Here is a 122142-nt window from a genome sequence, read left to right as displayed (position 1 = left end):
TACATTATGGCAAAAAAGTTTGATTCAGATAGAAGAAGGGACATAAATGGTTGACGGTGGAGGAAGGAGCTTGTGGCTCCTCAGGCCCTCCCTGACGAAAAGATCTGGTCTAGAGCCCACCCGCCCTCCCCTCAGAGAGGTTTGGTAGGATGAGAAAGGCGACCTTCAGTATCGATGATTGCCTCGACGGTGGCTGCAAGGGTCGCCCTATTGTCCAGCACGGTGCAAACCTTGCCATTTTTCTTGACAAGGGCGCTGTGTCCTGCAGGATATGTTTGATCCCTTTGAAGCCACTCATCCCTACCTTATCTTTCCTCTACAGATGTAGTTCGCCAAATGTGCTGAGACCACTCGCCACATAGGTATGCTATGTATGCCTTAAACTTTTTTTTATCAGTATGATATATTTCGGTATTCATGTTCATCACAGAAAAATAGTTGAGTTTTGCATTTCTTGTTAACCAATTATGCCCGAAGCCCCATACATGCTCTAAAGTGTAGCGTAAATAAGAATGACACGAAGCCCCAGCTCATTTACTGTGTTTTTCTGGCAACCTCATCTTTTCGTTTATGCTTATGTTTGTAAACTAAAATTTAAATTTTAATCTTAAATTTAGGGTTGATTCTTGCAAATTATTTTTGTTTACAAATATATCAATTATCTTTTCCCTACGAAAGTCAAAACATTACCCCTTTCGCCAAAAAAGCGCTCGACCAGAAATTTAAGTGATTCAGCTGGCATCCTTTTTGCCGTTAGAATTTATATGTCCTTTTGTGATTCATGCCGGTAAAACTCGGTCTGGGTCCATATCTGTCAACATGGCCAACGTGCGGGCTTCTACATGGATGAATTTCTTCCTGTTTGATGAGTTACTTTTTTCCTGCCTCCATCCTATTATACCGTCCTGATCTGTTGATTGTTGTACGTGACGATCGATCTGACTTTGCATTTTTTTTTCGAGGGCCACCTATATGAAGGTATGAAACTCATCAGAAGAACTAACGCCATGCCCATCATATTTTGATACACGGGAACAAGACCCAACTAACCATATTTAACAGCACAAAAGCAAAAAAGAAAAAGAAAAAAATAAAAATAAAAAAGGATGGCCAACCTGCGGAGTAGATTGGCATTGTAACTAACTCTCTCCCATGGCTCTCTTTTAATTTAATACAGGTGGGGATGCTCCCCCGGGGTGAAAATTAAAAAAAAACAATAATTAACTTTTTGTTACTCTTAGAAATAATACTAACATATTTACCACTAGACCCATATATCATACACACATGTGTCATAGACAACAGGTGACAAATATGTTACGTTCTAAAAGTGGCAAAAAATTAAATAGAGATTTATGCGAGCACCCAAACCTTCACCATCCTAGCACCAAACAAGCTAGTTCGATCAGCGGCTTCACCGCCGGCGAAGCCCAACTGTACGGCCTCTCCTCCTCCTCCATGCCTCAACAAATCTTCAAGTTGGTGGCTGGCAACAAGCAGCGCCCGGCCGCTCGCGTCTTTCACACTGCTAGAGATGTTGACCACTGTCGGTCGTTTGATCCACAGCCAACACGCCAGAGCTAGAGTAGGAGGAGGCTAACATGAATTGTGCGCGTGGATCAAACGGTGGAGGATTCAAATAAAATCCACCCAAAAACATGTTGAATGAAGGTTAGAGTTGCCTTTATAGAAGCATGCCTATTAATATAGTATAATTCTTTTTGAAAAACTTTGAAATGTATATTATAATATGATTGTAACTTCTACTATATGTAACCACGAACTTGTGCACAAGTACTAGAAAAATATGCAAAACATAATTTTTTTTTCTCATCTCCGTGCGGAAATCTCGATAGGATCTAGATTTTTTTCCACTCTCCCAGCATAAATACTGAGTGATTGGTCTAAAGTGAAAGTTAAACTATAACTACAATGCATAATTTCAATGTAATTACTACACATTACAATTATAGTTTAGGAGTTACATTTGGATTTTCTTCAACCAAAAGACTTTTAACGGTTTCTAGGAATCCCGTAACAGGTCCGGAAATATCAAATGAAGCCCGTTAAACAAGCCCAAGTTTCACCTACAGGCCCGTAATGAGTATGACTTTAAGCCCGTGAATTAGCCCGCAATCAAACAAAAACCCAACTATGTGAAGCCCACACCCGAATTCAACTGACTGCTACAAAAGTTTGAGTTATCTGATTGGGTAGATATTCGACCCATCTTTTCACGTCCATTTATACTTATAAACTAAACTTTAAAAATTTTAATCTTAAATTAGAGTAAATTTTAGGGTTTTATCATAGTTTATTTTTCATCCTACCTATTAGATCTCTAAGAATACATATTATTTATAAAATATTTTTATTTATGAATATATCGTTTAACATTTTTCGCAAGTAAGCTAAACAATCAACCCTTTAATTGTGTACTCCATATCAAACTGTGGATAGAAAGGCCGGTCCATCTACATTTCGCAGTATAAAGGAAACTGGGCTGAGACGGACTCGCCAAGCAATGCTGGACTGGGCTTCTCGAGGTAGAGCACACATGATTGCGTCGATGCGTTACTAACTGCATGATCTGCACAGTGAATACACATGCGTTACTATCCATTAAGCCAGGCAGTAAAAGGCTGGTACGACATGCACGCAAAATTGCGTCGCCTTCTGGCCATTGCCGTATCCTGAAATGCAAAAGGCAGCTCGTGTGGCTGAAGCACGTACCAACACATTCACGCGACTACATTCTTCTGTACTCTCTCCATCCTCATGCACTTCAGATGTACACGTCAAGTTTCAACTCACGCAGTACCAGTTGGCTGGTAAAACATGGTACAAAACCAGCAAAAAAAAATAAAGAATTTGACACTGTCCGTGGGAGAAAACATCGATCTGTCGAACACGTACACGATTCGGCCGGCCGTCTCACGGCGGCGCAGCACGACGTCACGGCACGAACTACGTATCCGTACAGGCGTACAGCACAACGCCCAACAGGTAGATACGTTTGACTATCCTCGGTTTAGCGTGATGTACCTTACTTGCCTGGCCTTAAAATGGGCTTAATTCGGTTGCTACTCAAATCGCCTAAGTTTCATCGGATCCTGCTAGCTAGTACTACTATTACAGCATTACGTAGGCAGTAGACATCGCGAGCTAGAGTAAAGAACAATCTTAATTGACAGCGAACGTGAAGCCAGCAGCGAAATTGTTCAGATCGATCGGCTCCAAAATCGTGTACCTGTTGAAGCTAGCCGGCAGCGAAGGAGCCAGCGGTAATGATCGTCCAAATCCAACTCTGCAAAGTCCCAAATCTGCCAAGACACGGATCATCACGACCCTGTTCGCGCGTCGACTCGCACAACCCGTCGCAGCCAGCCCGGGCGAATCAGCCATCGCGGAGCCCTGGCGCATCGCACGCCCAGTATGCCACAAAACGCCGCGGATCCGGACCGAACCAAAACCCACTCCTCTGAGCTTTATTCTTCAGGAATCGCTCGCCCGCCCGCGCGCGACGAGAGCCTGTCTGCGTCGCGTCATGTCACGCACGTACTTGCCCCGCGCGAACACATCGCGTCGGTCGCGTGGGGGCGGCAGCCACCACCACACGGTCGGCGGCGTGGTGACCGCACGCCGGCCTCGTTCCCGGTTAGGCGCGCGCGCCACCTGTGACCCCGTGAACCATCCGTCCATTTCATCGATAATTCGACATGATCACCGGAGACCGGCTTGTCCGTCCACCACCACCCCCACCTGGCTGATCAGGCTGGCGATGCCGTACGCGAGGAAAAAGAAAAATGCGTAGCCAACCGTGGCAGATATGAGGGCCTAGCTTAGCTATCCCTGGCCGTGACGCTGCAGTGGGTCTGTGGGTGCCCCCGCCGGGATGATCTGTCGTCCAGTGCACGTATACGAATACGACGAGTTACAACTAAGATGGCGAGATGTACACAGTAGCACGCCAGTACGTTCGTAGTGCTTACCTACCAGCGGTAGCATGTACATCTCCGCGCGGCGCTGCATGCATGTGTCTCTATCTGCAGCCTTGCATTGTAGATACTTACCCGTTTCTTCAAAATATTGCTATCTCTTAGTACGACGTAATGTGCTATATAGTAATGAATCTGGATAGAAATGGTATCTTATGAGAGGTAACTATATTTTAGGGGCAATGGTGTATTTGATTCAATCGGACCGTTGATTTTCAATCCTTTTACAGGAGCGTGTACCTGATCCTTGTGGTTCGAGTGAACTCGTGAAGTAAAAACTCGCCCAAGTACGGGGTTAATTAAGGTCCTTCTGTTCTAGTAGCACGCCGCATCGCGAGATCAGATGGCCAACCAAACCTTGCAGAGGTTTTTGCAGTTACATGAATGCCAATTGGTCGTCGGGTTTGGTTGCATTTATATTGGCATCATCAAGGGATTGACTTCAGACTCTCTGATGAGTTTGCAGGTGCGTGCGTGTTCATCAGACCGTGGTGTCTACTGTCAGTTGAGTTTATCTGCAGTTGTGCCTTGGTTGATTGGAGGTATCAGGTGCACTAGATAGGGAGATAACTTAGATTAGTGGTGATTCTCCTAATCTTAATGAAATTTGGTTGGCTACCTTTAGCCAACCCAGCTAAAAAAAAGACTAGTGGTGACATCTTCACAACTTGTGCAAGCCTCTGAGCAGAGAAGACGAGATGCGGAGATAGTATTGTGGAGACAATTAACATATCCTTACTGGAATCATATGCACTTGTGCAGTGCACTTAAGTTAGGATGGAAAATGGGAGGGAGAAGTGACCGTAGTAATGGTCCCTGGTTACTGACAGGACGGTCACAAAGATGCATATCCTAAGCTTGCCGATCTGTAATCGTTTGGTGCTAGGATTAATCCATCAGTGAGAGCAGGTAGCAGATCGATCAGTTGTGCACTGGCTGCACGCAGGACTCAACAATGACTGCAAGTCTCTGCAACTAGCAAGCGGTACAGTCGTACTTGTTGCGTTTCTTTTGCAATTGATTTAACCATCATAATAATACAGTAAGTAGTATGTTGTGTAGGGCAGGATCTGATTGACAGTGCTTGCAGTACAGCACACGCATCGCATGCATCTAGCTAGCTCTATCTCTGTGTATACTCTTGTTAAGTGGCACTTGCAAACCTGGTTGCTTGCATCGCCGGCGTTTAATCAAGAAATATAATACTGTACTCGTAGTGAGTATGATAACAAGATAAGCTTGGAACAAATATTGGGGACTGCACATTAGCATGTTAGATTTTGCAAATTGGAGCAAGTGAGATATGCAACTATGCACTTATTGAATTGTGGTCCTAGCCCGGGGTAAACCACAAAGAAATCTGCAACCACGCGAAGTTCTATCCGGGCAGCAAATGGCATGCATGTAATGGCAATCTGGTCAGTGGACAGTGGTCCTCTCCAAGATATCTCTTTTATATACTGCACATCAATACAAATATTTCCTTACTACTAGCATTATTTGTGTAGCACGTACTGCACACGGTCACAAAGTGACATTTTTGTGGCCTCCCTCGCAGTGGGATGGCAAGATCGGATCAGTAATAGTTCCAAAGACAGGAAGCAAAGCATGCCATTTTCTTGTAGAAAGTGACAGCATGGATTTTATTAGTTTGTTTTAAGATGTGGTGAATACATTAAGCTGTTCCTCCAAATTTAATATAATGTTCAACCCACCCACCGTTCTTTTCTCATAATTAACTATGGATTATTACACACACGCTTCTCAAACTCCTAAATGTTGCGTACCGTATAAAGATTTTCTATGTAAAAGTTACTTATCTGATCTTTTTAATAAAATTAAAAATTCATCTTTCTGGGTTTTTTTGTTAAAACTTTGTTAAAAAATCATTTATACTATAAAATAGCTATCACAAGATCAGTTAATTTAGAAAATATGAAAATCTCATGAGAAAAGAATGAACCATTCATCCTAGATGTTCTTATCCTTTTACCTTAGGTCCAGTTCATTTCCTCCTATATTTTGGATTTTTGTGACGCGACTCCCAATATGCTAATGGTTTCATGCAAAGTTTATATATAAAAAGGTTACTCATCTTATCTTTTCAAAGCAAAATTTTTAATTTTTAATAGTTAATTTGGTCGTTTATATACACAAATAGCTACCACAAAAATCAAATAATCCAAATATTCATAAAAGAACACCACTGTAGTCCTTCAAACTTTCATTTTAGTTGAAGTGCGTCATTGGACAAAGCCACATAGCCAAACCTAATAAATATAAACTATTATACCCCCTCATTAACATGTATACAATGCAAATAAAAATGAAGATAAAATGTCTTATGGATGGTGAACATGTTTGACAAGACCGCCCAATACCCAACTTCACAATCGTAGTAATATATACGTGCTAACGCTCCGGTGGTATAATATTTGTTTAATAAGTTATTTCCACACTAAGCTGGCAGCTCAACTTATATAAGCCATCGAAACCATTTGACGGTTGTTACTGTGTCTCTTTGATAATCACAGAAGCAATCTAGCTAGGGTGAGGCGCTGGGTGTCGAGTACAAATGAATATTTAACACTTATCATGCAAAGTGAAGAATCTGACCCAAACAAATCACAAGTGCACATAAAAAAATGGTCCATGAATCAAACTAAATTCACCAGTTTCTATTAACGGTCCATATATTCACAGGTCATAACGGGCCTCTTCGGAGTCAAATTATGTTCCATTCCGATGCAGTGATGTAGAACCAGCAAAAAAATCTTTATGGCATAGATTTTACTAGGAAAACTGACCTTTATTCCTGGTTTCACTCCAAATTGAAGGCCAAGAAAATGTTCCTGTCATTTGATTATTTCAAGCATGAATTATCCATTCCATCTAAAACATTGAGAAACATGACAAGTTTGAAACACTAATAATAACACTAATATGCAAATCCTCAATTCCTATCTCATATCTCATTACAATGATCACAAATGATATTTTATTAAACCCTCATGTCTGAGCAAAGTGAAAAGATTCACCCAAACTTACTCACATAAGGTAATGACAAGATTGCAGTATTTGTTAACAAAATCACGTATTCACATGCAAGTACTTTTTCTATAGGGATTTGTTGTAGAATATGGGGTTGTTTGGAAGAATGATTAAAATTGGCACACCTAAGGTTTGGCACACCACATTTTTAATTTACTACTTCTTTGGTTTATGCCACTGCTACGAAAACTCGGATAGATGTTAGTTGAGAATGCAGAACAGGTCCCTACCGTCGCCTTCACTCCATTCCCCACCTCTTTAACCTATGTGCTTACCCTAACCATCATCATCATAGGAGGAGATCACCGCCTATAGATCACGCACACAAGTCACAACACCTCATGACAACATTCCACTTTGCGATCTCGCTTGTCTCCACATTGATGCCACCAAATGGATGGCTTCCTCTATATCAAGCTTGATCATGTCTTCTTCCGCGGGGTTTCATGTAACTGTATCACAACACGAACAAATTCCAAAGGTATAAATATGTGCATCTAAGGTCTTATAAAAACAACTATTCAGCAAAGACAATATTTGGTGCATTGTCACCTTAGCAGTAGATATCAACATGGGCGAACTCTCAGCTGGCTACATCGGCTCGATCTCATGCACCTGAGTGAGTTCTCGTCACTGGTAATCGTATCGGCTTGACGTTAACACCAAAATTTGGAAAATTACCGTTGGAGATTAAACCAGGATTGATGACTGAATCGGATAGGAAACAAGGCAATCGGACATGAATCAATTGAAATACGACTCGGATACAACCGATGGAGTTTGACTCGGACAGAAGACGGAGTCCGATTGGGCTTGGAAATCATGCAGATGGATTCGAGAGTAGATAGAGTCTGTGTAACTTAGTTTTATCTACGTAGTAGAGTTTGTTTAGGATTTATCTCTAGTTAGAGTCCGTTTATAATAGGTTAGTTATTAGATAACGGGTCCATATCCGGTTAGTTATTTTTTGGGGTATAAATATAGTACCCCGGGGCTTTGTAAAGATATCAACACTCATATGATCAACACGTATTTGACAGGAGCGAGCTCTTGGCACGAGGTTTGTCAGTTTTGTAATGTAGTTCATGATAGTTGCCCCGTCGATCGGCTGGATAGGACTACCTCGATTTAGTTCGATCTACTGTCTAGTGGTTCGACGGGTTATTTGAGACTTGTTATTGCTTTTGATCTATTTTTTGGTTTGAGGTAGTAATAGGTTCTCGATCAAGGTGATGCGAGTTCTTTGTTCGGCTTGTCAATATGGATTTGGTTGACTTGGTTCTGCCTCGGTTTAGTCCGATCAATCTAGTCGACTGAGTTCATATTAGCAGATTGGATCGAGTGCTCATGTAATCTTATTGCTAGAGTTCTAGCAAGTATTATCTTGAGTAATTCATCAATTTGTCTGCTAAGTTTATAGATTTTTCATGTTTTCTATAGTTATATCGAATTGGACTGCATACTGTCTCGGTTTGGTACGATCTATATCAAGTTTGGTTCGATCTACTTATAGAAGCTTGTCTGATCTATTAAATTTAACAGATGAGTCGATGGATCATGCTGGTTTAATAGTTAATTCCCTGTATATCGCAATACTACATTGACTTCATGCATGATTATGTTTAAATCTGAACTGTTTTGGTTAGTCCGATCTTCTAGGTTTAACACGAGTATGCGCGTGGTTGTTTGTTATTGATCTATGCTGGTAGTTAATCTAGTAATCCAATTTTACTATATTTGGTTTATCTTGCACCCTATCGGCTGCTGACTGCATGTGCGATAAGTACTAAATCGGTTCGATCGGTTGATTAACCTTAAAATTGTCTTGGTTAAGTCCAATCTTTTAAGGGAGGTTAGTCAGTTAGGATATTTAATGGTTATCCTATTCATAATTTAGCCGACAAGGTATGTTTTCACATTATATCATGAAATTCCTGTAGAACCGATTGTTCAACGTATCGGCTAGGGTCCTAAAGCGATATCGGCTATCTTGCAAGTGACGAAGCATTTAAGACAATTCTGGTTGAAACATTTTAACCCTAATAATAGAACATTTCTTTACACGGGGTGAAACACATTTGCTAGGCATGGATGATGGGTCGTTCGATCCCTAGCTAGTCGCGTTCTACTAGTTCTGTACATCGCTCAGCTGAGCAGGAGCAGTAGCAGTGCACACCTCTACCTTTTCATTTTTGTTTTTTCTATAAAACAAAATTTATTTTTTTAATTTAAAATTAATTTTAGAGTTTTCTCAATGCAACTTATTTTTAAGTCTTGAATACATATATAAAAGTTTTATTCATAATTTTTTATTACAAATATACTTTTTCATGACCAAGTCAGAGAAATCACTCCTAAACCTTTCACGCACGGTCGTTGATCTCATACGGTTGTGCAGCTAGCACACAAGAGGTACACTGGAGTACGGTACGTGCGGTAGCCGGTGAAACGAGGCCTCTGAGCACACACGGAAGACGAGCGTTGCCATGCTATCAGTACGGTGCTACGCACGCGAGCCAGCACGCACGTCCCTGATACCGCACGCGCAGGCCAGCGGGGCGGGGCTCAGAGGCGCCAATCGCACAGTCGCACGTCTTCTTCTACTAAAAAAACCCCGCGAAGCGAAACCCCGCGGCCCGCGCGTCCGACTCCATCTCCATCCATCCACACGCACACACGCCGCCACTCCCCCACGCACACGGCTCAACCTCCCCTCCCCTCCCCTCCCCTCCCTAGCAATCCAGTCCAGAATCAGTCCACTCCCTTTCCTTCTTTCTCTAACTGCAGATTTCCCTCCCCTTTCAACGCGCGCCGGGTGGGGAGGCACGAGGCGGAGACGACGGAGGTGGTGGTGGGAATCGATCCCTTTCTGTTCCGCCGCCTCGATCGCCCGCGCCAACCGCCTTTTCCTCCGCCACCTTGCTCCCGGTGGATTCCCCTTTCTTTTTCTCTCGATTCTTTCCTCTTCGCATGCGCGGCGGGCTGTGACGGTGGTGACGGACCGACGCCCGCCATGGGGGATGCCTCGGCATCCACCTCCGCGCCGGCCACCCCCACGTCCACGCTTATCTGCCGGGAGGATGGCAGCGACCTCTTCTCCGCCGGCGCCGATGATGGCGGCGGCGGGGAAGGCGCGGGGTTATCCGTCGCTGGAGACGAGCATCTGCTGCTGGTGGAACCGGACGATGAGTACCTCGCGCTGATGCTGTCCAGGGAGCGGTGCGCCGGCGGCGATGTCGGCGAGCGTGGGGAGGAGGTGACGGAAGAGTGGATGAAGAGCGCGCGCGCCGGGTGCGTCGGCTGGATCGTTAAGGTCGTTCCCGCCTCCTCCTCTTGTTCCCCCCGTCGTCCTGTCCCATACGATTTCGCAAAGATCGGATCTTTATTGACTCTTGTTTTGGGGGCTCACTTGCTGGATGCAGGCGAACGCGGGATTCCGGTTCAGCTGGAAGACGGCGTACGTCGCGGTGACGTATCTCGATCGGTTCCTGGCGCGCCGGCGAGTCGATGTAATAACGATCCTGCACTGCCATTGCCAATCTCCTGCTGCCGATTGCGTGCTCGACGTAATGCCTGACTCCGCATTGCCGTTTTTTTTTAGAGGGGCAAGGAGTGGGCACTGCACCTCCTCTCCGTGGCGTGCCTGTCGCTGGCGGCGAAGGTGGAGGAGCGCCGGCCGCCGCGGCTGCCTGAGTTCCGGGTGGACCAGTACGACTTCGACTGCGCGTCCATCCTGCGGATGGAGCTCCTCGTCCTCCGCACGCTCAAGTGGCAGATGATCACCGGGACACCTTTCTCCTACCTGAGCTGCATCACAGCGAAATTCCGGCACGACGAGCGCAAGGCGATCGTCCTGCGCGCCATCGAATGCATCTTCGCCTCGATCAGAGGTCGATCATTTCTCACACTCTTTTCATTTATCCGACTCTTTGATCCGGTGCATCCATTTCAGCGAATCGGATCGCAAAAATCTTATATTTCATTTCCCCAATCTCGCAGTCATGAGCACGGTGGAGTACCAGCCGTCGACGATTGCTGTAGCAGCAATCCTCATCGCTCAGAACAAGGAGACATCACCTAATCTAGACGAGCTCAAGGTGATCCTCGGCTCGTCATGGCAGCAATTAGACGCCGTAAGCCCTCCCACTCTCTCGTTGCGATCCCTTTAGGCAAGTTCTTGGTAGAAATGGCAATGTGGAGTAAATGCAATGGTGTTGTTCTCTTTCAGGGGCATGTGTGTTCCTGCTACAAGATGATGATTCAAGAGGACAGGTCCATGCAATCGACGACGGAGGTGGCTTCCTCCGGTGTCTCTGTTGCCCACATTGGGGGCTCGGAGGACGGCTCCATGGCCGACGTCAATAATGCCACCACCTTGGCGGCAACCCCGGACAACAAGAGGAAAAGGTTGCACTCGCCTCAGCGCCAGTAGGAAGGAGCTGGAGCTGGACAGCATGTTGGTTGGAGTCCAGCTCTGCATTTTTAGTTGATTTCACCCTTTTCTTTTGTTTCAGCTGAGCCCACTCGTCAGTGCTCTTCAGTTCAGGGGTTGGCCAAATGGAGGGGCCAACATTTGATTCTTCTGATTATGCTATTGTTACAGTTGATTGATAAGTTAGCAATGGAAAGATTCTGGTTTTGTGGAGATCTTTCCCTGGCCCAGAAAAGGTAGTGTAAAGAGCAGAGGAAAAGGGCTGAAAACTGATAAAGAGCTCTTGCTCAAAGTAGGGAGAAAGTCCTCACTGATGTGAAGAGAGAGAGAGAGAGAGAGAGAGTATCCCAAGTATGAGTAGAAGTCATTTTTTGTGAATACTGTATGGTTACTTGTTACTCTCTGTTGAGTCATGCCATTTTGGTTCATTAGCATTTTCCCCTGATGCTAAGCCAAACAGTGGTAGCAGTAGTACAATTTTTGTTGCTAGAACTGATCGACACCTAGCCGTGTGCAATTGCTGACCATGAGTAGTTGGGATATGCTTATTGTCAGTTGTGGACGAAAGGAAGAAATGGTGTGGCGTTTGCTTGTTGCCTTTCTGATGTTGCCCTTGTGCCGTGTCATCAAATCACCTGCCTTGCCATCTCGCAACAATGCTTTGCTGTTCTTTGCCTTCTTGGAGGTGACTGCCACTGTTGGTTTGTCTCTCTCGCATGAAAGCAGCTGTAACGCTGCCTTCTTTAGCTCACACTGCATCGCGCACCATGCAATGTAATAAAAAATTAGAACTCATACTCCAGTACTACACTAGGACAGGATAGGACACGTGAAACAGGCCAAATGACTCTTCACTCTTCAGCTTCCGCTCACCAGCTGCCGAGGTTCTGATGAATTGCTCATCTTGGTAAGCATGTGAGTGGATCTGCTTCTGCGCCTTTCCCTCCATTTTTTACTGGCTCCAAGAAGACTGTGTGTGTAGGGTAGCACTGTGAAAGCCTCTGAGAGCCTGGAGGAGTACAAGTACTAGCTGTGTTTGTGTGGTCTGGATCTTGAAGTTTTTGACCAAAGAAACAACTCCCCATGAATGATCTGATTCTCAGATGGCTGTGGATGACCAACGTTGCACTGGATTCCTCTACAGCCCTGGTGACTCGTGGGCGGTGGCAACTGGCAATACGGTCAAAACTCAGAAGCAATGCACAAGCATGACATGAGATAGAGAGAGAGAGAGAGATGACATGGTAATTTTTTGTTGTACTACTACTGACCTGTTGGGCTGTCTTGTGCTTGGCAGCAGGTAAAAAATGGTTCATCACAGGGGGCATGGCTACTGGCCGATGCTGTTGGAATTTTATACTGTGGGCAGTAACATGCCCAGTCACTCACTGGCTTGACTGGTCAGCAACATTGTGTATTGGCACTGGTGAAGTGGTGCAGCAGTGATGGAAGCAAAGGAACCAAGCTGCTCTGCCTGTGATTGTGTGTCAAATTGCGATGTAAAGAGAAAAGCCTGGGATGCCAAAAGGAAGGGTAACTGCCCGTTCGCCAGGCCCATGCAACCAGTACGCATTATCTGCTGATGCTGGCATTTGGATTTCAACAGATTCCTGGTCAAAGTTAAATGTGACGTTTATACTTGGATCTTGGAAGCTAGCGAAGGTATTCACAAATTCTACAGTTCCAAGTATGCTGAAATTCTCTGACTGTAATGCGTACGTAGAAAATGAATTGAGAACATGGCAATCTCATGACACGACCAAGCTAGCATGTGCAGACATGCAGTCCAGTAAAGCACATTTTAGTTACAATGGGGGCGTAGTTTCACATGAGAAAAGAACAAAGATTGCAGTCTTAAAACACTGGAAGTAACTTCGCTATCCTTCCAGAGTGGCCACAAAAAACAGTAGGATGGCAACAAGGGGAAGAAACTTACACGGGTCAAATCTAAGACCCTGTCAAGGGTTGTAGCATCAAACAGCCGTGTACTAGCACTTTAGGTTGGTGCAAACTTATCAGGTGAGCCATATACAGTTACAAGTCCCAACATTTCAAGGAAAGAACAAAATGACACGAAGGAAAAATGTACATAGGTCCATTAGACACAATTCAATCTTGGCTCATACTCTAGATCAAATGCAAAAAAAATAGGGGGGCAGAGGATCATCTAAACAAGTGCAGAAAGAGAATTTTGTTATGCTCATGGCAATGCCAAAAAACTGCATTGGCACCGTCAAACTATAATCCCTACTGATCTTCGTTTCGTTTCTGGAATTAGTTCTGCTTTCCTACTTAGAACTCAACTGGGATCAGCTTGACCGCAGCAGCAATAGGCATCCCTATGAAACCGATGAAGATGCAGTTGAACCACTGCTTAAATGTGAGAGGAGTTGTGTTGGCGAAATCACCCAGAAACTGTACTATGATGAACTGGAAGATGACAGTGCTGCCGAGGACGGCGATGAACACGTTGTTGTTTAGAATACCCTCGAATACATTTATCCTCTCCATCTCCCTTGAGCTCACCTCATTGAACACCTGCACAGCAGTGAAATATTTAATGCAACTGCACAATAGTATTGGCAAAATATAGAAAATTTTCGTTCATTATTTTACAGCTAAAGCAATACATTCCTCCCAGTTAGTATTGATCCTCCAGCATAGCAGTACTATTCAAACAAAAAGATTATCGTTGCGAGCAATTATAGTATTTGAGTACGTACCAAGAGGTACCAAAATTTTAATGTAAAATTTAATACCTCCTAGTACCTAAGGTACCAAAATTAGAGCTTTTTTTTATCATCCTTAAAAAAATACCTGTAAAAAGTGTGGTATCTTGAGGTACCAAAAATTTGTACTAAAATTCTTAATAACTTAAGGTACTTTTTAAGGATGATAAAAAGCTCCCAAAATTGACATAGAATAAAATAATATCTCCTGATACCTTCTCAGGTGCTGTAAAATTACTCAATTGTTGCATATAAGTAATCCTAACTGTTTTTTAATCATCTTTTTGCCGAAATTGAGGTCTAGTTACCAAACAAATGAATCAAAGCAAGAAATACAGGACAAATCAAAATGTACTAGTTATGTTGGACGCCGGGTTTAATCAATCTATTATCTTTAAAAAAATCCAAATGTAGCTGAAAGAATTCTCAGAGATACTAAATAGATGTGACCAAGCACTTCCAAATTACCTGGCAGAATACAAAGCAATTGAAGATGAGAGTGTTCAAGACTAGATCGGAATTTTCCCCCTCGAGTCCAAATAACCACTTCCCTTCGGTCTGCAGATACCATATTACAATGAATTGGTAGAAGGCCTGTCCCAGGATGTTTCTCCACATAATGTTGCTGATGAAGTTTCCTTTCCTTCCAACTGGAGTTCTCTTCATCAGTTCATCGTTCGGAGGTTCTGTAGCCAGTGCCAATGCTCCTAGTGTGTCCATGATCATGTTGACCCAGAGAAGTTGGACAGCAGTAAGAGGAGCACTCCCTGAATGACAATCAGAAGTACAAAGAATAGTCAAAAGTAAGTTACAAAACAAACTAGTAAGTTATTGATTTTCTACATTAATACAGATTATGTTTAGCTCATTTTTTCGGTGTTAAGTTTTAACAAGTCTATTTGAGGGAAGATAAGGAGCGGACTAGCAGTAATGGAGTACTGCAGCTAACATTACGAGAAACCAACATCAATGGTTATTTTATTTCCTTTGAATAAAACTGTCCATTTTATAGAATAGAATGAGGTCAAACAAAAATATCAAAATCTCTGCTGTACCTGTCAAGCAAGCTGAGGAGAAGTTCACAACCAGAGCAACTACATTGACTGTCAGCTGAAACTGTACAAACTTCTGAATGTTAATGTACACTGACCGACCCCATTTAGCAACAGTGACTATAGTGGAGAAGTTGTCGTCAAGAATAATCACATCAGCACTTTCCTTTGCCACCTGCAAATATATAGCAAAGTGAGAAATTTTGGGAGTAACAAATGGATAGAATTTTGATGGTACAGCTCATTGTAACTTAGCTAGAAACTACTACATTACCACAAAGTACCTTTTTTATCAAAATGGTGCACTAGTTAACTATACTGTCCATGCAAGGGGTACACTAACAACAACAATTATCTTTGCAGAAAATTACCTCAGTTCCAGCAATGCCCATTGCAAGTCCAATATCAGCTTCGTGAAGAGCAGGCGCATCATTTGTGCCATCACCAGTCACCGCAACAACTTCATCAAAAGTTGTCCGGAGATGCTTCACCAAAGTGTGCTTGTCAAGTGGGGAAGATCTAGCCATTACCTGATACATGAAAGCAGAGCACGTCAGCCAATGAGATTCAGAAAATAAAGTTAACACTAACCAGCAAGGGCAACGAAAAATTTACTTGTATTTTTGGGATCAACTCGTTCAGTTCCTCTGCACTCTTGGTCCTGAAATCCGGTCCTTCAATGGCGATGCCACCTTCGGTCAAAATGCCGCATTCCCGCGCGATTGCCTTCGCTGTATTGATGTTGTCACCTGTGACCATCCTCACCATGATCCCTGCCGACCTGCAGATGGCCACTGATTCCTTCACACCAGGACGAACTGGATCTTTGATCCCCACGATGCCAATGCAGGTGTAGCCATCTTCAGGAATCTGATCATTTGCCGAGAACCCGTCACCGACTTCGACGTAGGCGAGGCACAAGGTACGGAGTGCCTCGTTTGCAAAGCTGGTGATCGTGGCGTTCAGGTGAGCAACAGTTGCATCGTCGAGGGGGACGACGTTGCCTTGATCGTTCAGGAACTTGCTGCAAGAAGCCAAGATGATTTCTGAGGCGCCCTTGCTGTGCGCACGCATTGCTCCCCCGGGGAGCTGGATGACCACTCCCATCCTCTTCTTCGCCGAGTTGAACGGCTCGACCTTGACGAGGGTGCTCGCCTTCCTCACCGCCAGGAAGTCGCCGCCGAGCGACAGGCCGAACTCGAGAATGGCAGTTTCGGTTGGTGTGCCCAGTATCTCGCGCCTCCCGTCCTTGTTGAAGACGACGTCGCCGCCCGTGTTGTTGAAGATGGACTGCGAGAGCAGCGTCATGACGGAATCCGGCAGCTCGGAGAACAAGCTCTTGGTGTCCGAGGCGCTGTCCACTTCCTTGATCTTGCCGCAGATGCAGGCCTTGACGACGGTCATGTGGTTCGTCGTGAGCGTGCCGGTCTTGTCGCTGCAGATGGTGGTCGCCGACCCCATGGTCTCGCAAGCCGCGAGGTGCCGGACGAGCGCCTTGTCGTTCATCATCTTCTTCATGGCGAACGCGAGGCTGAGTGTCACCGCGAGCGGCAGGCCCTCCGGGACGGCCACGACGACGATGGTGACAGCGATGGCGAAGAACTCGAGCAGCTCCAGCGCGTCGTCTCCTGTCCAGCTCAGGTAGGAGCCGTCCATGATCTTGCGCCGGAAGAGGCTCTCGGTGAGCACGGCGAACGTGACGACCGCGAAGATGAGACCGATCTTGCCGATGATGGTGGCGACGCCGTTGAGCTTGACCTGCAACGGCGTCTCGTCGTCGCCGCCTTCGCTCAGGGTGGCCATCAGCTTACCCCACTGCGTCCTCATGCCGACCGTCGTGACGAGCATCTTGCAAGACCCGTCCTGCACCTTGGTCCCCGACAAGAGGAATGGGTTCTCGGCATTGACGGCGACGGGCTCGCTCTCCCCGGTCAGGCTCGACTCGTTGATCAGCAGCGAGAAACCAGACAGGAACAAGCCATCGGCCGGCACCTGGTCGCCAATGGAGAGGTGCACGATGTCGCCGGCGAGGAGGTCATATATCGACAGCTTCTGCCTGTACCCGTTCCGGGTGACCTGCACCGTGATCTTCTTCTTCTCCTTGTCGAGGTCCTTGAACTGCAGCGATTGCCGGTAATCGCTGGTCGCCGTGACGAAGACGACGAGCAGGATACTAGCCACAATCCCGAGCCCGTCGTGCGCGCCCTTGGGCCACCCCTCGGTGGCGATGCCGACGACGAGCGAGAAGAAGGCGCACGCCGCGAGGATCATCAGCGTCATGTCCTGGAGCGCCTCCCAGACGAACACCCAGAAGCTGCGGGACTCCGTCTCGGCGAACCTGTTGATGCCGAACAGCTCCTGCCGGACGGCCTGCCGGCGCCTCGACTTGGGGAGGCCGTCCTCCGGCGATGTGCACAGCTTCGACGCGACGGCCTCCACGCCGCCATGGGACTTGAGCTTCTTGATGTCGTGGCTCTCCACGATCGAGCTCAGCTCCTCGGCGCAGATGCCGTAGCCCGCCGCCTTGACCTCGCCAGGGACCGTGTACTCGCTCGGGGGAGCAAGGCCTGCAGGATCGTGTGTGTCAATGGTGAGTAAAGATTGAGGAGGAGAAGCAAAATGAAAAAAAAGTTGTTGGATTGATTTCTGGGACGTGCCCTTGTATCAACATCGTTCATACCTTGGACGAACTGGAGTGCAGCCTTCGACACAAGCACAGCAACTCGCAGGTTCTCCTGAAATTGGTACAGAAAAATGTGCAATGCTGGTTAAGTCTCGTGAATTTACAGCTCAAAATTGCGTTCAAGCATCTGGTTTGGTGCTTGCAATAATCCAATCAATGCGTTTCAATGATAATCCAATCTTCCATTGCTGAAAGAACGTGTATAGTTTCTAGCAGCAGAATGCAATTGATTAGCTGGGCGGGCCGAAAGATTGGCAACGCGGACATGACACACACGACGCAATTGTTAACTGCAACTGTGATCAGGATTGGCTAAACTAAGGGTCCATTTAGTTCTTAATTTTTTTTCAAAAACATCACATCGAATCTTTGGACATCTAAATAAAGTATTAAACATAGATAAAAAAACTAATTGCACAGTTAGCGAAGAAATCGTGAGACGAATCTTTTGAGTCTAATTAGTCTATGATTAGCCACAATTGTTATAGTAAACCATATATGCTAATGACAGATTAATTAGGCTCAAAAGATTCGTCTCACGGTTTGGCGAGCTACGAAATTCGTTTTTTTATTTGTATAAAAAAAACCCTTCTAACATCAGTCTGACGTAGGGGTGGATAACGAGCCAGCTCGGCTCGGCTCGACTCGGTTCGTTATCGTAACGAGCTAAAAACCCAGCTCGGCTCGGCTCGTTACAAAGCTCGAGCTGGCTCGTTAGGCTCACGAGCCGTGCATAAAAAGTTATCTTAAATAATTTTTCAATAGATTATACTAGCAAATTTTCAGTTCAAACATGCAAATCATATGAGATTGTATCTAAATATTAAAGTTTGAACCAACAAATCATATGGCAAACCTTTAAATATTGAACATATGCTTTTCGGGGTGGAATCAATGAATGCCGACGAATCGTATATCTTTGGTCTAGCTCATTAGGCTCGCGAGCAGCTCACGAGCCGGCTCGTTATCTCTAACGAGCTAAAATGCTAGCTCGGCTCGTTAGAAAAATGAAACGAGCCAAGTCGAGTTTGTCATGAGTCGAGCGAGCTAACGAGCTACGAGCTTTCTGTCTACCCCTAGTCTGACGTGACATCTATTTTTTTTTTCAAAATCAGTTGATTTAAAAAAACGATGCAAAACATCTTTTCCGAGAAACTGCCGTGGAAACTTCATTGATGCACAGATGTACTAACGCATCACTTTTTACTATTGTTGCATAGAGGTGTGTAGCTTGCCACTTTGCCGGAAAAAATCACGGTGGATCGTGAGAAAAGAATTTCTTTTACTCCACAACGTAGCATGCTCCTACTTGGCACTTTGCCAGAAGAATCATGGTGTGTTTTGAGCGAAGTGCTAGAAACTACTACCTCCGTTTCATTAATATAAGATTTTTAATTTTTTAATTATAACGTTTGACCATTCGTCTTATTTAAATATTTAAAAACTTAGTACAAATATAAAAAACGATAAGTCATGCTTAAAGTTCTTTTGATAATAAAGTAAGTCACAAGCAAAATAAATGATATTTCTATAACTTTTTAAATAAGATAAATAATTAAAAATTGTAAGAAAAAAGTCAAATATGTACATTTTTTTGGAAACTAAAATTCAGAGTCAAAATCCATTTTTTGGAAGACATAAACTTCAACTGGTCAACGCGTGACAGTTCAACCCGAAACATTCCAATTGGATCAAACGATGCTGAAAAAAATCCACAGGTATATTTTAGTTTTTCTTTCTTCTTTTCAAAAAAAACATGACATATTTTGTCTTTTTTAAGAGTACACAACACGAGACGCACACGAACACATGTCACGAGTGAGATGCGAGTTGTCAATCCCTGGACGCACACCACGAGTGAGAGATGCGAGTTGCGATCCCAGGGATCGACACGCACACACATGCGTGTGGTAGGCGCGTGTGAGGGGAAAATTTTCGAGTGAGAGATGCGAGTTACGATTTTCAGGAATTGAACTCGCATCGGCAGCTCACGCGCCTGCGCGGCTGACCACCTGAGCACCGTTCGGTCCTCAATGCAGAACCAGAGACACATATGAAATATTAAAGTCCAACCGAAAGGCCAAAATAAAAACATTCTATAGTCCTTAAATTACAGATGAACAATACCCATGCTCCATGCTAATAAGGCCTGACAGCCCGGTGTTGATTTTCTCTGGGACAGTACTCTACGACACAGATCAATACGTTTTGATAACTTAGTGCATTCTCAACCTAATGACTAGGATGATATCCATAACATTAATTAATAACATTAATTAAGTTGCCATCTAAGATAAAAGATGACGTGGCAAGTGAATAAATAAGGAAAGAGAATGAAACCATGTCTTGCATGAGACCTGATTTCTACACAACATTCAAAATATCATGTGAGATAAAGTAGTATTAAATTAAAATATGGAATAGCGGTGTTTGCATTGGAAGAGTAAATATCTGATACTAGTTTCTTGATGATGTGAAGTTTATGGAAACTACATCTAGTGTTATGGGTTAGGAATGCCCTTACACCGCCGAAGTGCACCAAGAACAAGAAAAAAAAGCGAGATTTAACGGTGAAATTTGGCACCGATTTACGACCGCAATCCAAGAAATTCGTTCACCACGGTGTTTACCTGGTTGGAGCGCTTCATGGCGGCGGCCTCGGATCGCTTGCCGAGGTTGGCGGTGAAGCGGAACCGCCGCTTGGGGTTCTTGACGACGCCGACCACCTTGCGCCATCGCCCCAGCGCCTCGTCCGACGAGTGCTTCGCCTTCACCCCTCCGAAATTCTCATTCAGGTAGCTCTCCATCTGATCCTCCTTGCACCTCAAAACTCACACAGCCCAACCCCCTCTCTTCCCTCCACACCACCAACCCAACCCTTTCTATATACCCAGCGTGCGCATTGGTGTGTTTTTTTCCGCGAAGAAACGCGTCAACGCGGTGGCGAGAACGCACGTCGTACGTACACCGTGAGCCCCCACTCGGCACTTTCAGGGAAGACAGGCCTAACTTTGTTTTGCTTGGAAAGTGTTTGGCTTCATGGAAGAAGTTGTTGCGATCTGCCGGTGTTTTTTTTAGGAATTGGGGACCGGACGGATGCGAGGAGGAAGAGGAGGATGAACAATGGGAGAGGGGGAGTGGCATGCATGAACGGACTCCTTTGTTTACTCCTGAAATTCGCCGGGAATTGAGGGGTCAAACGCAGCCGGGTCAAGTGGTGAAAGTGAAACGCAGGGCTGTAGGGACCGGGTCACGTACTGCGTGCGTGCGTGCGTGCGTAGCGTTGGAAGAGACGTTGGTCTAACGCCGCGTGTTAGATAGTAGAAAACCAAACGCTCCCCCCTCTCAACTTTTCAGTGACTTCTAACATTTTATCGTTTCTCTATTTCTTATACTTATATGTCAAAAATTATATTTTAATATTAAATTTAGAGCTGATTTATGTTTTTTGCTAATTTTTTTTAGATTTTATTTTTAGATCGATAAGAAAACATATATAAAAGTTTTATTCGTAAACTATTTTTATTTATAAATATTTCGTTTGTTTTTTACCAGAAAAACCCAAACGATCTTATGTAACTATGTACAGAACATTTGTCATTTGTGTGGTGTTGCCGTGGTTTCGGATGTAAACGGTCTGCAAACAACTGAAAATCCCTTAATTTGAGGCAGGCAGGCTGTAGGCAAAAGTTGAATACTTTTCAGTTTACACAATATACACGTCTGTAGCGTGGACGCGTTCCAGAGAGCAGACGGGTTGAAGGCTGGGCGCTAAATTCCGTGGCAAACATCTTGTCCAAACGTATTTACAAACAAAATAAAATTTATAAATAAAATTTTTATATAAGCAACTCTACGGTACCAGGAGGGTTAAGCTGTTCAAGTACCGTAAAATTGCTTTTTTTATATATATGTGTTAATTTAAAAGTTAAGTTTAAAAAATAAACTACGGTAAGTCTCAAAATTAACTCTAGATCCAAGATTAAAATTTAAAATTTTGATTTATAAATATAGAGAGAAACGGGAATAAGAGGGTGTTGATTTTTATACCGAAACAGAGGAAAGCTTAACCCTCCAAGCAGGGCTTAAAACAGATAGAGCATGGTCCCAAGATTGGGTCCTTTAAATCCGCGTCCTCATAGACGTACAACTACCATAGAAAATGACTTGGCATTTCTCTTAACGTGTCCACAGGTAAAGACCAAGATTCGATCGAAACTACATAGCAAACTATTAACCGTACATCATGCATCATACTCTTAGAGTATCCCAACAGCTAATCTATCTCATCCTCTATTGTAAAAATAGATAATCAAGACTACAAATTGAGATTCAACAGAACGATCATCCTATCATCTATTTTTAGATGATCATCCAAATGAAAAAAATAGATGACCAAATTTAGATAAGCTGTGGGGATGCTCTTTTAATCTTGAGACTATGTCTAAAAGGACACAACGTGTAGAGGACGACACATATATTTTGTATTTTGATCGAGAGGACGACATGTATAATAAGAGCACCAATCTCCTGTCCTCGCGGGGGGTGACGATGATGATGCGGCGCCACGAGGGTCAGCGTCGTCATGACGATGATGCTGCGCCGGACACAAAGGTACTGCGCAGTTGAGAGGAACGTGCACCGCGTCTTCTCCGCGGGGAGGTTGGAATTTGGAAAGTGGGTACAACGAGGACGCCCACCACCCCCACACGCCCGCGCAGCCACTCGGCCACGGGCGCGTCCCGGTTTCCGTCAGCGAGGCTGCGAGGCCGGGAGAAAACGCACGGAATTTCTTATTTATATTTTGTAATTAGACAATTTATAAAAATATATTTTTTTATTTTAAACAATTGCAAATTTATACACCCAGCGTCCAGCTAATGAGTTATCATATAAAATGTCCACAAGCTACACGTTAAATCTGATATACTACCTCTGTTTATATTGTAAGATTTTTTAGCTTGCACTAAATTCATCAGTTGATGAATGTATATAATTTATATATATGTCTAGATTCATTAGCATCCATATGAATCTAGACAATACTAGAAAGTCTTACATTGTAAAACAGAGAGAGTAGCAAAGTTCCTTGGTCCCTTGTGGACGGAGGTACAATGACGCTCGTAACTTTTATTCAAAGCAGATGACTGCTAGAAAATTACAAGATAAGTGCACACTAGAGGGAGGAGGCTAAGGTTGGAAAACAAGCTTGGGCTCGGGCTCGGCTTAGCTCGGTAGCTAAACGAGTCAAGCCCGAGCCGCCTCCATGGCTCGGTTCCGAATTGAGCCGAGCCCAAGCCAACTCATGAGCCACTCGTTTGGCTTGTCAAGCCGTTTAAAATATGGTTTAGGCCACCTGGCCCACTAACTGGCCCATCTAAAATAGTAAACCCTAGGTACTCCTGGCTGTCTCTCTGTATCGCAGGCACTCACGTGAGTACGCATCATCAGCTCGTTGCATCGGCCTGGATTTGGATTCGAGGGGCGAGGCCGAGGGTGAGGAGTCGAGAGGAGGAAGGAGACGGCGAGAAAAGGGCATGGTTGGCGTCGGCGACTCGGCGGCTTGGCGCGACCGCCCGCCGCGGCATGGCCCACGGGGACGCCTCCCTCCCCTGCGCCGCCGCCCCCCTGCGCGTCGGCCCTCAACCCCGAGCAAGCCAGCTCAAGCTTTTAAACGAGCCAAGCCGAGCCGAGCTAGCTTTTTTGCTCGTTTCCCCAACCGAGCTGAGCTGAGCTAAGCCTCCTCGGGACTGAGCTTTCATGAGTCGGCTCGGCTTGTTTCTAGCCTTAGAGGAGGTCAATCATTATATAGGCAACTCACTTGACACTCACTGCCTGTGTGTTTTATCCATATAGATAGTGCTCCACCTAAAAAAACTAGCCAGCCGGCCATGTGAGGTACAATGGCGCTCGTAACTTTTATTCAAAGCAGATGACTGCCTACGAAATTGCAAGATAAGTGCACACTAGATGGAGGAGGCCAATCATCATACAAGCGAGTGTGTTTTATCCATATAGACAGTGCTCCACGTAAAAAAATAGCCAGCCGGCCATGGGAGGGAGGGCTAGAATTTTTTTTGCAGGCGGCTCAATTAACTCTTTTTAGAGGAACGTTCTATCATGTATTTTTTAGAAAGTATGAATATACACATTTAAATTTATATGGTGTTTAAATGGCAAGTATATATATTTATACATAGACATATTTATATATAATATTATTTTTTGCATAGATATATAGATATATTTAGGGTTTATATGTGTAGCATTATACATATAGTTTTCTAAGTACAGTACTAAAATATACCTATTGGTACATTTACAAATATGTACATCAATGCTAAATATATCTACGTGTATAATGCTACATATATTTATATGTATATATATATATATCCTAACAATAATCCTATACAGATGTATGTATATGTGTAAATTTAAGTGTATATCAAGCACGCTTAACCTCGTGGTTCTCTTGTAATAAGCTTCAAGGAAAGAAGTTACAACTTATTGGTATGAGTATTGTATTAAATCCTATTAAGCCTTGGATTAGGATTTTACAATATCTATACTTACCATATAAATTTAAATATATAGATATTTTCGAAAAATATAGGATAAAACATTACGCTAGAGGGCATGGCCCGGCTGTAAAATTACTAGGCCCGCCTTCTCACACGACAGACCGACCAGTTTCGTAGGTGGCCCCATTACCGTGTGCGATAGGGAGAGAAATAAGAGAACTTATCCGGCGTGGAAAACGTAATAATAGATAAGTACATAATTAATTAGTTATTAATTATTAAAAAAATATGAAATAGACTAATATGATTTTTAAAACAACTTTTATATAGAATTTTTTTTAAAAAAATACATCGTTTAGCAATTCGGGAAGCGTGCGCGCGAAAAAGAGAGGAATAAAATATCTTATCTGGCTGCCAAACTGGGCCTAAGGGGTAAAATGCCTAGGCAGTGAACGTTAATGGGCCGCCTACAAAATGGTATGTTCCCTCCTCTCTAGACTGCAGAACACACTTGTAAATTTACAGGCAACCTGGTACTAGCGGGACCTGTAGGAGGTCGTCTGCAAAAGTTAGGAGCACCATGGCCGCATGTCTACCGGGGATTAAGGGGTGTTTGTCCATCGGATTTAGCGTCTAGCTGATGAATTGTTTATGTGTGTTAGGGGTACATATTTATAATTATTCTAACAAAATTTATTTTTATATTTTTAAATTAAATAATATGTAAATAAAAAGAATCAAACGAAACGGCACAGTGATGGCCTAATAATGGGCCTCCCCTCCCCTGTGCGGCGAGAAATCACGAGCGCATCGCAGGCGGCAGACCCAGGCCAACGGGGACGTTCCGCGATCCGCTCGTTCCCGTGGATTCTTTGGTGTGGCGCTCATCATTTTGCTCCCAAAGGCCAGAAACTTGGGCATATCCGTGGCCCAGTATGTGTGTGTGCGCGCTGGGCCGTTCCACACGCCGCTGGCCGCTGGGCACGCCTGCCTCTGCGCTGGGAGCAAACTGGAACACTTATCAAAGTATATTACTGACTTTTTTTACCATCCTTAAAAATATCTCAAGTATCAAGAATTTTAGTATAAATTTTTAGTATCTCAAGGTACAATGTACCAAGGTACTATACTTTTTACACTCAAAAGAGTAGTATCTCGATGTATTTTTTTAAGGATGATAAAAAAACTCATATTATTGACATGGATTCAGGCCGTCGACTTCAAAGTAGAATGGACGCCATGAACTCCGAAACACAGTTGTTGATTAGCCCCTCACTTTGGTATAATCCCTTTGCAGTTGAGCGCTGGTATTCAAGAAGTGCTTGCATTGGCACTTTGGCAGCTACTCGCTTTCACTTAACGCGCGCCTAGCCAAAAACCATCCACATCCAACGCACAAATAATGCCTCATCTCGTGCACCTTGCAGTGTCTCCCGCCGGCTCCGCCGCCCGTGCCCGCGTGCTTCCAACATTACCTGCACAACTGCATAGTGCCCTATACTGTATCACTGCATGTGGCGACTCGATCGGTCGAGCCGTCAGCCGCGGCGAGATGAGATCGACACGAGGGCACAAGAGCTGTGGGGGGGCCTCGGCCTCCTCGCGTCGCGCGCTGCGCCCTCTTTTGGGCTTTTTGGCCGTGATCCAACAGCGCCCCCGGCCGGCCGCGGTAGCGCGACGTGCGACCGGTGAAGTGTATGCGTGGGCTCGAGAGAGGAGCAGGACGTGGAGGATAAAGCTTGAGCTGCTGCTGCCAGGAGTCGTATCTGCTAGGGCAAGTAGGCAGCCAGGGCGATGTGTACTCTGTCAAAAAAAACAAATTTTTCGGTTTCTGTGTTTAACTTTTGATCATCCGTTTTATTAGAAAAATTTTCAGTAAATTAAAAAAAAATTAGTCACACATAAAGTACTATTTATAATTTATCATCTAATAAAAACAAAAATATCAATTATAAAAGAATTTAAATAAGACGAAGAGTTAAAAATTAAAGATAAAAATTGAAAAATTGATTTATTTTGAGAAGAGGAATTAAGTACGTACGCGGCACGCACGACGCCGGCCCGGTGCATGGCCCCATCTTATCGCGTGCAGGAATCCTTCAATACCATTGCGAGGAAGAGGGGGGCCCGCTCTACTAGGGGGAGAGAAGAGAACAGGGAACCTTACCTTGTAGGCACCAAATCGCACCCCTGGTCCCGTCCAAAATCCCCTATCCCTCTCCCTCTCCTTTTTTCTTGGTTTTCTCCCCATGTATTCTTTTGCCAATTGCCACCCCCTTGTCTTGTCCATCCAATCTACGCATCGTTGAATCGTTTGCAGGATCTTACCGCAATACCGCCACTGTTTTTACGACGCGGAGAAAGAGCAAACGTACATGTTTCTGCAATCTGCATGCTGGGTTCAACACAACAAAATTTCAAGTTTACTGTAGCAAGACCCTTTGTAACGCTGCTTGCCATGTGCTAGGACTTATCTGCCGTAACAGCAGTCAGCAGATGATCCATGTCTTCTTGTTGCCACTGCTGGTGTGATCCCCTTCATAGATAACCTAGCACTGTATTTTCACTTCTATTTATGTTTATAAAACAAAATTTTAATTTTTAGTCTTAAGTTTGAAGGGTTTTTTCATAGTTTATTTTCTAATCACTTTTAGATCGTAAAAAACACATATATAAAAAATTTATTTATAAATTATCTTTTGTCTGCAAATAGACCACCAAACAATTACTACTAGGTGTGCAAGCTCTTGTGTGTATGTGTAATATGTTTTGACACTGACTGATTGATGCGGATGCTATGGGGCTCACAAAAGTTGGCGTTATGTGGCAATTGGCTGAAACTGTGTTACGGAGCACGACCTCGGCTGGACTCGCTTAATTGGCCTGTTCGTTCATTAGCAACTACTAGTAGCAAAGAGCTAGGCTAATTGCATACATAAAATATACTTTATCACTTGTGGATAAGAATATGGAGACTGGATGACAGGATGAGCCAATGCCAATACTTGGGCGACTATTATCTATCCATCAGCATTGATTATTGCCCACAAACTTAAAGGCTTTTGGTTTGGCCATCTAACAACACCACACCAACCGTATCAAAAGCTAGGCATCACCCAGATCATCACGTTAACTCCCCCCACATCAAGGCCCGGCCCCCCACCACAACACACACACACCCACTCTCTCACACACGCGCATCATTAAGCTTAGGCATCCCAAAACAGTGTCAAAATTGCACATCTCGTTTGACAATAATCTCATGCACAGGTACTAATGATATGTTTCACGCAGCAAAAAGTAGCAACTTTTGGTAAGGTTGCAGCATGGGCATCTCCCAGCAACAAGAGCAACAGTGGACAGCTAGTGATCAGGTTGGTACGCGTGGCGGCCTGTGATTTCTCTGGGGCGTAGGCTGCGGTTTAGATGGCAAGGTCAACCTCCTTATCGGCGATATAAATGGCGATAAGATGGCCATGCATGTCGTTGACAACGATTTACAATGGATTAGCTGCTACTGCTACTGCTACTAAGGAGGCGTTTAACCGTAGAAAATGACGGTGATTTCGATCTCGCAGCAGTAAGAAAATCCACTGCGGCTAATTGACAGATGAAGAGACAAGACGGCAAGCCGGGACAAGGGGGAAGAAGAAGCAAACGAACGAACCCGTGCGCCGTCCCGAACGCTCGCCGTGTGTGTCGCGAGGAGGCCCACGGGCATCCGTCCATCAAACAAAACCATCACCAAATCGGCAAGTGAACAAAAAAATTGTATGCAGAAGGCACTTCAGTAGAGTAGTTTTTTTTCCCAATAGAGTAACAGGTAGGTAAAAATCGAGCACTAATGCTACAGTACACTCTCGGTCATGGCAGGTCGCGCCGAAATATTTTCTAGGCATGAGAGAGGGAGGGTAAAAATGCAGTAAAATTCGACGCGGTAAAACGAAAAGGGTAGCGGATCAGGCTAGCAGGCGTGCGTGTCCACCTACCAAGCCGCACGTACCGTAGCAGCAGCGGTGGTTTTTTTTTTCTTTTTTTCTTCTTCTTTTTGACTCGTCGATGCCGCGGCTACGCGCACGCGCGGCGCGGGGCGGTGGATTAGAACCGGACGAGCGCGCGGCGGAGCACCTGGGCGAGGAGGCTGGGGGCGCTGAGGTGGGGGAGGTGGCCCTCCGTCTGCAGGAACTCGACGGTGGTGCGGCCGCCGAGGTTGGCCTTGAGGTAGGCAGCGACGGAGGCCGGGACGGAGACGTCGCGGGTGGTCTGGACGACGACGCAGGGGGAGCGCACCATGCCGAGGACGCCGCGGAGGTCGGTCTTGAAGACGGTCTGGCAGACGTGGAGGGAGATGTCCGGGCGCATGTTGAAGAGGGTGCGGCTGAACTCCTGCACCGCCGCCGGCACGTCCGCGCCCACCGCCAGCGGCGCGTACCCCGTCGCCCATGCCGAGTAGTTCGCCCCCATCGCGTCGAACACCTGCTGTATCTCCTCCAGCTCGAACCCTCCGTGGTAGTCGCTGTCGTTCAAGAACCTGCGGATATGTTGGTGCTCCCGATCACTTCCTTTAGATTTTATCTGCTCGCGAATTGAGTCGCGACGAGAGGAAAAAATAAATTGAATCTTGGATGGGCTATGAATACGATCGTACCGGGGCGAGGCGCCGATGAGGATGAGCTTGGCGAAGAGCTCGGGGCGACGGATGGAGGCGAGGATGCCGATCATGGCGGAGACGGAGTGGCCGACGAAGGCGCAGCGAGGGATGCGGAGGGCGTTGAGGATGGCGAGCAGGTCGTCGACGTAGGCGTCGAGGTTGTCGTAGCGGCGGAAGTCGAAGTGGTCCGGGTTGACGCTGCCGGCGCAGACGAGGTCGTAGAGCACGACGCGGTGGTCGCGGGTGAGGTACGGCAGCACGCGGCTCCACGCCGACTGGTCCGTCCCGAAGCCGTGCGACAGCACCACCACCCGCTCGCCGCTGCCCACCACCCGCACGTTCAGGATCTGCAGCAGCTTCGCCCCGCTCGGCGCCGCCGACCCGCTCCCTCCCCCTCCCCCGACCATCTTCTTCTCCGAGCTGGACGACGACGGCGACGCCGGCGCCGACGACCCCCCGCCGCCGCCGCCGCTGCTGCCACTGCTCGGGCTACTGGGCGGATGCGTCGATCGCAGCATCACACCGGCACGGCGGATTCGCAAGCTGTGGCGTGCTGCCCTTATATACCACCACTGGCCATGGCCGATGGTCTTGACTTCTTGGCTTGTTCACTCGTTTCTTCTCTCTCCCTCTCTCTCTCTCTCTTTCTTGCTTTGATCTCTCTTCCTCTCTCTCTGCTTTATTAGACTGGTGGATTGGGATTGCAGAGAAGGTGGTGTGTGAAATTGCGATTGCTTGAGTTAGGGGGGCTTTCAGTTTTGTCTTGATGCCCAATTATCCAAGCCACAGCAGATAAAAAGGAGATGCACTTGTAATTCTCCATAGCTTTTTCAGAGAAGTTTTTTTTTAATAATTGTATTGTATTTATTATTGGTTTTTGTCCTTTTTTGTGACTGCCCATTTGCCCAATCCCTGCCAGAGATGCCAGTGCAATATTAGTTCGGCGTTTTGACTTTGGACCAGCTGAGAATGTCATTGTTAGTGTCTGTACTGTAGTGTTTGATTAACTGCGTGAGAGGAATATTGTTCAGCAATGTTGTGGAGTAGGCAAGGGTTGTTTAGAGCATATAATATTTGAGAGAATTTCTCGTGAGCTCTCATGCTATCCCTTTCTAATTTTGTCTTATTCTTTACCTGTCCCAAGTTTTGAAGGGGTGATTCTTTTATATTTGTAAACTAAAAATAATTTATAAATAAAAAATTTATATACGTATTTTTAGAGCATCTCCATCAGAACCTTATATATGCACCTAAAACTTATTTTGGGGAAATTAGTCTAAAAATCAACTCCAACAGTGCTCAACATTTGCTTTAAATTTTATCCAGGGGCAGATTTAACAGGGGCAGCAGGGCTCGAGCCCCCGCTATCCCGTTGAAGCTATTGGAGCCCCACGAAGATCCCCATAAAATTTTATAGGAAAGATCAATAGAAAGGGGGCCTAAATCTTTATCTAGCTTTTTGAGACCCCCTAATCTCGCTAGCTAGATCTGTCATTGATTTTACCTTGTTTCTATTACTAACCCAAAACGAGCCAGATTTAGAGGTCTTTTCGGTGTTTTCAATCACTCCCACTGTTAAAAATAGGAAGGTCGTTAGAGCTGGAGAAGATTTAGTGGAAGAATTATTTTGGGACAACTCTCACTATGACATTTAGGACTTGAGTTTTGGCTCTCTCTCAGTTGGAGATACACTTAGCGATCTAAAATCAAGACTGAAAATAAATTAGCGATCTAAAATCAAGACTGAAAAATAAACATAATGAAAAAACTTTAAAACCACTTAAAATTTAAGATTAAAAATTTGAATTATAAGCAGAAGCATAACTGAAAAGATGGGTCGTTTGTTTGGCCCTCTTAACTTATTTCGTTAGTCTAATCATACAACCAGGTACCGAAATTTTCTCAAGAAACCAGGTACCGAAATGAGTAGTGCCGCTGCCAGTACGCTAAATCGCTAACAGTCTGATCTGACCATCCGGGCGAATCGCAACTAACATGCTATTCTGACAGTTATTATCAGCTTCATGTCGTACAATCTGGTACAATCATACAATTCTTTACTAAAGTAGTACTCCTAATTGCATGTTCTCTAGAATCTCGTTTGGTACACTAGTATCCAAGGCTATACTTGCAATTAAGCATGCCGAGTGGTTTTGGGCTAGTATGGAACCAAAAGATTTCACCTCAATTCACTCGAATTCACTAGGAAACAAGATGATTTTTCCTATAGATTTCGGGGAAAAAAATAATTCTCGACCAGTGCGCTATGCTTGTCAAAGCCACGTAAAATAGAAAAAGCACGGTTTACCAAAACCAGTTGCTTTATTGTGCCGCTAACGCGCGGCCTAGACTTGCTGTTCATTGGACGAGACTTGAACCCGTTGCAGTTCATTGGGTGAAAGTTCCATGGATCAGACACCCAATCCTCAAAGATCCTATATTGGTTGGTGGATGATTCAGTAGATTCTTGAGGCCACAAATTTACATTTATTTTTCAATTCTATGAAAAACCAACACTACTTCAATGCACGCAATCCATATGCCGATTGTTCTGTGGATCTATCTGTAGGATCAAAACATAAGAATTAGGCCTATTATAGGAGACGTGAATGTTAGGATTACCAAATACCATATCTTTTTTGAATAAAAACTCTCTAGATGTTTTCGGTATAATCGCTCTTTTGCATCCATTCTAACCGTTTAGATCTTGTTAGTCTGATCGTCTACAGATAAAGAAAACAATCTTGACGATAACCTCGAAACCCAATGAAACTCTCGAAGAAGTATCAGCTTTATTTCATCGAGACTATCTACAAAGTCCATACAAAGCACTTCTCTCTCAACTTTCAACTAAAATTCGAACCACAATCTATGCTTTGAGGCCTATACAATCTCTCTATTTACACCCTTATTTGGCTGCACAAAATCACGAATGTAATAGAAAGCACTTCTAATTCCTTAGAAAATCCTCTTATACAAGTTTCCAACTTATCTCTAACACAACTTTTCTGATCTTGAACTTTATCTGAGTCGAACTCCTCCTATACACATTCAACTCCTCTCATATGGCCATATTGAACACTCACCTCCACTTGTATTATTCTCTAACTTTAGTATCTGACGTGACCTTTTTAATCATCTAGACCTCAACTTATCCTAAGCCTAGTCCGGATCCATCACCGATGATACTCCCAAATTAAGCCTCAAGACACAACTACATATGAATAAACAAAGAAAACATATCCGATAATCCGAGTACAAGTTCTTCCACAACTTAACTCAAATTAGTATTATATCTTACACATATAAAACACCTAGAAGCTTTATCCATCAAGAATCCAATGAAAAACATAAAATAACCCAAAACCAAAACCACTCTAGACAACCCGGGCTGATCACTACTATACATCCGGTCTGATTGGAGATCCATCGTCGCTCTGATTAGGTTGCTATTCACCGTACATGAAAGTCATCGAACCAATTCTTAATCAAACATGCCAATTGTTCATCACTTGTATTTAAATTAAGACAATGATTTCACACTATTCACGCCTGGCACTAACGGATTCAAGGTCTTGCTAAAATATTTAGGAGTTTTGCTTGCTTTTGCATTAACAAATTGTTGTGGTTCACCCATTATCTAATCGAATTTAAAATGACAAAATTGTTGTGGTGCATTAACAAAGTCTCCTTTTTGAAACACATGAATTTTATACATCTTCCTAAAAATTCATCTATTCCATAAGCTGCATAAAAGGATCCTGTGTTATGTGGCACTTGCACGAGAAAAAAAATAGAGAAGATCCAATAGTCAATTATTATACGGAGTACACTGTACGCATTAGAGCCAACAGATACCCGTGTAAAATACGAACTCGATCGTGGTCCATTACTCCATCGCACACCGAGTAAACGAAAAAAAAAAAATAGAGAAAGAAGCAGCCTGTGGCGACGGCTACGGATAAGAGAACTCACGAGCTTGTCCTGGTCATAACCCACGTGAAACCATTGGCACGTCGCCGTCGACCGATAGGAGCTACCAGTACTTATAATCTTATATTTAAAATTTTAATATTAATTTAAAGTTAATTTTAGAGTTTCGATAAAAGTTTATTTCTCAGTCTTGATTTTTTACGTCGCTAAGAATATATACATATAACAATTTCATTCATAAATGAAATATCGTATATTTTTTTCGTGAAAACAATCCAACGATATCCCAGCTTACGCGAGAGCTAATAGCAACAGCAACGCTGGATCGCACCTCCGCAGCTTCATCCAATCCTTGAATCCATCCGAAGATAAGCCAAAAAAAATATAGTGTTTCTGTGATCCAAACGCAGGCCTCTCTCTGATCGATCATCGTCTGTCTCGGCGTGTTGCTAGCGTGCTGACGCTCTCCAAGCTTTACCTAGCTAATGTAAGTATTTATGCTGCTACCTTCCAAACCCCAAACAAGGTGGCTCTTTTTGTTTTTCAGTGTTGAGAAACAATAATATATAGGGCAAATTGCTCGTCAATCGTCGGTGCTAGCAACCAAAACTGCGCTATCGTCATCACGAGATGGCCGGACTGGTCGACAATTCGCAATTTCGTTTTGTTGGGAGTGGTTTGATTGAGTTCCTGTTTGGATCTTGTATTCACATCGTCCAAATTTGTCCCTTCCCCGTATTATGGGCTCTGAACTTAATCATGATATTAAGAAATTGAGATTTGCTTCAGTCCAACAAAAAGTACCTCGAGTTACTAGTATTTCGCGGTACCAAATCATTTCTGATCGTTGGATATAACCATGCACATCCTACTCAGCTAGATCTAACGGTGAAAAATGATTTGGCACCTCGAGGTAGTACTTTTTTGTTGGACTGTAAAATTGCTCTAAAAAATTTCATGGTCCTTTAAATATATATACAACTTTTTTAATGTAAAATTTGGTGTCTACCGATACTTTAAAGGTGTATCAAATTACGATATTAACATTTCTTAACTTTTTTAATAAGGATTATTTTGTTTCTATGCTTTCTAATGACCATAAGATCAATCTCTACTGTTATTGTCTTGTCCGGTGAGGTTAGGGTTAGGGAATTTTTACCAGTTATGTGCAAAGATTAGACCATACCATATGCCAAAGCATTTTTTGTGTGTGTGGATTTACAGCCCCAGCCACACGGCGTGGCGACCGAATCGATCGTGAGGAAAGGGGGAAAGATCCCGGGGCGAGGGCATTGCACAACGCTTGCTCGTGCTCCACATATGTCGTATCCCTCCTCCCCCCGGGCCCTACAGCCTTCTTATCTACACATGTCTACTGAAAGCTATATATCCATGGATGGATCAATCCTGCATTCCTGTTTCGTTTTCTCAAGGATAGATCAAAGATTGGCTTCGATCTGTCTGCAGAGAGTTGCAGGCATCAATCTTCTTTGAGCTTGTAATTTGGGCTCCTTGGGGTTGTGGGTGGCAAGCATCTTTTTTTTTTTTTTGACTTTTCCTTTGAGAGAACAGTACTCTTACTTCTGACATGGTTGGCTGATGTTATAATACTTATGTCAAACTTAATTTTAGGGTATTAGAAAGATTGTTTGTGAACGAAGTACTCCATTAGTTTCTACATACTTGTCACTAGACACTATTTGCATTCAACATTTAAACAAATTTATTTTAGCAACGTATTCATAAATATTTTAAAATGCAACATATTGTTGAAGTATACTGTGATCATGTAATTTCTGTTCAACAAAATATGATAAACTTATAAAGTATTAATGATCGTTGAAACAACTCTGGTTTAGTTGATGGACAGGACACTGGGGACACATTGGTTTGAGTTAGACGAGGTTTATGCAGTGCACTAACTGTTTGACACTGAATCATTCAGGGTTCTTTTGTAAGCACATGATTTGTAGGGAACATGGAAATTGTGTTCGTGCAACATTTTCACTACAAACAGTACCAGAGTACCACTAAATTATGTTATAATTTTTACTTTTTAAATAGGATTTTGCCCACCACAAAAATTAAGAGGCTAAATGGTTAATGAGTTAAATGACAAGTGAATGTGGCGACCCTACCAGCCTTGCATTATCTGAAGGAAAATTCTGTTGAAAGCAACTGGACACCACCGAACAATCCTATGTGAACCATTTTAAAGATGGAACCTATATGTCGGCTATCTAGTAGCTCTGGCTTGAGCAAAAAAGTTGTTTATCTTTTTCTTTGAAGACAAGCTGTTTTTTCTTTAAAGAGGAGTATTCACAAAGAGTTGTTTTCTAAAACCTTCAAAACCATTTATTTCTGCTCTGACATCTATATTTTCCGGTGACTAATGTGTCTAGAAATAAGAAAAAATGGCATTTTTTCCGACAATAGAAATCAACCCATCCTCTACATTCAGATTCAGGACATATCCAGCCAATCAATAACTAGACGATGATCGTCCGATACTCAGTTAAGCTTATCAACAGTATGATTGTAAAAACAAGTTAGAATAATTGAGAATTTCTTGTATCTTTACAGAGTCTCTAGTAGTGATGGTAGTGAATCTATTCCCCTTATATTTTTGTATTTGTATAATTTACCCCATTGTATTTTTATAATTTACCCCCTTAACTTCGTAATATTAAAAACCAATCAAATCCAGATGGATATCCACATAAAATTTAATTGATATGAATATTTTTTATATAAAAAAGATAGTCACATATTTTATAAAAAATATTTTTCTATTTGAAAAGCATAGACATTCAGCTAGTTGAAAAAAAAATCCATCGCATCCATCTCATCAAAGACAACTACGGGTAGAAGGTATACCCTCCGTTCCAAAATAAACCAATTCCTGTGTTTTTGAATTGAATTTTTGACTCTTCGTCTTATTTAAAATTTTTTATGATTAATATTTTTATTGTTATTACATGATAAAACATAAATAGTACTTTGTATGTGACTATTTTTTAAATTTTTTAATAAATTCTTTAAATAAGATGGATGATCAAATGTTCTATAGGCAAAACTTAAGAATCTGTTTTTTTCTAGATGGAGTAGTACAACAATAATGAAAGAAAACAATAGGTGGATGGCCAAGGATAAGATAGTTATTTTCATCCGAGTCATCTGTGATTTGATTCTTTCTTAGCTGATGTTACCAACTACTGATGCAAAGACCCAATTTGCTTCAATCCTCATAAAAGTCGTAGAGCACTTACTTCAACTTTATCCACTATATAGTACGAAAGTACTTCGAATAAGCCTTGCCGGTACCTTTGTCAGGAACTATCTTATTTACTACTGCTATCACACACTGACTTTTCTGAAAGGCACAACTTGTTCCCCTTTTCCTTCTATTTTTTTTTCTTGTAATGTATAGAGAATTAGAGATAATCTAATGTATAAACAAACAAATCATTGAGCTGATTTGGTAAAAATGTCAACAAGGTTCTAATAATCAGAAAATTCAGATTATGCATATGCATGATGAAAGGTGAGAGTATATAAACTGCCCTTTTAACCGTCCATATACACTCCATCTGTTCCTTTTTAATTTATTACCAAGCACTATTCATCTTCAACTTTTGACTATTCATCGTGTCTACAAAAGTTTTCTAAATGCTTGAATGGATGTCTATCTTATTAAAGAGTGTATTACATACTTGAACATAAGTATTAAACTTTCATTCACCATATATAGCTTAATTATTTCAAAATATTAATGATCAGAGTTGCAACAGTATTGGTCAACGGTGATCACTGTAAAGCAGCGAAGGTGAGTTAATACCAACATATGTTCCGATACACATCACAACTGACCAAATGATGAAGGGGAAAAAACGAAGGCCCAAAGTACACTGGGCTGTTGATTGGAGAACCCTAATTAAGAATCCCTAAGCCTGCTTTGTTTGTTGCTGTGGTTGGTGAGGTGTCGGCATTAGGGACATCCTTATCATATTGGGATTTTTATTTTTCTCTCATGTATTTGTGTGATATTCTTTGTCCACGTTAGGAGATGTGCGCGAGCCGCTCTCTCTCTCTCTACTGGTCACAGTGCCAATGCGTTAGGTCTAAGCACTAATATATCAGTCCATCCAGGGATAGCTGACATTGATCAGAATGTGATCCTGATGAAATGCAGTCCACAAATCGCGGACGATATCATCACATCTTTTCTCTTTTGCTCAATAAGCCAAATTTTGACTTTTCAATTTTAAATTTAGAGTTAATTTTAGGTTATTTATCACAATTTATTTTTAATCTTGTTTTTTAATCACTAAGAACACATATATAAAAGTTTTATTCATAAATTATTTTTTATTTACAAATATACCGTTTAGTTTTTTTCAAAAAAAAGGGAAAGATGAGCCCTTATCAGGCTTTGTCGTGCGTGCGAGTGCATCCATCAGTTGTTTTGATGATTCTTCCGTAAACCTTTAGTCGAAGCTTCCGTGATAGAGCGTACAAACACCACCACCATATGGAAAGACGTGGTCATTGTCAATATTTATAAACAAAAAGAGCAAAAGTATGAAAAATAAACATGATAAAAAAATCCAAAATCAACTCTAAATTTAAGGTTAAAAATTTAAATTTTAGCTTATAAGTATAAACAAAAATGAAAAGACGAGGGTGCTCTCAAGTGCTTAAAGTTTTGTGGGTGAATAGCTCATGCCGTCATGCATGAGATTCATAGTGTTACAACGAGATGTCATGGATTCAAAACCTTCTAAGAAAGAGTCCAAACGTTGGAGGTCTAGTGAGAGTTGGATAAAGAATAATTGTTCTTTGCTCCTTACTAGTTTTGTTTTGTTTGGCTAACCGATGATCTTGAGATGCAGCCAGTGAGAATACAAAGGAGCAATGGAGTCCTAAAATCTATTTACTCGTCCTAAGATACAAGTATTTTTAGAATTTAAATTCTATACAAAATATAGACACTTCTGCACTATATCTCATGTTTTAATCATTTTAATGATTCTAGAGTCAATCATAAAGAATCTTTCAGTATCTTCTTAGTCTATGCTAAACAATATAAAACTATGACTTATGTGTACTCCTTGTATCCTTAAACTAGTAACAGATCTCAGAAACCAACGACCGATCCTAACTCGATTGAATTCTGCTCTCATAATAACTATTGACTAGCATTGAACTAAAATATAAAATAATACCGAAGAATATCTAAGTTGTAGACTAGTCGTCTATCCCGATCAAGTCACCGCTATTACCATCAAATTCAACCCATAAAAAAACCGTCACAACTAACTCCACATAACATCTTAAAAAAGTTTGTGCCATTTAAAATATCATTTCCACTAAACTTGATCTGAAATCAGCCTAGAAATCAAGACCTTTTAGACTCCTATATCAAAAGAGCTTAGGTGGGTAGTCATTTAAGATGAAAGTTTGTGCATTAATGCTACATTTTTTTATATCTGTAAGAATTAAGTCTTTTCCCTAGAACCCATTTTTTGGAGATTTTTTGCCCAAACTAAAGCTTTTATTTTCGTGAAATACCAAAGCGGACGACGGACCACCGTACTCACAACACGCCAGTCCTACTAAACAGTAAACACCGATGGCCAGACGATACTAGACGGCACTCGGGAAATCGGTCGGGACTGGCTGCAAGATTGCACACGTACGCCCCTTAAACCATCAACATTAGCAGCATTACTACAGCCTCATGCCCCGTCAAAACAGCAAGAGGAAAAACGAGGCACACAGCAACGCAACGCAGGCTGGAAGATTGCTTTTTTTTTTTTCCCTTTTCTTCCCCTGCAACCGTCGTACCAACGTAGTACCCGGTTAGCTGGCGCTGCACCGATCGCTGTCGCCGAATCGCCGCGGATACACGACACGGGGCGCGCGGCTCTGTGCACTGTACCACCTCCGTAACCGATGCGTCGCCGTGTCGACGCGCGGGTGGCGGGCGGTTTCTCTGGCGTGCGGGCGGGCGCGAGGAGGAGGAGGAGCAGGAGGAGGATTCCGACGGGACGCGGCCAATAATCGGACGCGCGCGCGTGGGCGCGTGAGCAGGCGGGTCGGCGCCGGCGGCACGGGTCCTCGCCCGACCAAACGACTGAGATCAGATGATCTCCTGTGTAGAGATTATAGCAAGTTCAATACACCAACAGTCCCAGATTATATAAAGGATTTTGACTTTCTATTTATAATCTTTGACTACTCGTCTTATTCAAAAATTTTAAAAATATTATTTATTTTATTTATTATTATTTTTATTATTAAAACTAGTTTAAGTATTACTTATAAACTTTTATATTTGCACTAAATTTTTAAATAAGACGAATGGTCAAAAGTTATAAGTAAATAGTTAGAATCCTCTATATTATGGGACAGAGGTAGTAGTATAGTTCAACAGTATTTAATTCTTCATACAATAGTTACTTATAAATATATACTACACAACTAATATCTAGTCTCATCTATCATACACACATGTGTCTTGGAGTTGGCTATAAATCTGTAGCCCGCTGCTCTTCTCTCTCCTCTCTTGTCTCCTTAAAATATATTTATAGCTGGCTTATAGAGCTATTGTACCTGTTCTTAGAGAGACTGCTAGCGCATTGGATTTACTGTTGTCTTGGTTTGTTGGCTGTAGAGACGCCCATCGAAGCAATCTCTGGTCTATTTGCTGGGATGCTATTTAGGGCACCCGCAACAAGGCTAAGTTAGAGCATTTCTAGCAGTTAATCTATCCCATCCTCTATATTGGAAATAGAGGATGAGAGACAAAAAATGAGCTATAACAGAACATCTATCTCATCCTCTATTTTTTAGATGTCATCTATATTGGGAGAGAGAAACTCCATATTTATATGTTCTCTCTCCATCATCCAAAAAAATATGAAGGATATCATATATGGATAATCTGCTAGAGTACAAAGAGATATGGAGAATGAAACTGTTTTAGATGATCATTTAAATAAAGATATAGATGACCAAATTTAAATTAGCTATTGGAGATGCTCTTAGCTAGCTACGCCACCATGTACCTTACAACTTATGTGGAGGAAAGAGAAGGTACAAAGAAAATCAAGCCAACAATTCTCTATTTGCTTAGAAAATCGAGCAGCGATTCTCTCTTCGCTTATCTCGCACACACGATAATACGCTAAATCGCCGGCCTCCTTGCCTTCTGCCAGTGATCTCTCTGTATATATAATCCATAATTTAAAAACACATGCTAGATAATAAGTTGCAATAAGAAAATCTCAAAATTTAAATATTCAAATCATAGTTACCACGTAAGCCAACAAGCAAACCATGACAGGTTAAGGCTCCCATTGTTTCGCTTTTTAGAAGAAAAAAGCGAAAACACGTTTTTACAAACGAAAAATAATTTAAAGATAAAAATTTTATATACTTATTCATAATGACTTAAGAAAAGTTACAAAACAAACCACAAAATCAAACCCGAAATTAAGTTTTAAAATTTAAATTTTGACTTATAAGTGGTTGTAATTGCGAAACGATGAGAGCCTAAAGCTAAACCAGATGTCTGTGCAAAAATCTATACGGATCAGGAGGTTGCATAGTGCACGGAACGCGCGATGTCGTAGACCTTTACTTTTGTGAAGTGTGCTGACTAGGAATGACGAGGCATTGGCACACGTGGCCCAATGTAAACTGGAGGCAGGAGCTTTGCAACTGGCAGCAGTAGTAGTGCAGGCTGGAGGCACAAAAAGGGGTACGAAAGAGAGGAAGAGCCTCCAGGAAGCTATAGCCTTTTTTAGTGCATCCTATGGAATGGCATCCACGACGTGTTTGAAAAAAAAAATCTTATTCAGCTACATTTACACATTGTGCAATTAGTCTACAGTAAACAAATAATAAAAGCCGTCTATATCACTATATGTAGGCAAAAGATAATAAAAAGTATAGTTGTACAGTGACACGGTTTACAAATATTAAACAAAAGAACTTGTAATCGTTACACAAGTAGCCGTTGGCTTTGTGAACATGTGACTGATTTTTTTTTGTTTTTAGTGCCACTCACCTTAATTGCACACATTGTGGTGGTTTTCAAAACTATGGACTCCCCGATGTTAGTCCCATGTTTATAAGCTGTTTTGTCAAATACATTAGTGTTGCCTAAAGAGATAGTATAAGATAGTATTTGGTTGGAGATACGAGTCATGATGGCTGAAAGACAAAACTGGAATTAACAAATCAAGAATATCTTGATGGAAAAAAAGAGAGAAAATTTCGGATTGCGCATCGATGATGGGAGATGAAAATCCTGGTAGATTAGATCAGGTGGGGTTGAGCATGGAAATACTTTGGGTCAACTCGTGGGGTTCAGGTTGACCACAAATCTGCTCTTTCGATAGTGGGAAACCATGCACTTCCCCCCCCGGTTGCTGATACAACCATTGTTCAGATATTCAACGAATGAATGAATGAGAAATTTCATCCAGTGAATTTCCTTTTGTGAAGATGGTCAGAAGTCAGAATCTCCGATGCAAACAAAAAGGACGGATTTTAGGGAGTGTTTAGTTGGTGAAATGAAATTTTTTGCAAGTCACATCAGACGTTTGATCGGATATCAGAAGGGTTTTCGGACACAAATAAGAAAATGAATTTCACGGCTGGCCTGTAAACCGCGAGACGAATCTTTTTGAGCCTAATTAATTCGTCATTACCGCATGTGGATTACTGTAGCACTTATGACTAATCATGTACTAATTAGGCTCAAAAGATTCGTCTCACAATTTCTCACATAACTGTGTAATTAGTTTTTCGTTTTATCTATATTTAATACTTTATTTAAGTGTCCAAAGATTCGATGTGATGTTTTGAGCCGAAAATTTTTTGAAACTAAACAGCCCTTCAGCACGTCCTCAAAGTGCAAACTTCGAGGTGAACGGATAAAATACAAGCACCCGGCATCAAAGTATACGACACAGAGATTGCATACACTAACCCACAGAAAAAATGAGAGGAACGAATACCACTGTATGCACGTTTTTAACAAGCGCATTATTCGACAAAATGAATGATTAAGGTAAAGCTTGGGTAAGATAAGACATCAATCATGAGAGGTAGACTACAGGCCGAAATTAAGATGGAAGCAAAATCTCAGGGCTACCTGGTGCACGGTGTAGTGCCATAGACACATGTGGATCAGGTTGTAAGTGTCCAGTCATGATCAGAGAGATGGATAACACATCGTGGGAATCTGATTCATCCCTGTGGCCTAGCAACTTAGCAAAGACTCTTTTTATCCAATGATAGTGGCTACTGTGTGCATGTGTGCGCCAGCTTTTGGTCCATCTTCGGCTATCTTGTTGCCGCATCCACCTAATTCCTCCGCATGCCCCCACCCATCATGCGCCCACCATGTGTAGCACATCACACCTTCCATGGTTACCTTATCCCCTCCTCCAATCACCTCAGATATTCTCTCGCGGCCACGAATTGACAATGACCACGTATCACGGCGTGGATCATCCCAAACCTCTAAGTCGGCGGTTTAACTACAAATAAATAAATAGTACAGTACCATACTTAGAAACAGTATTGCAAAGACTATTGATTGGGATATTAGGTTTTCTGGATTAAAACGATTAAAAGTTAGATGATCCCGTGCTTCCTGTTCCCCAAAAGTTACCACTACTCATCAATTAGTGTTTTAGTACTCACTCCATATTTTTTTTATATGACGCCGTTGACTTTTAGGTCCACATTTGACCATTCGTCTTATTCAAAAAAGTTATATAAATTATTAGTTATTTTGTTATAATATGATTTATTATTATAGAAACTTTAATTATGCATTATAATTTTGTATATTTAGATATAAATTTTGAATAAGACGAATGGTCAAACATGATTCTAAAAGTCAACGGTGTCATCCATAAAAATATGGAGGGAGTACATTATATGGTTTGCACACTGCATCATGGCACCATCAATAATCCACAACAATGAAACGGACGGCGGCGACAATGGCCATGGCAGTGAAGGGAAGGAAACAAAAGGAGGGTCAGTCTTATTGTCAGAATAGATGACTTATCTTTACTAAGTTTCTTCATAATACAGTATGATGTTGGGATGGCACAAGTAGACTGTCGACCGCTGAACATATCCTTCTAACTTTCGTTGTCAGCACTTTGGTGAAAACAAATTCAATTTTAGTAATATGGAGTATGGCCAGGATAGGATCAGTTTGGTTTAGTTCCCTCCAAACGAATTAGTTTAGTTTGGGGGCAAATACGTTAGATTAATCACTCCAGAATATGAACACTATGTGCCTAGAGATTACCGAGTTGGTTTATGGAACAAGATCCACAGGTTACAGATCACCAAGAAATGATTTTTCTTGAAGTACGAACAATTGGGGTTTGTTCATTTCCATTTGCTACGACATACAAATCCAGCAGATTAATTCGATGACCTTTAAATCTGCAAACGAGGGGGAAAATTCAGAATCATCCTGTTTGTTTGGTTCTAAATCAAAAAAAGGTAGATTGAAAAACCTTCAGTAAGCCGCATATCTTATGCAGAATATGATGGATCAACACCAAATGTTCCAAAGTCTTCAGCAATTGGGACTAGATTTTGCCCTGATACTGGAAGTTTAATTTGTAATCGTGCACCAGATTAGCAAAAGTTGTTCGGCATGGGCCCTCTGCAAAGCCAAATAATGAAAGAAATGTCTTGGGGTCAGTCTGTATTTGAACTACATATGAAAAAAAAATCAAGCAGTAGTTACAGACCACCCAGATATGTGTGGAGCAGTTGAAGATCACTTTCCTCGCAGATGTCAATAAGGGAATAAACCCCAGGTCTCAAGGACTCGTCAATTTCTCTGCGATGTAAGAAGGGTAAAATTCCTGATTCAAAGTATAAATGGAACAGCTTCATTAGGAAGGACATACCGTGTTATGCCTGTTTGCAGTGGGCCCTGTCCAGAATACATAGAAATGTAACCTGCAAGAAAGTACATCGAGTGTTTTCCTAGGATTTCTCTTTGTTGGCGCATCTACATTGTTCGCACAAAAGGATAATTAGTATATATATGTTTTATTGGCTCGCGACCCTTACATATATGGGTGTACCTACACAACTTTTGACAGAAATTGAGGCAAAAACTTTGAAATGTAACTATAGTGTAATTACATTGTAACTCCTATGTAACTAGTATATATTTGCGTGTATGAACTCAAAAGTTAAAAGTACTACTAGCTCAATGGAGAATGTGTGCGCATGCAAAGCCAAAGGGATGGGTTCAAATCCCACCCACACATGCGCTACAGATTTTTTACGCCTCTACCAGCATGAATCTTGGGGTGAATCCAACGGTCCAAAATTCGAAGTTTTCCCAAAGCAAAAGAACGGTTGACAGAGAAATAGCAGTTCCGAAATATATATGGCTGTAACTACATGGACATTTCTTCTGTGGGATTCATGTTTATTTACTCTTTTTTGGATCCCAACATCCAACATTGCAGCAAATGGTGGACTAGATGGATTGCGTGCATAGTAAATGTGACCAAAGGGAGTATACATTCATACATACATTTCAAATAACAAAAAATAAATAAACATCACTGACCTCTTCATAAATCCTTCTAAAAAATGAAGCACATTTCATTGATTCCTCCATGTTCCAAGAAAAATATCCAGCCCTGCTAACCATCTTGGGATTTGCAGACTCCAGACAACTTAGAAGTATGTTTACTGAATCTTCCAGAACAGCCACGCATCGTGCAACCTCACTAGATATAAAGAGAGGAACGATAACAACATGAAACGAAAATAGCAACATATAACTACAGAAAGAAAATATGAGGGGCAAAATATTTTACCGCTGTTGGTGTCGAATAGTAGTACATAACAATTTGCAGCACGAAGCATACATGTCAACTGAAAATTGTCTATTAAGTACATATTCATTACTAGCTGCCAGTTGATCTACACTCGGATTGCAAGAATGGGATATATTCTGGCATGAAAGAAGATGTTTGAAGCCCTTAAAAAGTGTCATGGGAACATGCAAGCACTGAGAGACATGGCATGCATCGATTTGAAAAGAATGTCTCCCCACAAACGCTGTTATAACCTCAATACACATTAGGACAGTGGCTCCGGCATCTGGATGCAAATAAGGGTTGGCATGCATCTTCTCTGTGTAGAAAATAAATGAACTTTCAAGGTGTAAAACAATATTGAATAGAGCACCTATTAGGCCTGGGACGGTTCTCTTAAAAACACGTTTATTTCCTACAATATAAGATGAAAAAAAATCAGTTAATAGAACTCATATCCAAATTGAATTACAATATAAGAGATGTTTTGCCATGAAAGAATGCAAACAACATAATACTGATGCAAGAGGCTGTGGACTACACTAGCAAAGACTTGTGTTTAAATTAACATGAGGAAAATTCCTACCAGCTGTTTCTTTTAGGGCCGGGTTCGATAGGGAGAGAAATAAGGTAACTTATCCGGCGCGAAAAACATAGTAATAGATATGTACATGATTAATTAATTATTAATTATAAAAGAAATATGAAATAGACTAATATGATTTTTTGAAGCAACTTTCCTATAAAAAATTTTTGCAAAAAAATACACTGTTTAGCAGTTCGAGAAGCGTGCGCGCGGAAAACGAGAGAGATAAGATATCTTATCCGGCTGCCAAACGGGGCCTAGGAATGCCTACCTTTTGTCCTCAACTCTTACTTCGTCCCTTAACTCATCCAGATAAAGCTCATCCCTCAACTCTCAATACCAGATAATTTTTTTCCCTGCAGTCAAATTCATCCATTTTTGGTGCATGTGGATGGCTGACTAGGACATGGCCTGGTGCATGTGTGATTCCAACACGGCGACACCAACATGTTAACTCCTCACCTCTCTTGCTCTCCCTGGACACTGGCACTATCTGTCTCCCTTCGAAAATTACATGAGAGCTAGTCCTAGGCCCTACCTGTCAAATCCTAATACATACATACGGGCAACATGAGATCGAGGTGAATGCACTAGGTGGGAAATTTGGAAGGTCAGTAGGTGGAGTTGAGGTGAGCTGGTAGCAGTTGAGTCCATCTTCAATTGCTCAACAATTCTATTCAGTTAAGAACAATCCATGCATTCTGGACAATGTTCATGCAACACAATAGTCTATTTAAACTGACAAGAATCAGCTGTATTAATGTGCTATCATGCTACCAAAAGAGATGCCACAAATATGAAAAGGAGTGTGTATCAAGCATTTCTGTGAACAACTCCTAATCATTGAAAACCTACACAAATTAAATGGGGACCATGCTTATTACCAACTATTTAGCATTTGAGCATGCAAACAAACAACATATGCATGATAAATTTGTGGTATTGTCAAATATACTCAGTACCAATTGGCAAACAATTTCAAGGCACATGAGTATCATGTTTTTAAAGATTCAGTATATCATTAACTTATTTAAAGAAGGGCATAACCAAATTGCATTACAACAATGGTTTCAATTGTATTTGGAAGTACCAGACAGAAAATTGTCTGCTAACCTGGCACAGTTTCAAGAACCAGATAGAGGCAATCAATCCCCGCAGCAACATCAGAAGAAACTGCCCCACCATCACAATTCCCTGTGTTTACTTCATATATTGAATGACTGAAATGATTCACTCCAACCAATGCTCTTTCAATGATTTGCAGAGCTGTATTTAGAAGCATGTTTGATGACACATTGACATATCTTCTCAATGAATGTCTAAGTCTTGATTTCAATGAATTTAATCTGTTGTGACCATTGATGATACCTTTAGTATCAGCATGGCCAGTTATATTCTGCAAATATAGCGTCTTTGTACTTGATCCAATCTCATGGGTAGGCAGAGTTGCATTTTTTCCTTGAAGCAAAATGCATTTTCCAATAGCTCTCAAATGAGCATTTACAATTTGAGTGTAAAATTCTTTTGACATGTTGATTTCAGGTAATGTCAAAAAGCTTCCTAAAGCTTCAAGATAACCTAATATTCCGTCAATCCATAAAAGAGAAAACATTTCAGGCCAGTTAGACATGTCTGCAATTTTCTGTAGAGCGATATAAGCTGTCCCAACCATTGGACCCAATGAAAGCTTTTGGAAAGGACTGCATTTTTGTCTACAAACCTCGCTCGGAAATGATAAGGTTCCCTTCAGTTTTATAATAGCAGCAGATGCATTATAGAACTCTCTTAAAGTAAAGGCTACGGATGGACCCTTACCACTTAAAAGGTTTTCCAAAAGAAATCCTTTCACAAATTGCACTTTGGGCAGATCAAAACCATGAGTTTCCATTGAAATATTTAGTACACCATCAGAGTGAAATTCGTTGTCCTCTGATTGATGCTTAGTCCATTCATCCATGATTACAGAAATATTCAGAGATCTGTTCTCACAGTCTAGCTCTTGTGGAAGATGAACAGAGATTAAATCAGCTAACTCGCAGTCCTTGGTCTCCATAAACAACACATGCAGGCAAATATCTACAAACATCTCAAAGTTAGCAACATAACTACTGAATCTGGAGGCATACTGAAACATCATGTTTCTTTCCTCTGAGCTTGATCGATAATCTTTGCATGTGCCTTCTAGTGCTGAAACAAGACCCCATAAGAATCCTCTTATGCAAGACATAGTGCACAGCAATCTATCCCAGCATACAGTCTCATAACAGTTCTCTAATTTGATAACACAATGACTACCCTCCACAGTTACAGGAATGCTAGCTGTAGACTTCTGTAACAGTTCAGCCATAACTTTGACATGCTCGAAAGCTGCACTTTCTAGCATATCGAATGCCTGATCATCATTTTCTTGAGTACTGTGAGTACTGCATTCTCGACTACAGTTCAGGGAAGATGTGATTTGTTTCTTCGGGCCCAACAAGCAAAATACAGAATTCATGTTAGTTAGTGTCGAAAATATTTCTGATGTCTTATCTACCAGGGAGAAAATTGTATTATTCAACTGATCGGTGTGCTCTTCAAATATTTTGTGTGACAAACTGACGAGTTCCTGAGCAGATCTCAAAAGCCAAATCAGACAAGAGTCACCAAAAATCTTGGAAAATGCTGAATATTGCTTTAACCCTGGGAATTCTTTACCAAAATTCAAGATAAGATGTTTCATTGCTCTTCGACAGCATACAAACAGACGAAGTAGCCCCATGGAACTACACGATTCATAACGATGACATAGCATTGCCATTAGCAGGAGTCTGCAAGAAAGAAAATAGAAAAAAGAATCATTCTCAGTGAGAAACTAACCAGGAGATTTCAGTTGCAGATAAGAAATGATCACCATGCATTTTCCAAACTTGTTGATAATACAGATTCCCAGGACTATTTGATTAACTAGGAGGCACACAATTCATCGTCACAATTAGTTGCATGAAAAACTGATTATAGCCCTCATTTAATAAACAGGAAATACTTAAAAAAAACTAGAGATCCCAATACGATAAAGCTGAAACACAAAATCCAGTTGAAATAACCCAAAAAAAATAATTATTTACAAAGAAAGAAATTAAGTTGTAATGAACTAATGTTCAGCAAATATCTTAACTAGTTATTGTAATAAACAGGAAAGTTCAACTATCAGCAGCATCAAGATCTTCATAAAAAATAGACCCTTTATCTCAAGCCTCAAGTATTAGGCACTGTGCTCTCCAATTACTACCATGAGACCACAATACCTAAAGGAAATGAAGCATGAAAAATTATGCCTCAGGGAAAATAACAGGTGACAACTATTTGTGAACAATTCTTTTGGTCAAAAGTGCCTAGTATTTATATAATCAGAGGGGGTATATACATCTGTACTCAAACATTAATATGATTATACAATGAATAAGCATCGCAGTTAGTACACGTGGAAAAAATAATAATCTGCACACTTGCCTTTCCAGATGGAGTATGTAAGCTATAAGTTGCAAGAATGACTTGAAGTTTGCATGAAATCCAGGAACTGTACTAAAATAATTAAGTAAATCCTCACAAATCCATAGTTTATCTATGGCATCTGTATGTGTAACATCAGAATCTGTAACAGGAAACTTCTCATTTTCCAGTTTAGCTAATGTATACACTAAATCAGGCGGTGAGTCCAACAAGGCACTATCTTCATTAGCATCAGTAACAAAAGACAATACTGCTTTCTTCAGAGCATGGCAAGAACTTGACACCAAATTCTTCAACAGAACCTAAGAGACAGTAGATTTGCATTAGACCAAGTAATTTAGAGAGGTATAAGAAAGAAATTACCAAAACCCAGAATTACAAACTAACATTTATCGTTATTACAACATATCAATATTGTCGTCATACTCAACAGACAGTACATACTACATACCTTTCGATCATATATAATAGTATCGCAAAGGAGCTCCACTGAAACATTATGCAGAGTTATTTCTCGATATGAAGATTGGCTGCCACTATTATCCACATCTCTGCATGACCTCTTTTGAACAAAAGCAAACTTTATCAGATTAGAAAAGAAGTTCTTCATATCCTTTTTAGATGCATGGGGACTCCAAATATCAATGTTTTCACACAGAAGTCGCCAAGTTGCTATGGGAAATGAAAATTCATCCAAAGAGCATAGACTAAAATCCCAGGAAGCATTTGTGTCGTAACACCAAAAAGAGCCAATTTCTCCTGATGATAATAGTCTCACATAGCTCATCATAAAACTGGTGAGTCGAGTAGCCTCGAGACAGCAAGACTTCTTTAATAATTCACTGTCTCCACTATTCTCCTTGTCAAATTGATCTGTATCGTCTTCAAGTAAAAAATCAAATGCATTAATCTGCCTATTAAGGTCATTTAATCTCTGCAGAGCCATCAAATTAAGGATAAAAACAAGCAGAGTAAACCCAGAACAGTTTCTTGAAAAAGATTGTGTTAAAATTTCAATAATATCAAAAAGAGGGATCGGATTTTGGACAATCCATGCAAAGTAGCCTTCTGCGAGAATATTGGCAGAATTGGTCCATTCCTTCCCACAGCATACAACGAACGAATTCCCCACTAGCTCTGTTGCTTCTATCGCTAAGTCAGGAGGCATGAGGCCAATAGATTGCAGATACAAACTTCGACATGACATATATATGCGGAAGAAGAAGAAATAAAACCAGGACAAACTTGAGATCTTCTGCCAGTTGGCACCTTGTTTGTTAGAGAGGTGTTTTCCTATAACTGAGTAAACAAATTCACTTGAACTATTTGATTCATTTCTCACCAAATGACACAAATTTGGTCGGATTGCATCAACCAGCTTTTCAACAGATTTTGCAACAACTGTACTGTTTGATGTGGTCACAGTTATTGACTCGAGCACATTTGTGTATATTTCAGATAAATGCCTTCCTAGAAGTTCAGCTCTCTGACTAAACACTGAATCCCTTGAAACCAAGGATGACTCTCCCTGCACTTCCAAATTAACACCCAAAAGGCCAGAGGTTTTGATCCATTCCAATGCACCTGTAAGGTCTAGTGTTAGCTCCTCGATGCAACGACTAGCCTGTCCTTCAGGCATTGAGTTTATTGACGTACGAATAGCATTCCTCAATGTATGGGAACTTAATAATGTTGCTAGTGATTCCAAACATTTATCTGAGGGTAACAAAGACACAGAAAATGAATTTGCTACAACACCAGGAACAACAGCAGTTCTGAACATTCTCAAAGCACCACATAACGTAAAAATGGAGAAGGAAACCTACATGATAAGGCCAACAGAGTTAGGATATCAGACTGAAAAATCAACAAACCAACCTAATGAACATGGCAGTCTGCAAAAATATTTGGATAATTCAAATATAAAGATTGAGGTAGGTAGGCAATGAAGCATCACAACAAGAATGTAAGGTGAACATAAAGAAACTTCTGAAGAGTTACATAACCAACCTGACGAAGCTCACTGAATGTGCAAATCACTTGGGATGAAAGGCCAGAAATCTTTGAGGCTAGCAGGGAGCAGGGTTTGATGTCCTCGGAAGATGCATTAGTAGCTGACAAAGCAAATATCATTAACCATAACTTCACAAGGTCACGCCCCATAACCTTGTATTCAATAACTAAAAAATGACCAACTGCATCAACAATCTCAGCAAACATTAAAGGTAGCATCTTCTTAATGCTTGCATCTTCCAAATGCCCAGCTGACACCCAGAATTCATACATTTTTTCAGCCATTGAGAGCAACACCCTGTAAATATCTTGCAAGAACTCAAAGTAAGATCCTTCTGATGTGTCCTCTGTAGGTACATAGATTTTCTCTTCAATAACTGTTGTCAACACCTTATTAATGGACTTCAGCATACAGTGAACTTCTACTAGTTTTGTGACTCCTAAAGTAGAGAAGTCCTTCTCTGAATATGATGTACACTCTAAGATCAAGGGTTCCATAAACTGCATAAACACTTCAAAAAGTGCTTCCCTATGATGATGAGGTTCTTCAGAGCCCTCACTACTTTTTTGCAAGCTTGTTGCCCTCGGTGCTAGAGAGGCTCTCTGGTTTCCAGATCTTCTAATAAACAACTGAAGCAAGTAAACAAACCCTGCCAGCATCACAGACTTGTTTTCTGCTTTTATTGCTTTGAAACGCTCAAATAGATGCCTATGATAGCTTCCTATGACATCCTTAGTAGTTGACGATTTATCCAAATTCTTGAGGCCAAAATATCCACTGAGATGTTGGGGATGAAACAATCCATTGGACAAAATTTCTTCAACAACCTTCAACATGGTCCCATCCTGCCTGTGCTTGAGGGAATTCGCTTGTGAATTAAGCAAAACCAACAACTCCAACAGAGGGTCAAGAATCCTATCAACAAAAGTGCGGAAAATATTCTTAGGATTTGCATAGAATCTCAGAAAGCTTGAAAATTGCTCAAACAGACAAATCCCAAGATTCCAAAGAACAATACAGCCATTCATCTCATTAGGCGAAACCTTCTGGGCAAGGCCGATAACCTCAATGGCACAAGAGGCCCATAAATCAACACCTGCATTGAAGAATGTTCTTGTATTGATGGAGAAAACAGAGGACATGCACCCTAAAACTTGTTCAAAGAGATCAACTGAATCACTGTCATCGTACAAAGCACTGGTATCAACTCTGGTCAAACCATTCCTTGCAACATGACCAAGCGATTTAAGTAAGTTTGGGGAAATTGAGATGGATGGCTTCTTTTCCATGCAAAATCGCAAAATGGCCCAGCATCTATAATCTAGCACTGGATCAAAAGGCTCTGACATTTTCTTAGTGTTCTCAGGCAAAACTAAGATAGACTGCACCCAGTTTCCAACATATGACACCACTCGTAGTAACTGAACAATGTCTGCTCTGTGGCCATGGTTTGACCATGACTCTGTAGTTAGAAAATTGAGGGCTAGTTCAATCTTTCTGCATAATGTAACAACATATAAGTGATAAGTTCACAAATCAAACAAGCATAATAACTTCCATCCAAACATGAAACTGGAATATATTTGTCCTAATTCTTTTGAAACTTGAGAAAATGACTATATGCCAATTGACCAAAATCAAAGTGCACATTTTCCTAATAACCAAGTCAACATTGATCCAATAAGGAGACATGTAAACAACAAACTACAATAGAACATCATCTATTATGAGTTTCGATCCCAGCTAAACTGGATCAGATATATGTGCTCGTCCAGATACTTGCAGCACTAAACAAGCACCCACATTAACCGAGCTATCTAAATACTCAGACTAGAATCATAAAAATCACCAACTAAGTTCCTGCAATCCTACTAATAATAGAGTGACATGAGCACCACGTTGCATCGACTTGCAAGCGGAAGGAGCAAGAGAATGACCTTTCGAGGGAGAGCTCCTTGCCCTGGAGTGAGAGCACGAGGTCGAGGTTTTCCCAGCCACTCCTCGTGCCGCCGCCGCCGCCGCCGCCGTCGAAACGAGGCTTGGCCAATCCGGGCTCGCTCGGCCCCTCTCCGTCGGGAGGCGGCGACCGGCTCCGCCGCCGCTTCCTGGCCGCGCCTGGGTTCGCGGCAGCCGTCTCCATGGGAGCGCGAGGGAGGAGGCTAGGGTTCTGTCTGGGTTTTTGCCCCCCGTTTTGACGGCGGGCCGGGCGGGGCCACGCGGCGCACAGTCTTGTGTTGTTTCCGGCCGAGCACAGCTGCACTTGAGCTGCCGAAAATGCTATGGTGATCAATTTATATTTCCTCCGTTCTATAATATAAATATTTAATTTTTTCAGTAATATTTGAACATTATCTCATTTAAAAATTATAAAAATATTATTTATTTTACTTGTGACTTACTTTATTACTTTATTATCAAAAGAACTTTAAACATTCATTTTTATATTTATACTTAATTTTAAATAAAACGAATAATCAAATATTACAACTAAAAAAGTCAAACATCTTACATTATGAAACGAAGGTAGTATTATATACATCAACTTCGCATATATATGTATATCTTTTTATATGCAACGTTTAATCTTTATGTGTTTTAAAATGATATTTTTCATAAGATATTTCTTTCTACATATTTTATATGCTATAAATTTACTTACATGTCTAGATGTTTATATATTTTTTATAAGAGATTTTTACATATTTTATAATATAAAGATACAAATATAAATTATAAAAAAACCGACTATTTATGTGGGTTAATGGGCGTACAATGTACGCCCCGTTAGACCCGCCCGCCTCGCCCGTCGCGGCTCGCCGTTTGCGTGGTCGGTCGGTTGGTCGAGCTCGACCCGGTCGGTCCGATACAGCTTTCCGCATCTGGTTCCGGGTAAAAACCCTAGCGGCTAGGCCTGGGGTGTAGCGGTCGGAAAGGGGGAGAGGAGAGCAATGGCGACGAGGGAGTCACACGAGGCGTCTCGCCGGGAGGAGGGGCGAGAGCACGACGCCCCTCGGGCCTCTCGGCGCGAGCGCGAGCGCGACACGCACGGGAGGCGCCCTCGCTCCTCGTCCAGGTCGCGGCGGGACGGTCCCAGGTACCCGACCAGTCCGCTGCAAATCTGTTGGGTTTCGGTTCAAGCTAGGGGAATTCGGGACTTGGGATTTATTGATTGCACTGTCCGATTTGCGTTTTATGCTTGTTAGACGATGTAATCTGTGTACTCCCTCCGTTCCATGTTATAGGACTTTTTAGGTTTGTCGATTAATCCATGTACTAGTGTATATGTTTTGTATATGTGTCCAGATTCATCAGCACACATATGAATTTAGGAAAAATTAGAAATTCTTGTAATGTGAAACAGAGGGAATACTTACTAACCTATTCTTCATCACGGATTCCTGTGGGTAGTCCGAGGAGGAGAAGAGAGGATAGGAGGCGTCATGAATCAGACAGAAGTCATTACCACAGAAGTCGAGCTGAAGAAAGTGCTAAGGCAGGTGACCGTGACCAGACAAGGGATAAGCCCTTGCAAGATGCCGCCACCCAGCAGGATGATCCTTCGCGAGCGGAGGCGAAGTCCCTAGATGATGCCAGAAATAGCTCTCCTGCCAGGCATGACAGATCTCCTAGGGGAACAAAAAGGTTTCCTGAATCAAGAGATGCTAAGCATCCTCGATCGTTCTTTCAGGTTTTTGTCTCTTCTCAAACACCACAAGACTACCCCCAGTTTTACATTTTTTGCCTCCAATTGTTTGGTACTGGCTGTTAACTGTGTCCTTGGTAGCTACTTTCAGTACCATGGCCTGACCCATGTGCATGTGCATTCATTATTAGGAATGCATATGTAAGCAGGATGGTTCTTGGCTCTGCAGCCCTAGTGTTGCCGAATGTAGCATTTGTAGCTAGCTTTAATTAACTGCCATGAAAATTAAACCATGGATCCATTGGTCCCAGTTGCTGGTGCTAAAATGAGAACCGGTAAGAAACCATAAGAACTTGTGAAATAATGTTTTTTTTTTTTTGACTCAGGGTGCTTCATTACAGCATATTCAGAGGATGTCAATGAACAAAAATGAGATATGGGTGGGAGAGGGACAAAATTGAAAACTAACCTGTTTTTCTATGTTTGCATACATATGCCTGGATAATAGCAATTGTAATGCCAATTTTCATTGTGTAATATCCTTCTGATATCCTTTTAAAAATATGCAAACTTATAGGATATCCAATTCATTTGTGGGTACAGTTGATAAGCTGTAGAATGGTTTATTAGCAACCAAGAAAGTAACTTGTGGGTAAAACTTTTATATATGTCCTTGGCGATCTAAAAACAAATGCTGGAAGTAAAACTACGATGCCCCCCCCCCCAAAAAAAAACTCAAAATTAAGTTTTAAAATTCAAATTTTGGCCGTGGCTTATAAGCTGTAGGGCAAACCATGGGGCTGTAATATATTTAGATCACATATCCAATATTGTACTGTCTAAACAAATGATTCCCACTAACTGAGATATGTTGTGTCAAGTTACTTCCTCCTATGTTTGTTAGTAGAGTATGTTATATTGGTCTTCTATTTCAATGTTACATTTTCCTTCTATTATAATCAAGTGTATATATTAGTTAGATCCATAGTCTGCTAGCTGTGTCTCCGCATTATGATTCAAGTTTACACATTTTGACACATTTCTGAATGAGGCGCATTAACCTTACATGGCTGTTGATGTTCTTTCCTAAGTAGTGAGTAATTCCTCTAAAAATGTAATAAGTAATTTACATCTAATTCTTTTTTCTTTTCGAGAGGGGGGGGGGGAGGTAGAGGTCGCTTGTACATTGTAATTGATCTTGTGTTGTTCTACTAAAACACATATTTTGTGGCATCTTGATGTCCGTCCTTGTACATTTTTTAGGCAGTGGGGATGTACTTTCTTGTAATGTTTTTTAATTGTCTGTAGTTGCATATGGTTGTCCTTTTTAGTATTTGCAATGGCTGTCAGGTTAATGTTTGTTTTCTCATAGTGTTGTGGAATTCAAAAATATGCAGCAAGGATATCGGTTTGTTATTGTGTCTTTGTCGTCAGCTCAACATGCATGAGTATTATACCTTTTGTTGTTGTGGAACTTCTTTTATGGCATATACCTACAAATGCCCTCAGTATTTAACAATGTTAGGCTACCTATGCTTGTATGTACAGCACGATGAACGTGGCAGTGCTGGGCAAGGTGGTCGGCGCTATTACCGCCAGGCCAGTGGTGAGTTGCCTCCTTATTTTTACGTTGTGCACTTATTTATTTTTCAGCTCCCCTCATTTATGTTTGCTTATTGTTGTTGTTTTAAAGACCGAGGAAGACAAAGGGATGAAAAGGAGCATTTTGCGGATAGAGAGAGAAACAAGGATGAGGGAAAGGTTAGGCGGTATGAACAACAGAATGATGGTGATTCTACATGGAAGCATGATGGGTTCTTCCAGATGGAAGAAGAAGCTCACCCCGCCAAAAGAAGGCCACCACCATTTAATGAGATGGGCATGCCACTGGAGGGGAAAGAATCTGCTACCGCTGTTACAGAACCAGACTCAGGATCACATAAGCATGATCAAGATGGACCCACCTCTGCAGTAGGTGAAGAAAGAAGAGATTATCACCCACGGGGATTCGATAGACATGGGGGACCATTCGTAAGGCCAGATGGTCGAGGTATGAGGAGGGGATTCTCTGATCACAGGAATGCTGGCCAAAGAAATGCCTATGATTCATGGGGGCGTTTTGCTGGTAGAGGAAGGGGCAGAGAGAGATTTAACAACTCATATGATGGGCGAAACAGCATGCACCAGGCGGTTGGTGATCAAGCAGAAAAATGGAAGCATGACCTTTATGACCAAACGAACAGAAGCCCTACCCCTAAGACCGAAGAAGAGCAGATTGCAAAGATTGAAGCATTATTGGCACTGTAGCTACCGTTTGCGACTGCTGTCTGGAAATATTTTGCAATGGCATCTACTTGGTGTCATTGGTGTTGAATGCTGTTAGACTATCTATTCCTGATGCTGCGTCACTCAATGCAGCTGGCATAATTTTTGGGTTGAAAATGTTCTCTTCTTCCATTTGGGACGGGGAAAATGTGCTCGATATTCTCAGTTTACTTGATGTACTATCCATGGAACTAAGAACGAGAGCAAACAATTTGCCTCCCGTTAAATTGCTTACCGAAGGCCAAAATGTTCTTGTAAGATGTTAATGTCTAGTCATATTTTTGTTTGTTCCGGCTGTTTCTGGACTGGTGCTTTTAATACTTTCTTTTTTTTCGCTAACTTTTTCATCTATGTTTGATCAATAATCTTGTTTAAGAATTTTATTGAAATATATAAAATTATAAGTCATGTTTAAAGTAGCAATAAATCAAATCATAACAAAATAATTAATAATTGTATAATTTTTAAAATAAAATAATTAATAATAGATGTGTACCGCCAGGCCCATTGCGGAGAACACCCCCTCGATTGGCTTTATATTGTGCTTATAACGTAAAATTTATTTTTTTTTGTTGATTTTGATGGTTTTTCACCGGTGTTTATTTTCAACTTTGATTTTTAGATCGATATAAATATGTATATAAAAGTTGTATTCGTAAATTATCTTCTGTTCGTAAATAAGTCATTTGGTTCTTTATTTTAATATGCCAATAGATGATCATGTTTGCTTCTCTTCGACGAAGATATTTAATATTGACAAATTCGATTTTCTAGTTGAATAACAAACACCACCATGATCCAAAGCACCCATTGACTACTACTACATCCTAACCCATTAGGTTTTCGAAAAACCTAACCCATTAACTCCATCCTAACCTATTAGGTTTTCATATAACACTTCCTTTTCACCTGAATCAAAAGTATCAGTGTATCACTATTCATCCAATGCTCTTATTGGAACATTTAAGCGTTTACTACTATTGGAAATGATATTTAACAATTTTATGTCTATCATATATAAGTAGCAAACTGTTAAATGCCACTATAATGACAATAACTGAAATGCCTCTACTCCTATTTGTTACACCACTACCCTAACCCAGTAGGCAGCTTTGTTTGTTGAGACGACTCATAAGCCATCGAATATCAAAAAAGCAACTAATATAACTTGTGTGTATTATATATTTATATATATATATATATTTGTATTGATTTAAAAGCAATGCCATGAAATAGACCATGATTAAAAAAACCTAAAATTCAACTCTATAACTATTTCAAAATTCCAATTCTTTGCAGCTAATAGGTTAACTCCGAACAAGAACCGATGTGAAACAATAATCTAATGAAGAACACATGTCTCTTTTGAGCAAAAGTTTCTAAAAATTTGTCTCATCGATTTAATGTAAATATGTTTATCACACAACACTACATCCTTGATCCTTCCGAGCACTACATCTGACTCTACAAAACTGTATATTATAGTGTACCTTTACCTATAAACCTAAATATTATGGTATTTTTATAGACGGGTGTTGCATCTTTTTTCTTTGTTAGTGTACCATTAAAAAGTGATTGAATTTGAACATGACAATTATAGAAAATGGAGGGGAAACATGGTTTAGGAGATAAAAGTAGCAACCCGTGATACTCTATTATTTCATGCATGCTTGTATTATCCTCATATTTATAATTTCAGCCCAGTTGTAACACATGATTGTGAAAATATAAGAATAGAAAAAATGAATGGATATAATGATATGCACATTAAGTTCTTGCATGAACTCTATTCGTAAAAAGAATTTGTAGAGAAGAACGTAACCATGATCTAATCCTCTAAACAAATGCTTTTTATTTTTTAGGAGAATTGAAATTATTTGGATTTTCTATGTTTGTTTAGAACTAGAAGGCCCTTACAGTTTTCCACGGATATGTGACTTGACCACAAATGTCACCGGTCCATGTTATTAGAGCGAGGTCAATTGTACCGTCAGTTATCTTATAGCCACATTAGTATCTTATAGCCAGAAAAAAGTTAATGCAGGTATACCATTTTGTTTATAAAGGTTCTTATCGACTGATATCTTTTTTTTTTATCTTCGGTCTATACTAGTCTATGGACCCAACCATCACATCGCTCAGTAGCAGTTGCTGCTTCTCTTGCTTTATCTCGCATGTGTAGTCGAGAACAAAATAGTCGCCAGCTCACTCTCTCTCCTTTCCAGCTCATCCATAAATCCAACGTGGTGGCTAGAGTAGGCTGTTGTACTCGCTCTTATAGGGTCATATTTTCAGGTGGTGTTTAGTTGTCAAAATTTTTTGGCAAAAACATCACGTTAAATGTTTGACCGGATATCGAAAGGGATTTTTGGATACAAATGAAAAAACGAATTTCACGGCTAGTCTAGAAACCGCGAGACAAATCTTTTGAGCATAATTAATCCGTCATTAGCATATGTTGGTTACTATAGCACTTATGGTTAATCATGGACTAATTAGGCTCAAAAGATCCGTCTCAAGATTTCTTCTATAACTGTGCAATTAGTTTTTTGATTCATCTATGTTTAATGTCTTATTTAAATATCTAAAAATTTGATGTGATGTTTTTGGAAAAAAAATTTAAAAACTAAACAAGGCCTCGGTTCCGAGCATTTCTCCTGCAAAAAACCCCCAAAACCCACACTACTGGAGGCCATCCCCAGCCTTCCTCCAACCCCGCGCCGCATTCCCCTCCCCAACTCCTCCCGAATCCCAATGGCGTCATCGTCGTCGCCGCCTCCGCCGCTCCGCTCCGTGTTCGACGCCGCCTACATCCGCGGGGAGTTCGCGGCGGCAGGCATCTCCTCTCACTTCATCCCTCTCATCTGGAAGTACGTGCCCGGCTACCCCGCGCACCTCGAACCCTACGCCGCGGCGCGGGCGCACCCCCGCGCTCGCCGTCTCCATCTCTCGATGTTTTTCTTTTTCTCTCGCCGTGAAACCTCGTATTTGGCGGCCTGAGGGGACGATTTTCTCTGTGCGACGCAGGTACGTGTTGCAGAACCCCAGGAGCGGTGATCTGGACGCCGTCCCGTCGCTCCCGGCGGCCGCGTACGCGCTCCTCCGGCAGAAGTTTCGGCCGACCACGTCGACGCTCACCACCGCCGCGGAGTCCAAGGACCGCACCACTACCAAGCTTCTTATCCGACTCAAGGTGAATTGTGTTACTTTCGTAGGTCCAAACTTAGAGATTTTATAGACGGCACATTTCGGTGGTATGACCATGCAGTAGTAAATGGTGATAGTATGCAGAATGTTTTAGATTTTTCAATTATTTACTGCTGTATAACTGCTTGCATGTATGGCCTCATAGTATTGATTTCACATTCATTTGAATGCACGTGGATATGGACAGTATCACAGAAGGCCTCTCTCACGTACATGCACAATCGATACGCCTCTCGTTTAGGACTGAATTTACATGAGTATCTTCGTTAGTCTGTACATCAGAAACGAAGGATTTGAACTTGCACGTGTTCTCACTTTTGCCTCATCCTGGGCAAGCCATTGTATTTGCCCATAATGCTCTCAATGGAAACTTGAAAACTTCAATGTAAGGGTTATGACATGATGGATTCATGCCCTGTATTTGGTAGGTTACTTTCAAATTTTAGTCCAACCATAAATTGAGCTCTCTGAGTACATTTGCAGCTCCAGTCTGACTTGGAACTTGGTTACTCTTTTTTCCTTTTTCTAATAACAAGGATTTAAATGCATGTCAAACTATCAATTGTCAGTTGCCCTTCTGTATTGTTATTGGCTTGTGACCGTGGTTATCTGATTGTTATTCATTTATCCTTTTTCTGCTAATATCGACTTCTATTTATTCTTTGACTTTAGAATGGGGAATCTGTAGAAGCAGTGATCATGCGGTATGACACACGATTGGGGAAGTATGATGGGAAGCCTCGGCCTGGTGGCGTGCGCTCAACCCTTTGTGTGTCATCACAGGTAGATACATCTTCCTTGCACATTGGATGACAACGTGGTTTTGTAAAAGTCATTCTTTAATGTCTTCACTTATTGCCAATATTTCTTCTGATGAAGTCTTCTCCTGCTGGCAACTATATTAGTGACAACATAAGATATCCTTGGAAGCCAGTGACTTTCTGATAGGCATTGATATTGCATCTAATAATTAACACAGGTAGGGTGCAAGATGGGCTGTAGATTCTGTGCGACTGGAACAATGGGCTTCAAAAGCAATCTGTCTTCTGGAGAAATTGTGGAGCAGTTGGTCCATGCATCCCGTTATTCTCAGATTCGGAATGTTGTTTTCATGGTAATTAAAATTTTAAGTTGTTGATTGCCTGCAGTTTCTTTTTGAAAGGAAGTCATGCACACAGCCCACTGGATGTGCATAAATGGGCACATTCTATACCATTATTTTTTCATCATCCAGATCTACTGGCCTCACTGGCTCATTCAGTTGTCTGATTGGATTTATTTGTATTTCACACTAGAATGTACAGGGCAAGCCAAGCCATGCTATGATATTCTGTGCAGTGCTTATCAATGACCCCCTATATATATTCTGTACTATTTTGGCTAGATTTCATGGATTCTATTGGAAAAATATTGGCTTGCTGTATGATTTTTTCACTTCACTTTATTAGGGTAGAAAGGGTATATATTTCTTCATTGCTTGTGTTAGATGTTTTCATGCTTAGATAGTTTCCCATTCGAGGAATTACAAAACCACCAGCTGCATTAACGCATGGTACATTTGCTTGTTTTGATTCACATTTGTTAGTTTTAACTGTTCTTCCAGTTTTATAGTTGTGCCATTTCCTTTGTCAGAACATTAGCAGATAACAATTTTGATTTTTTATGTTTAACAAGTGCTTATTAGTACCTTTTGGAGGAATTTTACTTTACAATTCTGCTTTATAAGCAGGGAATGGGGGAACCATTAAACAACTATAATGCTTTGGTTGAAGCAATCCAAGTCTTGACAGGGCCTCCCTTCCAGCTTTCGCCTAAGAGAATTACCGTATCTACTGTGAGTATAACTGAACAAGTACCTCATTTTGTATGTGAATATTTTCTTTTTCCTGAGATGGCTGTTGGAGGGCTATCTTGTGTTTGCATCTAACCATTTAAAAGCTTAATTTAACCTTCTGAACCATCTAGTACTGCTACTGTGCCATGCTAAACACATACTAGAAAATAGGGCAAAGTTGTTCACCAACTTTGCAAGTAGTGCAGTTGGCATTTAATATTCCAAAGATGTGTTGCTTTCATTTTGGGTGGTATTCTCCTGTTTCAATATTGTACAATACTACAATGCCTTTCTAAATGATAATGGATTTTAGATATTCTTTTGAATTTTCTAGCACTGCCCTATTATTGAGTTCTTTCTAAGTATTTATCCTCAGATTTGTGTTGCAGTATAGCATGGTTCTTATCATTCTGTCTGGTGAACGCTTTGCTGTTGATTTACTTGATGTTATTTTACCTTTTTATGCTCGTGTTTTGACATCAATATGTCTTAAACTGTTGTGATTATGATATGTGTGCCTATATGATCCATTAACTTGTAAATCCTGCTAATATTTGGTTTAGCAATCGAATTATCCTTGGGATTGATGCAGTGAAAGATTGGAGTATTGTTAGCACTGAAACAGCAGTGTAACTGTGAATTTGAATCTTAAAATCGCTTACTGCAGGTTGGGATTATTCATTCCATCAATAAGTTCAACAATGATCTTCCCCATGTAAATCTAGCGGTGTCGTTGCATGCTCCTGACCAAGACATACGCTGTCATATAATGCCTGCTGCCCGAGCCTTTCCTTTAGGAAAGCTAATGGATGCACTGCAGTCATATCAAAATGAGAGGTAAGAATAGAATTTCTAGATATCATCATCTGTGCCAAATATAAGAACAATAGCTTTGAGTTTCAACAAACACCTGCATGTTCCATTACAGCAAAAGGACCATCTTTATTGAGTATATCATGCTTGATGGAGTTAACGATCAGGAGCAGCATGCACACCAGCTTGGTAAATTACTTGAAACATTTAAAGCGGTGAGAAACTCTATATTGTGTTTGCTTCATTTCATCCTGATTATCTTATTATTGATTCTTTTAGATGGTTAGAAAACACACCTGGTCATCTACTTGCAGCATCTGTCACCATGGATGTTCAATTGTTCAAATTTCTAATTTCTACCCACTTGTGTTAGCACCCATGGTCTTTTTGTTGGGTAATGAGTATTTATTTGCAGTTGACCTACCTGTTTAGTTAGAGACTCCTAGTTCGAATTTCCTTTTAGTGGAATCTATCAATCAATTATATATCTTGATCGTTTTCCTCTCTTGATTTCTAACAGGTCGTTAACCTCATACCATTCAACCCCATTGGGTCATCAAGCACTTTCAAGACAAGCAGCGATCAGAATGTGAAGAAGTTCCAGAAGGTCCTAAGAGGAATCTACAGCATCAGAACCACTGTTCGCCAGCAAATGGGTCAAGACATAGCTGGCGCCTGCGGCCAGTTAGTGGTTAGCCTCCCCGATGAAAGATCAGGGGGCGGTGCGACCCTTCTCTCAGACATCGAAGACATCAGGATCTGACCTCCCTTCCGCCTAAACCGTTCCTTTTGCCGTCTCATCAAAATGAATTCCTTTACAAGATACCTGTAACTAGCACTATAGCTTCAATGCAGCTTTTGGCCAGTGTGGTGGTGTTTCCCTTCATATATTTGGGAAGCACAATTTTGTCTGCTACACATTGGCAGAGACCCCAGCTTTTGTGTATAGGCAGCTACCTACACCTCCGTTCAGTAACTTGTTATTGTATATGGGATAATGCTATCTCAGCAAACCATCTTGCAATGAACAAAAAACTAATTGAAAATCACACTGCCTGACTCATCGTTTCGTTTATAATAAGCATAAGTGCAACGTCATATCTATAATTAAAACAAATAATCTATTGGTAAAACTTTTGTATACATCAATACATGTGCATATCAGTTTTAAATTTAAATGCTGTGCTTGAGTTTTGGTTGAACTTTGCCGCTGTGCCGGTTACCCGTGGGCGTCAGACTTGTGCTGGAGGTGTGATGGCACAGCGTGTCTGGCAGTTGGTTGGCACGTGAGAGCAGCTATGCTGATTCCAGCGTCTTTGAGATTGGTGCACGTTCTGCGAGCGCCGAGCGATCGTGGTTTGGAGCAATCTGGAACGTCGGTTTCTCCGCTCGCCCGATAGATGTCGGCGCCGCCTCGTGCCGTGACTTAGTACTCGTAGTAGAGTTGTTGTCGCAGCTCGCAACTACCCGCACCGTCGCATTTCCTTCGCCTTGTTGTGGTGTGGCGCCCCACCTCTCATCTCTGACCTCTCCTTTCTCTCCCCCTCGTCTTCGGCTCGGCGGCCGCCTCCCCCCTTCCCCAAGCCGCCGCCGCCGCCATGGCCACGAAGGGACCCGGGCTCTTCTCCGACATCGGCAAGAGGGCCAAGGGTACCGCACCACCTTAACCTCCTCCGTCTCCCTCTGCCTCCGCCTCTTCTAATTCGTTTGTTTCGTTTTCCGTTCTGGGGGGCTTTGGTGATCTGCAGATCTGCTCACGAAGGACTACACCTACGACCAGAAGCTGACCGTCTCCACCGTCAGCTCCTCCGGAGTGGTAAGGGTTTCCTCCGATCCGATCGCGCTCGTGTGATCTGGTGTTTTTTTGAGTTCGTGCTGCGCTTGTTCGTGGTTGACTCGCGAGCTTTGCCATCTTGTCATTGTTGTGCTTGTGCGCTGTCTTGATTTTTTTCCCGACGCGCGGGATGCGTGCTGTAGTCGTGGTTAGTTTAACTGTTGCTACTTGGGTTTCGGGTTTGTCAGGCTCTTCCGTGGATGCAATTCCACGCCCATCGGCCCATGTTTGCAATGCAAATGTTCGTTAGCTGTGTGATAGCCCGATGAGGAATGGGAAATTGTATGTTTTTGAGACTTGATTGGGGAGCTAGATCAGATAAAGCTCAATTCTTCTATAGTAGGACGTGTAGCCAGCACCAGTGTTCGAGGCACTGCTGCTGCCCTCCTGACTCGAGGAATGTTCTGCATGTGTCTGAAGCAATATAGATTTCATTCAGGGGTTTATCTATGATGAATAATTACAAAGGGTGCACGCTTGATCTGTGATATGATATCTTTGGTGGCTGTGTCATTCGACCTGATAGTATTGCTTTTAGTATTACTGTAGGAGTGTGTGGGCTATGATGGGAGTAACAGGAGAAGCATAAGCTGTAAGATTTGGAGACTAGACAGTTGAAGTTATAGACATCTGTGTCGTTGCTAAACATTACTTATTTACTTTTGAAAAATTGAATGTGTACAACTACAATGTCATTGCCATGATTTGTTTCTGCCACAGCAAATGTCATTATCATGATTTGTTTCTGCCATAGCAATTTGTGTTTGGTTATTCCACACACCATTGTTGCCAAACTCATCTGTGTTAGTAGATTAGTACAAACACACTTCAGGTATGATAAATTGATGATAGTAAAACATGAGGAACACTTGATATATTCTGATATTCAAGGTTAAATCTAACAGTTCTGCACAATGCATTTTCCTTTCTTCTTCTTTTGGTTTAAAACATGGTTTCTCATATCACCGTTTTGAAGGATTCTGGCTGTAGTTGCAGGTTTCTTCTAGGATAGGTTATAAATTACAAGCACTGGATGCTTTTGTTGGATGTACCAATGTAACAGATATTGTAATCACATTTATCCAGCTAGTGTTCATTTGTGCAAGCACTTGTTAATTCACTAGCATTTCTTTTCAAGCATGTCATAGTACAGTGTATGAGGATCTGGATTTTTTTTTTACGTCACATCCTCCTTTGCCTGCTATATTACTGATTTTAAGCCTATAAAATATCCCCCCCCCCCCACCCCCACAAAAAAAAAAGATTTAAGCTAGCTAAATGTTCATTTTGTGTATGCAATGGCTGACTATCTGTTAATTAGCTGGATTGTGCTCTCTCAAATGCATATTCTGTTGAGTACGGAATTCTTGTCAAATTAAGAAAAAGTTTACTTCTGTAGTTCTTCCTTTTATTTTCAAGTAAGCAAGGTGTTAAGAAGTAAGAACATATCAATACAAATTGGTGATGGGGGTAAGTTGAGGGCTTGAAGCTACGACAAGCATCACATTTTAACTCCTTTGTGGTGTTGTATAATTTACTTGCCATATTTCTTCCCCATGTATTTTTCAATGAGCTGCTGAGTTTCGGTTGTTACAGATTTTTAGTCTCATGTATATTAGTTTTACTTGCAATGATAGTACTGCCATATGCCCCTATCTAGTCTGCCTTTATGCCTTGCATGCTGTGGTCCTCATGTATTTTGTTCTTTATTTTCAGGGCCTCACTTCCACAGCTGTGAAGAAAGGAGGGCTTTATACTCTTGATGTTAACTCAGTTTACAAGTACAAGAACACTAACGTTGATATCAAAGTGGACACAGAATCCAACGTTAGTGATTTGGAATACTCAAAGTTATGTTTTTCCTCTCCATAACCTTTGTCTAGCTGTAACACATATATATGGTTTCTGCAGATCTCTACTACTTTGACTGTGTTTGATGTCCTTCCATCCACAAAGCTTGTGACAAGTGTCAAGCTGCCTGACTACAATTCTGGAAAGGTAATTTTTCTTGTGTCAAATTATGTTTTAAATTGAAAATAGTCCATGAGCTGAGTTTTCAATGACAGGTGGAGGTGCAATACTTCCATGAGAATGCAAGTTTCGCCACTGCTGTTGGCATGAAGCCCTCTCCTGTGGTTGAATTTTCTGGAACAGCTGGTGCTCAAGGAATTGCCTTTGGTGCAGAAGCTGGGTTTGACACTGCTACAGGAAAATTTACCAAGTACAGTGCTGGCATAGGTGTAACCAAGCCAGACTATCATGCTGCAATTGTTCTGTAAGTACATGCTTCGTAGTGAGTTCACAACTTGGTCATGACTTGAGGTTGTAATGCTAGTATTGATACATTACGCAAACATGTGCAGGGCGGACAAAGGTGACACCATTAAGGTGTCTGGTGTATATCACCTTGATGATAAGAAGAAAACATCTGCTGTGGCTGAATTAACCCGCAGGCTCTCAGCAAATGAGAACACTCTCACTGTTGGTGGTCTGTACACGGTTGACCCCCAGACTTCTGTGAAGGCAAGGCTCAACAACACTGGAAAGCTTGCTGCTCTTCTCCAGCATGAGGTTAAACCAAAGTCACTTTTGACAATCTCTGGTGAATTCGACACCAAGGCCTTGGACAGACCCCCCAAGTTTGGTCTGGCACTTGCACTCAAGCCCTGATGGCATGGGCTGTGCTTGATGGCTGTTGAATTCTGAATTCTTTGGTTGTTTTGCAACGCAATGGCCAATAATTTGTTCCGCAGACATGTTACTTCAATATTTCAAGTTTTGCTGCTCTGTGGGCAGGAGCCACTGGGTGTTTTACATGATTTTATCTGTCACTTTTGTTGATGAAAGCATAGTACTGTTAGATGCATGCTGGTGTTTGGTCCTTTGGCTTAAAGCTCACCTTCTATGCACCAGGCCACCGGTAGTGTGTACCTTGCGGTGTTGATTGATTTGATCAATCTTAGATTTACCTGTTTGAAGTTCATTCCTGCTCAAGTATGCGGATGAGTCTTTTTCTAAAATATTGTCGGTTTTCTTCCTCTCCTAAAAGTCGTTATCCCAGCAGTGGAGGCGTCCCAGTCGAAATTCAATGATATAAACAATAATTATTGTTTGAGATGACAAATAAATAATTAGGGATAAGGATGGTTGATTGAGTGCGTCATTTATTTATTTATTGTGAAAGCTAGTATACTACTAAGGAGTAAGGAGTAGTAAAGAAATGTGTGATGCTAATTTGCCAGAAAAAGCACCGGCCTTCCCCACTGTTTTCGTGTGGAAATGGCTGGCCATGTTAGCATCTTCCAAGGTACAGAGTCTACAGACGATGTAATTCGTCATTGCGGTGCCCGTTCCTGTCGATTTCAGAGGGCTATCTAACTAATTGTCACTGCTATGATATCGTGTTTAAGGCTCTCAGGGAGTTACAACTGTTTATAATTTAAAATCTAATTTTATAGTTTTAACTCGTCTATTTTATGTCTTACATTTGAGTCATTGAACCCGCATAGTTTTACTCACAAAGGTAGGAGTCCCGACTTATCACTGTCTATAGTCATACTGTATCTTTCTCAAAATATAAATACTTTTATGTTATTTAACATACACTGAGAGATGTTAAAAAATTTTCTTTGATCAATTTAATAGTTGTTTTTTGATTTTTTACGTATATAACGAGAGTAGTTTAATTGTCATATAACGGTACAGATCTCGAACATTCTGATTTCAGAGCGTGGCAAGTACAGTGATCCACTACCAGCTCACATCCTACCGTATCATGAGCACGCTGATGTGGCGCTACCAAGGGTTGGCTAGCCGCTCTGCCACCACCACCGCCCCACCATGGTCGCGGCCGCAGCCTCGAGGTGGCGAGGCAGACCGACACGGCAGCTTCATAGCAAGGCTAATAAGGACATTTCCAACTCATAAAGCTAAATGTAGTATTTATAAATTTCACGTCATCAAAAAACTAGTACTAGACACTACTTTTTCAATACAAGTACTACTATTTCATAGTTCAATTTAATGCTACTTATCTCACATGATATCTTGAATGTTATGTAGAAACCATGTCTCATGCCAGACATGGTTTCATTCTCTTTCCTCATTTATTCACTTGCCACATCATTTTTCATCTTAGATAGCAACTTATTTAATGTTATAGACATCATCCTAGTCATTAGGTTGAAAATACCCTAATATAAGTCAACAAGCTGGCTATTAGATTACTTATAGTTTTCTTATAGCCCACACTATTTATCTTTAATACATAACCTACATGTCTCTCACATATCTCACATAGTATCTTTGATTCTTGTTCCACCTTCTTCCCTCTCTTCTCCCTTCCAACCTGCTATTATACCGGCTCTCATCCATCCACCAATCATCGCCCCGTCGCGCGCGCAGAGCACGCGGGTGACGTCGCCTCAACCCCCCCCCCCCCCCCCCCAATCAATCGCTTGCCGCAACGCAGCAGCAGCGCCTCCTTCTCTCTGCCTGCAGCCGACGCAAACGAATTCCTCGGGATCCATCCCTCCCCGCCGTTGTCGTCGCCCTCCCCACTCGATCGCCGCCGCCGCGCCCCCGCAATGCCCCGCTTGTGACCCATGCGCTCGCACGCGATCCAGCCTCCGGTTCTGCGAGCGTGCCCCCCGGCGCCCGCGGCGGCGGCGTCGACCGGGAGGCGGGCCCCGCCGCGTGTGAGGGGGCTCGTGGCGGTGGCGGCATTGGGCGGGGGCGGCCCGGCTGGGAGAGGGATGGAGCAGCAGCAGCACCACAGCGTCAGCGTGGACGACGGCTCCCGCAGCCCAGGTTCGTCGTCGTCTTCTACTCTCCTTCCAGCTCGGTGGCGGTGGTTGGCCGTGGGCCGGCGTCTCGGTGGGTCGTGGTAATCGTCGAGAATCTCCGAAAGGGAATAGCTGCAGACACGTTCGTTCATCCCGCTCCTATCCATCTGCTGGCTTCTGCTGCGTTATTAGTGTCCACAAATTTAGTGATCACAACTTTTTTGTGGGTACAAATACGTGTGGAAATGGAATCGAACAAATGGTACACTTGACCGTGATGTGTTTGGACTTCTGGTTTTGATACCTGGTGCTCTTTTCGTTCTTTTTGGTGCATGATACTGAGGTGCTACTTGAAGTTTGTTGGCAACTTGGCATACTAAAGTTTGCCACAAGTTTTTTTTTTTTAATTTTTAATGAGATTCGCCACAAACTTGAATGGTTTTGCTATTAGCTTTTTACGAATACGAGGGAATATTGGATGTAGTATTGCTACATTGTGTAGCTTTTGGAGCCATTTTTACCACCATATTGGTTTGAATCATCTGCTATACTGCACAAGTTTATTTACAGACCAAGTTGGTGACGGGGCATGAGGTTGGTGATATTTTTTTTGGAAAGGAGGCAAATCCTTTCCTTTTGTATTGAATAATAAGTTAGCCATGCTTTGCAACGAGACATTGAGTTATACTATGCTATGGATTGTTTTATAAGCCCATCGAGAATGGGGTCTAATATATAGATCGAGTAGAAAAACAGAAGTTGTTTATTTGGTCTGATTTTCTTGTGAACGGGGAGGGGTTGTATACTTGTTTGGTTTTATTGGGGTGGGAGCGCACGGTTGGATTTTTATCAGTTTTCTTGGGCTAGGTGGGCACTACGTGTGAAGGGAGAGAGATGACGGACGACTATGCTTTTTTTAAGTAGTAGAGATAGAGCAGAAGAGAGTTTTACATGAAACAAAAAAGGACATGTACGAATTGCCCCAGAACCAGGCCTAAGTGCCATGGTATTACTCTCCCAAAATGGCCCAGAACACAGGTTGGTGATGCTTTCAAATAAACTTGAACCTGAGTAAAGAACTTGCGAACCCCTTAGAAAATTGTGAATTTGTGATAGAAGAGAAAATGCATACTTGTCTGGTTGATGGATGATATGTTTAGACAGGAAGGGAATGTTATGAGAAAATCATAGTGGTACTTTTCAATGTTCTTTTGGTACCGTTGACTCGTTGAGAACTCTGGAACCTGTGTGCATTTAATCAGATTAGATATTTACCTTTTCTGTATCTAATAATGTGAAGGAAAAAGTGGCAAATATAATCTCTCCCCTATGTTTATGTAGTTGTAGTTTTCGTGTTTTTTGCACTATATGCAAATAAATTTGTGCAACAACAGGAACAGAGATGCACTAAGCCACTAATCATGTCTTGGTTTCCATTGTCAGTGAGGGAGAAACCTCTAGTGTCAACCATTGCGAAATCAACCAATATACTATGGCACAACTGCCCAATTGGACAATCTGAGAGGCAGAACTTGTTGGGCCAAAAAGGATGTGTCATTTGGATCACAGGACTCAGTGGCTCAGGTTGTTTTCAGTGCATTACTTCCTTGATTTACACATTTGTCCTTTTTTACTTGTGCAAGTCCAATATGATTGCTTTTTTACTTTTTAAAATATGTTTTTTGGATACTATTAGTTCGATAACTCCATTTGATTTTCTAGCCTTGTGCTATAAAATATGATTTCGAATTAATTTAAATGTTTGGTCTTGATCGATATGTTCATGAATTTTGAGTTAATGCTCTATTAACTTAACAAAGTCTCTTTCCTTCCATCAGATGATATAACTGGTAATGATGAACCAAAGAAGGTTGAAATGAACATCCAACATTATAGAGCCATATACCAACACAATGTAATTTGCTCCATTTAGACAAGAATTTATGACATTAGCATGCTTAGTTACCACATTGATCCATCTCAATAGATTTTGAAGTATCATGTACCACAGCTAGGGATATCTTAATTCTCCTGTAGCTCTGTAAATTATCTGATATATAGGGAAGTTATCGTGAGGATCTAAGATCTTTTCATATTTCAGGGAAAAGTACCCTTGCATGTGCACTGAGTCGGGAGTTGCATTGCAGTGGCCACCTCGCTTACGTCCTTGATGGTGACAACCTAAGGCATGGCCTAAATCGAGATCTAAGCTTCAAGGCAGAAGACCGTGTAGAAAATATCCGAAGAGTTGGTAAGTTCTAAAAAATAACAAGGCACTTTGTTAGAGATGGTTTCCTACAATTTAATTTTTTATGCAGGAGAAGTAGCAAAGCTATTTGCAGATGCTGGTGTCATATGCATTGCTAGTTTGATATCTCCATATAGGAGAGACCGTGATGCGTGCCGGGCTCTTCTTCCAGAGTCTAGATTTATTGAAGTATGCTTATCTTTTTTTTTTATCATTTTGTTACTGTTAAGCATCTAACAAAAACAAGTGTTTTAGGTATTTATGGATTTGCCACTAGAAATTTGTGAAGCTCGTGACCCTAAAGGTCTATACAAGCTTGCACGCTCTGGAAAGATAAAAGGTACAAAATGTCTTTGAGTCATCGTGGAACAGTTGATTTTTATGTTTAATTCATTCTGTATACTCAAAAGAGTTTACAGATTGAATGTGTACTGGTATTTTTGATTTTTTTTCCTTTCCGACGAACAGGCTTCACTGGAATTGATGATCCATACGAATCGCCAGTGAATAGCGAGGTGTGCTTGCAGATCATGCCTTGTATTCGTACTAGGCCATACATTACCATTCCATACAGATTAAAGTAAACTAAAAGTCTGAAGTGTAGAGTACTCACTATTATTCTGCTATTAGCTATAACTATTTAGCAAATAAATTAGACTATCTTTGTGTGCTCCTGCCATAGAAATATAGATCACGGACATTTATTCATTTCCAGTCCTTCCTATTGTTTATGTGAATCTATCTGTCACTATTAAATCCAGTGGCCTCATTCACTGAAGAACAGGCCATATTTAACAAAAACTTATGTTATCATATAGTAATGCACATATTTTAGCTTGCTTTAATAGATAGCATGAGAAAAAATATTAAGTTTTGAGCTAAGGTTTGTTATGACGTACACATTTTTTATTTCTCTGCTCTGACTAGTTTGAGTTAAGCTGGATAAACCAAGTAAACAATTGTCTGACTTTATCCTTATGAACTTCTATTTTTTTGATTATGAGATACATGTTGCCAACATAAATAAATCTGAATTCTGAATTGATCATTCCCTTTAGACAAAAAATGGATCAGCATTAATAATTATATTGAATGTCATTACCACCAACTAAAATGCAAATTTAGCTGCTTGTTGAACATACCTGAATACATTCTTTTCTTGCCTTCCACAGATAGTAATTAAGATGGTAGATGGGGAATGTCCTTCACCAAAATCAATGGCCAGGCATGTTCTATGCTATCTTGAAGAGAACGGATACCTGCAAGCTTAGTATATGTTTGAGAAGATTGATTTAATTCCTATGTGTCCGCTACTCGTGGACGCAGGTGTGATCCATTTGGTCCAGAATAAGATGCATCAGAAAGAGATGCAATTCAGTCGTTTTATCTTCATAGGTTACTCGCTCCTGTGTACTGTTCTAGCATAGCTACAATTTGTTGACTCCGCATGCACATTCCGGTTAAAACTCTCAGTTGTATTGATTCTAAGTAATATATAATTTGCGAGCAATTTTACAGTACTTGAGAAGGTACCAAGATGTACTATTTTTTTCTATGTAAATTTTAGTACCTCTTGGTACCTTAAGTACTGGGAGGTATCAAAATTTACGCTAATATTTTAGTACCTACTGGTAACTTCTCAAGAATTGTAAAATTACTCATAATTTGTTACCGGGTCCTGATTATTTTTAATAAACTGGGTGCAGCTTAAGTACTCATTGTTTCTATTCAGAGTTAAACTTTTGCGGGAAAAACAATGTAGTCGTAGCAGCCTCATAGTTATATTGCGCCGTTTCCTTCACAAAGTTACGATTTCAAAGACCTCCCACTCTCACAGCTCCTGAGCATATGGAAACAGAGTAAAATGGAAGTCCCTTTTTTACCAAGATGTCAGTGACTGTCATATCTATTATATATATAATATTATATATATAAAGTAACATTAATCGAGAGAAAATAAGAAAAAAAGAAGGAGTTTTATTTTTTGAAGGATTGGATCGGACACTGAGAAAAAAAAAGAGTTTTTTTTGGAAGGATTGGAGCGGACACTGAGGAAAAAACGTGATCTTTAGGAGAAAAAACAATGTGATTTTTTTTTATAGAAAACGAACGTGAATTGTTTTCTGGAAGGATGATTTTTTTGTGATCGATTCCGATCCCTACGAGTATATTGTGCAAGATTAAATTAAAATTGTTTTCTCATATGCCTAAAAATATTTAATTATTTTATAAGTGAACACTATGTTATTTGAAACAAGTTATGAATAATCAGAAATAATTAATATATTTAAAAGATATGTGTGGAGAAAATCCCATGTTCGCTCTCACGGGCTAGAAAATCCCATATTAATCGAGAGAAAATAATAAAAAAAAGGAGTTTTTTTGGAAGGAAGGGATCGGACACCCAGAAAAAAAGTGATCTTTAGGAGAAAAATGAATGTGATTTTTTTTATAGAAAACTAACGTGGATTATTTTTTTTGGAAGGATGGAAATTTTTTTACGACTCCGATCCCTACGAGGATATTGTGCAAGATTAAACTTAAAAAGTTTCTCATATGTCTAAAATATTTAATTTATTTTATAAGTGAACGCTACGTTATTTAAAATATGTTACGAACAATCAGAAATAATTAATATATATGAAAGATATGTGTGGAGAAGGCGGGGGAAGAAGAGGTATTATGCCATAAATTTTATACAATTTTGATCTATTGTAGTATTATTATTAGATTTGTTATATTATTAATATAATATAAAAGAAGTCACGGTTTTAATTTGTGTGGAGCATCAAATATAAAAGTTTGATCAAAGTTAGGTCCGAGTTTAAAGTTATGTTGCCACTTTAATATTAATATTTTATAATATAATATAAAACTATAGTTAATATTACATAAGAAATTTCATAATGAAGTTACCCGCGCAGTCTGCGCGGGCCACGATGTTAGTTCTTTAAGATATTTGGAGCATCTGGTATCTTCTTTTGATCTTGCTGCTGCTGTTTTTCAAGTGTACAAACTCTTTCTGATATGAATTATCATGAACTCTAGTTGTAATCATGAGCATCAAAGCTGTGAGAGCAGGGCACTCACTGTCTCAGACAACGAGCCGCAAAGCAGTCAGGAATGAACGTCTAACATCGGGTGTCGATGTAGCCGACCAATATCTAATCATGATTTGACCGGGCTTTAGGCTTAGAGGCTTGCTACAATTCATTGGACAGTGCTGTCACTAGCCAAGTTGCAATGCCTTTCTTTGCTTATCCCAGTGATTAGTGACTTAGTGGGCTCCCCATTCAGCCACAGTTTTTTTAAGACCCCATTCATCGCATGTGATGTCGGATTCTCTCTAAGTTTGATTGTCTGAAGACTTGGTACACGTCCTCTGAATTTCTGTGTTCTAACCACCTTTTATTACTAGGAAGGAAAAGTTGAAGTGATGAAATGTGCTAGTGACTAGTGATCAATGGTTGGGGCAGAAATCACATTACACAAGTCCCGCCCAAAATACCTAAGTAGCAGAAACAAACAAGCAATCCACTCTAACTCTTTTCTTTCCTTTGAAATTTTGAATTCTAACTCTTATGTTGGTACACACCAATGGCAGTATATATAACGTAGGTGACGGTGGCAACTGCAAGAATATATCTAGCGGCTGTGATTAAACAAGGCAGGAATTATCAAGTCAACCAAGGAGCTAGCACTGGAGCTGTGTTCTACGCCGTTGATCACTGCCTGCCTTACGTCTAAGTCAAAGTTAGCAAACCAAAAACGAATTAAGAGGGCAAAAGAAACAGAGAACAATTCAACCCAATTGACCTAACATTTATACGTTAAATCCGCACTAACAGGCGAGTATTTTTTTTAAGGCATGTGCGCACGTGACCGTGTTTATCCCAGCAGAAGAAAATTTTCCCGGCCTGATCGCAAATCACGCCAAATGTTAGGTAAAAAAATTTGTGACAGAATTCAATGCAGAATACGAACGTGTGGTAAACCTCCGTGGACAAGACGGTTAAAACCTCCTATTCCCTTTTTGAAATGCAAGGTCGCTGTTTCTAATTAATCACGCCAGGTCTGTACGTTGGGGGATTGGTTGGGCGTTTCGTGGAAAAAGTCAAATGATATATTTATAAATAAAAAATAATTTATGAATAAAAAATTTATATATGTATTCTTAGCAATATAAAAGCTAAGGCTAAAAATAATCTTTGGTGAAAAAATATCAAAAGTAACCTTAAATTAAAGTAAAATTCAAATTTTGATTTATAAGCATAAACGAAAATATAAGTTTACGTTTGGCAAACTTAGATAGTGGTTTCCTGCCTGATCGGTCGAACAATAGCTTTCTTGTCGAGTTCTTCGACTATCATCTCGAGTCGGTTGGACTCAATTAGACTTCAACTTGAACCCTAACCCTACTATACACAGAAGGAAAAAAAAATTAGACATGTACCGAACTTAACGGCCAATCTGGGTTGCAGGCCAAGAATTTCCAGCGGGAGGCAGCCAGAGCAGTCAACCAATACACTACCACCACGTGGATTCCCTTGCGTGCTTGGCGTGCAACCAATTCACCCATGTCAGCGACCCACGCATGCATTCGTCCAAGATTTCGCAACGGCACGGGCGCACCCCCGGCGGCTCGATCGATCGATCGCCCGCACGAACACGAAACGGAAAAATGGGGGCGGAATAAAAGGAAAAAAAAAGAGCAACCAGCCGATCAGTGTGGTATGCCAATTTGCCATTGCTACGTACGCTGCACCTGAAGAGGGGAGGGGAGATGGACAAAATCATCCTGCGGATCGTGGCATGACGCGCGCATGGATACCTGCGGTTGTCAACGCAACAGCGACCCCTGTCCACCGATCCGGCAGCGCACGCCGCCGCATCGATCGCCCGATGATCCTCTCTGCTTCGCTCCTACGCTTTTACCATCTTCTTTCTCTATCTCCCTGCAACTGCCGCAAATTTAGCCCAGCTCGCAACCCGTACGTGCGGTTCACCCTTCACGTGCACGTCCGCTCCAGGTAGCACACACGAAGAAAAACATTATCCCCGTTTTATATTATAGAATGGCATACTAATGAACCCACACGTATATAAAATATATTATTAAGTTATAAATAATAAAAATATTTTATAATATGAAACGGTGGAGTATGATTTAAAAAAGAACACGGGCTTGACTTGGTCTTGGACATTAACGTGCTTCTTCTATTATGTTTTGTATTTTTTAAAAAATTCGGTACCACTGATACTTTATAAGAGGAGTATTTTTTTCATCTTTGAGAAGATAACATAGAAGATAACATGAGGTATCACTATTTTCTATGTAAAATAATTTGGTATCTCTTATTATCGATACTAAATTTGATACCTTCTCAAGAATGAAAAAAATGCTTTTATTAGAGACTATTTATCATTCGCTAAACTAAACTATTCATATTATAATATGTTGCGAGTTTGTTTTAAGTCAAATTTCTCAATAAGTTTGATTAAGTTTATATGAAAACGTAAGCAATGTTTGCAAGATCAAATTAATTTGATTGAATCAACTATTGAATATATGTTTTATATCATATCTCTCTTATTTTAAAAATGTTACTGTATATTTATGTAAATTTAATTAAACTTAAAAAAATTAAATTAGAATATAAACTTAAATCATATTATAATATGCATAGTAATGAGTAAGGCATGGACACTCTAAACGTAAAGTTAATTGATCTTTGTATCACTAACATATACTCCCTCCATATTTAAATGTTAGAGTTGGTTAGTTCAACTAAAAAAAAAAAACAGAAGGGAGTACTTCTCTTTGTGCCACACATTAGTGATACAAAGACAAGTGACATATTTTAGAGGATCGTTTTCCGAGGAAGTTGTATTGCCCTTAATAAGAACATCACCAATTCACCATTGTATATTTTCAAAGTAGTATTTAAAGGTAGAACCATAATAGTGGGCTTTTATTAGTGTAAGTTTCATATGGTTGGACGAAAATGAGTATAAACAAAAGAAAAGAAAGAGAATGTTATTTTGTTATGCTATATGGCCAGCCCATATGCATATAGCTCGCTATATGGTCTACTCTATAGACGATTTTTATATTGGTGAAATTAAACCATAAAAAGTTATAAGGATTATTTTTTTTCATACACTGAATTCTCTAAGTATCTTCAATGTGATTTTGTTTCAAATTTTGCACCGTTTGAAATGAGTGGCACAGAGATCTCTCCCAGAAAGTTTCGTGTTTTATCTCCACACAGTTTCTGCTCATCGTATAATCTACTAGCTAAGGCAGTTTGTTTACGGAACGCAAAAGGCTATCAATCTACCAGATCGATCGAGTCGTTGATTGGAGATGAGCTAATCTGGGAACGAAAGAGAAGCGTTATTAATCAACCAGATCTGATCCCATCCACTGGATCGGTGGCACGTATGCTCTCAGGCATCACGGTAGCTAGCCGAGGCGCCCTGGGACCAAGCCGTACGTTGCAGCTGCCCCTACGGCACCCAAACGTATCGCCCCCCCGCGCGCCCGATAACGAGCCAGCCGCTCGCGTCAGGCCGCGCCCATCATCTCGTGCCATAGCGTGCCACACGACGGGAGCTCAGCTCGCATGCGTGCGCGTTCTCCACCCCGCTACCGGAGCCATGTCGTCTCAAATGTTTCTTTTTGCTTTTTCCAACGATTAATCCCTCGTCCAAGATCAAATCAATGTATTACCAGTTAACCGCCCTGGTCTTTCGTTACTGCATGCCGAACGTTTAGTTTTGAACCGAATTGACACGACTAGCTACCTTTTAACCAATCAATTCCGACCGCATCTGACTGCTATTGGCCGCGGTCGAGATTAGTGGAGTTAGATACACGATGGACGCACAGCGTGCGTAGCGTAGCGACGTAAGTTGGACTCGATAGCCAAGCCGGTCAAAAAGGCAAGCGAGGCGCCGAAGCGAGTCGTAGTTCGTTAGTGCGCAGCCACTGGCTCGCTCGCTTGCCCCCGTAGCCGCAGCGAAACTGCCCGGCCGGCCGGCGCACCCATCTGCACGGCACGCAGCTGCTCGCGTCACCGATCGATCGTGATGAGCCGGCCATCGCCGTCCCTTTCCACTCGAACATAACCAACAAGCAACGCGCGCGACGCGACGCGGGCGGGAGCGTTTGTACGCACACACAAACGCAGAGCAGCTCGATCTCTTCTCCCTCGACCTCGCCTATAAATATGGGAGTCCACGCAGACGCCGTGGCATGCATAGACGGTGCAGAGAACTTAGCTTTCCTTAGGCATCTCTTGCTCTTAGCACCTCTCTCTCTCTTCTTCTTCTTCTTCTTCTTCGAAACATCGTGGGTTCATCGATCGATCGCCGGAAGCTCGAGGGAGGAGAGAGCTAGGGGCGAGCAGGGATGGAGTCAGCCATGGGGAGGAGGAGGAGGAGGGCAAGCGCGGTGCTCTTGTTGGTGTGCCTCGCCGGATTGATGAATGGTAGAAAATTCATGAAGCCCTTTTCACTTGGATGTTGCCTGTAGCCTCCATCTTTGCATGTTATTGCACCCTGTTCGTTCGAGGACAGTTAAACAAACTCTTGTCTTCTTCCTTTCTCCAGCTGCTGCTGCTGGCACGGCGCAACCGCTTGCCTACGACTACTCGTCCAGCGCTGAGGTATGCAACCTCCATTAATCTCTCTCTCCTATCTCTCTCCCACCATCATCGTATCATCGTCACCGTCAAATCCATGCATCATGGTACCCATGTGAGCATGGTCGTTTTTTGCGTCGTACTCCACAGTTCTTGCGTCATGCATGCAGGGCCCTTATTGGGGCCCCCATTGGAACATGGAACCACACTACAGTTGCTGTTGACTGCTGCTTGCACACAACTTCTGCTCAGGCCAGCAAACTAAACAAATTTCTAATACAGTTTAGATTGCTTAGTAGCCTGCATGAGCCAGCAGATGATCAGATGGCACTGATTTGATCGCCTTACCTTTTGTGTTTCGATCATGCGCGCGTAGTATGTGCAGCTAACACCGGCCGTCGTTAGTTGCCCGCTCCGATTTGTTACTGACAAGTGACACAAGTGTGGGCGCGCTTTTGTGGGCCATGCATGCACTAGCTCGCTACATACGCCAGCAAGATTTTTTTTTTCTTCTTCTCTTCTTGTTGCTGCAGTTGCCTTTGTGTGATCTTGCCGGCCTCGCCCCACTCACCAGTCACCATCGAGACCTCTGCATGTTGGGTTCGCGTCGTAGGCAGGCCTGACATGGTGCATGCTTAGTGCTAATGTGAACGAGACTACAATTAGGAGCAAGAATACGGCTCTCTGAATTTTAATTAACCATTGATCAAACGATAGATGGTAGAAACTGGCCGAACAAATATGGAGATATCGAAGAAATCTCGCATGGTTTTGCGCCGCGAAAGCTGTGAGATATATAGCTCGTCCTTAAGAAAAAAACAGAACTGTGAGGAGACGTAAAGAAGGTAGCAGCAAACCAAGAACCTAAAAATCCTGTTCAAAGGCCTTCCGAACCCAGGAAAAAAACCGGTATAGTTGACTGCTCCGAGCCTAACAAGTTCGAGCAATTAACTAAGCTCCGTATTTGAACCGTGCATGCTGCAGCTAGCCTAACTACGAACCGATATCGATCGTGCAGACGCACCCGACCACCCAGTCACACGCATCTTTGCTCATTGTGAACACATCTTTTTCACTGGAAAGCACGATCAGATGAGCAGCAGCAAGAGCAGATCGAGCTTGATCATGGTGTGGATCGGCAGTCAAAGCGTGCCGGAGTTGGGAGGGGTAGCTTTTTCCGGCGAACGGCGAGCAGGAGGGCGTGTGTACCCCATTGTCCGCCACACACTGCATTGGGCTAATCATGCGCTTACTTATTAGCCTAAAGATGCTCATGCTGATGCTAACTTTTTCTGCTGGTGTCGATTAGTTGGTTGGTGAAGCTGTATGCCTGTAGCCTTCTGTTTTGACAGTCTCATCACCATGTGCAGTGAAACTGCCTGTCCAGGAGAGGAAAGTCAGAAGCTTCTAAACAAGTACTTTGTACTGTTCTTGAGTAATTGGCTTCTACCATTGTCTTTTGTGATTTTGTTTTCCTTTGGGGAGTCTTATGTTAGGTGCAGGGTTAGACATAGGTGCAATCACCTGAGACTTTTGCAGGCAGGTCAGACGATTTTCTTGTAGCGATAGCTTTTAGCTTGTGGTCAGAGTTAGTTACCCAAATGGAAGACAAGGGGGTGTTTAGTTGGCAAAAATTTTTGGTAAAGGAGTCACATCGAACGTTTGTCCGAATGTCGGAAGAGGTTTTCCGACACGAATGAAAAAACGAATTTCACGGCTAGCCTAGAAACCGCGAGACGAATTTTTTGAGCCTAATTAATCTATCATTAGCACATATTGGTTACTGTAGCACTTATGGCTAATCATGGACTAATTAGGCTCAAAAGATTCGTCTCAAGATTTTTTCCGTAACCGTGCAATTAGTTTTTTGGTTCATCTATATTTAATGTTTTATTTAGGTGTCAAAATATTCGATGTGATGTTTTTGGAAAACTAGGTTTGGCTTTGGCATGAGTGATACGGTACCAAACAAAATCTGGCATGTCCATACCATTCACATTCTAGTTTGGTCGACGGTTAGTACTATCTTGATAGGTACTAGCTCTGGAGTCTGAACCGTACATAACCTTTTAGTACTACCTTTTACTGTGATCTTCACAGTATCGGTTGGTAGTTTTGACAGTTATTACCACACTGTAAAGTAAAGTGTAAACAGTAAACCACCGTTGCTTCTGTACATTTTTCTTGCCCAGTAGCAAAGGCCATGTCTAAAGTTTCAACATCTTTTTGTGCAAATGAACAACGATGTGTTTCTTTTAATCTCTTTATTAGTGTATAATTTGCCTTTACCACATTGGACATTCATTCTGTTACCTTTGGTAAATGTTTGCTGAGATGAACAATGATGCTATGGGACGTGAATGCAGTGCTTGCCGGAGCCGATGGATGCTCACTATGGCGGCGGCATCATCCGCAACGGCGACTTCAGCGCCGGCATCCAGGGCTGGTCGGCCTTCGGGTACGGCAGCCTCGCCGAGGGCGCGTCGCCGGCGGGGAACAGGTACGCCGTGGCGACGAACCGGACGCGGCCGTACCAGAGCGTCAGCCAGAAGGTGCTCCTGCAGAACGACACGCACTACACCCTGTCAGGTCCGGCCGGCTCCAAGAACGCCCGCGTCGTCTTCTTCTTCCTTCGCAATGTTTCCCGTGGCTCATGAAAGCTTTGGGCTTGGCCGCGTGCAGCTTGGTTGCAGGTTAGTGACGGGAGCGCCGACGTGAGAGCCGTGGTGAAGACGGCCAGCGGGGACTTCATCCACTCCGGCGGGGTCGAGGCGAGGTCCGGGTGCTGGTCCATTCTCAAGGGCGGCCTCACCGCCACCACCGCCGGGCCGGCAGAACTCTACTTCGAGGTAAACGATTGATTTCATTGCCATAACAAGCAAGAGTTCAAGATTGCTCTGTTTCTGACAAGACGTTTGGTGCGATGCCATGGCAGAGCAACGCGACGGCGGACATCTGGGTGGACAACGTGTCGCTGCAGCCGTTCTCGAGGGAGGAGTGGAGCGCCCACCACGAGGCGGCCATCAAGAAGGCCCGGAAGAAGACGGTGCGGCTCCGGGCCCAGGACGCCGCCGGCAACCCGGTCCCCGGCGCGCAGATGCACATCGAGCACATCCGCAACGGCTTCCCGCTCGGGTCGGCCATGAGCAAGGAGATCCTGACCAACCCGGCGTACCAGCGTTGGTTCACGTCGCGGTTCACGGTGACCACGTTCGAGAACGAGATGAAGTGGTACAGCACGGAGGCGATCCCGGGGCGGGAGGACTACTCGGTGCCGGACGCGATGCTCCGCTTCTCCAAGAACCACGGCATCGCGGTGCGCGGGCACAACATCTTCTGGGACGACCCCAGCACGCAGATGGGGTGGGTGAGGGCGCTGTCCGGCGAGCAGCTCCGCCGCGCCACGGAGAAGCGGATGAAGTCGGTGATGTCGCGGTACGGCGGGCAGGTGATCGCGTGGGACGTGGTGAACGAGAACCTGCACTTCGACTTCTTCGAGGGCCGGTTCGGGTGGGAGGCGTCGGCGGCGTTCTACCGCAAGGCGCACCAGATGGACGGCGGCGCGCTCATGTCCATGAACGAGTTCAACACGCTGGAGCAGCCCGGCGACCTGACGGTGGTGCCCGGCAAGTACCTCCGCAAGCTGTGGCAGATCAAGGCGTTCCCCGGCAACGGCAACGCCGCCAGGATGGCCATCGGTCTCGAGGGCCACTTCAGCGCGCAGCCCAACATCCCCTACATCCGCGCCGCGCTCGACACCATGGCGCAGGCCAACGCCCCCATCTGGCTCACCGAGATCGACGTCGCGCCGGGCCCCGACCAGGCGCGCCACCTCGAGCAGATCCTCCGGGAGGTGTACTCCCACCCTGCCGTCCACGGCATCATCCTCTGGACGGCGTGGCACCCGCAGGGCTGCTACGTCATGTGCCTCACCGACAACAACTTCAGGAACCTCCCCGCCGGCGACGTCGTCGACAAGCTCATCTGGGAGTGGAAGACCCGCTCCCACGTCGGCGTGGCCGACGCCGACGGCTACTACGAGACCGAGATGTTCCACGGCGACTACAAGGTCACCGTCACCCACCCGGCGGCGAACTCCACCGTGGCGCAGAGCCTCAGCGTCGACAGGGAGTCCGACAACGAGTTCACCATACACGTCTAGCAACTCCAGCTAGCTTGATTCATTTCTAGGAACATGTATACGTATCCATGTGCATGATTGTTGGTTGGTTTATAGCATTGCATGTCGTGTGTGATTCATAGGCGCCCATGGATTGATTTTCTCATTCCTGGAGAGGCGGTTGATCAGATGTTCATATTAAAAGGAAGAAGAAATTCCATTTGTTCTTCTTTATACATACTACTGCTCCGAGACTACTCTGCATTTCATTCATGTTTTGTCGCCTGTCATCGTACAGAAACAAGATGAGACTAAATGGATTTTGGACTTATCCTAAAACTTGCACACCATTTTTCAAGAGCATTTTTCTCATTCTTAAGGAGTCCAGGTATCAAATTTTACTTAGAAATAATGATACATCATATTACCTCTTTAGAGACGAAAAAAATGCTCATTTTCCAAACCTAATAGTGTGCATGGGGTTAGGGTATCTCTGTCAAAACTGAACGACTGATAGGAGTTTCAGCTCAAGCCAGTGAAATCATTGGTGAACCTCTAAACTGACTGCATTGTAAGGCACTAAACTTGTGGATTAATTACCTCCCTACATGTGAAACTGTCTTCCTCCTATTTATAGATCGTTGGTCTCCGATGTTCTCTCGTCACATAGCTATATAAGCAGATTTTGTAAATATTATGACACAGATCAATCGTAGTTTATTTTGGATCGATTATTGTAGTTAGGTACAGAAATATGAAGATCTACACAGGGAAGTTGGTCTTTTTGTTGGCTATGATCCTCTTTGAAGGTTAGCGGCTTTACAACCAGATACCTTGAATCTGTGCTTCCATTTTCCATTGCAAACAATAGAAAGTGTTAACGTTTAAATTAGTACAGTTTTCTATTTCGATCTTTCAAGTCTATATCAATTACCACAAAACACAAACTTGACTCTTGGTTCTTCTTTGTCACAAGCGACTGGAGAACTTGTTCCAGGCTCTCAGCCGTTTCAGAGAACTCTATTTCTGAATTCATTATTCCCCCAAAATTTTGCCGTTATCAAATCGGTGGATGCATGTATGATCAACATAAAAAATGCCGAGGGTGATCGTTTAGTTTTTTTCATGGTAAAAGATAAACGGTATATTTATAAACAAAAAATTATTTGTGAATAAAACTTTTATGTGTGTATTCTTAATGATCTAAAAGTCAAGGCTAGAATATAAATGAAAAAACTCAAAAATCAACTTTAAATTCAATATCAAAAATTTAAATTTTAGGGGTGCTAAACGCCTCTCTCGTCAACGCTGCATGCAGTATGCTCGGTCAGATCTGATCGTGTTCCGTATGACTACTCGGCAAATATGGAGGCAAGCAGTACATATGCAATAATCTTCTTGCGTGGATAACCTTCTTCATCCTCACTTACACTACGACATGCAATATGCAATAAGCGAGTTAATCCCTGGACTACAAATTGCATACATGCAGTGCGTGAAGGAGCCGGAGAAGCCTCTGTACGGCGGCGGCATCCTGAAGGACCTGAAGGACACCGAGGCCGCCAAGGGGTACGCCGGCGGCAAGAAGCTTCTGTCGGAGAAGTGCAAGAGCGCTCCGGTGAAGGGCTCCGTCCTCAAAGTGGAGCTCAAGAAGGACCACCACTACGCCTTGTCCGGTAATGGCCGTCGGCGCTCTGACTCCTCGATCGGTATCCTCCTAAGATCGATCTCTTCCCCTCTCGTTGTGCTGCTGAGTACGTCGTCGTGCGCATGCATGCAGCATGGCTGAAGCTCTCCAAGGGGGCCGGCGACGTAAGGGCCGTCCTGGTGACACCCGACGGCAAGTTCAACACCGCCGGCGTAATCGTGACGCAGAGCGACTGCTGGACCATGCTCAAGGGCGGCGCCACCTCCTACGACGCCGGCAAGGGTGACATCTTCTTCGAGGTAACCGGCCACGCCCACGCCCACGCGACCGCATGAAAACGGTCGAGTCAGACAAGAGGCATGAACACTGCGTTCGCATGCAGACCAACGTGACCGCGGAGGTGATGGCGGAAGGCATGGCGCTGCAGCCCTTCAGCTTCGACGAGTGGAAGGACCATCGCACGGAGTCCATCAAGAAGGTCAAACGGCGACGAGCGAGCTCGAACGCGTCATACGTTGCTAAAGAATTAACAGCTGTGACAAAATGCATGGCAGGAGAGGATGAAGAAGGTGAAGATCACGGTGGAGGGCGCGGACGGGAAGGCGTTGGCGGACGCGGAGGTGAAGCTGGAGCGGGTGGCTAAGGGGTTCCCGCTGGGGAACGCGATGACGAAGGAGATCCTGGACATGCCGGAGTACGAGAGGTGGTTCACGTCGCGGTTCCAGTACGCGACGCTGGAGAACGAGATGAAGTGGTACAGCACGGAGTTCCACCAGAACAAGGAGGACTACCGGGTGGCGGACAAGATGGTGGAGCTCGCCGAGAAGCACAACATCTCGCTGCGGGGGCACAACGTGTTCTGGGACGACCAGACGGAGCAGATGGAGTGGGTGAGCAAGCTGAGCGTGCCGCAGCTCAAGGAGGCCATGGCGAAGCGGCTCAAGAACGTGGTCACCCGCTACGCCGGCAAGGTCATCCACTGGGACGTCGTCAACGAGAACCTCCACTTCAGCTTCTTCGAGGGCAAGCTCGGCAAGGACGCGTCGGCGGAGATCTTCAAGGACGTGGCCAAGCTCGACGACAAGCCCATCCTCTTCATGAACGAGTTCAACACCATCGAGCAGCCCAACGACCCGGCGCCGCTGCCGACGAAGTACCTGGCCAAGCTCAACAAGATCCGTGAGTACCCCGGCAATGGCGGCCTCAAGTACGGCATCGGCCTCGAGAGCCACTTCTCCACGCCCAACATCCCCTACATGCGTGGTTCGCTCGACACGCTGGCACAGGCCAAGGTGCCCATCTGGCTCACCGAGGTGGACGTCGCCAAGTGCCCCAAGCAGGTGGAGCACCTGGAGGAGGTGATGCGCGAGGGCTTCGCGCACCCGGCCGTCAAGGGCATCGTGCTCTGGGGGGCGTGGCACGCCAAGGGTTGCTACGTCATGTGCCTCACCGACAACAACTTCAAGAACCTCCCCGTCGGCGACGCCATCGACAAGCTCCTCCACGAATGGAAGGCCGGCCACTCCGGCAAGACCGACTCCAAGGGCGTCCTCGAGGCGGAGCTCTTCCACGGCGAGTACAACGTCACCGTCAAGCATAACAAGCTCAAGGACCACTGCGTGCAGACCGTCGACCTCGACTCCAAGGCAGAGGCCAAAATCAAGGCCGCCTAGACTTGCTGCCCACTGATCCAGCGGTTGGTCCCTTTTGTTAGACTATCCTTAATTTTTTGGTCTTGACTTCCTTTCAGATTTTATACAAGAATTTACCGTTGTAGTAGCTTTTTCGGGGTATTCCTTTGGATACGTAGATACATGGTTTCCATTTAATTTGTAAAGATTTGTGACGATAGAACCAGCACAGAGCATAGTTCTCCTAACAATTCTTCTTGTCTACCATCCTTTCATAAGGGGAAAAATAACGCTACTTCGCTGTAGTTTCTTCTCAGTTTGCCTAGGTCCAGCAATTTCCCAACATTTTGGGGATAACTGGATGCATACGATTTGCAGTGCAAGACAGGTATGCAGCACGATCTACCCTAAAAGAAGGACTGTCATTGTACTAGACTACTAGTTTAGTCAGAGAAACACTAACAACGACACAAAGAAGAGAAAATTGAGGTGTAACGCTAAAACTGTGTGACGAATGCTTCAGGCATTCTACATGCCGAGGTAAAGATCTTAGACCATGCGTGTACTCAAATATCCAAATCATCATCTGGGTCTTCATCAGAGTCAGGTTGCTCATCATCAGAATCACGAATGTAATGAATTTCACCCTTTGGAGTCGCAGATTTTGGAACTTCATCCAAGAGAGCAGATGCAGTTAAATTGGGATCTCTTTGATCCTCTGGGAGAGATCACCGTCCATCATATATGCGGATAGGCTCACCCTTTCCTAAGATTAGGGTGTTAAGAATTTAGTTTGCAGATATATTAGTCATGCAACTCATGCAGTCAGAATGCAAGTGACAAAGATAACTGAAACATTTGCTAACTCTTGGTAGATAGCTTCAGGTAAGAGTACCTTGATGTTCAAAAGGAAGAACAACATTTGCCCTGTCACTGCGCTCCTTCTCTGATAGCTCAAGGTTGAACTTAACCTGTTAAATTCACATATTACAACACAACAAATGTTGAGAATACTAGATTAGGTGGTGATGAAAACTGAGGATTATTTAAATTGAGGAAGAATTGTATAGCCCAAGACTTTGGTTCACTTCTGTACTTACAGAAGGCATAGAAACAAATCTAACCTCGTTTCCCTCAACATGCAACTCCTCGTACTGAAAAGGGAAAAGGTAGGTATAATATCAATTATTTATGTGCGTCGTGATTGGAATTCAGAATAACTTGAACATTGAAGTCAGCCTAAAACCTTAGGGCATTTCCAACCCATAACACTAGATGTAGTTTCCATAAACTCCACATCATTAAGAAATTAGTACTAGACACTACTTTTTCAATGCAAACAATACTATTTCATACTTCAATTTAATGCTACTTATCTCACATGATATCTTGAATGTTGTGTAGAAACCATGTCTTATGCAAAACATGGTTTCATTCTCTTTCCTCATTTATTCACTTGCCACGTCATCTTTTATCCTAGATATCAACTTAATTAATGTTATGAACACCGTTCTAGTTATTGGGTTGGGAATACCCTTACAAGATGCTTCACCCGTCCATTCCGCCGTTTTAGGCGTACATAAAAATTGGCTTTAGAATAATTTTCCTCGAGGAAAGACACATCCCCTGGAATTTCTTCCTCGTGAACGGAATCAACCACAACTGGCTCTGATGAAGCAACCATGGTAGTGAGACATTCAAAAGCTCGTGAAAATTTAGGTTCACGGAGGTCTGAATGTATATGCCAGAAGATTGATGATATTTGGTCTGCAATATGAGAACACAAGTTTATACTTTTCAGAATCAGGTGAAGAAGGCCACATCACTATCATGTACTAGCAATATATCACTAATATAAATGATGGACATTGAATTCCATCTTCGAACTGCCATGAAGGCTGTATGGCAAAATAGAAGGGAAGAAAATAAATACCATGGCTTCGAAGATTACTAAGGAAGCTTGAAATTGATGACACGGAAGCATGCCTTAACATAGAGCTAATCTGAAATATCGCATATGATATTGATATTAGCATCAACAGGAACTAAATAGTACCACGGAAGTACAAGTAACTTAAAACTAAAGTAAACATGATTTTTCTTCAAAGAATGACCATTGTCAATTTATCATATAGTAAGACACAAATGGTGGAAATTTGTAGTCTGTGAATGAAATATTTGGTGCTATACAGATGGGATGAAAAGTGAGATAGTTCTTTGGTTGATAGTTTCAGACATCATTCAAATGTACTGAAATGACAGACTGCTGAACAACGGCTACAAAAACCACTGAACTTTATTTCTGGAACAACGGCCACAGTTGTACCCCTAATTTTTTTTTGGCAACAATTTCACTTCATAACATGTATATTATGTATCTATACCATAAGTTGGGTCAAAATAGTAGCTTAACACCTAAAACATTTCAAGTAGTGCCATCGCTAGGCATCGGCTGCCTCTTCGCTGGATTTCGCTGCTAGGTGCAGTCGTGTAGGTGGCTATATCTCCAACTGCTGATGCTAGTAATGGTGGCCAATACTTGATGTTTGAGGAATTTGAAACTGATCAAGAGACAATTGCAGTTGATGGATGTGTATTTATCTAAATTCAGGTTATAGAACAGTAAAGGACATGTAATTGAAATCTGTGTAGTAGCTCGGGCCTAGGAGAAAGGAACATAAGCCAGTGGAGAAACCATGCATAATATCTGTTAACAGTCTTGTGTTTAATTAGTTCTTAGAAGTGTGATTTGCCGGATCTTTACGCTATGTTTAGTTACTGGTCTGAGTTAATCGTTCAGAGTCTTTTTATGTTTCCCCTATACGCACCGGAGGGAAAAGATTGAGTCGTAGCTCAAAACTTATGTATCTACCTTTCAAGTAGAAGCCAGATCGTTTGACCTTCATTTTAAAAAAGATCAATTTTCTAAGGATATTCTAAATTTATTTTCTTTATTTTCTAGCTTTGAGCATAAAATCAATTTATAGTTGGTTTGGAACAGTTCATTAATCTTTTATTAACTATCACTATCTATTTTTATAAGTTTTTTAGTATCATCAAGAATGTATATGAGGTATCATATTTTCTAAAAACATTAATCTTTTTGAGGTATCATATTTTGAGGTACCGTTGCTAAAATTTTACACTAAAAACTAGCATCATGGCCCGCGCAAACTGCGCGGCTAATTTTGTTATAAAATTTCTTATATAATATCAAATATGTTTTATATTATTTTGTAAAATATAAATACTAAAAGTGGTAATATAGTTTTAAACTCGGACATAACTTAGATCAAACTTTTACATTTGATGCTTTCAATTCTTTTCCAATTTTTTTGTGCGCTTTTTAAGTCCTAGTTTCTCTTAATAGAAACATTGATATGTCCGATTGATCTTTTCTCTCTGTTTTTTAATTGCTATTGATCTGATCTGTCGTTACATACGGAGAAAATAAAAATATGATCTGGCGACCTGATATTTTCTGCGTCTCCGATTGATCTTTCATCCGACTGAAAATCTGATCTGTCGACATGATCTTTTCTGTTATAGCTAATATTCGTCTGATTGATCTTTTGGCGAAAATGAAAATATGATCCGACGACCTGATCTTTTTTGTTATTCATCTCCGATAGATCTTTCGTTCGATTCAAAATCTGATCTGTCAACGTGATCTTTTCTGTTATAGCTGATCTTTTCTGTTATAGCAAATGTTCGCCTGATTGATCTTTTTTCTTAATTTTCTTCGATTAATTTTTTCTATTATTTTTCTTCGATTAATCTTAGAATTTCTAGCATATATGTATCCTTGTCCGATTCCACACAAACATGATTTTTTTCTTTTATTTCACATAGTTTTTTTAAAAACAATTCCTAGTCTGATTCTACGTGCGTATGCAGTATTTTTTTTTTCTTTTTTCCTCTTATTTTATTTTTCCACGGTTGTAACAAACTGTGTAGGTAGTTTTCCTTTTTTAAAAAAACTTCCTAGTCCGATTCCACTTAAAAAATAAAATAAAGTCACTTTTTTTTTCTTTTTAACTCTTGTTTTTTCACGGTTATAACAAACTGTTTAGGTAGTTTTCCTTTTTTTAAAAAAAACTTCCTAGTCCGATTCCACTTTTAAAAAATTCAAAAAAACACGTTTTTTTAGAATTGTCCGATCCAAAAAATCGTTTTTTATCCAAAGAATCATGCTCTTTTTTTAGAGTTATCCGATCAACAAAATCTCACATTCCTTTTTTAACTAGTTGTCCGATTCAAAAAAAAATAGTTTTTTATCCAAAAAAATCACCTTCTTTTTTAAGTTGTCCGATAAAAAAAATCCTTACCTTTTCCTTTTTTCTCTTATTTTCCTTCAATTAATGTTTTTAAGTTGTCCGATAAAAATCCTTACCTTTTCTTTTTTTCTCTTATTTTCCTTCGATTAATGTGGAATTTTCCAACACGTGAGAGTAAACGTGCTGGCTTTTTTTTATATTACTTTATATATATAATAGATAGATAGATAGATTTTAAAAATAATTATTAATATTTTATTAGCTGGAGTAGTATTATGGATCCTAATATGTACCCCATCTAAAAAATCCTGGTCCGCCGCTGCTACGTCGACACCCTTGCTTCGGCCACGGCGCTCAGCCCCCTCGCGTCGGTCGCCTTCCTCGGGTATCCTCCCTTCCACCGCCGCCCTCCGGCCTCCTCCCTGCCACCGGTGCCCTCGGCACCCTGCGTCCGGCTGCTTCCCTCCGGCCTCCTCCCTGCTGCCGCTGCCCTTGGGCTCGCTGGCCCCGCTCCCGGCCGGCCACGTCCCTCGGGCGTCCTCCCGGCCAGCCGCCGCCCTCCGGCCTCCTCCCTGCCGCCGCTGCCCTTGGGCCCGCTCCCGGCCTCCGCCGCCCTCGGTACCCTCCTGGCCGACCGCGTCCCTCGGGCGTCCTCCCGTCCGGCCGCCGCGCTGTTCCTGCATCTTTCAAATTTACTAAGCTCTGACTGTGTTTTCTGTTTGTTCTCTTGTTTTCGTAGCAATGCATTTGTTGTTTATTTGCTCATTGGCTGGAGAGCATTGGACCCCCAGCGCAGATGCACTCATACACTTGTTCTAATTTTTTTTCTTTGAATTGGGGTTCTACATAGCATCTGAGATGAATTAGGGCTCCAGTGTAACTTGTTTGCAAGGATGTGTATAGTCTTTTTTTTATCCTGTAGGCAACATATATCATGGATTTACGAATTTTGAGAACATACACAGTTTTATACATGCCCTGGATGTACGTGAGATACTTAAAAATCTAAAACATGCACGAGATACATAATTATTTTACAAGGGAAATTGAGATATGTGATGCACCGTATTTGAGATGTCCTGATATTGAAAAAAAAAGAGATATGTGGTGTGCCCAATTATGAGATGTCCTGATTTTGATAGAAAAAGAAATCAAGATATATGGTATGCTCAGTTTAAGATGTCCTGATTTTGTAGAAGAAGAAATTGAGTTGTGTGACAAATATGTTTTAATTTGAGATATGCCATCAACATTTATATAATTTGATATATGTGTCCTGGACAGGTGTAAACTTTAAAATATTATCAGTTCCATAATATCACCAAAAACAATTGTCAATTTTAAATATCAATTTTGATATATGTCATGAGTGACTGAATACAAAATATAGTTTTTTAATGCTACTAAATTTGAGGAATGTTATCGATATGTGCTAATTGCTAGATTTGAAATGAGTGTCCTGAATATATAATGAAAGATGGATCAAATTTGCTGCAAATACAATGCACTTTTTATGTTGTTTAACCACCTTTCAAAACTTGTTTTCTCCCCAAGTAATTGTATAAACATTTGCACATAGTCATGATTACTTATAATAATTATTGGAGTTACATTAAGCTACATGAATAAATATATAAAAAATTAAACCTCTTGTTATGCTAGGGCTAGTATAGACAATTTATCTTGAATAGTCATATTAAGATCCAAAATTATTGTTTCTAGCCAAACGCCTAATCAAACCGATTTTGATTCCATCCTGAATCTGATTAATGCAGAATCAGAATCGTTGAATCACAGAATCAGGAGCCTACCAAACAGACCCTATGTTTTGATGATAACGCTACTATTTATCATTACTAAACATCTGGTATTATGTGCTAATTATGTCACATTTTATCGACTATTTTTTAACCATACAATTATGTTGTTCAAATTATAAAGAAAAACAATCGGTATTAAATTACATCCAAAAGAAAAATAATTAATTACATGGCTTCCATCATGAATACATCATAAGCCACAAGGGTATTATTGTCAACCTACTCTCTATTATCTCTTTCAGGAGTTCCAGAGCTGCCAAACAGGTTTGAGTTGTTCTCTAGCTCCCATAAGACCTGGCTACCACTGGAGTCTGGAGTGGGAGTTTGGAGCTAGGAGGTGGACTTTGGATCCGTACCAAATAGGGCCTAACTGCTACCGCCTCGTTCTTGTTTAGTCGTTTGGTCCTCCTCTACCTTTATTAGCCGTCTCACCGTTGCGGCTTCTCGTTTCCTTTCGTGGCGACCGGCTGGGGAGAAGCAGAGGGGGGAGATGAAGGCTTGTGCGAAGGCAGCGGGGGAGACGCTCCCCCTGGTCCATGCTCCCACCAGGCAGTCCCTAGCTCAGAGGTATCCTCCCTTCGTTACTCTGGTTCTTGTTTGCTCGCTCGCTATTTGGTGCCCTCAATTGCCAAGGAGTTATTGGAGATATCTTAGCCTTGTTTATTCCTATTTTGTATCTTCGGTTATGTGAATAAGTCCAAAATTTTCTCTTTTCATGCTACTGTTTTTATTATTCATTATGCTAGAACCTTCACTTTGTTCCACGGATGCTGAACTATCCATAGACTATTGCTATCTGTAGAGCGTAGCTGCTTTTTTACTTCTCCCAAACAGTCAGTTCATTCAAGAGGAAGTTCTATTTGAATGTTTAATTTAATTGTCTTTTACTAAGTATAAGAAGTATGATATCTAGGATGTTATGATTATTGAACTTGCTATCCTCAGGGTACTGACTTCACATTGCTACTAGAAATTGTATCTGCACATAAGATTCTGTGTTTTTCTTCAGTCGCAATAAAATTGGCACTTTCTTGGTTTGCCGAGTACTTAGCTACACTACAGTAGTAATAAGAAAATCTCGTCATTAATTCCTTTGTTCTCCCAAATTTATCATATTTATGTTAACGGTTCTACCACCCAAACACAGCACTCAACTTAACATGATTGCCTAACATTTGATTTGATTTATATATTATTAATTGTTCACAGAACCCTTTTCAGCACATTCCTAGTTGTTATGTAAATTCTATATTGTTTGGAAATCTCTTTTAGCACACAGGAGAACTGTGTGTTTTCTTTCTTGAAAAGTTTCATTCAGTTTACTGCACTGACACACTTGTTTTCCTCAGTTTTGTTAAGGTCAGCAGATTATCATCTCAACATGAGACAAAGTCTGTGGTGTCCTGTTCAGTAAGGTTGTCAGATAATGTGACCCACCGAATAGAAGCTACAGCAGGACACATCCTTCCAGCTACAACTGATAATGTCATGAAAGCAATTGACTCAATTAACAGGGGGCAAGTGATTGCGGTGCCCACTGACACGATATATGGTTTTGCTTGTGATGCATGGTTAGTGTTTCTCAAAGTACATTTTGTGCCAATAAATTTAGTCTGCCCACTTGGTTCATTGTATTATTTTTCTCATGTTAACTCCAATTTTTAGCACCTTCTGCAATGATGTGATTATACGTCGAACACAGCCAACCCCTTAAAAGAAACTGACCAGCAATTCTAGATTCTAGTTATGATGAGTTTGCATGTAACGGAAACATTCACAAAGAGTTTGGAAACCTTCACCAGTTACTATTGAACCTCACTTCCATTTAGATTTGGAAGCAATGTTTTGTGATTTTCATCATTTTAAGCTATGGCTTCCGTTTTGGAAATTCTCTGACCAGTTGGCTGCATTCGTCCATTGGTTTTTTTTATAATGGGTCTCTTTAATCTTCATGACAGCTCTGCAGAAGCAGTTAATTGTATATATGAGATAAAAGGACGCATACAGACGCGGCCTCTTGCAATTTGTGTTGCTGATGTCCCAGATATATCACGTTTTGCTGTTGTGGATCATCTACCCCATGGTTTGCTTGATAGTCTACTTCCTGGGCCTGTCACGGTTGTTTTAAAACGAGGTATGGATACCACCCTGTGCTTCAAAACTGTCGCATATTTCTTAAGCAGCATAATATGTTGAGTAAACCCTTCATTTTTTTACATTTAGGTAACAACAGTATATTGGAGAGATCTCTTAATCCTGGTTTGGAAAGCATTGGAGTTCGTGTGCCAGATTTTGATTTTATTCGAGCCATTTCCCGTGGTGCTGGAAGTGCACTTGCACTTACAAGTGCCAACTTAAGCGGGCGACCTAGCAGTGTCAACGTCAAAGATTTTGAGGATCTATGGCCACATTGTTCATATGTCTTTGATGGTGGAATCCTTCCTTCTGGGCGTGCTGGTTCAACAATTGTGGACCTAATAACACCAGGAGTATACAAGATCCTTAGAGATGGAAGGTAAGAACAATAATAGTCATGTCGATTATTCAAAATTCCGTTTCCATTCTCTTAGAAAATTGAGAGATGGATCTGTTTTTTTACACAATGTACTGATGGGATACAAATATGCAGTTCAAGGCAGGAAACTGCTGCAGTGCTTGGCAAGTTTGGATTTGTTGAAGCTTCGTGACAACTTGTTGACTTGATAAAGTTGGTACCACCAAAATGGTCAAATAGTTCACTTGTCATTTATCTCACTTCTTGCTTAGTTAGCTACTTAGGTGATGTAGCAGAGTATAGGCTGTTGGTTTGTGTTTATCGTTGTCCTCTTCTAAATCTTTTATTGAAATGTGTTTGTTTTCTGTAACAATGTCAATGCCCTTACTGTATCATGTGAACTTCGATTGCTACACTATAGTTCATTCTGATAAGGTACACTACACTGGATTTGCCTATGCAGGCTAAAAGAAATATTGATTGTAATGGATTTTATATGAAATCACTAGATTATCTCCAGTATATATTGTCATGTCTCTGGTAGAATACATATAGATAGTTTGTTATGGTGTGTGGGATGAATGCGACATGGCAACTCAGTTTGGAAGTTTGGGTGTGCTGTGCCTTTTGTTTTGTCCGTGTTCTGCTCGTGATTTCGCTTGTTTGCTTCCGGATGACATCAACTCTTTGGTGACTAGAATGTAACAGGGGTCAGAATCATGACCGGAGATGATGTCATCTCGACTGAAAAATATCATATGGGAAAAGGATCTGCCGTCCAACGACACAACAAACCTGCTGAAATCTTTTAGCGAGAAAGAAAGAATAACTGGAAAGGAGAACAAGAGACTCCAAAAATTTAGAATAAAAATGCATCCTTTTTCCCCTTTGTGTAGTTTCATTTCAATTCAGCTGCAAATTTTCAGAGTAAAATTGGTAATACATGAATCATGAATAGCTAATAATATGCTATTAGGCTAAGCTGCAGAATTTTGACACATCCTGATTTAAAGAGACACAGCTAATTACAGGCATGAATGACCAGTATGATATATATATATATATATATATATATATATATATATATATCATACTTTGGCTTAAGCTGTCTAGCCGATTGAATGATGATGATGAGCTAGACGTGGATGAAGTAGTGGCTCCCTGAGCCCAGCTCAACCTTGACACTCTGCGACACCGAGGTGTTGAGCGACGGGTGGGTGACGGTGACCTTGTACTCGCCGTGCGCGAGGTCCGCCTGGAAGAAGCCCTCGGCGTCCGTCGTGCCGGTGCGCGGCGCGGTGCTCCACTCGGTGATGAGCCGGTCGACGACGTCGCCCTGAGGCAGGTTGTTGAACTCGTTGTCGGTGAGACACATGACGTAGCAACCCTGCGGCCGCCACGCCGCCCAGAGGATGACGCCCTGCACCGCCGGGTGCGCGTAGGCCTCCCGGAGCACCTCCTCCAGGTAGTACGCCTGCGACGGGCTGCCGGCGACGTCGACCTCGGTGAGCCACACGGGGATGCCGGCCTGGGCGAGGGTGTCGAGGGCGGCGCGCATGTAGGGGATATTGACGGGGGCCGTGAAGTGGCCCTCGAGGCCGATGGCCATGCCGGCGCCGTTCTGCGGGTACCCGCTGGTGATCTGCTTCAGCCGCTGCATGTACCTCGCCGGCAGCGCCGCCATGTCGCCCGGCTGCTCCAGCGTGTTGTACTCGTTCATGAACATGAGCGTCGACCCGCCGTCCAGCATCCGCGCCGCCGCGTAGAACGCCGTGGACGCGTCCCACCCGAAGCGGCGCTCGAAGAAGGAGTAGTGCAGGTTCTCGTTCACCACGTCCCACGCGATGAGCTTCCCGGCGTAGCGCGCCACCACCGACCGGATCCGCCGCGACGCCGCCGCCAGCAGCTGCGGGTAAGGGAGCGCCTGCACCCACCGCGGCTGCTGGTTCGGGTCGTCCCAGAACACGTTGTGCCCGCGCACCGCGATGCCGTGCTGCCTGGCGAACTCCAGCATCGCGTCCGGCACCGAGTAGTCCTCCCTCCCCGGCGCCGGCTCCGTGCTGTACCACTTCATCTCGTTCTCGAACGTGGCCACCGTGAACCTGGACGCGAACCACGACTGGTACGTCGGATTCCTCAGGATCTCGCTGCTCATCGCCGCGCCGAGCGGGAAGCCGTTGCGGACGGTCTCCAGGGACACGGCGGCGCCCGGCAGCGGGTTGCCGGCGGAGTCCGTCGCCTGGAGCCTAACCGTCTTCCTCCTCGCCGTGCCGGCCGACACGTCGCGGTGGGTGCTCCACTCCTCCCTGGTGAACGGCTTCAGCGAGACGCTGTCTACCCATACGTCCGCCGTCGCGTTGCTCTCGAAGTAGATCTCCGCGCGGCCGCCGGCGACGGTGGTGAGGCCGCCCTTGAGCATGGACCAGCAGCCGGACTTGGCGACAACGCCTCCGGCGTGGACGAAGTCATCGGTGGTCTTGACGACCACCCGCACGTCGGCGACTCCTCCGCTCACCTGCAACCACGCTGCACACCACACCGGCCGGCGGCGCACGCACGTACGTCTCAGTCCCAGATTCGCATTTGGAAAAACCACTAGCGAGACGTGATCGACGATGGCTACACATTTCGCACGTTCGATCTTGATCCACCATACCTGACAGGGTGTAGTGCGTGTCGTTCTGCAGGAGCACCTTCTGGCTGACGCTCTGGTACGGCCGCGTCCGGTTCGTCGCCATGGCGTACCTGTTCCCCGCCGGCGACGTGCCCTCGGCGAGGCTGCCGTACCCGAACGCCGACCATCCCTGGAGGCCGGCGCTGAAGTCGGCGTTGCGGACGACGCCGCCGCCGTACTGCGGCTCCGGCGGCTCAGCCAAGCACTGCATGCACTCAAGCATGCCATAACTAATTAGCGCTAATTTCACCTAAGCATGCGCAGGCACACAGCAACATAGAGATGCTTTACTTGCTCTAGAGACACACCTGATACGTACCTAAACGTGATCATCAAACTAACCCACTTGCATGTTCATATAACACCAATCTTTTTCTTATGTTTACGAGTCAAATTTAAATTTTCAACCTTAAAATAGAAAATAGAAGTTAATTTTAATTTTTTCTATCTTAGCTTGTCTTATATCTTTTTTTTAAAAAATACATATATAACAATTTTATTTATGAATGATTTTTTATTCATAATTTTGTTCGTTTGAACTTTTTTTTCTAAAAACCAAAAAGATGATCCTACAAAAATAAAACGACGCTGAATAACAAGAACGATATGAGACGTGGACCAAAGAGAAAAAACCACGTCACATAAAAGTGCATGTACATGAGTCAAAAACCGAATAATGATAAAATGATTAATGACGTGTGCATTTTGTTTGGAGCTAGCTTACGTGACACGTCTAGAGACGAGCGAGAGTGCAGGCTGCGCCAGCAGGCCGGCCGTCGCCGGCGCCGCTATCGTGCATGGTACTGAAAGGCATATAGCGTATGTACGGGCAAATTAACAAGGAAATTCCATGCTAACCCGCACCGGAAACGCATTGCGTGATGCCGATAATCTTATCATGTCATGCAGCCGCCGCCTGCCCGTGATATAGCTATGCCGTCTGATCGAGCACGTTTTTAATTATTTATTGCGAGATTAATTGCTTGCTAATCTAATCAGGAATAATATAGTTTCTGTCGATGCGTGAGCCAGCCAGTGATGCATACATTCGTACTAAGTAGTTAGCAGTTCATGGTAGAGATCGACTTGCCTCGACGCTTGATGAGTAATCGTAAGTAAGAGATTTCACCATGCCGCAACCTGCAGACAGATTATATACAATAAGTAGATTAATTTATATCTCAGCTGTTACGATTTACACTTTTTATTTTTCACGGATTATTATAACAGTGATATATACATGCGTGTGGCGCTCAGTAAAGGTCTAAAGCATATATGAAAACCCTCTACTTGGTGATTTGATACTGCACTTGCAAGATAAACAGGGCAAAAGAATAGTTAAAGCTCTAGCTGGTATTATTACCTTGCAAGAGAGTAATCCATGCAAGCAAGAACAGCAGTTTCCCCATCAGATCAATCTTCATCGTCCCCCAGTACCCTGCAGGGTAGGCATCATCAACACACCTTCTTAAACAATTCTAAGAAACCAATGGCAAATTAATCTCTGTACGTGCATAAGCTGCCGAAAACAACGGCAAAAAATGCAAAGCAGCAGAGCTAGCTAGATCAGGTCTTGATGCATGAATTCTCTTAATCTTAATGCATTAGTAGCAACATTACCCTGCAGAATCAAACCAAACCAGCTGCAGCGTTAGCTAGCTCGCTCCCAGTAGTTAATTAGCAGAAGCAGGTCGAGGAGACGAAGAGACTATGAAGTGCATCTGCTCCTGCTACGTTGGACTGAAATGATCTTTGCGTGGCCTGGCGTTTATATAGGGTGAAGAGGGTGAAGGCCGACTGAGGTGGTAGTAGGATATCCGTTGCATTTGCTTGTTTCTTGTGCTCACCGGCCTCTGCTTGGCCGCTGCATGCCTGCACGGGAGGGAGACGCGAGATCGACCGCCAAGCAAGCGTGGAAGAGAGGGTCTTGACTTGGCGATCGCCCACACAAGACACTTGCCGTTTTCATATCATATATTGTACTACTCTAGTAGTATCACTAGTATATTGTAGTATCTGGTTACTGCCGCTGCCTGCTGCCTTAGCTAAGCTATGCGGAGTGTGACTACTAGCTCCGTATCAGATTAGAAGAGATTTTGACTTTTTTTTAATATTTAACTACTCGTTTTATTAAAAAATTTAAAAATTATTTATTTTATTTATTATTAAAAATAGTTTAAGCATTACTTTAAATTTTTATATATTTATAATAATTTTTAAAATAAAACGAATGGTCAAAAATTATAAGAATAATCAGGATCTTATATATCATGGGACAGAGGGATAGTTGTTGCCAAGCGCATGCATGCAAGCTAGCTAAAGGCATCCTGAATGATGCTTTGGAATTTGGTTTTTGTATGGCTCATGGCCTGCAGCTGCACTGCACACTGCTGTTATGAAACTTTGGCATGTTGTCATTAATCCCAGAGCTCTGGATTCTGGAGCCTGAAGACTCTGAACCAGTTTAGCGATCACATGAGGGAACTGTATCATCTGCTGGATGAATGGCCTGCAGAGTCGAGTGTCCTTGGCTGGCTATAGAATAATAGGAAAACCATGCGTGTGTTGGCAACAGGTTGTGAGGTTGAGAGAAAGCAGGAGTAAATGTGTCATCCATGGTTGTCTGTGTGCGTACACAAAAGTCGAAGTTGAGACCCACAAGCTTTCATTGCCTGTGCACGGGTAAACCAACCGCCCAAAATACTTGCAATCGAACGTTCTAGCCATGGATCTCGTCGATCATCAAGTGAATCTCTGGGTCAGGTTCAGCTGGGGGCTCGGTTTTAACTTATACGGCTTAGTTTTCCCTGATGCTCTCTCGTGATCCAGCATCGAAATGCTTGGGCATACAAACGGCCAAAAACTCTCTTGGTGAGTTGGTAGGAGATATCACCACTGAAGAAACTTAACCGAAGGGCCCAAGCTGTTGCTGTCGTGATATCATCCATCGTGTTGCTGTTCCTTGATGAGCGAAAAAAAGGAATGTAATTCCCTCTTCCCTTTTGTTGCCATTCCAGCCTTCTTTACTTGGGTAAACATATATACTTGACGTGATGTTTTTCATTTCTTATACGAAAGCGTACTCACAGTAGACTTCTCTTTCAGTGTTTTTCTTTTTAAATAATACTAGTGGTTGATTTAAACTATACTCTGGGTTCATGCGGATGAGATTCAAAATTGTTGTGTATTGCGCGGATGAGATTCAAAATTGATGCTGTAGTATTACAAAACCGGCCATACCGCCAAAGGATAATCCACTGTGCGTATACAACAGACGCAGCAGACGAATTTGTAAATTGTAACTCCAATCATACTTGTACAGATCATTCAAAGAAAATTTTAATAACGAAGAATGTGACCCATATAAATCTTGTACCGACAACAGAAGTTAAACGCAAGTTCAGAGTTCGCTCCTGGTACGTACTAACATGTTGTCCATATGTATTCTCTTCATTCGATAATTGACGCAAATAAAAATACTCCGCATTTAGCAATATGCAATGTAAAAAACAGTTCGAAGCTTCTTAGTTCGTAGTTCATTCATATCACCGCATTGCTTCTCTAATCAACGAGAATAATTGCAGGAACATCCAAAACACGCTACAAAAGAAAATGCTCGACACAGAAGCAGCATAAGAATACTTGTATACATGGCTTCACCCCTACTACAGTCTACAGTACTACACCAACTTGTCACCAGTTGACCACTCATAGACGAATTGAAATACTCGTACACTTGTAGTAAACTTCTAGGGCAACATCCAGAAAACGAGAAAAGAAACTTATAAGGAAACCGGCCATCAAGGCAAGAACAACGAAACATACAGGAGATGAGCATGAGCTGACAGGAGGAATCTTCCCTCTCAATCCCTTGCATGGGTCGCTCATGACCAATAAAGCCGGCGATGGGATGGAGACGGCAGTGTCCTACGCCTGGCTTCTTTCTTCAAATGAAATAGGGAAAAAAGGTTAAATGGTATTTCAATGAAACAAACTATTCATCCTCAATTAGGCATGATCACGTTAAAAATAAATGACGCTTTTATTAAATATGAGCACTTTAGTAGTTAGAACTAGTTCATCCCCCCCCCCCCCCCCCCCCCCCCAAGTCTTCTGCAGAAGATAATTCTCAAAGTCTAATTTTGATTCTGATAACTATGCAAATTTCTTCTAAGCAATAAGATCCAACACCCAATCATATAGTTGCATACCAAATTTTGTGAGGTGGAGACAAAACAGTGCATGAACAATCGCCCGGGCACCTATAGGCCTTTTACTCCTCTCATATGTCTTGTAAAACATCATAGGTTCTTCATTCCGTGTTACAGTGTTCCAACGTTCTAATCAGAAGCAAGCCAGCAATATCCTGCAATCAACCGTTATCAGAAATTGATATACTACAAATTTAAGCCTTCAATGAGAAAAGAACTTGAAATTTAAGTAGTAGAATAAATGCTTGCGGAAAAACAAGGATATTTTAAGGAATAAATTATGCACTTGGACCAAACTAACATAAAATGGTAAAAGGTACTCAGGGGAATAGGCGGACAAAAAAAAAAGATACCTGAGGGAATATATTTATCTGTGTGTTTTCTTCCCTTTAAAAGCATCAAATGAGAGTGCTTTCCCCCAAAGAGAATGTATGTTTTGTTCATACAAGAGGTTGCAGTGAAGGCTAAAATTTTTGTGCTCAACTTTACGAAACATTAGTTTCGTAAAGTTGCATATGGAATTTTAAGAATAGGGTTTAACTTTATGAAACTTTAATGTTAATAAAATACAATTGAAACTGGTTAAAGATCGGAACAGCTTACCCTGACAATTGACTGTACTGACATTAGCAATAAAAATGGGTGAAGTACCTGAGCTTCAGGGCTCTCCTGTAGCATTATTAACGCTTGCAAAACATGTCCAGGAGCTCCAGAGGCTGGAACAAGTGAACTTTCGTGGTTATCCTCACGCTCAGATGGTTCTGATTGAATAAGATCGATCCTGAGATGGTTCTGAATTAACAAGACTCTTATGTTTCCGAATGAATAAGAGATCCTGAGATGGTTCTGAAATCTGAATGAATCAATTCCTACGGTAAATCCCTTTTCCATTATAAGGGAGCTTATGTACAAGAAAATGTACAAGAAGAAAGAGAATATACACATATGGTTAAAGTAGCCCTTCAAGCCATGATGTCCATAAAGGTTTTTCTACCTTTTTGCCCTAAACACGTATAGGGCAAAATCCTCTTTAATGTGGCATTTCCAGATCTTGAGATGGTTCTGAATGAAGAAGGCCCTGAGATAGTTCAAGTGCGGTGCCCTAGCAACTTTTCTAGGATCATCATGGTCGCTGGATGAGAGATGCGTCTTAGAAATATCCAATTGAGCAACATGAGATTCAGTCTTAACACTGTTTATGAGAAAATAAGTCAACAATTTGTTGTAAAATAACAAAAAAAAACATTCAGGAGCGACAGTGTATAAAACCTAAATGTAGAAGAAAAATATTAAAAACACCCAAACAATCCAAATATATTTAAGTACATCATAAATTATGGTATGGACAACATCAAAATAATTCATTCATGGTCAGAACATATCATTTAGACAATGCAAAACATCACTAGTGGGAAAGGTAAAAACACTTTAAACATTTTTTAAATAAACACGATTGAATAGAAAAAAGCACATCATCATGCAAGAACCTATAGTTTTTTCTTCCGAAAAAAAAAGAACAAAAGAATTACACTGTAGCACAAATAAGAATTTGTGGTTCATCACCTCATCAATAGCTAATAGATGGAATTAACTTTCGTTTTTCAACTGCAAAAGTACTATCATCCGCTGGATATCATGAATGTCCAACTTACATTACTATGAACCAAAGATGAATACCCAATACATACCTCGTTAAAACTAATGGAAATCCCAACCATGCTGATGGAATCACACAAGCACATACGACAGGCAAAGGCAATGAAAATTTCAAGCAGAGAAGTGTTTGATCATGCAAAATTATGTTTTACAAGGTTGATTAAAACATATACATCAGTTGAAGATGGACCATATTGCCAAGATGTGCTTTGCAATATCGTAGAAGATATATGTTTTACTAAGTATAGTCATCAATAATTTTCAACTTTTATCTGCTGAAGATGGATGGTAGGTAGAATTTTTATCTGCTCAAGAACTTCCCCATAATTTTATATTTTTCTGTAGAAGCTCCACCATTTTACGTTGGAGGAAATTTAGAAGCTAAGCTAGGATGCAAATCACTGCAGGTATTATTTTTACATTTAACGTAGCTTGCTGTTAAATAAATGCATTTACTTTGGACTGTTGAAAGTTACAATTATAAAGTTCTAATGGCAAAAGAAAGGACATACCGACTTATTTTTTTTGTTCATGATGCTCATCGTTGTAGCCAAGCACTTGAATTTTCTAGAATTATGACTAAAGCCTAATGATGCCACATGCCCACATCCCAGGGCAGCAAAAAATCTATAGTGGGGATTGCAAAGCAGCATGGGTTTGCCTTTTCTGTCTCTTGATAAGCCCTTCCATCAAAGTTATATATGTTGAACTGTCAACAGACAACCCCTTTTCCATCATCTCATCTAAAAAAGCCTTAGCTTCTTTCAATTGTCCACCAGTACATAGCTCATTTAGGCGTTCAGTGTATGTCTCCTCAACATTATCTTGTGCCTTACCACTGGATTCTTCCTCAAGTTTACCCTCATGTTCCTTCGCAACATCTGCTTCGACCACAGAAGATGGCTTCAACAGAGGAGAAGCAAAACTTTGAGATAATTTTCCACTATCAACTAACTTATGTAGCATATTCTGAGCTTCTTCTGATCTTCCTGCCTCAGAAAGTGCAGATAACACAACATTATAAGTAAATGCATCAGGCTGCAATCCTCTGACCTCCATGTCAGCAAAGAAGCGCAAAGCAGTATCAACATCTCCATCTTTGCACATAGATTGAATTAGGGTATTGTAAGTGATAACATCAACCTTCTTCCCTTTCTCTACCCATGATTCAAAGAGTTTCAATGCTTTATCTAGCTTCCCATGCAGACAAAGGCCATTCATCAAAGTGTTGCAGGTAACAACATCTGGCTTGAAGGAATTCTCAACCATCTTGTTGTGGAACAGAAAGGCATTTTCTAAGTCCCCTTCCTTGCAGTATGCATGAATGATGATATTGTACGTGGTCTCGTCAGGGACCAAACCCTTCTCCATGAGCTCATTTAACTTGTCAATTGCCTCTTTCAGCCTTTCCATCCTACAAAGCCCCTTAATCAACGTGTTGTAAGTTGAAATGCTTGGTCTCAACTTCCTCTCAGTCATTTCATCCCATAGACGCAGAGCGGGCTCCGGACTGTACTCCTTAAAGTAGGCAGCCATTACAGTGCCATAGCTGACTTCATCAGGCACCAAACCCCGCTGCGGTGGTGAATGCAAGAGCTTCTCAGCATCTTCGTAACGCTTCATCTTGCATAGGTTATACAGCACGGTGTTAAGTGTGAAGGTGTCCATTTTGACTCCCTTTCTCACCATCTCATCCATCAATGCGAATGCTTTTGCGACATTGCCAACCTTACAGTACGCATCAATCAACGTATTGTATGTGATTACATCTGGCGCCAACCCTTCCTCTGCAATCTTCTCCAGCTGCCCCAACGCCTCCTCTAATTTACCTTCCTTGCAAAGACCCTTCACAACAATGTTATGTGTGACCAAAGTCAGCTTCACCCCCTTTTGAGACATTTCCTCAAGCAGCCTCAATGCATCTGATGAGCACCGCCACTTGAAACAGGCATCAACAAGCGTATTGTAAGTTACTACATCAGGGAACACAGCGCTGAGTCGCTCCATCTCATCCTTCAACCGGAATGCCTCGTCTAACTTCCCCACCTGGCACAGCCCCGCGGCGAGCACATTGTACGTCCTCAGGTCGGGCTCGAACCCGAAGGCTGTCATGGACTCCACGACCTTGGTCGCCTGCTTAATCCACCCAAGCCTGGCATACGCCGACACGAGGGTATTGTACGTTGCCCGCGTGGGAGCGATCCCGTCCCTCTTCATCCTCGCCAGCAGTGCCCGGGCCTCGCCGAGCATGCCCTTCCGGCAGTGCGCGTTGAGAAGCGTGTTGTAGGTGACGGCATCGGGGGAGAGGCCGAACCCCTGCATGGTGGAGAGCGTGGTGAGGGCGTCGGCGAGGGTGCCCTTGGAGCAGTGCGTGTGGACGAGGAGGTTGAAGGTGTAGTGGTTGGGGTGGAGGCGGAGCGCAATGAGGGATCGGAAGACTTCGAGGGAGGCCCGTGGCGAGGTGGAGGGACTGCGCGCAAGCGCGGAGAGGACGGCGTTGGCAGCCTGGAGGGAAGGGCGGACGCCACCGCGGCGGCGGAGTGAGTGGAGGAGCTGGGCGGCGTGGTGGGGGAGGCGTAGGCGGGCGTAGGCGGAGAGCGCGGCATCGGCGAGGGAGTTCGTGGGGAGGTGCGCGAGGAGGTGGCGGTGGAGGTGGCGAAGCGGGTCGAGCGGGACGAACGAGAGGAGGAGCGGGAGGAGGCGGCGGTAGGGGAGGACGGGGAGGAGCGGGACGAGGGAGGGGAGGCAGGAGGGCGGCGAGAGGAAGTTGCGATAGGCGACGAGAAGGTCCGGCGAGGCTAGGCCCGGGTGGGAGGCGGCGAGGGACAGCACGCGCGGGTGGTGGGAGGCGGCGAGGCGCGGGAGGTAGGGGGCGAGGAGGGCGGGGATGGGCGGCGGCTCCGGCAAGCGGGACGCCGACACAAGCGCGTTCGCCACCTCGGCGACGAGCGTGGAGTCGGAATCAGAGTCTGGCGCCGCCGCCGCGGCGGACGGCGGGGTGTCCATGGCGAGGAGGCGGCGATGTGACGGCGCGGCAAAAGGTTGGGGAGGACTGGAGGAGGGAAGCAGAGAACTGGTGTGCAAGGGAGGCCTCGGCGTGGGCCGTGAGAAGGCCCGATGCCGAGGAACTGTACACTAGTGCAGTTACAGGCTGCGATCCAATATCCATGGGCTGAATTGGATAGCATCGCTGAAGCTGCTACGGGCAGTCTGGCAGAGTTGCCTTTCATCAACCTCTAAATTTCAGACAAACTTAAAAAATGTTTTACTTCTTGGATGCGTTTGCAAATAATGCATACGCTACTTCCATCTCACAAAATCTCCTGGAATGCTACAATAAAAAACCGTCTACCAAAAAAAAGGCCCATCGAGACGAATGCCAGACATCCAGAACTAAACTCAGCCAGTGCAAAGGTTACAATACAGGAGGGGAAGAGGTCACTGCCGACGGTGACACCAGAAATTAGCATAGATACTCGTACTGGCATGCATGATGCATCATCACTTCCGTTGCTCCCAAGCCTTTTCTTCCTGCACGGAGAAAATAAACAAGAACGATTCAATGTATGTTTGCATAATCTGTATAGAAGGGTTGTTCAAACATCAATTGATTGTCATATAAAAAGCCCACCAAACTACTAAGACGAATGCATTACAGTATGCACTTATATTAGAACTTACTTTCATTTGTCTAGCAATTGAAGGAAGCCATTTCTCTCCCCTAACTTTCTTCAGTTCCCGCACCCTTTCTTCCTCCCTCTTGGCTGCTGCCTTCACTGCGGCTTCTTTCGCTTCCAATCTAGCCGACGATCTTTCCAATGCTTCCTTTGCGGAAGCAAGTATGTCATTGCCATCAACAGTGACAGATTTAAGCATATGCCTGAACTGAAACCATGGTCAACAGAACAATAGTAGTATAAGTAAAACAAAAAACTCCAAGCAGGGTCATAATTACTATGGTAACAGGTATCCAACCTTCTTAGATTTCTCATCGACATCTGTTCCAGGCAGGATTCTTGGTCTCTTCAGTTGCACATGGTATTTATCTGAATATATACACTATGTTTGAGTATGTTTTTCTAACACAAGACATCCTACCCATTGATACTGTTGAAAGTAATTTTCTTAGCCACTTACCCATGGCATCCATCCTGATGCCAGGTGGAGCTTTTTTAAATAATTTTATCCCTCCATCTGTTTCCATGGGGTCAGCCAAGTTTGAACAAGGAGTTTTGACTATTTCAAGGTTCCTCTCTAACATGTCATCCAACATATTCCTTACCTGAAACAAACCATTTGGAGATTGCAAAGTTACAACACAGCATGAAACTTCACAACCATAAAGAAGGAAAAGAATGTCTGCAGACACAACTGAATAAAGGGCAAAGAGAATATTACAGTAGTAAGTTCACCATAATGAAATGTTGACACTATAGTGTAGTTACAGATCTACAGCTCGAAATCAGTGGCAACACTGTCACGGCATCTTACAATTTCTCACTAGGTTTGCCTATTTGGTGAACACTAGGTTTGCCTATTTGGTTCACCACTCAATTATGCATAAAAAAGAATCATGCAAGAGAGCAATGTATACGTATAATTGCATAGGATATATGAAAAAAAATCCACCACCTTAACCTAAATAACCATGCTTCAGTTGCTGACTAAAGTTGATAACTTTTCCACTCAACACTCGCAACAAAATAAGATGATGGTCATGAGATAAAATTGACAGAGTATCTCAACTGCTTTTGAAGGCATCAACCCCAGTTCTCTTTCGTTTCCATTCAATTTTCCTTGATTATTATCCTTTTATATTCTTGTCCAGTTGTCCTCCATGCTCTTGGGATTGGAACCAATATACAACAAGCCATTTTGTCAGCTGGGATTGTTGATCACACACAGAATTCACTCAAGCTATCAACCAAAAACATGAGTGATGAAACGAGGATTTTGGTTCTGCAAACTTGTTGCAGCTTTCTGTTCTTCTGTTCTCTTCCTTTTATTCTGAGCAAAAACAAATCATGGCCATAGTATCCTCGCACGCCACAATCCTTTATGACATGTGTCATCCCACATGCTAAATTATGCCACACGTGACATGGATAAACTTAGCTCCGAGCCTTTGACGTGGATGTGCACACCTCAAGCTGCATGACGCATATTGCAGCTATTCAGCCATCTCTGAAAAACTGAATGGCAAGTAACAGAGGATTCTAAAGAACAACTCTAAGGACTCAAGAGCAAAGTTTAAACAGGACACAATAACACATTTAACGCTAGGAGGAACCTTTTCAGTTATACTGGCACTACATTTGTCTTTTCATTGAGAATCTCCCTAAATGGAGAAGGATACCAACCATCGGTAGTTATTGCTGCTAGAACTATGAAGTGATCATAATTAAATTGATGAATCATGTTACTCATGTATGTGCTCTCCTCGGTAGTAATGGTTAGTATTTCACTCGAACTAACATTGCGAGGAAATTCATATGCATTACTACTGCACTATTCCAAAATATCCAAATCAATCATAAATTCCTACAAAGAACAAATAATCGAGTGCGACAAAAGCTGATCACAACATCCATAAGTGAATGTGTTAAACTGTTAGGAACGCCGAATTAACACAAATCAGTAGGCTCTCTGAGCCTGAACTAAGTATTCTTAAGTCCAAGCATAAAATAGTAATACTAGGAAGTATTCGCAGGAGTAGGAAGGAACGGAAAGCAGCAAACAATAATAATCAAAAAATAACCTTGATCTGGTAAAGCTTAAGCCCAGGCGCTTGCGCCTTCCCCTCCTGCGATGGCTGCTGCTCCTCCCCGTGGCTTGCCTCGCCGCCGCTTCCTGAGGAGGCCTTCGCCGCGCCGTTGGACACTGGCACGCCGAATCCCACAGCGGCGATGGATTTGATGGCGGCCTTCCAGGCGGCGTCCCCGTCATCGTCGCTGCTGCTGCTCCCGCCGCTCGCCGTCGGGCTCCTTCCGCCGCCGCCCCCCATTTGCGCTGCCTCGAGTCCATTGCGGTGCGTGGTATTGCGCTCTATTTTTGGGCCGGACATGGCCCATGGCTCTTCCATCTGGGCCGGGCCGAGCTGAAACTATTCCTGGGCTGAGCCGACCTCGTTTGGCGGCGGCTCGAGCCGAGCTGCCGGTGAATCGACCGCTTCTTCCTTCTCTCTCTCCGACCCATCCGACTCGAACACTCCCCGCTGTCAAATCTCCCCTCCCTCTCGCCGCCGGCGAAAGGCAACCACCGGCAGCAGCAGCACCACCGGCTGGAGGCGCGATCTTGTAGGCTCAGCGGAGATGGGGAAGAAGCAGCACAGCAAGGACCGGATGTTCATAACGCGGACGGAGTGGGCGACGGAGTGGGGCGGTGCCAAGCAGAAGGAGGCCGGCACGCCCTTCAAGCGCCTTCCCTTCTACTGCTGCGCGTAATTACCCCACTTTCCCCTTTCTCTACTGTTTTGGAACTAGCTGGAATGGAGATTTGCCTCGTTCTGTCTATTCCGCTAGTCATTACTATATGGTTAGGGTTTTGGTGGAGCTTGAGCTTGTAGCTTTTCTTATTTACTAGTACATAAACTTAATTGCTGCGCTTTCTACTGATCTTGTAATTGATATTTTACCAGTTAAATCAGTTGCTAATTTTTTTGTGGTCAATTTCTGTCCTTGTAAATCTCTCATGATATCTAGCCTTTAGATTATGTAGATGAGCTTAGTTTAATATTGTGTTTGTAACCGAAATATCATATGTTAGCTTGTATCCACTCTCCTCTGATTATAGCTATTTTCTTGGGTGTTTTAGGCTTACGTTTTTACCATTTGAGGATGCGGTGTGTACTGCAGATGGAAGTGTCTTCGATCTGATGTAAGTGAGCCAAAGTTCATTGTTCTTCTTTGCATAGGATTTTGTTAGAAGATGTCAGGAATGGATCCTTATTATGCTGCTTCAAAATGTAGGAGCATAATTCCATACATTAAGAAGTTTGGTAAGCATCCAGTAACAGGAGCACCACTCAAGCAGGAAGATCTAATTCCTTTAACATTCCACAAGAACTCAGATGGTAAGTGTCAGAGTATGTTGAATCGAATGTCACAGGATGTGTACTCTTCTTATCTCTCATATACTCCATATATTGTTTTTTCTTGCAGGAGAGTTCCAGTGCCCTGTTTTGAATAAAGTTTTTACAGAGTTCACACATATAGTTGCTGTAAAAACTACTGGGAATGTCTTCTGTTATGAGGTGGGGTTCAGTGGAGCCTTTTCAAGTGGTCAATATGCTAAGGTACTTTTTAGCTCATGCATTCCGTTGCATAAATGTAGGCAATCCAAGAACTTAACATCAAGCCAAAGAATTGGAAAGAGTTGATAACTGATGAGCCCTTCACTCGAAATGACTTGATAACTATTCAGGTAACATTTTGGGAGCACCTACTTTACTCAATGCCAATCTGTTCACATTTATCCCTGTAATCTAATTATATCCTGTTTTGACCTTTTGTAGAATCCAAATGCAGTTGATAGCAAGATCCTAGGGGAATTTGACCATGTCAAGAACGGCCTCAAACTTGAAGACGAAGGTGTTTGACTATGGCCCTTGTTTTCCCTGTTTCTTTTTTTTTGTATCTCTTTTCCTATTTAACTTGCGTACTCTATTTGCGTGACTATGCTCAGAGTTACAACGAATGAAAGATGATCCAACCTACAACATAAACATTTCTGGTGATCTTAAGCAAATGATAAAGGAACTTGGAACTGAAAAGGGAAAGCTGGCTTTTTTGCATGGTGGGGGAGGGCAAAAAGCTCAAAAAGAAAGAGCTGCTGCACTTGCTGCTACTTTAGCAAAAAAGGAGAAGGATGACTCAAAATCTGGCAAAGAACCTAAACCCCATCAGTCTTTCAGTATTGTAGATGCTGCTTCTGCTTCCGTTCATGGCAGAAGCGCAGCTGCAGCAAAGGCTGCTACTGCTGAGAAAACAGCTGCTAGAATCGCAATGCACATGGCAGGAGATCGAGCTCCTGTAAATGCTAAACTGGTATATTCTCATATCATCTTCATGTATTGTGTATGATTTTTGTTACAAACTCAATGGGTTTTGTCTTATGAAGATGATTTGATGATTTCAGGTTAAAAGTCGTTACACTACGGGAGCAGCTTCACGTTCTTTCACATCAACTGCCTACGATCCTGTCACCAAAAATGAATTTGAGTATGTTAAAATTGAAAAGAATCCAAAAAAGAAGGGATATGTTCAGTTGCATACCACCCATGGTGATTTAAATCTGGAGCTTCATTGTGATATAACACCTCGTACATGTGAAAATTTCCTGACACATTGTGAAAATGGTTATTATAATGGTCTTATCTTCCATCGTAGTATCAGGTATGTTCTGATGACATTAGACCTTTTTCACCTAGTCATTTGTTTTATGTATATCTATATTGTACCTGTTTAATCATTCCTTTTACAGAAATTTCATGATTCAAGGTGGTGATCCAACTGGCACAGGAAGTGGAGGGGAGTCCATATGGGGTAAACCTTTCAAGGATGAACTGAATTCAAAACTTGTACATTCAGGAAGAGGTGTTGTAAGCATGGCTAATTCTGGCCCTCATACCAATGGGTCCCAATTTTTCATCTTGTACAAGTCCGCACCACATTTAAATTTCAAACACACCGTATTTGGCATGGTGGTTGGTGGCTTGACCACTCTTTCAGCTATGGAAAAGGTTCCTGTTGATGATGATGACCGACCATTGGTTAGTGCTATTGTCATTTTTTAATTCCATCAGCATTTTTTAACTCAGTTTTAAACATGAATTAGCATAAATTTATTGCAAAACAATCATGGCTATGAAATATTTATCCATTAACTTCTGTGAAATTGCAATGTGCCGTGTTTTCCACATTATTTTTCATATTCATTTTTGTTACAGCTGTGATTTCTGTACTGAGTTGTGCCGTGCTGTACTGAACTGTACTGCATATGGCAATCCTCTTTTTTAGATTATGCAGAACCTTTTTGAACATAGGGTTCTTATTTCTTCCTTAATCTACAGGAGGAAATAAAGATACTAAAAATAAGTGTGTTTGTGAATCCTTACACGGAACCGGACGAAGAAGAAGAAGAAAAGGCAAAGGAGGAGGAGAAGAAAAAGGATGAGGACTATGTATGTTGCCATTATCTCGTTTCAATAATGAAATTATGATCACGGACTTGTTGCATCTGTTTATTTCCAATTATTTTCCATTAATTCAGGATAAGGTAGGATCATGGTATAGCAATCCAGGCACTGGTGTTGCTGGTTCAACCAGTTCTGGCGGTGGAGTTGGCAAGTACCTAAAAGCTCGGACAGCTGGCTCTGCTGACGTGGTTGGAAATTCCATTGCTGCAGATGATTCAAACAAGAAAAGAAAAGCAGATGTGTCTAATGTAGAGTTTAAAGATTTCTCTGGGTGGTAAAAGCCTGATGTATACGAATCTCCCTTTCTCATGAGAAACAGCAAGTGCATACTTCAGTAACTATGGGGCATGATCTCCTTCAGTGTTCTGCTATGGGTTTATACTGTCTACGATGCACAAGGTCTACTATTAAATTTACCTCTATATAAGCAGGTTTGAGTAGAGTGACCTGATCCGCTGGTAGGATTAGTGTTTTATTACTAGATTCTTCTGCTATCGACTTGCTACATGGTACCTTATCAAATCAAAGCCTTTACAATTTAGAGTTACAGCAGCTGGCATCTGTATTAATTTCATATACTGTTTTGTTGTGGGTATCTAAAAGAGTGTTTTCTCAATTTTACCTTGTTTTCTCTGCAGGGTTGCATATTGAGCTGTAAGAGGGATAACTGGGAAATTTGACTGGTTAAATAACTGGAGTTCATGCTTCCATCAAGGCCATATTTGGATATGGAGTTGTCAACTTAATTCCTTTGCTTTGGCAGAACTGCTGTTTTCTACCGATAATATTTATACAAAATTCACTGAAGTTGATTTTTATCAATAGACAAATGAACTCACGAGGCACGATGGACTCGCGATCGCTTGATATTGCAACTCAACAAAGTTTATCTTTGAACAAATGGATTCACCAGTCACGAATCTATTACTAATGGGAGTATGAAACAACAAACGGAATGATATTAGAACTGAACAAATAGACTCACGATCACTTAATAGTCAAAGATCATGGCATTGTTGACATGCAATGCATATCCGCCTGGCCTATCGGGTGAACACAATTAGGAGGATTCATTTCTACAGTCAACGACTTGTTGTTCTGAGAAGGAAAAATAAAATAAGTGCAAGCTGGTTAAAAACTGGTGACAAAAAACTAATGTCGTCAGCAACAAACAACCATCCTATCCTACCAGGTACTTTATTATATAATCATGGTAACTGGCCTACGCGCGCTTAAGTAAGACTACCATAATCGAAGCAATAGCCAAGACGACAAAGGCTGAGGGGGCAGTGGCAAAATCTTTCTGGGAGTACATGGTCATAATCTTCACCTTCCCCTTGCTCTGGCCCTCGTTCGAGGTTGCAACTAGATCCTGCATAATGCTTGAAAGGTTCGTCACCATCTCAGACACCAGTGCCTTCATTTTCTCCACGTAGTCCATGAAAGCTTCTCCGGCACTGGCCGTGGCAGGCTCGCTGCCGTTTTGCGCGTAGCCTGACTCACCAGTGCCTTCCACCTCATCTTCGCTGAGCTCTGAAGGAGGGGAAGTTGAAAGAGAACACATCAGGTCATGTTACGAAATTTCTACTAGTCAATTTGATGACCAAATAGGCTTGGGCTCGTAGGCTAACTTACTCGTCTCGTATGTCTTGTAATACTTCATAACTTTTTCGTTCCTCATTACAGCGTTCCAAACGTTCGTATCACAAGCAAGTGAGGCAACAACGTCCTGCAATCAACAATCATCTGAAAACTGCTCTGCTACAACTTTATAACTTTGGGCCGACCAGGCAAAAAACAACTTTATAACTTTAAGCCTTCGAGCAGAAAAGAACTTCAAATTTTGAAATTAGAATCTATGCTTCCAGTACAAGAATATTTTAAGGAATAACATTTGTGCTTGAACAAACAAACATAATAAGATGGGAAAGGGTACTGCAGGGAATATGAAGGCTAGATTTTTTGTGCTCGATGTCAATTTAAGTTGGACAAGAAATTTCGAGAATAGGGATCACATTTCACCCAAAAAAACATAATCTTTTAGTGTTAAAATGAGACAATGTAATCCTCGTTGACACTAGCAAAAGATTGGTAGCAACTTGCATTGACAGTTGACTCGATTGACATTGGCAAAATAAGAAGTTTGAGGGAAGTACCTGCGTTTCAGGGCTCTCATGTAGCATTGTGAAGGCTTGCACAACACGTTCAGAAGCTCCAGAGGAAGCAAGTGAACTGTCATGTTTATCCTCATGCTCACAAGTTTTTGAATAAGATTGATCCGGAGATAATTCTGAATGAACAAGAACCAGAGGTGTTTCCAGGTGAACAAGATCCTGAGATGTTCCTAACTGAACAAGACCCTGGGTATCTGAATGAACAAGACCCTGTGATTCCGGATGAACAACATCCTGAAGTACAGTGACCTGAGCAACCTTTTTAGGGACATCAGGGTCACCATATGAGAGAGATTCCGATTGAGCAACATGAGATTCAGTCTTAGCACTGTTTGAGAGAAAATAAGTCATCAATTTGTTGTAAAGCAACAAAGTAAACAGCGGTGAAAAGAGCAGTAAAGCATACAACCTAAATGTAGAAGTAAAATAATAAAATAAAATTAATACAAAAATTGGAATAGTTTTATAGTTTGAACAACTTTAAGACAATCCGTCTACATACTGTTACTCCCCCGTCCCAAATTATATGGTGCAGTTTGACTTGCACTGTCTTCAACATCAAACTTCAAACTTTGATTGTCAACTCTCTCAAAGTATATTATTATCTGTAGTGAAATCAACATCACATGAAAGTACATGGGGTGATTGTTTGGTTTTTCATGTAAAAAGCCAAATAACATATTTGGAAACAAAAAATATTTGTGAATAAAAATTTTATAAATGTATTTTTAGCGATCTAAAAGTCAATGCTAAAAAATAAACATTAATAAAAAAATCAAAAATCAACTCTAAATTTATGTTGAAAATTCAAATTTTGGTTTATAAGCATAAGAGAAGCAAAAAGATAGGGTTGATGCAGATACGAGTCTAGCTATTTGTTTCACTAAACCTATATATTGTTAGACTGATTGATGAAGTTTGGATTTTAGAATGCGTGCTCCTTATAATTTGGGATGGACGGAGTAAAAAAAATTCAGGCATACTTCCTATACATGTATAGAGAGATTCATTGCCCGAACTTGCTGATTCTCCAATGCGAATTTAGAAGCACTAGTGGGAAAAGAGCATTCTTGCATTTGCAAATTTAGAAGCACTAAATGGAAAGGAGCATTCAAAAAATTTAGTAACACGAACAAATGGCGAAGAGACATATCATGTTGCAACAATTTATGTTATATTTCTAAACAAGAGCGGAAAAAAAAACACGTGCAGTGCCAGTGTAGTGCTAACTAAGAGCAACTCCAACATATTAGCAATATCCATATGTAAATTTGCCTAGTATGGAGATCTGTAAAAAGGTAAAAATGTTTGTAAACAGGTGGATAATCCAACAACCTATCCAAAATCAGGACTATGTATGTTTGAATCAATTCCACATCATCACTTGTGGGCCCACGGTGATTAACAATAACAGAATTCAACCACCGTCAGAACCGGTTCTGTGCGGCTGTGAGCATGGTCCCACGGCATGATCTGCTATCGCTGTGCGAGGGAAGGGGGGGAAAGGCAAGCACCTCTCGCTCTGGATAGATGCCGAACGGAAAAAAGTTTTAACCGAGCAGGATACCGAGCGAGGCAAAATAGCTATTCTGTTAGATGCATGTTTTTGGACATTTTGTATAAATTTAGCTATCCAAATACGTATACACAATCTGTTAGAGTTGCTCTAACATTGAACCAGAAATAAGAATCTGCGGTTCGTCACTTCATCAATGGCCAATAGATGCAAATACTAATTTAACTGCAAAAGAAACAATCGTCCGCTAGATGTCATTGTATAACGAGTAAACTTATCCTCGCATCAAGAAAATGTCCAGTAACTCTGTAGCTATATGAACTATTGATCACTGCGCAATGCACTGTTATTACACAAGTACTGTGTAACACAGTACACGAGGATGTCCCAACAATAATCATGAGTGATGCGATCACCAATCACACGAACACACTATATACGAAAAGGTTTTAAAGCGTGAAAGCAAGGTGTGCAAGTGCAACGTTACGCACAGCTGGAAGGCTTCCTTGAGGTCGAGGGTGGCGGCCATGGCCTCCTCGTGTGTGGGCACCGGGCCGAACACCTCGCGGTCGAGGATGACCCAGTCGTCGACCACCGCGAAGGTGGACGCCGCCTTGCGGCCCTCGCCCGCCCCCGCCCCCGCCGGGGCGGGCTGCGGCGCCGAGGACACCGGGAGGACGGCGCGGCGCACGGCCGCGGAGCGGTAGCCCCCAATCATGGCGGCCTTCGCCGCCGCGCGGATGGATCCCCCTCCCATGGCTCCGCGTCGAATCGATCGCCGCCCCGGTGAAACGAAGCGATTAGATGGAAGCGGGAGTCCGTTGGAATAAGGAGTGCTACTATAGCGCGGGACGTCTCGTCAACCCTCTCCCGATGGATCCGCGTAGCGTAAGGTAGATCAGGGCCGTCCAGCGTGAAACGGACGGACGAGATCGCACGGTGTCCAGGCGGCTCGATGATTATGTTAGCTGCGCGAAATTAGTTCGGGACGTTAATCTAGTGGATATAAATATATCTCTCTTTCGACGACACCCCGGTGTAACATAATTTTGAAAGATATCTGATGCTCCCTCCGTTTGAGGGGTAATTTGGAGCGTATGCACGAGGTGTCTAAAATTGAATTTTATAAATTAGAAAAAGAACCGTCCATGTTTTTTATGACGTCGTTGACTTTTATATTTACGTTTGATCATTTATCTTATTTTAAAAATATTTAATTATTAATTATTTTATTATAATTTGATTTATTTTTATATGAACTCTATGTATGACTTGTAATTTTGCATATTTAAATAAAATCTTTGAATAAAACAAACGGTTAAACGTAGATCTAAAAATTAACGGCATCAGGAGTATCTTCAACGATTCCCAACTAATTACTAATATTCAAGGGCATTTGTTTTTATTCAATTTATATCGTACATGTGATGCTACATAAACATCACATATGCACATCATATGAAGATCAGATCAACGTGCCGAGCAAACGCCACATTAGTTAAAACCTTTGCCCATACTGCCAACAAAGCTAATCAAAGTTTACTCTGTACTGATATTACAGGTTAGAGGATGATCTAGATCGATCTGTACTTATGTAGTGATTTTGCAAGTTAGGGAGGCAAAGTGGATTGTTTCCACTCGAATAATATGTAGGCGATTGGGCCGTGATCATCATCGCCTCTTGGCCCAGGTGGTCAAGGAAAAAAAAAGGTGCATCACCCTGCAGCTACCACAACACCAAATCATCGTTAACTACCACCGCTAATCCATCTCGGAATCCTGCTGCGAATTCCGCTATTCCAGGTAGCAAATACCGGATTACCGGACTGGATCCAGGGTTTGGTTGGGGGCGTTGAACCAATCACGCACGCCCAAATCAGAAAAGGAAAAAGTAAAAAAAAAAAAAGAGAAACAAAAAACAAAAACAAAACGGCGAGCTAGCACGCGAGGCCGTATATGATTGGTGGATCGCCAGGCAATAATACCTACCAGGAACCCCTCCTCTCTCCCTATCTCGTCTCTTCCTCCTCGCGCCGTCGCTCTCGCCCGCCTCGCTGTCGCGCTCGCGCCTCCCAATCCGCGCTGCCTCCGTCTCCCGTCGAATAAAGTAAACGCGGGGAGGCCGCCACGCCGCCGAGGCTCCCGTCGCCGTCCGCACCCGGCGACTGGCGCCGCACAGGGTCCCCCCCCCCCCCCCCCCCCCCCGCTTCTTCGTCTCGGAGGCGAAGGGGAGGAGCTCGGAGCGGTCGCCGCCATGGGGTTCTGGGAGGCTTTTCTCAACTGGCTCCGCAGGTACGCTGCTTGCTCCTGACTGGGCGGCGCTGGTTCCTGGTTTTGATCTGCTGTGCATTGACGGGGGAGGGGATCGATCGGGGTAGGGGATCTGGGGGTTATGGGGTCGTTTAGGATTAGATAGTATTGTTGGATTGGATGATTTTTGCGGTACGCGAAGGAGTATGGTATTGAGATAATTTTCGTTTTTGCAACGTTGACTAACAGGAGATGTTTTTAATGGGTGAATACACGTATACCCACGTTTATTCCCGATCTATTGCATAGGGGAAATTTGGCTTCTTGTGGTCCTTTTCTGTTTTCCAAGCTCTGATTTTGGGATTTTTCCAACTTGCAAGTATATTGTGGGAACATTGTATGTCAGAAGCTTTTTATCTGTTGAACAACGTATATGCCAATCAAAATCACGCATCAAAAACTGTATTAATTCAAATGTGGCAGTCAAAATTTCAGTAGATAAGTTGACACGGAATTCACAAAGATTGATTTTGCATATAAACGAGGTTTTAATCCACTCTTGATTTTGGACCTGAATATTCACATTACAAAGTTCTTTGGCTTCAATTATTGTAGAATTAGGAATCAGGACAATTATTGGCAATGCTTGTGCTGAATTTCAATAATTTTGGTATGAAAAAATGTTGCCAGTAGGCTATGATTTGTTTCACTTCTACCTACCTGGCAGCCAAGCGAGCTTCCAGCACATGAACTGGTTGCGTAGTGAAGTACTTCATAGAAAAATATATATAAGCGATTATGAATAAACAGAGTTTGTTAGTAATATTTTTGTCTTTATGGAGATCAAATAATATATTCTTTTTTGTGGTACCCCGTTGCTTATTTGAAGCAATACCTTTATGACACGTGTTCCAACTTCCAGGAAAATATACAAGCGATACGTATAGGTTGTGTTCTTTTGTTGATGAAAGATGGAAGATTATTTGATTTTTTTTATAGTTATTTAGTGATATAAATAATAAAATTAATTACTAGAAAGTTGAATATCTACTCTAAAATGGTGAGATGATAAACTTTTATATAGAAAGTTTTCACAAAAAAACACCGTTTAACATTTCGGGAAGCGTGCACGTAAAAATAATCTACACAGTAGCTGTGCAAGCTAACGCAGACTAGTTTGTTACTAATATTGTTTTATCTTCATGTAGATACAATGATATATTCTTTTTTGTGCAGCCTTTTTTTCAAGCAAGAGATGGAGCTTTCCTTGATAGGGCTTCAAAATGCAGGGAAAACTTCACTTGTGAATGTCATTGCTGTATGTATCAGTTTCTTAATAATTATTCACTTGCTGAGTTATAATGATTTTTACTGAATTATAATGATTTATCATGTATTACCATGTATTCTGCAGACAGGAGGCTTTAGTGAGGACATGATTCCTACTGTAGGATTCAATATGAGAAAGGTGACCAAAGGCAATGTCACAATAAAATTGTGGGATCTTGGAGGACAGCCAAGATTCCGGAGCATGTGGGAGAGATACTGTCGTGCTGTTTCTGCAATTGTGTAAGTTCCTTTACTGTCTAATTTTAAGTATGTGCGGCAGGAATTGCAGTATACTCACTGGTTGTCAATTGTCATGCTTAGTTGTTTATTAGGTGCGCATTCCAATCATTTTCATGTCATTTTGATTTGACCGTTGCTGAAATTTAGTCAATTTCATCAATAGAACTAAACAGCATAGAAAAATATAGCTTCGTATTGTATCCACACATTTGCTGGTTTTAATGCTGACCCTAGACAGATTTGGTGAATCATGGGATTTGTGCATATCCTATGTTTTTAGTTTAAGCTCTTCATTTCTCAACTAAATTGTTGTAGAAAGACTTATTTTAAGGTTCATGCTGCACTTCTCTTCCTCTTGACTCGCTGTAGTTGTCTTTGTGCAACGATAAATCATAACTCAGAAGTGTAGTTTGCCTTTATGTATTGGATATTGTACGAAAAAGATTGTGCTTTCAGTTATGTGGTCTTACATTTAAAATTGTGCTTTATTGTTGATACTTCTGATGCCTTGTGTATCCGTTTTTCGCTTTCAATTATTTTGTTCACTTGGTTCATGTTCTAATGTAACTGGACTTCCCCTTAAAACCGGTTCACTATTATTGTTGTTTATTCTTGCTGGAGTTTATAATTGACTTTACAAACTATGGGGAATGAAATCTCTGTATTATTGGGATTCCTGCAGGTATGTTGTTGATGCAGCAGATAGAGAGAACATGGCCATTGCCAAAAGCGAGCTCCATGATCTTCTGAACAAACCTTCTTTGACTGGGATTCCATTACTAGTCATTGGCAATAAAATTGACAAACCTGAAGCTTTCCCTAAGCAAAGCTTCACAGAAGTGATGTCAGTACACGACAAACTTATTACAAACTCTTGTACATATCTTTGTCTAACAAGTTACATGTGGCACTGCAGGGGCCTAAAGACGCTCACCGACAGAGAGGTGGCCTGCTTCATGATATCATGCAAGAACTCGACAAACATTGATTCTGTCATCGACTGGCTTGTGAAGCACTCGAAAAAGAAGAATTGATCTAAATCCTTAGCTTTCAAAGTACTGCAGGTTCTACTTTTTTGCATGTTGCGTAGCAATTGGCCTGTAAATTATGCGAGAGGTCTTGATCAGGGAGGTTGTGTTCATAATTTTGTAACCTGCTTTGGCATTATATTGGCAGACTGCATCTGGTATTGTTCACGCATGTGCTTCCTTCCAACTTACAAGAGGTTCCATCCTCGTTGCATATTTGCTTGGTAAATTCATGTGTGATTTTATGGATCGCATTGTTTACGTTGACCAAATTAAAAGGGGATGAAATGTTGATAAATTGATGTTGCAATCAATCGAAAATGATGGTGTTGCCCCCAAAATTAAGCTGGAGGGTTGCAGTCTTTTAGCTATGTTTAGATTTTATTTATTGATCGATGTATATTATTTATATATATATGGTTTAGAATTCGTTAGCATCCCGTATAAATATAGTACATGCTAGAAAATACTCTGGACGGTTACATAATCCAATTAGCCACATGAAAAATGA

General features: G+C 42.2%; 17 protein-coding genes and 1 pseudogene across 23 annotated transcripts; 10 read left to right on the top strand and 8 right to left on the bottom strand.

The window, feature by feature from the left end:
- Positions 1-9788: 9788 nt before the first annotated feature.
- LOC102710673 (cyclin-D5-3) lies at positions 9789-12079 on the top strand. 2 transcript variants are annotated; one of them, XM_015834847.2, is made up of 6 exons: positions 9789-10362; positions 10472-10558; positions 10651-10939; positions 11049-11182; positions 11278-11456; positions 11564-12079. In XM_015834847.2, exons 1-6 carry the CDS (start codon positions 10063-10065, stop codon positions 11565-11567), a joined length of 993 nt encoding a protein of 330 aa, XP_015690333.1. In that variant the 5' UTR covers positions 9789-10062; the 3' UTR covers positions 11568-12079. The 2 variants fall into 2 exon arrangements, with proteins under 2 accessions (XP_015690333.1, XP_006649590.1); XM_006649527.3 differs by having other exon boundaries at positions 11278-12079.
- A 1248-nt stretch (positions 12080-13327) lies between these two features.
- LOC102710383 (calcium-transporting ATPase 2, plasma membrane-type-like) lies at positions 13328-21032 on the bottom strand. The gene is made up of 7 exons (XM_006649526.3): positions 20576-21032; positions 17943-17997; positions 15878-17829; positions 15634-15792; positions 15266-15437; positions 14679-14977; positions 13328-14019 (listed from the first exon to the last, which is right to left on the bottom strand). Exons 1-7 carry the CDS (start codon positions 20750-20752, stop codon positions 13774-13776), a joined length of 3060 nt encoding a protein of 1019 aa, XP_006649589.2. The 5' UTR covers positions 20753-21032; the 3' UTR covers positions 13328-13773.
- Positions 21033-28238: 7206 nt separating this feature from the next.
- LOC102710101 (strigolactone esterase D14) lies at positions 28239-29888 on the bottom strand. Its single transcript, XM_006649525.3, has 2 exons — positions 29118-29888; positions 28239-29000 (listed from the first exon to the last, which is right to left on the bottom strand). The coding sequence occupies exons 1-2, from the start codon at positions 29636-29638 to the stop codon at positions 28568-28570; spliced, it is 954 nt and encodes a 317-aa protein (XP_006649588.1). The 5' UTR covers positions 29639-29888; the 3' UTR covers positions 28239-28567.
- A 12189-nt stretch (positions 29889-42077) lies between these two features.
- LOC102709629 lies at positions 42078-53219 on the bottom strand. Of its 3 annotated transcripts, none has more exons than XM_040521736.1 (12): positions 52971-53219; positions 51030-52530; positions 49471-50841; positions 49020-49321; positions 46641-48337; positions 44942-45356; positions 44689-44851; positions 44012-44115; positions 43850-43941; positions 43610-43761; positions 43396-43535; positions 42078-42607 (listed from the first exon to the last, which is right to left on the bottom strand). In XM_040521736.1, exons 1-10 carry the CDS (start codon positions 53171-53173, stop codon positions 43685-43687), a joined length of 5925 nt encoding a protein of 1974 aa, XP_040377670.1. In that variant the 5' UTR covers positions 53174-53219; the 3' UTR covers positions 42078-42607; positions 43396-43535; positions 43610-43684. The 3 variants fall into 3 exon arrangements, with proteins under 3 accessions (XP_040377670.1, XP_040377671.1, XP_015689807.2); XM_040521737.1 differs by lacking the exon at positions 42078-42607 and adding an exon at positions 42981-43241; XM_015834321.2 differs by lacking the exon at positions 42078-42607 and having other exon boundaries at positions 42981-43535.
- Positions 53220-53937: 718 nt separating this feature from the next.
- Positions 53938-57308, top strand: LOC102709346 (vicilin-like seed storage protein At2g18540). Its single transcript, XM_006649522.3, has 4 exons — positions 53938-54127; positions 54442-54721; positions 56225-56282; positions 56370-57308. The coding sequence occupies exons 1-4, from the start codon at positions 53982-53984 to the stop codon at positions 56981-56983; spliced, it is 1098 nt and encodes a 365-aa protein (XP_006649585.1). The 5' UTR covers positions 53938-53981; the 3' UTR covers positions 56984-57308.
- Positions 57309-59689: 2381 nt separating this feature from the next.
- LOC102709060 (dual-specificity RNA methyltransferase RlmN) lies at positions 59690-63937 on the top strand. Its single transcript, XM_006649521.3, has 8 exons — positions 59690-59871; positions 60029-60194; positions 60881-60991; positions 61188-61322; positions 61938-62042; positions 62710-62879; positions 62971-63070; positions 63376-63937. Exons 1-8 carry the CDS (start codon positions 59756-59758, stop codon positions 63616-63618), a joined length of 1146 nt encoding a protein of 381 aa, XP_006649584.1. The 5' UTR covers positions 59690-59755; the 3' UTR covers positions 63619-63937.
- Positions 63938-64339: 402 nt separating this feature from the next.
- LOC102708779 (mitochondrial outer membrane protein porin 5) lies at positions 64340-67549 on the top strand. Its single transcript, XM_006649520.3, has 6 exons — positions 64340-64505; positions 64604-64671; positions 66406-66516; positions 66601-66687; positions 66756-66964; positions 67053-67549. Exons 1-6 carry the CDS (start codon positions 64454-64456, stop codon positions 67357-67359), a joined length of 834 nt encoding a protein of 277 aa, XP_006649583.1. The 5' UTR covers positions 64340-64453; the 3' UTR covers positions 67360-67549.
- A 1591-nt stretch (positions 67550-69140) lies between these two features.
- LOC102719850 (adenylyl-sulfate kinase 3) lies at positions 69141-73426 on the top strand. Its single transcript, XM_006651080.3, has 7 exons — positions 69141-69498; positions 70917-71057; positions 71575-71724; positions 71792-71910; positions 71977-72061; positions 72190-72236; positions 72894-73426. The coding sequence occupies exons 1-7, from the start codon at positions 69294-69296 to the stop codon at positions 72990-72992; spliced, it is 846 nt and encodes a 281-aa protein (XP_006651143.2). The 5' UTR covers positions 69141-69293; the 3' UTR covers positions 72993-73426.
- Positions 73427-78995: 5569 nt separating this feature from the next.
- Positions 78996-83825, top strand: LOC102719572 (endo-1,4-beta-xylanase 5-like). Its single transcript, XM_006651079.3, has 5 exons — positions 78996-79214; positions 79336-79391; positions 81734-81956; positions 82050-82216; positions 82303-83825. Exons 1-5 carry the CDS (start codon positions 79136-79138, stop codon positions 83527-83529), a joined length of 1752 nt encoding a protein of 583 aa, XP_006651142.3. The 5' UTR covers positions 78996-79135; the 3' UTR covers positions 83530-83825.
- Positions 83826-84214: 389 nt separating this feature from the next.
- LOC102719284 (endo-1,4-beta-xylanase 4-like) lies at positions 84215-87063 on the top strand. The gene is made up of 6 exons (XM_006651078.2): positions 84215-84296; positions 84806-84858; positions 84980-85163; positions 85268-85434; positions 85518-85613; positions 85690-87063. The coding sequence occupies exons 1-6, from the start codon at positions 84242-84244 to the stop codon at positions 86806-86808; spliced, it is 1674 nt and encodes a 557-aa protein (XP_006651141.1). The 5' UTR covers positions 84215-84241; the 3' UTR covers positions 86809-87063.
- A 269-nt stretch (positions 87064-87332) lies between these two features.
- Positions 87333-91726, bottom strand: LOC102719003 (annotated as a pseudogene).
- A 626-nt stretch (positions 91727-92352) lies between these two features.
- LOC102708503 (yrdC domain-containing protein, mitochondrial-like) lies at positions 92353-95898 on the top strand. The gene is made up of 5 exons (XM_006649519.3): positions 92353-93430; positions 94213-94434; positions 94822-94997; positions 95087-95378; positions 95493-95898. The coding sequence occupies exons 1-5, from the start codon at positions 93354-93356 to the stop codon at positions 95548-95550; spliced, it is 825 nt and encodes a 274-aa protein (XP_006649582.1). The 5' UTR covers positions 92353-93353; the 3' UTR covers positions 95551-95898.
- Positions 95899-96492: 594 nt separating this feature from the next.
- LOC102718726 (endo-1,4-beta-xylanase 5-like) lies at positions 96493-99724 on the bottom strand. The gene is made up of 5 exons (XM_015834320.2): positions 99652-99724; positions 99395-99469; positions 99122-99171; positions 98014-98236; positions 96493-97883 (listed from the first exon to the last, which is right to left on the bottom strand). The coding sequence occupies exons 2-5, from the start codon at positions 99453-99455 to the stop codon at positions 96493-96495; spliced, it is 1725 nt and encodes a 574-aa protein (XP_015689806.1). The 5' UTR covers positions 99456-99469; positions 99652-99724.
- A 1777-nt stretch (positions 99725-101501) lies between these two features.
- On the bottom strand, positions 101502-107024 carry LOC102708222 (pentatricopeptide repeat-containing protein At2g16880-like). Of its 4 annotated transcripts, XM_015834860.2 has the most exons (5): positions 104411-107024; positions 103184-103434; positions 102894-103095; positions 102243-102397; positions 101502-101975 (listed from the first exon to the last, which is right to left on the bottom strand). In XM_015834860.2, exon 1 carries the CDS (start codon positions 106902-106904, stop codon positions 104526-104528), a length of 2379 nt encoding a protein of 792 aa, XP_015690346.2. In that variant the 5' UTR covers positions 106905-107024; the 3' UTR covers positions 101502-101975; positions 102243-102397; positions 102894-103095; positions 103184-103434; positions 104411-104525. The 4 variants fall into 4 exon arrangements, with proteins under 4 accessions (XP_015690346.2, XP_006649581.2, XP_015690347.2 ...); XM_006649518.3 differs by having other exon boundaries at positions 102894-103434; XM_015834861.2 differs by having other exon boundaries at positions 101502-101971; positions 102894-103434.
- A 67-nt stretch (positions 107025-107091) lies between these two features.
- LOC102707941 lies at positions 107092-109913 on the bottom strand. The gene is made up of 5 exons (XM_040521670.1): positions 109657-109913; positions 108036-108180; positions 107874-107944; positions 107580-107783; positions 107092-107429 (listed from the first exon to the last, which is right to left on the bottom strand). Exons 1-5 carry the CDS (start codon positions 109900-109902, stop codon positions 107400-107402), a joined length of 696 nt encoding a protein of 231 aa, XP_040377604.1. The 5' UTR covers positions 109903-109913; the 3' UTR covers positions 107092-107399.
- A 173-nt stretch (positions 109914-110086) lies between these two features.
- LOC102707656 (peptidyl-prolyl cis-trans isomerase CYP65) lies at positions 110087-113713 on the top strand. Its single transcript, XM_015835462.2, has 11 exons — positions 110087-110337; positions 110712-110774; positions 110867-110970; positions 111059-111150; positions 111231-111320; positions 111412-111487; positions 111582-111943; positions 112035-112291; positions 112380-112668; positions 112969-113079; positions 113169-113713. The coding sequence occupies exons 1-11, from the start codon at positions 110210-110212 to the stop codon at positions 113370-113372; spliced, it is 1776 nt and encodes a 591-aa protein (XP_015690948.1). The 5' UTR covers positions 110087-110209; the 3' UTR covers positions 113373-113713.
- Positions 113714-113997: 284 nt separating this feature from the next.
- LOC102707381 lies at positions 113998-117575 on the bottom strand. Its single transcript, XM_006649515.3, has 4 exons — positions 117276-117575; positions 115251-115596; positions 114730-114823; positions 113998-114627 (listed from the first exon to the last, which is right to left on the bottom strand). The coding sequence occupies exons 1-4, from the start codon at positions 117539-117541 to the stop codon at positions 114317-114319; spliced, it is 1017 nt and encodes a 338-aa protein (XP_006649578.1). The 5' UTR covers positions 117542-117575; the 3' UTR covers positions 113998-114316.
- Positions 117576-118968: 1393 nt separating this feature from the next.
- On the top strand, positions 118969-121929 carry LOC102707101 (ADP-ribosylation factor-like protein 8a). Its single transcript, XM_006649514.3, has 5 exons — positions 118969-119076; positions 120271-120352; positions 120449-120603; positions 121286-121447; positions 121520-121929. Exons 1-5 carry the CDS (start codon positions 119039-119041, stop codon positions 121635-121637), a joined length of 555 nt encoding a protein of 184 aa, XP_006649577.1. The 5' UTR covers positions 118969-119038; the 3' UTR covers positions 121638-121929.
- Positions 121930-122142: the final 213 nt, after the last annotated feature.

This window comes from Oryza brachyantha, chromosome 3, assembly GCF_000231095.2.
Source record: "Oryza brachyantha chromosome 3, ObraRS2, whole genome shotgun sequence".
In the NCBI taxonomy this organism is placed as follows: domain Eukaryota; kingdom Viridiplantae; phylum Streptophyta; class Magnoliopsida; order Poales; family Poaceae; genus Oryza; species Oryza brachyantha.
The sequence above is the reverse complement of the archived record's forward strand: the minus strand, read 5'-3'. Positions and strand labels throughout refer to the sequence as shown.

Excerpts from the sequence above, each read along its gene's own strand:
- LOC102707941 (XM_040521670.1), bottom strand. The coding sequence starts at position 109,902 with ATGGGGGGCGGCGGCGGAAGGAGCCCGACGGCGAGCGGCGGGAGCAGC. Across the intron at positions 107,784-107,873 it reads TCGATGAGAAATCTAAGAAG|TTCAGGCATATGCTTAAATC; the intron begins GTTGGATACCTG and ends CCATGGTTTCAG. Across the intron at positions 107,430-107,579 it reads CAATTGCTAGACAAATGAAA|GAAGAAAAGGCTTGGGAGCA; the intron begins GTAAGTTCTAAT and ends TTCTCCGTGCAG.
- LOC102709060 (XM_006649521.3), top strand. The coding sequence starts at position 59,756 with ATGGCGTCATCGTCGTCGCCGCCTCCGCCGCTCCGCTCCGTGTTCGAC. Across the intron at positions 59,872-60,028 it reads TTCATCCCTCTCATCTGGAA|GTACGTGTTGCAGAACCCCA; the intron begins GTACGTGCCCGG and ends TGTGCGACGCAG. Across the intron at positions 63,071-63,375 it reads TACTTGAAACATTTAAAGCG|GTCGTTAACCTCATACCATT; the intron begins GTGAGAAACTCT and ends GATTTCTAACAG.
- LOC102710383 (XM_006649526.3), bottom strand. The coding sequence starts at position 20,752 with ATGGAGAGCTACCTGAATGAGAATTTCGGAGGGGTGAAGGCGAAGCAC. Across the intron at positions 17,830-17,942 it reads TGCACTCCAGTTCGTCCAAG|GCCTTGCTCCCCCGAGCGAG; the intron begins GTATGAACGATG and ends ACGATCCTGCAG. Across the intron at positions 15,793-15,877 it reads AGTTGATCCCAAAAATACAA|GTAATGGCTAGATCTTCCCC; the intron begins GTAAATTTTTCG and ends TTCATGTATCAG.
- LOC102719284 (XM_006651078.2), top strand. The coding sequence starts at position 84,242 with ATGAAGATCTACACAGGGAAGTTGGTCTTTTTGTTGGCTATGATCCTC. Across the intron at positions 84,859-84,979 it reads ACTACTCGGCAAATATGGAG|TGCGTGAAGGAGCCGGAGAA; the intron begins GCAAGCAGTACA and ends GCATACATGCAG. Across the intron at positions 85,614-85,689 it reads GCACGGAGTCCATCAAGAAG|GAGAGGATGAAGAAGGTGAA; the intron begins GTCAAACGGCGA and ends AATGCATGGCAG.
- LOC102707101 (XM_006649514.3), top strand. The coding sequence starts at position 119,039 with ATGGGGTTCTGGGAGGCTTTTCTCAACTGGCTCCGCAG. Across the intron at positions 120,604-121,285 it reads CGTGCTGTTTCTGCAATTGT|GTATGTTGTTGATGCAGCAG; the intron begins GTAAGTTCCTTT and ends GGATTCCTGCAG. Across the intron at positions 121,448-121,519 it reads CAAAGCTTCACAGAAGTGAT|GGGCCTAAAGACGCTCACCG; the intron begins GTCAGTACACGA and ends GTGGCACTGCAG.
- LOC102707656 (XM_015835462.2), top strand. The coding sequence starts at position 110,210 with ATGGGGAAGAAGCAGCACAGCAAGGACCGGATGTTCATAACGCGGACG. Across the intron at positions 110,971-111,058 it reads ATTCCACAAGAACTCAGATG|GAGAGTTCCAGTGCCCTGTT; the intron begins GTAAGTGTCAGA and ends TTTTTCTTGCAG. Across the intron at positions 111,151-111,230 it reads GGAATGTCTTCTGTTATGAG|GCAATCCAAGAACTTAACAT; the intron begins GTGGGGTTCAGT and ends GCATAAATGTAG.
- LOC102719850 (XM_006651080.3), top strand. The coding sequence starts at position 69,294 with ATGCGCTCGCACGCGATCCAGCCTCCGGTTCTGCGAGCGTGCCCCCCG. Across the intron at positions 71,725-71,791 it reads AGAAAATATCCGAAGAGTTG|GAGAAGTAGCAAAGCTATTT; the intron begins GTAAGTTCTAAA and ends TTTTTTATGCAG. Across the intron at positions 72,237-72,893 it reads AATCGCCAGTGAATAGCGAG|ATAGTAATTAAGATGGTAGA; the intron begins GTGTGCTTGCAG and ends TGCCTTCCACAG.
- LOC102708503 (XM_006649519.3), top strand. The coding sequence starts at position 93,354 with ATGAAGGCTTGTGCGAAGGCAGCGGGGGAGACGCTCCCCCTGGTCCAT. Across the intron at positions 94,435-94,821 it reads GGTTTTGCTTGTGATGCATG|CTCTGCAGAAGCAGTTAATT; the intron begins GTTAGTGTTTCT and ends TCTTCATGACAG. Across the intron at positions 95,379-95,492 it reads AAGATCCTTAGAGATGGAAG|TTCAAGGCAGGAAACTGCTG; the intron begins GTAAGAACAATA and ends ACAAATATGCAG.
- LOC102710673 (XM_006649527.3), top strand. The coding sequence starts at position 10,063 with ATGGGGGATGCCTCGGCATCCACCTCCGCGCCGGCCACCCCCACGTCC. Across the intron at positions 10,363-10,471 it reads GCGTCGGCTGGATCGTTAAG|GCGAACGCGGGATTCCGGTT; the intron begins GTCGTTCCCGCC and ends TGCTGGATGCAG. Across the intron at positions 10,940-11,048 it reads CATCTTCGCCTCGATCAGAG|TCATGAGCACGGTGGAGTAC; the intron begins GTCGATCATTTC and ends CCAATCTCGCAG.
- LOC102709346 (XM_006649522.3), top strand. The coding sequence starts at position 53,982 with ATGGCGACGAGGGAGTCACACGAGGCGTCTCGCCGGGAGGAGGGGCGA. Across the intron at positions 54,128-54,441 it reads TCGCGGCGGGACGGTCCCAG|TCCGAGGAGGAGAAGAGAGG; the intron begins GTACCCGACCAG and ends TCCTGTGGGTAG. Across the intron at positions 56,283-56,369 it reads CTATTACCGCCAGGCCAGTG|ACCGAGGAAGACAAAGGGAT; the intron begins GTGAGTTGCCTC and ends GTTGTTTTAAAG.
- LOC102708222 (XM_006649518.3), bottom strand. The coding sequence starts at position 106,904 with ATGGACACCCCGCCGTCCGCCGCGGCGGCGGCGCCAGACTCTGATTCC.
- LOC102719572 (XM_006651079.3), top strand. The coding sequence starts at position 79,136 with ATGGAGTCAGCCATGGGGAGGAGGAGGAGGAGGGCAAGCGCGGTGCTC. Across the intron at positions 79,215-79,335 it reads CCTCGCCGGATTGATGAATG|CTGCTGCTGCTGGCACGGCG; the intron begins GTAGAAAATTCA and ends TCCTTTCTCCAG. Across the intron at positions 81,957-82,049 it reads CACGCACTACACCCTGTCAG|CTTGGTTGCAGGTTAGTGAC; the intron begins GTCCGGCCGGCT and ends GGCCGCGTGCAG.
- LOC102718726 (XM_015834320.2), bottom strand. The coding sequence starts at position 99,455 with ATGAAGATTGATCTGATGGGGAAACTGCTGTTCTTGCTTGCATGGATT. Across the intron at positions 98,237-99,121 it reads ATTACTCATCAAGCGTCGAG|TGCTTGGCTGAGCCGCCGGA; the intron begins GCAAGTCGATCT and ends GAGTGCATGCAG. Across the intron at positions 97,884-98,013 it reads CACGCACTACACCCTGTCAG|CGTGGTTGCAGGTGAGCGGA; the intron begins GTATGGTGGATC and ends TGTGGTGTGCAG.
- LOC102710101 (XM_006649525.3), bottom strand. The coding sequence starts at position 29,638 with ATGCTGCGATCGACGCATCCGCCCAGTAGCCCGAGCAGTGGCAGCAGC. Across the intron at positions 29,001-29,117 it reads CTCATCGGCGCCTCGCCCCG|GTTCTTGAACGACAGCGACT; the intron begins GTACGATCGTAT and ends ACATATCCGCAG.
- LOC102709629 (XM_040521736.1), bottom strand. The coding sequence starts at position 53,173 with ATGGAGACGGCTGCCGCGAACCCAGGCGCGGCCAGGAAGCGGCGGCGG. Across the intron at positions 52,531-52,970 it reads AAGGAGCTCTCCCTCGAAAG|AAAGATTGAACTAGCCCTCA; the intron begins GTCATTCTCTTG and ends TACATTATGCAG. Across the intron at positions 50,842-51,029 it reads CATTCAGTGAGCTTCGTCAG|GTTTCCTTCTCCATTTTTAC; the intron begins GTTGGTTATGTA and ends CTTATCATGTAG.
- LOC102707381 (XM_006649515.3), bottom strand. The coding sequence starts at position 117,541 with ATGGGAGGGGGATCCATCCGCGCGGCGGCGAAGGCCGCCATGATTGGG. Across the intron at positions 115,597-117,275 it reads CTCAAGGAAGCCTTCCAGCT|TGCTAAGACTGAATCTCATG; the intron begins GTGCGTAACGTT and ends TCTCTCAAACAG. Across the intron at positions 114,824-115,250 it reads ATGAGAGCCCTGAAACGCAG|GACGTTGTTGCCTCACTTGC; the intron begins GTACTTCCCTCA and ends TGTTGATTGCAG.
- LOC102708779 (XM_006649520.3), top strand. The coding sequence starts at position 64,454 with ATGGCCACGAAGGGACCCGGGCTCTTCTCCGACATCGGCAAGAGGGCC. Across the intron at positions 66,517-66,600 it reads AAGTGGACACAGAATCCAAC|ATCTCTACTACTTTGACTGT; the intron begins GTTAGTGATTTG and ends TGGTTTCTGCAG. Across the intron at positions 66,965-67,052 it reads TATCATGCTGCAATTGTTCT|GGCGGACAAAGGTGACACCA; the intron begins GTAAGTACATGC and ends AAACATGTGCAG.